This window comes from Podarcis pityusensis, assembly GCF_964106645.2.
Source record: "Podarcis pityusensis genome assembly, chromosome: 2".
Classification (NCBI taxonomy): domain Eukaryota; kingdom Metazoa; phylum Chordata; class Lepidosauria; order Squamata; family Lacertidae; genus Podarcis; species Podarcis pityusensis.
The window spans coordinates 120,823,907-120,966,049 of record NC_138029.1 but is presented as its reverse complement, the minus strand read 5'-3'; the positions used below and the strand labels follow the sequence as shown (position 1 = coordinate 120,966,049).

Sequence of the window (142,143 nt, the reverse complement as noted above, 5' to 3'; positions counted from 1 at the left end):
GTCAGTGTGTATACTACATTTTTTTAGATTTGCCTTGAGAGAGTCTTTGAACCTCTTTTGTTGACCACCAGCATTACGCTTTCCATTTTTAAGTTTGGAATAGAGTACAGTGGTACCTCGGGTTACATATGCTTCAGGTTACATACGCTTCAGGTTACAGACTCTGCTAACCCAGAAATAGTACCTCGGGTTAAGAACTTTGCTTCAGGATGAGAACAGAAATCGTGCTGTGGCGGTGCAGTGGCAACAAGAGGCCCCATTAGCTAAAGTAGTGCTTCAGGTTAAGAACAGTTTCAGGTTAAGAACGGACCTCTGGAACGAATTAAGTACGTAACCAGAGGTTCCACTGTAGTTGCTTTGGAAGACAATCATCAGGCATCCGCACAACATGACCAGTCCAGCGAAGTTGATGTTGAAGAATCATTGCTTCAACACTGGTGATCTTTGCTTCTTCCAGTACACTGGGATTAGTTCGTCTGTCTTCCCAAGTGATGTGTAAAATTTTTCGGAGACACTGTTGCTGGAATCTTTCAAGGAGTTGGAGATGGTGTTTATAAGTGGTCCATGATCCTGATATATATGTGTACAGTGGTGCCTCGCAAGACGAAATTAATTCGTTCCGCGAGTTTTGTCGTCTTGCGATTTTTTTCGTCTTGCGAAGCACGGTGTCGGGAAAGTTTTGGAAAAGCTTCAAAAATCACCAAAGTCTTTAAAAACCTCAAAAAAGGCTACCACACCGCGTTCTATGAGTTGCTCCTCGAAGTCAAGTCGCAACTGTATTAACGGTGTTAAGAAAAAGGAAACAAACTTGCAAGACGTTTCCGTCTTGCGAAGCAAGCCCATAGCGAAAATCGTCTTGTGAAGCAGCTCAAAAAACAAAAAAACCTTTCGTCTAGCGAGTTTTTTGTCTTGCGAGGCATTCGTCTTGCGAGGTACCACTGTACAGGGGCAGGGGTCTGGCAAACATCCTCACTTTTGACTTCCTGACTTTTCCTGAAGACATTTTTTTTTAATGCTAACAGGCCTTTGTAGCTGTTTGACTTCTACAGTGGTACCTCTGGATACGAACTTAGTTACCCTGAAACATTCGTATCCAGAGGCGCGCTGATCTGCGCAGACGCGGGCGGTGGAAACCTTTCCTTTACTTCCGGGTTTGCCACGTGCGTAGCCCGAAGCATTCGCAAAGTGGGTGGTTCGTATCCAGAGGTACCACTGTATTCTGAATTAGCTGGTCACTTTACTTTTTTTAAAAAAACAGTGTTTTATGTTTTAACAGTGCCTTGGCACTTCATGATGCAGCAACGAAAAAAGATAGGATTTTGTACAATGCATAAAATAAATGTCAGTCGATCTATCAGGAATTATGGCCATGAGCAGTGTTTTTTTTCCTGGGGGGGTACACAAGGGTACACATACCCCTAAACATTTTGTGAATCTTTGCACTTTTGTCCATTTACTGTATTTATTTCCCCCAATTTGAGCTATAAAATGGAGTCAAAATGACAGTACCCCTAAACATTTTTTTAGAAAAAAAGCACTGGCTATGAGTAACTTGGGCCCATTTATTTTGATGGGTTTGCTCTAAATTCTGCCAGACTTTTGGCTTTTAGGTTCTAATTTTGTTGTAATAGAGACCCTGTTCATTTAATCGTACGTGGTACACACCACTTAAGGGACTTCTGAAATGTTAAATGGTTTCTAAATCCATTTAATTGAATAGACCTGGAGCAGACCAGGAAGCTCTTAATCTCAGGGTTGTGGGTTTGAGCCCCACATCAGGCAAAAGATTCTTGCCTTTTTTACGATTCTGTGATCTTTCTTTGCTATACCCAGGGAGCGACCCCTAGAATGTGGCAGCATCAACCGCCACGACTCTCTGGGTTACTCTGAGTCCCTCGGGCTGCCAGCCGAGGTGGAACCGGCATGAAAATGGACCCAGGAAGCTGTCTGCAAGGGGAGGCGCTGGACGGCAGCGGCAAGGACCCCCGTGAGACCGTCGGTGAAGTCGTCCAAAAAACACCAGACGCAACCTTAGTTAAACAAGAGCCCTGCGAGGGTTTGCTTCAACACTGGGAAGCCCAGTGGCAGGAGTTCCTGAAGATGGTGGAGGCCCCTCAGCCCCTCAGCCCCACTGGCCCGTTGCCGGAGGAGCCCAAGCCATGGGGCGACCCCAAGGCCTTCCTGACCACCTTTGAGCAAGTGGCCGAAGCCTGCCGGTGGCCCCGGGAGGAGTGGGCAGCCCGGCTCCTGCCGGCCCTCGGCGGTGGAGCCAAGCAGGCTTTTCTTGGACTCGAAGCCCGAGACAGAGAGGATTATGGGAAAGTGAAGGCGGCCATCTTGCGCTGGGATGCCCTGAGGCGGGAGAAGCAGCGGCAGCGCTTCAGGGGCTTCTGCTACCAGCAGGCCAAGGGGCCGAGGGGGGCCCATAGGCAGCTCCGGGACCTTTGCCAGGCGTGGCTGAAGATCGAGAGGCACTCCAAGGAGCAGATCCTGGAGCTGCTGGTCCTGGAGCAGCTCCTGGCCATCCTTCCGGCCGACGTCCAGAGCTGGGTCAGGCAGTGGGGGCCAGAGACATGCGCCCAGGCAGTGGCCCTGGCTGAGGACTTCCTCCAGAGGGATGCCGAAAGGATGGAGAAGCAGGTGAGGAGGAAAATATAATAATAATAATAATATACAGTGGTGCCTCGCAAGACGAAAAGAATCCGTTCTGTGATTCTCTTCGTCTAGCGGTTTTTTCGTCTTGCGAAGCAAGCCCATTGGCGGATTAGCAGATTAGCGCTATTAGCGGCTTTTAGCGGCTTATCGGATTATCGGATCAGCTGATAAGCGGCTTAGCGGCTTAGAAAAAGGGGGGGGAGGGAAAAAAACCCGCAGGAACTCGCAAGACATTTTCGTCTTGCGAAGCAAGCCCATAGGAGATTCGTTTTGCGAAGCACCTCCAAAACGGAAAACTCTTTCGTCTAGCGAGTTTTCCGTCTTGCGAGGCATTCGTCTTGCGGGGCACCACTGTAATAATAATTTATTATTTATACCCCGCCCATCTGGCTGGGTCTCCCCAGCCACCCTGGGCGGCTTCCAACAAAGTATTAAAATACAGTGGTCTGTTAAACATTAAAAGCTTCCCTAAACAGGTCTGCCTTCAGATGTCTTCTAAAAGTCTGGTAGTTGTTGTTCTCTTTGAGATCTGGTGGGAGGGTTTTCCACAGGACGAGTGCCACCACCGAGAAGGCCCTCTACCTGGTTCCCTGTAACTTGGCTTCTCGCAGTGAGGGAACCGCCAGAAGGCCCTCAGAGCTAGACCTCAGTGTCCGGGCAGAACGGTGGGGGTGGAGACGCTCCTTTTGTAAATCTGTAAAAATGATTTACAGATGGTATTTAACTCTGAGTAGGCTTGCTAAGATCTTTAAGGCTGAATCAGATAAGTGTTGGAGATGCAAAGAGGTGGAGGGAACTTTCTTCCACATGTGGTGGACATGTAAAAGGGTAAAAGAGTATTGGGAAATGATCCATAATGAATTGAAAAAAATGTTCAAAAGCACTTTCCCCCCCAAAAACCAGAGTCCTTTTTGTTGGGGATAATTCAGGTGGAAATTCCCAGGTGTCAGAAAATGTTATTTATGTATGCCACTACTCCGGCCCATGTTTTGTTAGCCCCAAAATGGAAAACCAGCGAGGTCCCAACCAGAGAAGAATGGCAACTTAAGCTGATGGAATATGTGCAGCTTGCAGACTTAACATAAAGAATAAGAGAACAAGAAGAACATATGTTTAAAGAAGATTGGAAAATGTTTATTGAATATATGGTGGGGGGGAATTCTGTACACTTGAAAATGTGGGCAGAATTCAGATAAATTTTGTAAATAAATTTTGATGGATGTAATAATGGAATACTGAATGGTTTAGTTTTTGTAAAATATGCAGGGACTTATGTTATGCAAAATGAACCATGGAAAGAGAAGAAGGGAAGTCGCTGAAATTTTAAGGATGTTTAAATGCGGATTTTAAATTGTAAAACAGAAAATTCAATGAAAATTATATATAAGAAAGAAAGAGAAGCAGGTGAGAAGGTTTCAGGCGGATGTGTGGGCCAGGTTTGGCAGAGGGACATGGCGCAAGTCATGTACACCTCACCTCAGAAGGGGGAAGATGCAGAGTTTGTGTAGGGGAAAGGCCCCAGCTCAGGGGTAAAACGTCTGCCTTGCCTTCAGAAGGTCCCAGATTCAGACCCCCAGGCTGGGGGAGACCTCTATCTGAAATGGTGAAGAGCACCTGCCGGTCAGTGTGGATAATAATAATAATAATAATAATAATAATTTATTATTTATACCCCTCCCATCTGGCTGAGTTTCCCCAGCCACTCTGGGCAGCTCCCAATGAAATGTTAAAAACAGTACAGCATTAAGTATTAAAAACTTCCCTAAACAGGGCTGCTTTCAGATGTCTTTTGAAAATAGGATAGCTGCTTATTTCCTTCACATCTGAAGGGAGGGTGTTCCACAGCGTGGGCGCCACTACCGAGAAGGCCCTCTGCTTGGTTCCCTGTAACCTCACTTCTCGCAATGAGGGAACCGCCAGAAGGCCCTCGGCGCTGGACCTCAGTGTCCGGGCTGAACGATGAGGGTGGAGACGCTCCTTCAGGTATACAGTACTGAGCTAGATGGATCAATGATCTAAATCAGGTTGCAGGCGGGCAGGGAGTATGTTGCATCAGTTTTCCTTCTTATAATTATGCTATCCTCTTAACGTTCCATTCACCTGTTGTGTTAGGGAAATGTGGCTTTTTGATCAGTGTACTGGCAGGGTGGTTCAACGTCTCAGACCAAGTGTGCAGCAAGAATCGGATGTCAAGGAAATAAACAACTATCTGACTTTTGGAAGACATCGGAAGGCAGCTTTCCAGGGCCAATCAGCCAGTCAGAAGCTGTGCCTTGGTTTGCAAACGTTTTGGAAGTCGAACGGACTTCCAGAGCGGATGTGAGTTTGAGAACCAAGGTACCACTGTACTTGTGGGCCACACCCTGAATTAAATTTCTGTAATGTAAATTAAAATATATTTCATAACATACAATATATGCCATTTATAGAGAGAGAAAACGTGTGTGTTTTAAATGCACAACAGGTTTAATATACCGTATTTAAATGTTAAACCAATTTAATATACAAAATATGTGTGTATGTGTGTGTGTTAACAACCTATGACACAAAAATATCTATTTTTTATTTTTTTTAAATAATCTTTATTAATTTAAATTACACACATATGTAAAGAATTTACAATCGCATACTACAAAAAGAAAATTAAAGAAAAAAATTAAGAAAAAAGAAAAGAAGAAAGTACAGAAAAAAGAAAGAAGAAAAAGCAGATTTACGTGCATAAAAAAACTCAATCTTCCTAATTAATACTTAAATAAACACTTAAATAAAAAAGACTTCTGACAAAACAAGTCTTCCAATCATTGTACTGTTTATACTGTCGTCGTTTTCCCCGCCCAGTTTTATATTCTTTAATATTGTTCCCGTCTACTCCACCAACGGTATTTGTTGTGTTTACAAGTATCACTCAAGTTCTGCTAATATGTTGTGGTTGGTACAATATGATCTTATACAATCCTTAAATATTCTCCATTCTCCAAATATTTTCTGGTTCAATGCTCCTCTAACTCTTCCCGTCAGTTTTGCTAGTTGTAAATATTCTAACATGAGTATCTGCCAATCTGTGATTGTTTCGTTTTTCCACTTCCTCGCCACAAGAAATCTTGCTGCTGTGGTGGCATGCATGAACTTTTTCAGGCTTTAAGATGTTTTTTCCCCCAGCGTTGCCAAGGACTGCCGAAAGAGGCCTCGCGGGATACGGGTTGGTCCTTGTTGTTTAGTCATTTAGTCGTGTCCGACTCTACGTGACCCCATGGACCAGGCACTCCTGTCTTCCACTGCCTCCCACAGTTTGGTCAGACTCATGTTTGTAGCTTCGAGAACACTGTTCAACCATCTCGTCCTCTGTCGTCCCCTTCTTGTGCCCTCCATCTTTCCCAACATCAGGGTCTTTTCCAGGGAGTCTTCTCTTCTCATGAGGTGGCCAAAGTCTTGGAGCCTCAGCTTCAGGATCTATCCTTCCAGTGAGCACTCAGGGCTGATTTCCTTCAGAATGGATACGTTTGATCTTTTTGCAGTCCATGGGACTCTCAAGAGTCTCCTCCAGCACCACAATTCAAAAGCATCAATTCTTTGGTGATCAGCCTTCTTTATGGTCCAGCTCTCACTTCCATACATCACTACTTCCATACAGTGGTGCCTCGCAAGACGAAATTAATCCGTTCCGTGAGTCTCTTCGTCTTGCGGTTTTTTTGTCTTGCGAAGCACGGCTATTAGAGGCTTAGCGGCTATTAGCGGCTTAGCGGCTTAGCGGCTATTAACGGCTTAGCGGCTTTAAGAAAAAGGAAACAAACTCGCAAGAACTCGCAAGACGTTTCGTCTTGCGAAGCAAGCCCATAGGGAAATTCGTCTTGCGGAACGACTAAAAAAACGGAAAACTCTTTCGTCTTGCGTGTTTTTCGTCTTGTGAGGCATTCGTCTTGCGGGGCACCACTGTACATCACTTCCATACATCACTACGGGTTGGTCCACCCTGCTTTAAATTGTTGCTGTCACCCGTTTCCAGGTGCTCACTCTCCTCGCGGAGGCGGCCGTCAGTTTCACGGGGCCAAGCCAGGATCCTGTAGATGCCGACCAGAAACAGCTCAGCATGGCAGCCAAGCAGGAGGACTGTGGCAGCAGAGAGGCCAGTCTGATAGGTGAGCATTGTTACCTGCCTGACTTCCTGGCGGGAGTGGAGAAAATCCTGCAGAGCTCAGTCCAGGATCAGGCAGCGCAGCTCAGTGGCACTTGGGAGGTTGCGGGTTCGAGGCTCTGTAGGCTCAGCTCCAACAGTGAAAGCCGCTGTCGGGCTCCCAGCTCTCCTTAGCCCCATCTGGGAGCTCCAGTCAGTAGAGCCTGAGACTGTTAATCTCAGGGTTGTGGGTTCAAGCCCCACGTTGGGAGAAAGATTCCCTCATTGCAGGGGGTTGGACTAGATGATCCCCGGGACCCCTTCCAACTCTATGGTTCTGTATTGCTGGGAATCACAAATAGGGCTCGGCCCAGTACAGTGGTACCTCGGGTTACAGACGCTTCAGGTTACAGACTCCACTAACCCAGAAATAGTGCCTCGGGTTAAGAACTTTGCTTCAGGGTGAGAACAGAAATCATTTTACCATTGTACTGTGGAGAGTGTATTAACTTATGGTCTCTGTGTGTGGTTTGGGAGCTGCACGGTCGGGGAAAAACAATGCTCTCCAGGGTTGTAAAGACTGCAGAAAGAATAATTGGGTGCACTCTTCCAACCTTGGATCAAATCTATGCTTCCAGGTGCCATAAGAAAGCTGCAGAGATAGCGCAGGATAGTGCGCACCCCAGAAATGATCTCTTTCAGCTCCTGCCTTCTGGAAGAAGGTACAGGGTTATAAAGACTAGGACTAGCCGCCTGAGAAACAGTTTCTATCCAAATGCGATTTTGGTTTTAAACGCAGTGTAAGGTAGTCTCTGTGGGAATATATTGTATTTAATAATGGGGTATCAGAGTTTTTAGGGGGCTAACCAGGCTGGGATATCTGGGATAGCAGGCTTGTTGGTTTTTTAATGTCTGATGTAGATTTTTTCAATTTTGATATACGATATGTGATATCTTTATTGTCATTGTCCCATACAGAACAATGAAATTAAAAATCTACGTACATTGGGACAATGAGAATAAAGATTATCGTATGAAGGTCCTTTTCTGATATTCTCACTTCAAATTCTGGTTTCATTGCCCTGGCCCCTGCTCTTCACTGGGCTGACCGTACGTTTGTGATTGGGATGACTCTCTTTTTCCCTAGCCGCTGAAGGCTGTGTTGACCCTTGCGAAGAAGCAAAATATACCCCAGGTGGTCTGGAGCAGTTGGGGCTCCACGGTCTGTCTCCAGAGAGGGCAGAGCAGAGCATTTCCCCATGGAATAAGCAGGAGAATCGGCACATGAGAGAGAGCCGTCAGGAGATCAACCTGGAGAAGACCACATGTGGATCCATTCCTTTTAGAGGAGATCTCAGTGATGTTGGTGATGTCACGGTCCAGCAAAGAATCTCCAACGGTAAGAGACGGGACACACATTCAGTGGGTGTTACTTGACTTAGGTAAAGGTAATGGGACCCCTGACTGTTAGGTCCAGTCGTGGCCGACTCCGGGGTTGCAGCGCTCATCTCGCTTTATTGGCCGAGGGAGCTGGCGTACAGCTTCTGGGTCATGTGGCCAGCATGACTAAGCCGCTTCTGGCGAACCAGAGCAGCGCACGGAAACGCCGTTTACCTTCCCGCCGGAGCGGTACCTATTTTTCTACCTGCACTTTGACGTGCTTTCGAACTTCTAGGTTGGCAGGAGCAGGGACCGAGCAATGGGAGCTCACCCCGTCGTGGAGATTCGAACCGCTGACCTTCTGATCGGCAAGTCTTAGACTCTGTGGTTTAACCCACAGCACCACCCGCGTCACTACTTGACTTAAGTTTCACTCAAAGTAGAAATTAACGGACCTAACTTAGCTTCATTCATCAGCGGGTCTACTCGGAGTAAAATGTGATTGAATATTACCCACTGCTTGTGAGAAAATACAGTCATACCTCATGTTACGTTTGCTTCATGCAAATTAATAAGCAAAAATACTCGTAATACCAGCTGCTGGGAACTCTAGGTGGTTGGTTCTCACTGTCCTCATACATGCCTCTTTCCTTTCCTTCTTTTTTCCATGTTCTGTTAGATGGCAGGCAGGCGAGAGCGTTTGAAGGGAAGCACGGTTGCCTGGGGAGTCTGGAGCAAGCGGAATGGTACCCGATCCCTCCCGGGTGCCAAGGAAACGACCCCCCGCTCTCAGGGCACAAAAGAGCCCCGGCTCAGAAAGCGCCCTACCGGTGCGGCGAGTGCGGGAAGAGCCTCAGCCGCAAGGACAACCTGACCCGGCACCAGCAGATGCACGAAGGGAAGAAGAAGCCCCACCAGTGCTCCTCCTGCCCCAAGACCTTCCGGGATAAGTCTCACCTGATCCGCCACGAGAGGATCCACACGGGGGAGAAGCCCTTCCGCTGCGCCGCCTGCGGCAAGAGCTTCAGCTGCAACTCCTACCTGGTGGTGCACGAGAGGATCCACACGGGCGAGAAGCCGTATGCCTGCGCCGCCTGCGGCAAGAGCTTCAGCTGCAACTCGTACCTCCTGCGCCACCGGCGCATGCACACGGGCGACCGGCCCTACAAGTGCGCCGCGTGCGGGAAGCGCTTCGCCTGCAGCTCCAACCTCATCCTTCACAGGCGGACCCACACGGGCGAGAGGCCCTACGAGTGCGCCTCCTGCCCCAAGACTTTCCGCCAGAGGTCTCACCTGATCTTCCACGAGAGGATCCACACCAAGGAGAAGCCCTTCCAGTGCCTTGCCTGCGGGAAGAGCTTCGGGCGCAACGCCCAGCTGGCGCAGCACAAGAGGAGCCACACGGGGGAGAAGCTCCACAAGTGCTCCGTCTGCGCCAAGCGCTTCAGCTGCGTCTCCTACCTCATCCAGCACACGAGGATCCACCAGCGGGACAAGCCCCACAAGTGCCCTGACTGCGGGAAGAGCTTCCGACGGAGCGCTGAGCTCGCCTCGCACCGCAGGATCCACACGGGGGAGAAGCCGTACCGCTGCTTCGAGTGCGGGAAGACCTTTGGCTGGAGCGCGGGCCTCACCTCGCACCGGCGGACCCACACGGGCGAGAAGCCCCACAAATGCGCGGCCTGCGGGAAATGCTTCAGCCGCAAGCGGCTCCTCCTCGCGCACGGCAGGGTCCACGTCGGGGAGAAGCCCCATGAGCGCTCTTGACTGCGGGGAGAGCTTTGTTTTGAACTCGCATCTCGTGAGAAAAACCCATGCAGAGGAAGCTATGTAAACTGGTTTGGCCTGCTTGTCGTTGCGGGGGTCTCCCACTGGTTGCCGTTGCTCGGAGGAGAAACCTTGCCTCGGTTGCTCTTAGGGGTTTGCTGGTTAATCGGAACTCTCCCTGGAATGAACGGAGGAAAAGCACCACAGGAACCTTACTTCCGGGTTTTGCCACATGCGCAGATGCACAAAATGACGTCACGCGCATGCGCGGAAGCAGCAAAATGTGACCTGTGCACGCACAGACGCATCTTACGTTTTACTCAGGATGTGAACGGGGCTCCGGAACGGATCATGTTCGCATCCAGAGGTACCACTGTACAGTTGTACCTTGGAAGTTGAACGGAATCCGTTCCGGAAGTCCGTTCGACTTCCAAAACGTTTGGAAACCAAAGTGCGGCTTCCGATTCGGAAGCCCCGTCGGATGTTCGACTTCCAAAAATAGTCTGCAAACCAGAACAGTCACTTCCGGGTTTGCGGTGTCCAGGAGCCAAAACATTCGAGAACTAAGCTGTTTGAAAACGAAGGCACGGTGGATTATTATCATGATCATCATTAAATTAAATTGAAATTTAATAAATCATTAAATTTATTACCTACCCTTTGCCAGCAGGTCCAAGTGTGGGTTACAACAATTAAAAATTCAAACGTTCCTCTTTTCCCAGGCCTTTGGTTAATTAACCTGTCTTTGAAACTGTGTGTGTGTGTGTGTGTGTTTCGGGGTGGGGGTTATTGTTTTGTTTGTTATTACGTTATGTATTTTTGTGTTTTTATACTGTAAACTTGTGATCCTCCGATGAAGGACGTTATATAAATTTAATAAATAATTTTTAGAAAAAACAAAACTGGATTGCAATCGCAGGAACAGGGTATGCCCTGCAAACACGCCTGTCAGGTACCAGAGGGGACAGAGTAAAGAGGTGCACCTTCAGAATTGCCTCTTGGGGCCACCCTGGATATGGCGACAGCAGGGAGGAGTTGTTCTGTATGCCCCAAAGCTAAGCTTTATCAGCTGGGATATCTCAGTTGGTAGAGCATGAGACTCTTAATCTCAGGGTTTGAGCTACATATTGGGCAAAAGTTTCCTGCCTTGCAGGGGGTTGGGACTAGGTGAACACTGTGGTCCCTGCCAACTCTACGATTCTGTGATTTAGGAAAACTGAAAACTTCCGTTTCAAAAAATGGTGTGCAAGCTCTTTTACGTGCAGTGTAGATGCACAGAAAACAATTTAAGTCCCTCTGAAAGAAGATATCAGAGCACTCCAGATCATTTGCTTGGGTATACAGTCGTACCTTGGAAGTCGAACAGAATCTGTTCTGGAAGTCCGTCCGACTTCCAAAACGTTCAGAAACCAAGGCATGGCTTCCGATTCAATCGGAAGCCACGGAAGCCACATTGGACGTTTGGGTTCCAAAAGAACATTTGCAAACCGGAAAACTCATTCCCGGGTTTGCAGTGTTTGGGAGCCAAAACGTTCGACTTGCAAGGCATTCGACTTCCAAGGTACAACTGTATGTGCAAAACAAGAGATACAAAAAATTAACAGCAACACACTCCCCACAATACAAACCCCACTAAACAGTACCCCGGTTCAATAGTCTGTTTGGCAGCCTCCGCTTTTGCAGCTGGAGTCAGTCTGGGGCCTGCCCTCTCAGACCAGGTGGGAAAAGACCTTCAAGGCAGGGAGCAGCTTTTCCAGGACTCGCAGACAATGAGGGGAACTCAGGCGGCAGTATGTCTTGAGCAATACTGAGATAGATGGATCTGACTCTGTTTAAGGCAACTTCCCATTTTCCTACTGTTCCCTGTTCAGAAAGCTTGTTTTTAAGAACATAAGAAGTTCCCACCCTGTTCTCACAGTGGCTGTGCTGATGTAAAAATTTGGGTTTTGGCATTTGCTGCCCAACTCCCCAAGGGACTTTTGAGTCTCCTAAATCCATGATCAGTCAGAGAAGTGTAATAAATGAAAATCTGCCCTTATTCCCTTATGGGGAACACAAGAGCCCTTATAGAGTCCTTTGTAGGTTCTCCATCGGTCGGAGAAAAGAACAGAGGCCAACCAGAGGACATTGAGAAGCAAAGCAGCTCGTAAGCCTGATCTTTATTGAACTGTTGCAACAGGGTGCTTCCCTCACCCGCAGGAAAGGAGAAGGACCCAGAACCCAGGTGTGCCTGCCCTTATATAGACATTTTAAATTGCCCGCCTTGGAGTCCAAGACCAGAAACATAAATGCCAGAAACACCATGCATACATCACAGAAAGGGCGGTCTACAGCAGAAATCTAAATGCGTTGTTTATCTCCTGTCGTTGTTTATCTCCTGTCTGGCAGGTTACCTGTTAATGCTTACCCTAGGGAACCTGGCCAGTCTTTTGTAGTGACAAATACCCAGTTCCTGAGCCAGGCCACAGGCTCACCCCATTCATACACAGATATACCCTCAAGACAGGATTTGTGAAGGAAAAGACAATGGGGAGGCTTTTCCATTTTCCTTTGACCTTGCAGAGAAAACATTTGGTCAGTCTGGGAGCCAAAATGGATCCAGGGCTGTTTTCCTGTGCTGCTTCAGACATGTGGTTCACATATTTATGTACGTGTTTGCTTGGTACAATTACGAACATTTATTATATATATAAGACCTTAATATAGGGCAAGATGGTAAATACTTTAGTTTCTAAATTCTTTACTTACAAACCTATTGACAGCTTAACAAAAACTTAGTGGGATTTGCAAGTGAAAAGACAATGGGGAAGCTCTCCCCATCTCCTTCCCCCAACTGCATATGAATATTTGAGGTCATTTTGGAAGAGTCAAAGTGGCTTTTTGGGATTGTTCTGTGTGCTAAAATAAAGTATCATTTCTCTCAAGGCATTTTCCTCTGTGTGCAACTTAAATTTTACAACAGTGCCCATGGGGAACATGCAAGTAGGACCCGAGAAAAGTACCATTTTCTCCCCTCTTGCAGCTCCCAGAATTGAAAAGCATTACGGCCTCTTGACCATGGCTAGAAGCCATTGATAGCCTCAACCTCCAAGACCAATCTTTTAAAGCCATGTTTGGGAACTTGTCTCATGTAATTATTCACTGTGTGAAGAAGCATTTTCTTTCGCCTCCTGTGGCAGAGAGTTCCATAATCAGTTTTGCTCTGCTGTCCTGGAAAGAAGACTTCCTTTTGCCTGTCCCGAATCTTCCAGCGTTCAGTTTCCTTTGATGTCCACAGGTTCTCACGTTAAGGGGGGGGGGGGACCTTTCTCCATCCATCCGCTTTCTTCGATCAAGGGAGGATTTGTGGAATATGAAAACTTGCTCACTACTCAGAAAAAACCTTTTTATTGGTCCTAACAAAAAGTATCATTATCTTTTAAAATTGTTATTGTTACATTCTAACCCTTACCCGTGCTTCACCACAAAGGAAGGAAACAGAGCAATGCGAAAACACAATTATAAGTGAAAAAGGGTTTGCAATTAAAAGAAAAGGGTGGGTAAAATAAAATAAAATTAAAAAAATGAAATGAACACCCTTTTATCTCAGGTGCCAGAGTACAGGATAAAAAGATGCTTCTTCAGCCTATGATGAAAGCTATACTGTACAATTAAGGTGCTAGAGGAAACACTCTCCCTTTGTGTAAAAGGGGATTTTCCCACTGCCTATGGAGGAGTTAAAACGAGAGAGTTCCTTGGAGGACCCTCCAGCTTCCTAGAAAGGAGGAAACGGAAGTGGTGAAAACATAACCCAGGATGTAAACACTGGAAAGCCCCGTTTCCTGTTCCATCCTCTTTCCCCCTCCCCCCGGAAACCGATTCTCTTTTTTTGGTGTGGGGCTATGCCTTTAGGTGAGGTTATCATTACACAATCTCTTCGTTTTGTTGTTGGGGCTGGAGCTCCTGAAGGAGAAGCCCGATTCTGGGATGAGCAGGAGACCAGATCAAAGGGGGGTGGGGAGGGAGGAGGAATTGCACCTGCAAAGGGAGGTGTCGCAGGTGACAGGTGGGGAAGCCCAGGCAGGGCTGCGGCGTTCCTGAGACTCTCCTGCTGACTGACGTGGGTCTTGCACGATGGAATGCTTCCTAGTGGTCGACAATGCCTTGCACCTAGAAAGCTAGTAGCTCAGGGTTCTAGCCTCCACCTCCTCCCTCATCTATTATTTGCTTTGCATAAGACCCCGGGCTCATTCTCCATCCCGGTTGCCCACTGAAGGGTAAGATGTGAAGGGGATAAGCTCAGAGCGATTTGCAGCAAAAAGGGGCTTTGCATGCAAAAGTTCTTGGATTCAGTCTCCTGCTACGTTTGTAATCTTGCTGTACACAGCAGTGATTATTTTATGAGAGGGCAGTATATCAATGCAGATATCTATCTATCTGTCTATCTATCTATCTATTTATCTATCATCTATCATCTACCTACATACCTACCTGTGTCTGTCTGTCTGTCTGTCTGTCTGTCTGTCTATGTCTTTGGCACCCCCAGGTAGGGTTGGGAATGTCCCCTGCCTGAAATGACTTTGCCCATTATTGCACGCAGTACTTGGCTGGGCGGGTCTGACAGTAGGGAGCCGCTTCCGATATTCCTGCATGCATTGGACTGCCATATGTCTTGAATTTCCCGGACATAGCTGGTATTCTGCCCTCGTAAACAATGTCCGGGCGTAAAATCACTGAACTGTCCAGCAAAACGGAAAAAGCTCAACTTTTGTGTCCAGATTTTCACTTTTTGAAATACGGCAGTCATGCCAGCATGGTGTAGTGGTTAAGAGCGGTAGTCTCATAATCTGGGGAACCGGGTTCGCTTCCCCGCTACTCCACATACATCTGCTGGGTGACCATGGACTAGTCACACTTCTCTGAAGTCTCTCAGCCCCACTCACCTCACAGAGTGTTTGTTGTGGGGGAGGAAGGGAAAGGAGATTGTTCGCCACTTTGAGACTCCTTAAAGGGAGTGAAAGGCGGGATATCAAATCCAAACTCTTATGCGCATGCAGATATTCCCGTTGCCACCATATGGTGTTGGGGGCACGTTCAGTGACCCGAGTTTCCATCTTCAGGTTATAAACCAGAATAGCAGTAGCAATGGCATTCCTTCTTCTTTTTCTAAAGGTTGCAGACTTCAGGTGTGTGTTTGCTTTGTTTGTTATTGAGGTGTATGGATTTCTAAGCTATGAGCCTCTGTGTGTGATGCAGGGACTCCCCATCCTCTCATGGCGGATGGGCATTTGGTTATGTTACCCTCACCCTGCAGGTCTCATTCTCAATGAGAGGATAAATCCGTGGCCACAGTGTGGCGTTTGTGGTTAGAGTGCCAGGCCAGGAGTGGGGACATAGGTTCAAATCCCCGATCGGCCGTGAAGCTCACTATGTGACTTTGAGGGCCAGTCGCCTGCCTCTTGGCCTAACCAACCTTATATATAAAAGATAAAGGTAAAGGGACCCCTGACCGTTAGGTCCAGTCGCGGACGACTCTGGGGTTGCGGTGCTCATCTCGCTTTATTGGCTGAGGGAGCCGGTGTACAGTTTCCGGGTCATGTGGCCAGCATGACTAAGCTGCTTCTGGTGAACCAGAGCAGCGCACGGAAAGGCCGTTTACCTTCCCGCCTGAGCGGTACCTATTTATCTACTTGCACTTTGACGTGCTTTCGAACTGCTAGGTGGGCAGGAGCAGGGACCGAGCAACAGGAGCGCACCCCGTCACAGGGATTCGAACTGCCGACCTTCTGATCGGCAAGTCCTAGGCTCAGTGGTTTAACCCACAGTGCCACCTGCTTCCCTAACCTTATATGAGGAAGGAGAAAACATCTATGCCACCTTGATCTCTTTGGAGGAAAAAGATGGGCTATAAATGAAATAAATAAATAAAGAATAAAGAAAATAAGCTGGCATAAAATGTTTGATGATGATCTTGAAACAAATGTTTATTTGTGTTCCTTTCTTCCTCTCCCCCACCCTCTGAAGAAGAAATCCCCTTTCCTGGGCACTTGCGGAAATATTCAGAGACTGTCAGTGTCCTGTGGAGGTATTGCCACCAGCCTGCAGATGGAAGACCCACTAGGCCTCAGACTGGTGGAAGGGTCAGAGGGATCTGGGGAAAATGCTAATGTTACCCAGAAATACCCAAGAAGGATGCCACATTCGCAGCAAAAGGTGAAACAGGAGCCAAAGGAAGGGATCCTTCAGTGCTGGGAAGCCCAGTGGCAGCAGTTCCTGAAGGAAGTGGAGTCTCCTCACTCGGCGTGGGGGGTACCACAGTGGCCAGAGGAGCCCACCCCCTGGGATGACACCAAGGCCTTCTTTGCCTCCTTTGAGCAAGTGGCCAAAGCCTGCCAGTGGCCCAAAGAGGAGTGGGTTGCTCGACTCCTGCCGGCCCTCAGCGGACAGGCCAAATGGGCTTTTGGCAACTTGGAGGCCAGAGACAGAGAGGATTATGGGAAAGTGAAGGCGGCCATCTTGCGCGGGGATGCCATCAGCAGGGAGAAGCAGCGCCAGCACTTCCGGCGCTTCTGCTACCAGGAGGCTGATGGTCCGAGAGGGGCCTACAGCCATCTCCAGGAGCTCTGCCACCGCTGGCTGAAAGTGGAGAAGCACACCAAGGAGCAGATCCTGGAGCTGCTAATCCTGGAGCAGTTCCTGACCATCCTACCATCGGAGATCCAGAGCTGGGTCAGGGAATGCGGCCCGGGCAGCTGTTCCCAGGCGGTGGCCCTGGCCGAAGATTTTCTACAGAGGCAGAAGGAGACAGAGAGATGGGAACAGCAGAAGGTGAGGAGGTCTAATCTAGGTGGAGGAACCTCAGGCACGGTGGGCCAAATGCATCCCCCAGCTCCCCTCAGGACACTTCCCAGGCTACACCCCTAACCAGTTCTGCTTCAGACCCTTGTTGAGTGTTTATTGTCTGGCTGAGGTGACAATTAATAATAATATAATAATTTATTACTTATACCCCACCCATCTGGCCAGGTCTCCCCAGCCTCTCTGGGCGGCTCCCAACAGAATATTAAAAGCACAATAAAACGCTAAATATTAAAAAGTTCCCTAAACAGGGCTGCCTTCAGATGTCTTCTAAAAGTCAGGTAGTTTTTTATTTCCTTGATATCTGATGGGAGGGCGTTCCACAAGGCAGGTGCTACTACTGAGAAGGCCCTCTGTCTGGTTCCTTGTAACTTCACTTCTCGCAGAACCGCCAGAAGGCCCTCAGAGCTTGACCTCAGTGTCCAGGCTGAACGATGGGGGAGGAGATGCTCCTTCAGGTATAGTCATACCTTGGGTTGCGAACACTGCGTGTTGTGCATTTTCGGGTTACGGACCGTGCCGAACCTGGAACGGGTTACTTCCGGGTTTTGGCGCTCACGCATGCACAGAAGCGCTAAATCGCTAAATACTGGGCCTAGGCTGTTTAGTGCTTTAACGGTCAGCACCAACACTTTGGATTGTGCCCGGAAACGCACTGGGAACCAATGTAGGTCTTTCAGGACCGGTCTTATATGGTCCCGGCGGCTGCTCCCAGTCACCAGTCTTGCTGTCGCATTCTGGATTAGTTGTAGTTTCTGGGACCTTCAAAGGTAGCCCCATGTAGAGCGCATTGCAATAGTCCAAGCAGGAGATAAGCAGAACATGCACCACTCTGGCGAGACAGTCTGCGGGCAGGGAGGGTCTCAGCCTGCGTACCAGATAGAGCTGGTAGACAGCTGCCCTGGACACAGAATTGACCTGCGCCTCCATGGACAGCTGTGAGTCCAAAATGACTCCTAGGCTGTGCTCCTGGTCCTTCAGGGGTACAGTTACCCCATTCAGGTCCAGGGGGTCCTCCACACCTGCCTGGCCCCTGTCCTACCAAAACAGTACCCCTGTCTTGTCAGGATTCAACCTCAATCTGTTAGCCGCCGTCCATCCTCCAACCACCTCCAGACACTCACAGAGGACTTTCATCGCCTTCACTGGTTCTGATTTAAAGGAGAGGTAGAGCTGGCTATCATCTGCATACTGATGAACATCCAGCCCAAATAGGATGCTGGACTTGATGGGCATTGGCCTGATCCAGCGGGCTGTTCCTGTGTCCTTATTTTCACTAAAGCATTGCGAGTTAGGTCCAGCCAGGAATTTGCAGGCCTCGGCCCAGTGCTGAGGCCCTTCTGGTGGCTCCCTCACTGCAAGAAGTGAGGTTACAGGGAACCAGGCAGAGGGCCTTCTCAGTAGTGGCACCCGCCCTGTGGAACGCCCTCCCAAAAGATTTCAAGGAGATAAACAACTACCTGACATTTAGAAAACATCTGAAGGCAGCCCTGTTCAGGGAAGTTTTTAATGTGTGACATTTTGATGTATTTTTAATCTTTGTTGGAAGCCGCCCAGAGTGGCTGGGGGAAACCCAGCCAAATGGGTAGGGTACAAATAATAAATTATTATTATTATTATTATTATTATTATTATTATTATTAGGCTAAAATTGATTCATGTTTCTTGTTTCAGGAGCCTCTGCCAGGTGAGGAGGGTGCTGTTGGTTTCTTAGGAACAGAGCGAACCTCTGTGCTTCCAGCCCAGACACAGCCACGCAGAGAAGCAAAGGAGGAGAATGACTGTAGTGACAGCCTGCTGGGTAAGCACAAAATCACAGAATTGTAGCATCAGAAGGGATTTCAAGGGGTCATCTAGTCCAACCTGCTGCAGTACAGGAATCACATCTAAAGAACCTACCAGGGATGAGCTGTTGAGCTCATTAGACATGACACTAATAAAGTTAACAGAAATAATAGAGGTAACAGAAATCACTGGGTTAAAGCTGACCCAAAGTCCAGAGGTGGCATTATTATCAATTTACGAGGGGGTGGAAGGTTCGCAGGCCATGAAGGACTTGCTCACAATTTTTTTGACAGCTGCACGAATTATTGTAGCTAGGAAGTGGAAGGGGCAAGCAGAATACAAAATGGAAGAATGGTATAAAGAGGTGTGGGATATAGTTATTAACGATAAATTAACATGTGCCATTAAGGTAAGAAGGGGAATATGCAGGAGAAATGATTTCGAGGAGATACGGAAGGTGTTTGTAGAATTTGTACTGTTAAAACGGAAAGGGGTCAAACCTTGCAAGAGGAGTTGAAATTTTGGGAGGTTGGATAGTTACAGTGGAACGGTCTTGGGGTGGGGTGCACATTGTTATTCTTACATATTTATGATTATTACTTTGTCAAAAACCACAAACAAACAGTTAACTCCAACTTTGAGTGGTGTGATTTACTGCCGACTCACTCTTTGACAGGTTTGCTGGCTTGATCCCTCAGGCTAATCTTCTTTCTCTTGATTCCAACAGATTACAGGCAAACGAACGAGCACAACGATCTGCAGGCAAGGCCCAAGCCAGTGGAGTTGCATCAGGCACCCCAAAGGAGGTCCGTTGATTGCAGTCCCCGGGGTCCTGAGCAGGGGCAAACTTCCCCGAAGGAGCTCAGACCCAAAACCCCGCAGGGAAACCACGTCCGGAACAGATTGGTGGTGTCCGTTTCCCCTGCGGCAAATGGAAAAATCCTCGTCGAAGGCCCGCCGCCCCAGACGCAGAAGATGAGCGGGGAGGATTTTGGACAGGACTCGGGTGAAAACGCTCCGGAGAGGCCTTACCACAGGTGCTCCACCTGCGGGAAAACCTTTGGCCAGAGCTCGCACCTTCTCTTCCACCAGAGGACCCACGACGTGGAGAAGCCGTACAAGTGCACCCAGTGCGGGAGCAGTTTCCACTCGCGCCAGGGCCTCATCTACCACCAGCGGAGCCACGCGGGCGAGAAGCCCTACAAGTGCTCCTTTTGCGGGAAGACCTTCAGCCAGAGCTCCCACCTGCTGGTCCATTGCAGGAGCCACACGGGGGAGAAGCCCTTCAAGTGCCCCGCCTGCGGGAAGTGCTTCAGCCGGAACTCGCTGCTGACCGTCCACGAGAGGACCCACACGGGGGAGAAACCCTACAAGTGCTCGCAGTGCGGGAGCAGGTTCCACTCGGGATCGGGGCTCATCAACCACAAGAGGATCCACGCCGGCGTGAAGCCCTACAAGTGCGCCGAGTGCGGGAGGGACTTCATTCGCAAAGCGCACCTCGCCAGGCACCAGAGCGTACACGCTGAAGACAAGGCCAGCACCTGACCCTCCTGTCTTTCGCCACGGGACGGGTGGCAAGCCAGTGAGAGCCAGTGTGGTGTAGTGGTTAAGAGCGGTGGACTTGTAATCTGGTGAACCGGGTTCGCTTCCCCGCTCCTCCACATGCAGCTGCTGGGTGACCTTGGGCTAGTCACACTTCTCTCAGCCCCACTCACCTCACAGAGTGTTTGTTGTGGGGGAGGAAGGGAAAGGAGAATGTTAGCCGCTTTGAGAGCCTAGGACTTGCCGATCAGAAGGTCGGCGGTTCGAATCCCCGCGACGGGGTGAGCTCCCGTTGCTCACTCCCTGCTCCTGCCAACCTAGCAGTTCGAAAGCACGCTAAAGTGCAAGTAGATAAATAGGTACCGCTCTGGCGGGAAGGTAAACGGCGTTTCAATGCACTGCTCTGGTTCGCCAGAAGTGGCTTAGTCATGCTGGCCACATGACCCGGAAGCTGTACGCCGGCTCCCTCGGCCAATAAAGCGAGATAAGCGCCGCAACCCCAGAGTCGGCCATGACTGGACCTAATGGTCTTGCGTCCCTTTACCTTTACCTTTAGGGTAGTGATAAAGTGGGATATCAAATCCAAACTCTTCTTCTTCTTCTTCTTTTGGGGGCTTTCTGTTTGGAAGATGAGGAAACATGGCAGAGGGATGCTTTGCAGTTTTTGTCTTAGGAACAGGCATCCTTTAAATGGGTCTGGGGCCGAAAATAAACTCCCTTTTTTGAACCGCTCTGTAGTGGGTAAGGGGGCAGAATTTGTCGCCTCTTCTGGGAAGGAAAAAGCTTAAAACACGATACAGTGTTTCCAAAAAACAGACCAGAGGCAATTGTGCTTCATCCAGCAGAGCTTTACTTGCTGCTGAAGGCAAATGAGTATAATGGTCCCATTCAGGATTGGCACAGTCCATAGGAATCCAGTTGCAGCGCTTACAGTAAAACTTGCAAACTTATAATAAGACTAAACCTTAACACCAGAGCATACAGAAACACAACACTAGAACAGAGAGATAGAAGGTAAAACCCAGGATCCTTCTGGCCTGTATTTATAATCAGCATGACCTGAACAGAAAGAGTTAAGAGAACCAGTTTTCCAAAAATCCTTTGAAAACCGGGACACTTACTTCTGGGTTTCGATTGTTTCGGAGCTGATTTGTTCAGGAGCCAAGGCGTTTGAGATCCAAGGTATGACTGTATTCAGATTCAAAGCAGCTTACAGCTGTTTCTTGGTTCCCCTCCTATTCTCCTTGCTCTGAAGGGTGTCCCATTCCAAAAGCCAGAGGGAGAGGCCCAGCAATCAAGAGACGGGTCTGGAGCCTTTAAGCTTCCACTGAGGAAACCTAAACTCATTATCCTGGACTATTAGCTCGCATCAGCTTTACAAATAGGTGGTGTGTCCAGAGTCAAGAACACACCCACACCCACACCCACCATAGCTGTCAACTTTTCCCTTTTCTTGCGAGGAATCCTATTCGGAATAAGGGAATTTTCCTTAAAAAAAGGGAAACGTTGACAGCTATCTCTCTCTCCCCCCCCCCCTCTCTCTCTCTCACACACACACACACGAGAGATTTTCACATAAAAAGACTCAGGTGGATATTGGTTGTGGGACAGGGAGGAGGGAAAGGGAAAGAAAGGATAAAACAGCAGAGAATAACGTATATGGGTAGAGAACTAAGAATTACATAGTGAACTGCATGCATTTCCCCATAAACATTTCAATAAATACATTTCTTTTGCAAAAAAGTGATTAAATGGTTTTTAAACTGTTGCTGTTAACTGGTCGGTTCTATGTTTTGTTGGGGTATCATACAGTGTGGAAAGTTCTCAGGCAATTCAGCCATACCCAAACACTTACCATGTTTTTAAGGGGCAGTGTGTGTACCTTTTGTATATAAAAACTTCATAAGAGCCATGCTAGATCCAGCCCATCTAGTCCAGCTTCCTTATCTTGCAGTGTCTGACCAGGTGCCTGTGGGAAATCCACAAGCAGGATCTGACCACAAGAGGACACTTTCCCCCTCTTGTGGTTCCCAGCTAGTGGTATTCAGAAGTATACTGCCTCCGACAGAGGAAGTACAACATAGCTATTGCCAGCCTTCTCCTCTGTGGATTTCATAGAATCATAGAATCATAGAATCATAGAATTGGAAGAGACCACAAGGGCCATCGAGTCCAACCCCCTGCCAAGCAGGAAACACCATCAGAGCACTCCTGACATATGGTTGTCAAGCCTCTGCTTAAAGACCTCCAAAGAAGGACACTCCACCACACTCCTTGGCAGCAAATTCCACTGTCGAACAGCTCTTACTGTCAGGAAGTTCTTCCTAATGTTTAGGTGGAATCTTCTTTCTTGTAGTTTGGATCCATTGCTCCGTGTCCGCTTCTCTGGAGCAGCAGAAAACAACCTTTCTCCCTCCTCTATGTGACATCCTTTTATATATTTGAACATGGCTATCATATCACCCCTTAACCTCCTCTTCTCCAGGCTAAACATGCCCAGCTCCCTTAGCCGTTCCTCATAAGGCATCGTTTCCAGGCCTTTGACCATTTTGGTTGCCCTCCTCTGGACACGTTCCAGTTTGTCAGTGTCCTTCTTGAACTGTGGTGCCCAGATCTGGACACAGTACTCCAGGTGAGGTCTGACCAGAGCAGAATACAGTGGCACTATTACTTCCCTTGATCTAGATGCTATACTCCTATTGATGCAGCCCAGAATTGCATTGGCTTTTTTAGCTGCCGCGTCACACTGTTGGCTCATGTCAAGTTTGTGGTCAACCAAGACTCCTAGATCCTTTTCACATGTACTGCTCTCAAGCCAGGTGTCCCCCATCTTGTATTTGTGCCTCTCATTTTTTTTGCCCAAGTGCAATACTTTACATTTCTCCCTGTTAAAATTCATCTTGTTTGTTTTGGCCCAGTTCTCTAATCTGTCAAGGTCGTTTTGAAGTGTGATCCTGTCCTCTGGGGTGTTAGCCACCCCTCCCAGTTTGGTGTCATCTGCAAATTTGATCAGGATGCCCTTGAGTCCATCGTCCAAGTCGTTGATAAAGATGTTGAATAAGACCGGGCCCAAGACAGAACCCTGTAGCCCCCCACTAATCACTCTTCTCCAGGATGAAGAGGAACCATTGATGAGCACCCAGTCAGCCAGTTACAAATCCACTGAGAGGTAGCATAGTCAAGACCGCATTTTACCAGCTTCTTTACAAGAATATCATGGGGCCCCTTGTCAAATGCCTTGCTGAAATCAAGGTAGGCTACATCCACTGCGTTCCCTTCATCTACCAGGCTTGTAATTCTGTCAAAAAACGAGATCAGGTTAGTCTGACATGACTTATTTTTCAGAAATCCATGCTGACTATTGGTGATCACAGCATTCCTTTCTAGGTGCCCACAGACTGTTTGCTTAATGATCTGCTCCAGAATCTTCCCTGGTATTGATGTCAGACTGACTGGGCGGTAATTATTTGGGTCCTCTCTTTTCCCCTTTTTGAAAATAGGGACAACATTTGCCCTCCTCCAGTCTGCCGGGACTTCGCCTGTTCTCCAGGAATTCTCAAAGATGACTGCCTGTGGTTCTGAGATCACATCTGCCAGTTCTTTTAATACTCTTGGATGCAGTTCATCTGGCCCTGGAGACTTGAATACATCTAAACTAGCCAAGTATTCTTGTACTATCTCCTTAGTTATTCTGGGCTGTGTTTCCTCTGCTGAATCATTTGCTCCAAATTCTTCAGGTCGGGCATTGTTTTCTTTATCGGAGAAGACTGAGGCAAAGAAGGCATTGAGGAGTTCAGCCCTTTCTGTGTCCCCTGTTTGCATTTGTTCAATCCTCTTTTAAAGCTATCCAAGTTAGTGACCATCACTGCCTCCAGTGGCAGGGAGTTGCATTGTTTAACCATGTGCTGTGTGAAGAATTACTGAGAACAGGATGCTAGAGAACAAGCCAGTGGCCTGATTCACTTTTCAGCTGCTCTAACCTAGTATAGCAAGCCAAGCTTTTGCTGATTAATTCAAAACACTAAGATACCAGTGGCAGAAAATATGCATCCATACCGAAAATTGTCAGCAGCTAAGCCAGACAGGGACGTAGGGCTTGCCAATCAGAAGGTCGGCAGTTCGAATCCCTGTGATGGGCTGAGCTCCTGTTGCTCGGTCCCTGCTCCTGCCAGCCTAGCAGTTCGAAAGCATGTCAAAGTGCAAGTAGATAAATAGGTACTGCTCCAGCAGGAAGGTAAACGGCGTTTTCGTGCACTGCTCTGGTTTGCCAGAAGCGGCTTAGTCATGCTGGCCACATGACCCGGAAGTTGTACGCCTGCTCCCTCGGCCAATAAAGCGAGATGAGCGCCGCAACCCCAGAGTCATCTGCGACTGGACTTAATGGTCAGGGGTCCCTTTACCCTTTAGCTTTACCTAAGCCATACAGATAAGCAGAGACCAAGTCTTCCAGGACTCACAAATGTGGGATGGTCTTTAAGCGCCTTCAGTCCGTGAGGGTCTTAGCATTTGTCCTAGAATCAGAGAGTTGTAGAGGTAGAAGGGACCCCACAGGATCATCTAGTCCACACCCTCTGCAGTGCAGAAATCTAAACATGATCAAACATGACAGATGGCCTTCCAACCTCTGCTTCAAATTGTCCAAGGAAGGAGAGTCCACCACGTCTCGCAGGAGTCTGTATCATACTGCTTTGAACATACATGGCTTTGCCTAAAGTATTCTGGGAGATGTAGTTTGTTAAGGGTGCTGAGACCTTCTAGGACGTGGTACGTGGGGCACTCCCCCCACAGGGGGGCAATTTGATTTTTAAGGGGTACAATTCAAGAACAAGTTAGACCAAGTTAATGGCCTTTTAGGCTTCCTCCACGTGAACCGGAGTTCACTTTTTGAATAATAAGTATCTGAAGAAGTGTGCATGCACACGAAAGCTCATACCAATAACAAATTTAGTTGGTCTCTAAGGTGCTACTGGAAGGAATTTTATTTATTTTGAATAATAAGAGTTATATGTCACGGGGGGGGGGGGGGGCATCAGGATTTTAGAGATTTGGCGAAAAAAAGGTTGGGAGATGCTGCTACTCTCCCTCCCAGAGCTACAATTCCCAGTTCTCTGTGAAGAAGGGTTGATTGTTCAGCCACTTTGGAAGGGGAGATGGTTCTTGTGCCCCCATGAGGGACCCCCCAAGGGTCATCTAGTCCAACCCCCTGCAATGCAGGAACTAAAGCATCCCCGACAGGTGGCCGTCCAACCTCTGCCTAAAAACCTTCAAGGAAGGAGAGTCCATCACTGTCGAATAGACGAATGCGCATTGCGTTTATTCTGAGCACCGGATTCAACCCTGAGTGGCTGCAGTGTTGCCGCATAAGGATCGAGCTAGGATTTCTCATCACCGCGACCATCTAACAACGCTGTTTCTATACTGTCCATCATTCATTAAAAAAGAAAAAAAGAAAAACCACTAAGGTGGTTTACAACCGGCTAAAATCCAAATGAGCTTAACCAATACCGCTGGTGCTATTCAAGCTATCTTGGGATTCGTTTGAATGGGAAGCGGCGCAGGGATGCAAACAGCCGGGGGATCAAATGAGAAAATCAACGCAGCAGCGCCCTTAAGTGACGCCCCCCCCCTTTTTTGGGAGAGATCGGAAAGGCTCTCCGGGAATTGCAGCTCCGACAGGAAAGACTACAACTCCCAGAATCCCCCTTTGCCCAGAAAAGTCCAGCCGGGCGTGAGCCTGGAGGAGGAAGAGCTTTCTCCCCCCGCCCCCCCAGTCAATGCTAAGAAGGCAGGAGGGAGCTCTTTGCACACAAAAAATAATAATTAAAATAATATACCCACCTAGAATCGGGGATCAGAGAGAGACAGAGAAAAGTGTGTGTGTGTTTGTTTATGTGTGGATCCAAAACTCCCCTTGTGGAATTGGACCTTGGCCAGCAAGATCCCTGCTAGAGAAGCTGGGAGAGCGAATGAGAGAGCCAGCAGATCTAAATTTTCGCGTGGAGAGCTGAGCTCCTTCCGCGATTCCTTTGAATGCATGCAGTTTTCTTGGGGCCGGCGGGTGTTCTTGGGGCGCACGTGGCGTCACGGGGGAGATGCACGTCTGAACGGACGCAGGAGCGGGGAAGATTGGGGACGCGCATCCCTTCAAACACCAAGCCGGATCAGAAGGTGAGAGCGCCTCCTTCCTCTTTTTTTGGCCAATTGTTTTTATTGATTTTCTAAATAATAATAATAATAATAATAATAATAATTTATTTATACCCCGCCCATCTGGCTGGGTTTCCCCAGCCACTCTGGGCGGCTTCCAACCGAATATTAAAAACAGAATATTAAAATACAATAATCTAATAAACATTAAAAGCTTCCCTAAATTATTGCACGTCATTGCCAAATGAATGCAATTTAATGCAATTTCCCAAAACCGGCTTCCAGAGAGCACTTCCTCTTAAATGTGTGTGTGTGAACAGGTGCCAGCTCTGTGGGACCCTCCCACAAAATTCCCTTTGAAGGGGGGGCACCCACAAATTTGGGTGCCAGGGCCATGCCCCATGGCACCCATGGCCCTGGGCACCCAAGGTTGCAGGACAAAGTTGGTACTCCTCTGTGTGTGTGTGTGTGTGTGTGTGTGTGTAAGAGAGAACACTTCCATGTCTAGGATGCTTAGCAGGTATACAGATCACAGAATCAGAGAATTGGGAGGGACTCCCGTGGTCATCTAGTCCAACCCCCTGCAATACAGGAATCTCAACTCAAGCATCCGTGACAGATAGCAGCCATCCAACCTCTGCTTAAAATCTCTGAGGAAGAAGAGGCCACAACCTCCTGAGGGAGACCGTTCCACTGTTGAACAGCTCTTCCTGTCAGAAAGTTCTTCCTGAAGTTTAGCCATGTTGCAGGAATTTATGTATAGGTTGGGGGGGGGGTTTGCCCCTCCAGCAGATATCATGCGCATGCAGCCTACTACCAAAATCAGCACCATCACTTTTGTGACTTTTGTGATTTGTCCCCACAAAACACTTCATCACAGTTTCTTCCCATCTATTCAAAGGGCCTTTGCTGCACGATACCAAATGTAAGAATTCACTGATAGATGTATCTATGTACTGGCTCACTGGGAAAACTTCAGAAATTCATATAGACATGTGAGCTCAGCTACTCAGCAGCCCCTCTGCCTGAGTGATAATCCCTGGCCTCCTGATACCTGAGTGCCAGACAGGTACCCATTCCAGAAATAACAAATCCAGATGAAGACAAAAGGGTATGATTAACTTGGCTGGGAAAGAGGGAAATGTAAATATCTCTTTTGTTACACTTGATGGGTGTTTGGTGGAGGGCAAGGAGAACCATGGGGCAGGGTCCAGGATGCTCAGATTACTGCCACCAGACCTCCCCTTTCATGATGTATTAGTGATGTAGTTTGGGGGGTGTGTAACATGGGAATTAGCAGCCAATAAAAGTTTGGGTTCTCTTTTGTTCGGGGTTTCCATCTTGTTCCACCTTGTGGCAGGTGGGAGTCCTGCGACACTCTTCAATAAAGACCAAGCCTACTGGCTGCTGCTTTGCTCTGGTAATCCTGGCTGGTGTCCTTGTTTTTTGTCGAAGGGAGCCCTCAGATTTCTCCATTAACAGCCGGAATCTCCTTTCTTGTAACTCAAAGCCATTGGTTTGGGTTCATATGGAAGGTTTTTTTTAATGTTTTATTATGTTTTTATATATGTTGGAAGCTGCCCAGAGTGACAGCAGATGGGTGGGGTATAAATAATGACATTATTATTATTATTATGGAAGAGGATGTCCCTATTTTCATCAGAGAAATGTTGAAGGGTATGTAAGTTTAGCGCTCATTTCTGTATCATTTGCAAACAGATTCCCCCACCTCCCGCCCACGTTGAACGTTTCAGCTCCTCAACGCTGAAAACCTGGAAGTAAGTGTTTTGGTTTTCAAATGTTTTTCGGAACTCGAATGGCTTCCAAGGCACATTTCTCCCCCCCCCCCCCACATTGAAATTGGAGACAGCCCTTAGATTTTCGGTTTCCAAACGTTTCGGAAGTCGAACGGTCTTCTGGAACGGATTACGTTTGAAAACCGAGGTTCCACTGTAACTGAGAAATTAGTGTAAAGCTTGCACTGTATTCCCAGATGTGGCTTTCATGTTGTGTGAATGCCCAACTGTAATGTAGAAATTAACAGGGAAATGTCAGGAAAGCAAAATACAGTGGTACCTCGGGTTATGTACTTCATTCGTTCCAGAGGTCCGTTCTTAACCTGAAACTGTTCTTAACCTGAAGCACTTTAGCTAATGGGGCCTCCTGCTGCTGCCGCACCGCCGGACCACAATTTCTGTTCTCATCCTGAAGCAAAGTTCTTAACCCAAGGTAATATTTCTGGGTTCGCGGAGTCTGTAACCTGAAGCGTATGTAACCTGAGGTACCACTGTATATGTCGTGCAACTGCAGCCTAAGAGAGAGAAGCTTGAGGTAGCTGTCAACAGGAGAAGGTGAGGCTCTCTTAAACTTTTAAGGTTTGAAGTGTGTGCAAATGTCTGTGTACCTTATACTCAAAGCGCTTTTAATACAACTTTCCACGGTTGTGGCTTCTCCAGAGAATCTTGGGAACCTTTGTTGAAGAAGCTGAAATTAAGAGGTCCCATGTTCCCCTTGACTGACAATTCCCAAAGCGGTTTAGCAATCGGCTCCTCTTTCTGGGAAACTCTGGGAATTTGTGTGAGGCTCAAATTTTAACGTGGATGAATGGAAAAGCATCTTTTTTGTATGCAGAATGTCACAGGTTCGATCCCTGGCAATGTGGAAGGAAGGGGGTGGGGAAGAGAGCAAATTTAGGTCCTAAAACATTCTGGTTCCATAATAACCAGGTAGAAGGTTCCGGAGAGGGAAGGAGGTACATGGCAGTTGGTTCCGCCCAGGCCAATGCCACTCTGGGCGGCTCCCAACAGAATTAAAAGCACAATAAAACATCAAACATTAAAAGCATCTCTAAACAGGGCTGTCTGCAGATGTCTTCTAAAAGTCAGGTAGTTGTTTATTTCCTTGACATCTGGTGGGAGGGTGTTCCACAGGGCGGGTGCCACTACCGAGAAGGCCCTTTGCCTGGGGAAAGGGATGCCACCAGGGAAGGAGTTTGGAAAGGTTTATCTCACCTGCGTATTTTTTTCTCTCCCCCAGACAGAAGCTCAACGCACCCACCTCGATCACGGTAGCTTATTCTGGAGTTTTCCGGGAGTTTGTCCCGGGATGAAAATGGAAAGGGATGTTCCCGACGGCAGTACGCAAAGGGAAAGCCCCGGGAAATCCATTCGCTTCCTCTGGGACAATGTAAGCCGCAAACCCAGGATGGGCTTTGAGGGAGAAAGCGAATCCCCTGAAGCAGTGCATTGTGGGGGATTGCACCGCAGAGCGACTCTGCACCAGGTGAAGGAGGAGCCGGAAGATGGTTTGGCCCAGTCCTGGGAAGCCCAGTGGCAGGAGTTTTTGAAGACAGTAGAGTCCCCTCACTCGGAATGGGGGGTCCCGCAGTTGCCGGAGGAGCCCACCCCCTGGGACGACGCCCAGGCCTTCCTAGCCTCCTTCGAGCGAGTGGCCGAAGCCTGCCGGTGGCCCAAGGCCGAGTGGCTGGTCCGTCTGCTGCCGGCCCTCAGCGGGGAAGCCGAGCTGGCCTTCAGCAGCCTGGAGGCTGGAGACAAGGAGAATTATGGGAAAGTGAAGGCCATCATCCTGCGATGGGATGCCCTCACGAGGGAGAGGTGGCGCCAGCACTTCCGCTGCTTCCGCTACCAGGAGGCCGAGGGGCCGCGAGGGGTTTGCGGGCAGCTCCAAGAGCTCTGCCGCCAGTGGCTGAAGGTGGAGAGGCACTCCAAGGAGCAGATCCTGGAGCTGCTGATCCTGGAGCAGTTCCTGACCGTCCTCCCGCCAGAGATCCAGAGCTGGGTGAGGGAGCACAGCCCAGAAACCTGCTCCCAGGCGGTGGCCCTGGCCGAGGAGTTCTTGTTGAGGCAGCGAGAGGCCGAGAGACTGGATAACCAGGTGAGAGCTGCCATAAAACTGTGGTTGGCAGGTTACACCAAACCAGGTGTCCATGGAGGTGCAGGTCAATTCTGTATCCAGGGCAGCTGTCTACCAGGTACGCAGGCTGAGACCCTACCTGTCTCACCAGAGTGGTACATGCTCTAGTTATCTTGGACTACTGCAATGCGCTCTCCGTGGGGCTACCTTTGAAGGTGACCCGGAAACTACAACTAATCCAGAATGCGGCAGCTAGACTGGTGACTGGGGGCGGCCGCCAAGACCACATAATACCGGTCTTGAAAGACCTGCATTGGCTCCCAGTACGTTTCCGAGCACAATTCAAAGTGTTGGTGTTGACCTTTAAAGCCCTAAATGGTATCAGCCTAGTATATCTGAAGGAGCGTCTCCACCCGCATCGTTCAGCCTGGACACTGAGGTCCAGCTCCAAGGGCCTTCTGGCGGTTCCCTCACAGCGAGAAGCAAAGCTACAGGGAACCGGCAGAGGGCCTTCTCAGTAGTGGCGCTCGCCCTGTGGAACGCCCTCCCATCAGATGTCAAAGAGATAAACAACTACCTGACTTTTAGAAGCCATCTGAAGGCAGCCCTGTTCAGGGAAGTTTTCAATGTATGACATTTAAATGTATTTTTAATCTTTGTTGGAAGCCGCCCAGAGTGGCTGGGGAAGCATAGCCAGATGGGCGGGGTACAAATAATAAATTATGATTATTATATTATTATATAACCTCTGGCTTTCCAGATGTTGTTAATCTATGACTCTCATCACCGTTGACCACGCTTCCTGGTGTTGATGGGAGTTGTTGTTCAGCAATGTCTGGAAGGTTCCTCACTCCCGGAATAAACTGTGGTTTGAGCTAGCATTTAACTTGCGCGATTTCAACCACCTGTGCTACTTGGTTTAAAAAAGAGAAAATTCATATTGTGAAAGGCCTACCTGGAAACAGAGCAAGTTTTCAGAGCAGGCCTGAAAGCCGCCAGAGCAGCTTACGGAAATGCCATTTACCTTCCCGCCAGAGTGGTACCTATTTATCTACTTGCACTTTGACGTGCTTTCAAACTGCTAGGTGGGCAGGAGCTGGGACCGAGCAACGGGAGCTCACCCCGTCGCGGGGATTCGAACCGCTGACCTTCTGATCGGCAAGTCCTAGGCTCAGTGGTTTAACCCACAGCTCCTCGCTCCTGACACTTTTGCCTCTGTCCTTGCCTGCTAACAACATGTGACCCTTGTCAGGCTGCTGTGGTCCTTAGGCTGAAAAAGGTGAACAGGTCCCTGTCTGCTGTTGCAGGTATTGTTTGAGGAGGACGAGGAGGAAGAGGGTTTGTCTGAGGTTGACCAAACTCCTCCTGATGCTGTGCAGAGGGCGGCCAACGTGGAAACCAAGCAGGAAGATGGCAGCCACTACGATGGGGATCCGTGCCCATTGGGTAAGCATGGTGGATGGCCTGCCATTGTGCTGGGCTCAAGATCAGACAGTGTCGTGGACATAGCTTCCCGCAGTCCAGAGGAGCAGTCCGAGTCAGAAGGGGAAGAGAAGCCAGCCAAAAGCTCCCTCTTGCTTATGAACATATTGGGTTAAACATGACGTCAATGTTAATGTTCCGATCAGTTTCCCTTAATGTGGTAGTGTTATGTAGTGTAGTTTCACCCTGGGCCAACAGGGGGATACTGTATATAGTTTTCACTCAGGTCTGTAGATAGTTTTCACTCAGGTCCGCGGCAGTTATTTTAGGCGGGAACTCTGGGCTGTTGTGGTTACAATGTTGACAGCCGGCTGCCTATAAATACAGGCCGGCTGAGCTGTTCGCAGTCAGTTCTATTCCAGCTTACCATAATAAAGAGCTACTTGAAGAAATCGCTGTGCCGGCTGCTATGTCAACCCACGACTCAACTCTGGCGACGAAGGTGGGATTGATGGACATCAGAGCACAGCCAGATGTGGCCAGCCTCTGAACTGAGCTGAATCACTGAGCTGAATCACTGAGCTGAATCACAGAGCGAAATCACTGGGCAGAACCAATTCAGAGCTGACTGTTCTGGCTAGAGCACTGTGTTCCATCCATCGCCCTTCACGCCGGCATCGGAATCATGGCTTCACTTGTGCCTCTACCGCCGTTTGCGCCAGCCTCTGAATCATGGGACTCCTACCTCGCTCGGTTCGACTGCTACCTCCAAGCCAACGAGCTGACAGAAGTATCACAGGAGCGGAAGCGGGGCCTATTCCTCAGCCTCTGTGGGCCTGAGGTGTTTGAGACGGCCCGAGCGTTGGTTGCGCCTGAAGCAGTCCAGGCAACACCATGGGACACGATCCAAGAGAAGCTCCGCAACCACTACGCACCAAAGCCGTCCAAGATTGCTGCCCGCCATGCGTTCTACCACCGGAACCAGGCAGAGGGGGAGTCAATCAACAACTACACCACCGCCCTGCGACAGGCTGCAATGCACTGTGAGTTCCGAGACTTAGACGATGCCCTGATGGATCGAATCGTCTGCGGGGTCCGGGACATCCATCTGCAACGGCGCCTCCTAGCCAAGCCAGACCTCACGCTACAGAAAGCCATTGAGGAGGCTGTGGCCTCAGAAGCTGCTGAACGCTCCGCCCAGGAGATCCGCAAGTCCAGCAGCCCGCGTCTTGCTAGGGAGCCAGTTCCGGTGCATCATGAAAAGGCCAGCAGTGAGGAGGCATCCTCCAGTGAAGACGATGACGTGCACCAGACAAAGCGGGAGCGCAGGAAGTTCCAACAGAAGTCCAAGGGCCAACCGGAATGTGCTGGCTGCGGAGGCAACCATTCCCGTGCCAAGTGTCGATTCAGAGACGCCATCTGTAGGAAGTGTTCCAGAAGGGGCCACATCGCTAAGGTCTGCCGATCGGCTCCGTCTGACACCCCCCCTTCATCGATTCGCAAGTCCAAGTCTTCACTCCAGTCTGCCAAGGAAAGTTGTTTCGCTCTCACCAACTGCCGCTGCCCGTCTGGAACCACGATTGGCCAAACCGACTCGCCTACGCGACGCAAGCTGAACGTCACGGTGCTCATTGAAGGAGCTCCATGTGACATGGAGATCGACACCGGGTCTGCCCTGTCCATCGTGTCATGGAGCACCATCAAAAGACTGGTACCCAGAGTGTCCAAAAGGCAACTCGACTCTCACCGCGTACACCTGAGAGACTACCAGGGAAACGACATTCCCGTGGTAGGCGTTGGCCGGTTCCGGATCGCCTTCAAGGATTTTTCGGGCCTGCTCCGGTTGGTGGTGGTCGAAGGTCAGCGGCCAAGCCTCCTAGGGCTAGACTGGTTTGATGCCCTCGGCCTGGAAGTCACCGGCATCAACTGCATCTCTAACGCAGAGACTGAGGGTCTGGTCAAAGACTTTGCCGAGGTTTTTGACGGCACCTTGGGCCAATATACAGGTACGCCCATCTCCTTTAGCCTTGATCCACAAGTCGCCCCCATCAAGCTAAAGCCACGCCGGGTTCCCTTTGCTCTCAAGGCTAAGGTGGATGAACAACTGGACAAACTGATCGCCCAAGGAGTTTTGGAGCCGGTTGACCACGCAAAGTGGGAAACCCCCATCGTCACGCCTGTCAAGCCAGATGGGTCGGTGAGAATCTGCGCTGACTACAAGTGCACGATCAACAAGGCACTTCAGCAGCACGCTTATCCGGTTCCTGTTGTCCAACACCTGCTGCATTCCCTGGGTGAGGGTAAGGTCTTCGCTAAGCTGGACCTTGCCCAAGCCTATCAACAACTGCCAGTCGATGATGCCACTGCTGAAGCCCAGACGATCGTCACCCACCGGGGGGCTTTCCGTTGCCGCCGGTTGCAGTTCGGGGTGAGTGTGGCTCCTGGCATCTTCCAAAGCCTTATGGAGCGTCTCCTGCAAGGGCTTCCGGGCGTGGTACCATATTTTGATGACGTCTTGGTGTCTGCAGACTCACACCAGCAGCTGTTCGAGCGCCTCCGTGCCGTGCTGACCAGGTTCCAGGAGGCCGGGCTCAAGGTAAAGAGGGAGAAGTGCCAGATCGCCGTTCCACAGGTAGAGTTCCTGGGCTATCTTATCGATGCCTCCGGTCTTCATCCAACCACATCCAAGATCCGCGCTATCCAGCAGGCCCCCACCCCAAAGAACAAAACGGAGTTGCAGGCATTCCTGGGGCTGCTGAACTTTTATAACATGTTCCTGCCCCACAAAGCCACAGTGGCTGAGCCTCTTCACCGACTCCTTAGCACTAAGACGCCTTGGGCCTGGGGTCATCGGGAGACGGCGGCCTTCAACGCGGTCAAGGCTCTCCTTTCTTCAGACAGTGTGCTGGTACAGTACAGTGAATCCAGGCCGCTGGTCCTTGCCTGCGACGCCTCACCTTTTGGCATCGGTGCTGTCCTTAGTCACCGTTTTCCAGATGGAAGAGAAGCACCGCTCGCCTACTTTTCCAGGACACTATCTCCGACGGAACGGAATTACAGCCAGCTCGACAAGGAGGCATTGGCACTTGTGGCTGGAGTGAAGAGGTTCCATGAATACCTCTATGGCAGGACTTTTGACCTCATCACTGACCACAAGCCACTCCTGGGCCTCCTCGCCGGTGATCATCCAACTCCACCGGTCCTCTCACCACGCATGCTGCGATGGACTGTTTTCCTGGCTGCCTACCACTACCGGCTCATCCATCGCCCGGGGAAATCGATGGGCCATGCCGACGCCCTCAGCCGTTGCCCTCTTCCAGCATTTGTGGAAGACCCGGCTCCAGCTTCATCGCTCCTTCTGATTGAGGATCTTCCGGCAGCGCCTGTATCGGCTGCCACTGTGGCCTCCGCATCTGCCCAGGATCGCACCATCAGCCGGGTGCTCAACTGGGTGTGGAGGGGGTGGCCACAAGGGCCTTTTGCATCGGAGTTCCAGCCCTTCGCAACCAGACAACATGAACTCTCAGCTCATCGTGGCTGCCTGCTGTGGGGAGACCGCGTCGTGATTCCCCAGGGACTCCGTCAGCGCGTCCTGGAGGCTCTGCACGTTGGCCACCCGGGAATTGTCAAAATGAAGGCGTTGGCTCGGTGTTACGTCTGGTGGCCTAATATGGACGATGCCATCACTGCCTGGGTGTCCGCCTGTCAAGCGTGCCAGGAGTCGAGGCCTGCACCACCGGCAGCTAAGGGACACACCTGGGAGACGCCAAAGACACCCTGGTCGAGGGTGCACATCGATCTGGCTGGCCCCTTTCACGGCCGGACCTTTATGGTAGTGGTGGACGCCTATTCCAAATGGCTGGAGGTCGCCCTGATGCCCTCCACCACTACCGAAGCTGTCATCCGGGTGCTGCGAGGCCTGTTTGCAACGCATGGGTGTCCTGATGTCCTTGTCTCTGACAACGGACCGCAGTTCACGTCAGGCACGTTTGAGCGGTATCTTTTGGGACTGGGCATCCGCCATGCCCTAACGGCACCTTTTCATCCATCCAGCAACGGGCAAGCGGAAAGAATGGTGCGCTCGACAAAAGAGGCACTGGCGCGCCTGGACCGGGGAGACTGGCATGAGCGGGTCGCCGAATACTTGTTCGTGCAACACATCACCCCTCATGCGGCCACAGGGAGGAGTCCTGCTGAACTGCTTATGGGCCGCCGCCTCAGGTCACCGCTCGACCGGCTACACCCAGACTTTGCCGTGGCTGAACCCCCAGGCTGTGCCAACGCACCACGGTCATTTGTCCCAGGAAACCAGGTCTTTGCCCGGAACTATGTGGGGGACATCCCTTGGGTGCCAGCCACAGTAGTGGGAGTCACTGGACCTCGCTCGTACCAGGTGGCACTCGAAGACGGACGCTTGTGGCGACGGCACATAGACCAGCTTAGGCGCAGGGTTGGGGACTTGGACACTACCGAGGTGCCCCCAACTGCGCTTGCGGCTCCAGAAGAGACACGTACAGATGGCGAGGCCCCACCTACACCTCCCTCACAAACTGCCAGCGTGGAGCCGAACCAAGCCGTTTCAGAACAGACTCAGACCACTCCACTTGCGGAGGCTCCACCCACAGCAGCGGATCCAGGGGAGTTGGTTCCAACGCCACCTAGGGTCGCACCACAGCCTCAGCGAGAACTGTGTGGCCCTCCGGACTTGGCTACCAGTCCCCGGCGGTCTGGCAGAGTTTCCAAGCGCCCAACTTATTTAAAGGACTATGTTGTTGGACAGGTATCACTGTTGGTCTAAGTATGGGAAATGTAACCGATATGCTTTTGTGCTTAATTGAACCATTACGCGTAGTGCTGTATATAAGGAAACCATTACGATTGTAACTAACGCCTTATCTCGGTGGGGAGGGGTGTTATGTAGTGTAGTTTCACCCTGGGCCAACAGGGGGATACTGTATATAGTTTTCACTCAGGTCTGTAGATAGTTTTCACTCAGGTCCGCGGCAGTTATTTTAGGCGGGAACTCTGGGCTGTTGTGGTTACAATGTTGACAGCCGGCTGCCTATAAATACAGGCCGGCTGAGCTGTTCGCAGTCAGTTCTATTCCAGCTTACCATAATAAAGAGCTACTTGAAGAAATCGCTGTGCCGGCTGCTATGTCAACCCACGACTTTAGAATTCTGTTTTTGAGTTCAGTTATGATGACTGAATCTGGATTAAGCACCCACTTTGCAGCCCTATGTATAGCCTCTCAAGCTTTTACATACCTGTGGCTTCTTTTGTGTTGTTTGTTTAAAGAAGTAATTGTTGTGTGCTTTACGGAGTGTATAAGAATAAGAAGGACTCTTCATTTGACAATATACTGTAGTAATAATAATAATAATAATAATAATAATTTTTTTTTATTTATATCCCGCCCTCCCCAGCCGAAGCCGGGCTCAGAGCGGCTAACAACGATAAAAGTAACACAGCATTCTAAAATCAATTCATTTTAAAATCAGTTCAAAATCAAATTAATGGCAACCATTGGGCTAGAGTTCTGTGAGGATTACCAAAGGAGGTAGCTGAGAACTACTTGTAAATCTGAAAAAACTAATAATTTTAAAAAGAGAAGCAAAGAGAATATCATTTATACTCGCTCCTTCTTTGTTAGGTGTGTGAGCACCCTGAGATTTTTGAGTGAGCGCCATGGTCACTTTTCTCCTCCAAGAGAAAACGCATGCACAGAAAATCAGTTGCCCAGGAGAGAAAGCGGCCAATTTATTTATTTATAAAATATTATGTTTCGAAGTCCGTTCTGACAGAACAACTCTGAAGCTTTAAAAGCACATAGAGCTGAAAGAGGAAGTGGGAAAGAGCGTCACTCTTCCAACTTCCTCCTTCAGGTCTTATGTGCTTTGCAAGGGAGAAGAGTTTAACCATCTTCACCACTCTTCTGAATCTTCCAAAATCCAGTTTCATTCGACATTCCTGAGTTCTTGAGTTATGAGAGGGGGAAAAAAGCTTTCCGCTGTCCACCTTCTCCACATCATGCTTAATTATGCACTTGATAATGTTGCCTTTTTCTTTTCTCTAATCCAAGAAGCTTGGTTGTCTTTTGTACCCCCATTTCCTCTAATACAGGTATGGAATTGTTTGGGATTCCCACTTTTTGTCTTCAGCAGGCAAAGGATGGATGACCGCAGATGAGGAGGAGAAATATTTGCCCGAAAATTCTGACACGGTGGCGCCACGTGGGACTTCAGCATGGAAAGAGAGTTTTTCCTCGTCTCACGAGCTCAATAGTTCTTCAGCAAGTCAGGAAAGAACGAGGTGCTGTCAGGAAATCTGCCCAGCACAGGAAGCAGAACTATCCATTTCCTGTGGGGAAGGTCCCCAGGTCCCTAGTGAACCCACGATCCAAATAGAGATTGATGCCGGTAAGATACAGAACCCTTGAAGTGCTTGTGGCAAAAGCAGATGAAACATCACTGATTCCCTCTTCCTAGAGTGGCCCACTGGAGGCCGCAGTGGGAAGCCCCCAAGCCAGGACCTGAGTGCAGCATTGACAGTCTCCCCACTTGCAATTGCAAGCAACTAGCATTCGGGGGGGACGCGGGTGGCGCTGTGGGTTAAACCACTGAGCCTAGGACTTGCCAATCAGAAGGTTTGAATCCCCCTGATGGGGTGAGCTCCCGTTGCTCGGTCCCTGCTCCTGCCAACCTAGCAGTTCGAAAGCATGTCAAAGTGCAAGTAGATAAATAGGTATCGCTCTGGCGGGAAGGTAAACGGCGTTTCCGTGCGCTGCTCTGGTTCGCCAGAAGCGGCTTAGTCATGCTGGCCACATGACCCGGAAGCTGTACGCCGGCTCCCTCGGCCAATAAAGCGAGATGAGCGCCGCAACCCCAGAGTCGGTCACAACTGGACCAAATGGTCAGGGGTCCCGTTACCTAGCATTCGGGGGGACACTGATTCTGACAGTGGACGTAGATTGCAGCCTTCAGGGCCAGTAGCAATCTTTTTTTTTTTTTTTTAAATAATTTTTATTAACAGGCCAATCACATCACATTATCCATATCACATTAATTCCAAATTATACAGCCAAATTTTAAATTTTGTTGAGGGTACCCATACATCAAGCTCCGCTCCGCACGAGTCCAAAACAGGCATCACTTATCTTCCTGCTTTAATTAGTCAGTTCTATCCAGTTTGATCCGGATAGTCCTTTGTTACTTCCTGTCTCTTCTTGTTGTTATCGTGTATTCCTTTCTTTGCGATCTCTGATGATTTTCACAAGCAGATTGAAAACTGGTATCTCTGTGTGGGTTTTATACTCTTCCAAAAATCATATCGGTCAGGGACAGCCTCTGTTCAACGCTTTCATAAACAAAACTAATCTCCGGTCTGTCCTTTATTTTTCTCAGGCTTACCAAATAGATCAAATGAATCAGGGGGCTCCGTCAGGACAAACTTGCATTCCAACATTCCTTCTCATTCTAACGATCCTGATTCTCCTCCCCCTGTCCTTCTTTCTCCGGCAAGCCTGTCTTGGCGAGAAGCCATTTTTTAACTGCGTCATAAAAATTTTCGTCTTTCTCACTGTTCACCAGTCTTCTCTCCTGTTATAATCCATCCCACACAGTCTTAGAATCCTGCTTATGATTAATAAAAACGCGACAATCTTGTTTCTATCTGGGGTGAAGGGTTATTAATATCACATCGTGCAAAGAAAAAAAGAGTTTTTTCCTCCACCCCCCCTTCGTTCCAAACATACAGTCTCCTTGTGGTGATTCATCAGAAGCTTTACTTATCCATCCGTCACTCCTGGTCGCAGAGATCCATTAATCAGTGGTCTTATGTGTCGAGCCTTACTTGATGTATGTGCTTCAGCTTCGTTTCCAATCATATGTTTCCAATTATAATTCCGAGCTGAAGCAACCAGCATGCGCTAATTGGAATCGGCGTCAGGAAGATCTGACTTCATCGAGGGCTTGTGCCAAGTGTTCGGCACCCCCATCTCTCGGATCAGGGGGTGCATTGTGAACACCGCTGGCAGGGCAGTGTTCCCCCATATCCAGGGGGAGTAGGAAGGCTGCATACTTCCCATAGCAGCCCCTTAATTACCTCGTATGGGTCAGAGAGATGTTATTGTCGGCCATCTTCCAACACGCCACCTGGTGGCCCCCTTCAGGGCCAGTAGCAATCGATAGATTTATTCTCCATGATTTGCTCATATTAATGATGATGATGATGATAATAATTTATACCCCGCCCATCTGGCTGGGCTTCCCCAGCCACTCTGGGCGGCTTCCAACAAAATATCAAAATACAGTAGTGCATCAAACATTAAAAGCTTCCCTAAACAGGGCTGCCTTCAGATGTCTTCTAAACGTTGTTCTCTTTGAAATCTGGTAGGAGGGCGTTCCACAGGGTGGGTGCCACTACCGAGAAGGCCCTCTGCCTGGTTCCCTGCAACCTCACTTCTCACAAGGGAGGGAACCACCAAAAGGCCCTTGGCGCTGGACCTCAGTGTCCGGGCTGAACGATGGGAGTGGAGACGCTCCTTCAGGTATACAGGATCAAGGCTGTTTAGGGCTTTAAAGGTCAGCACCAACACTGAATTGTGCTCGGAAACGTACAAATAAATAATGTCACTATCAAATGAGCAAATAGATTAAAAAAAATAACACCACACAGGGTGATAAACAGGTAACTGGAGATGATAAAAATCAAACAAAACATTGAAAACAATGGGGGGGGGAGGGGAAGCAACCACCCCAACTTTATGATTCATTGAGAAAGGGGTGTGGGTGTGATGGAAATAAGATAAAGTCCCAACCAGAGAAGAATGGCAGATTTGAGTTGATGGATTTACACCGAAATGGCAAAAATGACCAGAAGAATCAGAAATCAGGAAGACCAAAATTTAAATAAAGAATGGGGAAAATTTATAATTTATCTTAAAAACCACTGTACAGTAGTAACTCAGGTTAAGAACTTAATTCGTTCTTGAGGTCCATTCTTAACCTGAAACTGTTCTTAACCTGAGGTACCTCCTCCCCCTGCTGCTGCGCTGCCGCCGCACAATTTCTGTTCTCATCCTGAAGCAAAGTTCTTAACCTGAGGTACTATTTCTGGTTAGCAGAGTCTGTAACCTGAAGCGTCCGTAACCTGAAGCATCTGTAACCTGAGGTACTACTGTACAGTCGTACCTTGGAAGTTGATCAGAATCCATTCTGGAAGTCCATTTGACTTCCGAAAAGTTCGATTTCAAAAGCATGGCTTCTGATTGACTGCAGGAAACTCCTGTAGCCAATCGGAAGCCACAGAAGCCCTGTTGGATGTTCGGCTTCCAAAAGAACGTTCGAAAACCGGAACACTCACTTCCGGTTTTCGATCGTTCGGGAGCCGGAATATTCGACTCCCAAGGCGTTTGGGAGCTGAGGTACGACTGTAAACAGTTGAAATTGTTAGTAGGATTGGAATAATACTTGTAGTTTAATGGTAAATTTTGGATATACTGCAGATGTAAAAGATTTGGATTAGTATAAAAGATGCAGGAGGAAATGACTAACAATAGGACCCGCAAAGGGGCGGAGGGAAGTCCAGGAGATTCCTATGGAATCTTGTTTTTATGTTGTATGTTGGATATGTGATAGTAAAACTTTAATTCGAAAAACCAAAATAGAATAGAATTTATTATTTATACCCCATCCATCTGGCTGGGCCTCCCCAGCCACTCTGGGCGGCTTCCAACAGAGTATTAAAATACAGTGGTCTGTTAAACATTAAAAGCTTCCCTAAAGAGGGCTGCCTTCAGATGTCTTCTAAAAGTCTGGTAGTTGTTCTTCTCTTTGACATCTGGTGGGAGGGTGTTCCACAGGGCTTCCTGACAGTAAGAGCTGTTCGACAGTGGAATTTGCTGCCAAGGAGTGTGGTGGAGTCTCCTTCTTTGGAGGTCTTTAAGCAGAGGCTTGACAACCATATGTCAGGAGTGCTCTGATGGTGTTTCCTGCTTGGCAGGGGGTTGGACTCGATGGCCCTTGTGGTCTCTTCCAACTCTATGATTCTATGATTCTATGTTTCTATGATTCTACAGGGCGGGTGCCGCTACCGAGAAGGCCCTCCCATGTAGGGCACCACTACCCAAAATGCCCTGTTCACCACCAATTTATTACTATGGGGGGAAATGGGGATCCTTCCTTCCCACTGTCCAAGCCACCCCCAAGGTTGCATACAGTAATATTTGTTCACAGACAAAAAGACTCCCACAGACTTTTGCACAGATGATGGGAGTCGTGGTAGTTCCTCGTGGAAGGTCCCAAGCCTTTCCCAAGCTAATAGTGAGCTTTGTTCCCTCTTCGCCCCCTTGATATCTTACTGGGTTTCTCTCTTTATTCTTGCAGATGATGTGGGGGAGAACAAGGAAAAATGGGAATTACCTGGGATATTGTCCGGAAGAGATGGGCATGAACAGTTGAAGGAGATCCTTTGGAATCAAGATGGACCACAGATGGAGGAAGGCAACCACACAGGGAAAAAGAAACACCAATCCATTCCTTATCAGGATGGGAACTTTTATGACATCCCAGATCAACAAGAACAGGCAGAAAACAGGAGGGTCAAGGGCCTTGATATTTGTTGGAGAATACACACAGAAGAGAAACCAGAACAGACTTTAGTGTTTGGGAAGAGCTTCACTGAGGGCGGAAATCTTCCGGAATTTCAAATGCTCTGTGAAGAGCAGAAACCGTACAAATGCTTTGTGTGTGGAAAGTGCTTCACACGGAGTACCAACCTTACTTCACATCAAAGAATCCACACAGGGGAGAAGCCCTATGGCTGCCCAGACTGTAGCAAGAGGTTTTCTAGCCAGTCAGATCTTATTAAGCATAAGAGAATTCACAGAGGAGAGAAACCGTACAAATGCTTTGTGTGCGGGAAGAGCTTTAGCCAGGGTGGGCACCTAACCTCGCACCAAAGAATTCACACAGGGGAGAAGCCCTATAAATGCTTGGAGTGTGGGAAAAACTTTAGCAAGAACACCAACCTTACTCTGCACCAGAGAATCCACACAGGGGAGAAACCATACAAATGTCTAGAGTGTGGGAAGAGCTTCACTTGGAATTCAAACCTTACCTCCCATCAGAGAATTCACACAGGGGAGAAACCGTTCAAATGCTCAGATTGTAGCAAGAGCTTCTGCAATCACTCGACGCTTATTAAGCACGTGCGAATCCACACAGGGGAGAAGCCCTATAAATGCTTTGTGTGCGCAAAAAGCTTCAGTCAGAGCTCTAGCCTCACGGCACACAAGAGAATCCACACGGGGGAGAAACCATATAAGTGTTCTGAATGTGGAAAGAGCTATAGCAAAAACACAAATCTTATTTCACATCAGAGAATTCACACAGTGGGAAAACTGCATAAGTAAATTGTTGCATTAATGCTTGGAGTGTAGGAAGAGCGCTTGATGTATACCTATAGGGAAAACCATAGAAATTAAACTTTCTACACATGAAGAAATCCAGCTACCATCTTATTAGATATTCACACACAGAAGTTGCATAAATGTCTAGATGTCTGGAGGTCAAGTTATAAGTCCTGGAAAACCATACGAGTGACAGTGGACAAAATTGAGGGGGGATTGAGCAACTTCCATTGTTTCTCCACCAGTCAGTTAAAATGTAAATGGGATAGTAATTTTGGGGGGCAGTTTTTCCTAGATAGATATTTCTTTTTGTCAACATTATGCAGACTAAATTGAAATAAAGGTTTCTTCCAGGTTTTTCAAGCAGAGCTGTGGATTGTTTCTTATTGTTTACATTTGTTGCAAATGGGGGGAAAAAAGATTTTATAAAGCTTTTGAAGTTGTTTTGGAAAAGCTTCTCGAGTGATGTATATTGATGTATCTTATATATATATATACATATATACAGTTTAAACCAGGGGGTCTCAAACAGGCCCCCAGACCTGTCAACTCTGCTACAGTTGGTGAAGTAGAAATTCTGTAAAACACATTACCGGAGGCAAGAGTCGCTACACAAGAGTGAGGCCTGACCAAAGAACTGGTACGAACCAGTTTAGGAGGAAGCTAAAAATGACTGTTAGAGTGAAAAACCAGTCCAGGTAAGGTGCATGTACAGTAAAAAAGGCTGGGTTGGTTAAGTGTCTTTAGGATTTATAGTTGGATGAGAAGGTGATTCTTTGGCGATCACTTGTAGCTGAGTAAGATTGCCTTCCATGAATATGGTTTTAACCGTGAGTCCATAAGTGACTGTAGAGGCCAATTCGGGATCAACACATCCTTCCACAGTGGGGACGTAGGTTTCTGGGCGGGAATTGATCACGGTGAGGGTTTGCCAAGTGTGCCTTCCTCTTAGCACATTTCTCCCTTTTGTCCTGAGTTTGAGCGTTTTCAAAACCCACAGCACCTTTGGTAAAGGCTGTTCCCCAATTTGAGTGCTCGCAGGCCAGTATTTCCCAGTTGTCAGTCTTTATACTACATTTTTAAAGATTTGCCTAAAGAGAGTCTTTGAACCATTTTTATTGACCACCAGCATTACACTTTTCATTTTTAATGGAAGTAGAGTACAATGGTACCTCGGGTTAAGTACTTAATTCGTTCTGGAGGTCCGTACTTAACCTGAAACTGTTCTTAACCTGAAGCACCACTTTAGCTAATGGGGCCTCCTGCTGCCACCGCGCCGCCGGAGCACGATTTCTGTTCTCATCCTGAAGCAAAGTTCTTAACCTGAAGCACTATTTCTGGGTTAGTGGAGTCTGTAAAAAAATAATGTAATTGAATATTTGGATTGATAAATTGTTATGTTGAAATTGTTTAAAAAAAATATTTTTCTTTTTAAAAAAATCATGTACCCCACTGTATAGCTATACATATATATAGTTCGAGTTTTTGCTCTGGGGAATATGGCAACCCTAGACTAGATGGTCATCTGGGTCCAGCTCTATGATTTTATGAGTCTTTGTCCCCTTGCTCAAGACACTGGTGCCACCCACCTTCCTGAGTGGAGATGATCCCTTCTGCGCAGGACATGCAGTCATAGCAGCAGAGTGGCTTCCCTTCCGGAACCAGCTTGAGAAATCCGGGGCGACAACTTTCCACGCACCTGGAGGGAGGCAGGGTCTAAGCACAAAGACAGGGGAATCAAGGAAAATGTGTTTTCTATGGAAATGGGGCACGGGGTTGGGGAAGGGCGTTTTACATTCGAAGCTTGTGACTAAGTGTAAGGCCGAAAAACTGTAGCAACTACCTAGGTACCAGAGGCCCACGTAGATTCAGTAGCATGGAGTATCTACACTAGTATTTTGCCATCACTGTATCACAGCAGTGGACACCTGGGAGCATTCAGTAAAAACATTTTTTTTTAAAAAACAACATTTTTCATTTTTTAAAAATAGGAGTCTTGGGTGGCACATAAAATTTAAATAAATACTGTATTTTTTGCTCTATAATACGCACCAGACCACAAGACGCATCTAGTTTTTGGAGGAGGAAAACAAGGAAAAAAATATTCTGAATCTCAGAAGCCAGAACAGCAAGAGGGATCGCTGCGCAGTGAAAGCAGCAATCCCTCTTGCTATTCTGGCTTCTGGGATAGCTGTGCAGCCTGCATTCGCTCCATAAGATGCACACACATTTCCCCTTACTTTTTAGGAGGGAAAAAGTGAGTCATAGAGCAAAAAATATGGTAATTTGGTGGGGAAGTTCCTTCCCCCCAACCAGCCTTTCTCTGAAGCAGAGCTGGGAGAGAGGCTTTCCTGAAATTATAGACTGCCTTCAAAGTTTCAGGGATGGTTAAATTTCCTCGAAGGGTTTGGATGAGGAAGTCATCTCTACTCACACAAATCTACTGCAGCCTTTCTGGAAGTTGCTGGGAAATGGCCAGTTCAATGTGGCTTCTCATGAGCATTTCAGAAAACGGCTAAAAGCACAATTCAGTCAAGATAATGAGGGTTTTTAGTTGTTTAAATATGGCAGAGGGTGGGGGAAGTTCTGTCCAACTCATTTGGCAGCTAGACTGGTTACTGGGAGTGGCCACCAAGACTATATAACACCGGTCCTGAAAGACCTACATTGGCTCCCGGTACATTTCTGAGCACAATTCAAAGTGTTGGTGCAACACACAATTTTACAGGGATCCACCATGAGAGTTTCAATAAATGCTGAGCTTTGTTGTTGGCAGGTGTTTGGGAAATGCAATAGAATGGAAGATTATTTTCCCCACCTGGTTGAGCCATTTGGGCCACACAATGGCATCCTGATCAATGGTGAACTGTACGTCTGGGGACCCTCGTCTCTTGATACTCCCAAACTTGACCCTGAGGATGGACTTATTGGGAAACACCACCCAGTTTACAATGTCCAGGTCAGCTGCCAGTTCCCCGTTCTCATCCAAATACACTCCGTCCATGGAAGAATTGTAAAACTCAGCGTTTCCCAGGAAAGGGTGGAGCTAGAAAGGAAAGAAAACAGCAGCATTTAGGATATGGGAAAGGACACTGACTATCCAGCTCTGCCCGTTTCATGCCTGGCTCTCCTCTGACTTGGGGCTTGGTTAATGTTATGTACTGAAGTTCTCACCCTGAGCCAGCAGGGGGATACTGTAGATAGTTTTCACTCAGGTCCACATATGCAAATAGGGGATTGAAAGTGACGTTCAGTGATTGGGTAGTTACAGAAAGTTGCTACTGTAGCGTTGTAGTGGAGCTCTATATAAGCAGGCTGGCTGAACCCTTCAGCTCAGTTCTGTTCTGGCCTGTGAATAAACAAGAGCTGTAAGAGCTGTTTTGAAGAATCGCTGTGTCGTCTGATATGTTCACCCACAACTTAACAGTTAAGGCTCAAGTAGTTGTGTGTGTTAAACAGTTTGTCTCCTGAATGAAGCACAAGAACTCAGATGCTGATTCTTGCCAAAAGCTTTTTTTCCCCCAGTCGCCCTCTGCCGCTGTTTATTTTATTTTTTATTTTTTATAATTTCATTTTGACAAAGTAATAAACATAAATAAATAAGAATAAAAATGTGCACCCCACCACCGAGACCATTCCATTGTAACTATCCAACCTCCCAAAATTTCAACATCTCTTGCTACCCCTTTCCATTTTGACAGTACAAATTCTACAAACACCTTTTGTATCTCCTCAAAATAATTTCTCCTGCATGTCCCCCATCTTACCTTAATGACACATGTTAATTTATCATTAATAGCTATATCCCACACCTCTCTATACCATTCTTCCATTTTATATTCCGCTTGCCCCTTCCACTTCCTAGCTACAATAATTCGTGCAGCTGTCAATAAATTTGTGAGCAAGTCCTTCATGGCCTGTGAACCTTCCACCCCCTCGTAGATTGATAATAATGCTACGTCTGGACTTTCGTGTTGGGATACTGCCAGGGAGATAAAGTCCATCATGGCCCCCAAGCCGGCTGCCGGACGATCCATCGACCTCCCGTAGTCACGCAGTATCAACAATTAGCGACATGAGTTTCTAGAAGATTTCTTGCCATATTCCAGAGCTCATGCACACTCTATCAGCAGATAATGCACAGCCAAAAGTTGCACTCAGGAGAGCATTATTTACAAGTTTATTCAGCGTTGATCAGAACACAGAAAAACATTACTTTTAAGGTGGAACGGAAATATCCTAACATCTCGGTCAGCTTTAACCCAGTGATTTCTGTTATCTCTTTAAACACCCTTTGCCAGAAAAATTGTACATATTTACACCCCCACCACATGTGAGCATAATTCCCTGTTTCCTGGCATCCCCCCCAATTCCAAAAGCTTCAGTGCTCAAATAACTTTAGTACATATACAACTCAGCAAAGGCACGGCAGACAATACATATCTCTACTCAAGGCATGGCTATACAAAGACACATCCTGTGACATGGTTAGCCAGTGGAAGATGCTGATCCAACAAGGATATACCCCTTTAATTCCTGTTATACAGGAATGGGGCTGGCACAACTTAGTGCAGGACACTGAATACAGGTCCAGCAACACAAACACAGTCCCCTGGACAAAGGCTGGGACTTAGTGGAGCTCAGTAGGTGCCAAAGTAGCACCCTGGTGTCACAGAGCAAGCTGGTCAGTGAATCACACAATTCAAAGCTGGAGTTAACTCTTTAGCAAAACATGGTCTTCACAGGCTTTTCTGAGTTTCATGTCTAATGAGCACAGCAGCTCATGCACTGTAAGTTCTTACTCCATGTAACCAGTTGCCGAGACTAAAAGTCCCAACCTCCCCACAGCCTCTTCTCTAGGGTTTCTTCCGAGCAATCAGAGACTGTGCCAGCAAGCAGCCTACCTTTGCTCCTCCCGTTTCATACCTCTTCTGGTTCTGGGAGTCAGGGGAGCCTGTCGCAGCAGGAGGGGGAGACTCCCTGGCTTCCTCACCAGACAGACTCATCTCCAGCCTCCGCTTCTGCCTCTGATTCTGGGCTTCTCTCTGCCACAGACTCCCCGTGCTCACTAAGCCTTGTTGCCCCTTCAGCTTCTGACATCTCCTCTTCCCGGTCTTCTCCCTGTGACATCTTCTCCCTGTAACCACCCATCATTGTCCCACCACCAATCCCTGGGCTCTGAGTTTTCTGCCCTTGGTGGTTCCTCCTACCACCTTATCCTACTCTGGCCATTCCTGAGGTCAGTGTATGGGGGCATGGAGAGGGGCCAGTTCAGGATACTTCCACAATGGGTTTGCAAAATTCCCCCTTCTGACATCATTTCACATGTTCTTTGTCAATTCTGGAATGGTACACTCGATTGTTAGGTTTGGCAGAGATTTCAGTGATGGGAAAAGGAAATACCTGCCATGACTGTAGCTTTTGAACTTCCAGACTGGCCATGACCCTCCTGTTTGACCTAGAGGAATATGCCGCATTTAAGGCAGATGCCACAGCTTGGACGGCGTTGTGAATCCTGTAGCTGTCTAGAGAGAGGATTCTTTCCAGATCATCTTGAGGCAACATCTCCAGTTTCTCTCTCTCTCTGCATCTTGTCCAGCCTTTCACTGACAAGGCATGCTTTAAATATGAACAATTAAAGGCATGTTTCCAAAACTTAGTGATAGCGGAGAAAAAGGGAAGAGAGTAATCATATTGTGCCCATTTATTCGTCCCAAGGAAGAAAGAAAAAATACCATGGATGTGTTGGAAAGAGAAACCTCTGTATGTTAACTCGAAGGAAATGTCCCACGTAATAGTTGTGATCAAGACTTTCCCTGCAGTGGGTTTTAACAACCGGTGGAATATTTGTTCTGCATGTACCACTCCTGCTACAAAATAAGATGTTTCTACATAGTAAAAAAATACGTTGACTTGTCTCCACTTTTCAAATGGAAGAACATCCATCACATAATGTGTTTTGACTTGTGGAATGCTTTGTGAGATGGCAACACAAATGCCATTCTGGGTGAGCAAAGGCATCAGATTCTTCATGAACCTCTCTCCATTGTCGGTGTCTTGAGTAAGAAGGCCAATGAATGTCCATCTGAAGTGATGGAGCAGCTTGACAATCCCTGGGTACAGGGCTTCTTCTTTGGGGACCATCGGGTAGAGAAAAGGGAACTGCCTCCTGTCATTCATCACATGAGAGACAAAAGCGTAATTGATCTGACAAGAAAAGGAAGATTTATTTTGAAATTCTGAAAAGCCGTTATGAGTAGCAATGATCGTGTGAGAAAAGAAAGGCATGTGTTGGTCCTTATAAAATCAAAGGTCTGTCTCCATTCTCACATAACTTCCACCCCACCCAATTTTTGAGTAATAATAATAATTTATTATTTATACCCCGCCCATCTGGCTGGGTTTCCCTGGCCACTCTGGGCAGCTTCCAGCAGAATATTAAAATACAATAGTCTATTAAACATTAAAAGCTTCCCTAAACAGGATTGCCTTCAGAAGTCTTTTAAAAGTCTGGTAGTTGTTTTTCTCTTTGACATCTGGTGGGAGGGCGTTCCACAAGGCGGGTGTGACTACCGAGAAGGCCCTCTGCCTGCTTCCCTGTAACTTGGCTTCTCGCAGGGAGGGAACCGCCAGAAGGCCCTTGGCACTGGACCTCAGTGTCCAGGCAGAACGATGGGGGTGGAGACACTCCTTCAGGTATACTGGGCCAACTTTGAATTGTGCTCGAAAATGTACTGGGAGCCAACGTAGGTCTTTCAAGACCAGTGTTATGTGGTCTTGGTGGCCGCTCCCAGTCACCAGTCTAGCTGCCACACCCCTCTCCATCCCTACCTGTGGGATGTTATAGATGCTCAACATTCTTGAAATCTGGATGGAGTTTGGAGAATCGGCTCCTTTGAGAACAGCGAGCAGATTATTCTGCCCTCCACAGCTGTAGTTTGGAACATTTACCTGCCCAGTAGAGAGCAAGTCTACCAAAGCTTTGATTGTCACCCTTCCATCAAAAAAGTTCTGGTGGATGTTGTAGCCCAGAGTGATGTTGGGTAAGAGCCTGGGGTTCTGGTTGACCTCTTGAATGGCAAGCAAGAAGGACAGGTATTGCCAGTACCTTGTCCCCCCTGTCCTGCAAAAAAAATACACATAACAGCATCATCCAAGCTCATTTGGTAGAACATGAGACACTTAATCTCAGGGTCATGAGATGGAGCCCCAAAAGATTATTGCATTGCTGGGGGGTGATCCCTTGCAACTCTACAATTCTATGATCCTGCAATCAGTGAGTATATCAGATTCATCTTTGCCTCCTCCCCCCCCCCAAGTTTTTATGGATAAATTCTGGATTCAGTTTGCAGAGCTTTTGCTAACACTGATCCTTACTTAACGCTGAGCGGGAGGTGGGAGAGCCTTGTTCAATCCACAGGCATTCCACTTTGGAAAACAAAACTTATTAGTATAACAGCAGATAAAACATTTTAAGCTTTCATTAAATGATAGGTAACATTCAGCGTTAAGCGTCAAGCAGAGACATCACCTTGCCAACAAAGGTCCGTATAGTTAAAGCCATGGTTTTCCCAGTAGTGATGTATGGAAGTGAGAGCTGGACCATAAAGAAGGCTGATCGCCGAAGAATGGATGCTTTTGAATTATGGTGCTGGAGGAGACTCTTGAGAGTCCCATGGACTGCAAGAAGATCAAACCTATCCATTCTGAAGGAAATCAGCCCTGAGTCCCTGGAAGGACAGATCGTGAAGCTGAGGCTCCAAGACTTTGGCCACGTCATGAAGAGAAGACTCCCTGGAAAAGACTCTGGTGTTGGGAAAGATGGAGGGCACAAGGAGAAGGGGACGACAGAGGACGAGATGGTTGGACAGTGTTCTCAAAGCTACGAACATGAGTTTGACCCAACTGCGGGAGGCAGTGGAAGACAGGAGTGCCTGGCATGCTCTGGTCCATGGGGTCATGAAGAGTTGGACACGACTTAACAACAACAACAACAACAACAACAACAACAACAACAACAACAACAACATTCAGCGTCACCTCTCTCCCTCTCCCTCTGTCTTGTGGATTACAGGGAAGAATTGGGATTACTTCATTTGAGTCACAGTGACTTGTGAATGAATGAATTTTATTATTTCGGTCACAGACCAGTTCCAGCCCACATGCAATATCAAGGAAGTCATAAAACACGATAGGGATACATTTGAATTTGCAATTAGGTATAAGAGGGACAATACAGATATAGCAAGAGTTAAAAAATATATAAATTAAAACTTAGTCACTAACATATAACCTAAGATTATCATTTAAGGCCTTAATCATTATGATAGCACAGCTTGTTCCCTAAGTTTTATGGCAATCACACAGAATTTGGCTACCCTTAATGTGATCTCAGGATCCTTGTCCTCTACCAGGGATTTTAGACACTGAAGTTCGGATTCCTTTGGAGATTTTTGCATAGCAGGGGTAATAAATACCGAGTGTATATCCCCGTAGAAATGGTAGCATAAGAAGGCATGAGAGTTTCTACCTCCATCAAGCCGCAGGGGCAGACTCGTTCCGCGTATGGTTTACCCTCAAATCTGCCCTGCAATAAGGCAGATGGCAGCACATTTTATCTAGCGAGGGTAAATGACCGTCTGTATCTAGGTATTTGTAATTTTGACAAACAATTTGCTGGGGTAAATTCTCTCCCATTATCTTTTATTGCTGGGTGTTTATTCATCTCGCTCACGTGGCATTGCAGTTCCACATCCCAAATTCGTTGGCGGATTATTGCTGTAGCTTACAGTGACTTGTGCTCTGGATGTTTTCTGAGATTTGGCCCTCTTCGCTTGATTTGAAAACTGGGCGGCTTCCAACAAATTCAAACACAATACATCAAACACGAAAAACTTTCCTGATGTCTTCAGATGTCTTCTAAGAGTCAAATAGTTGTTTATTTCCTTGACATCTGACGGGAGGGCGTTCCACAGGGCGGGCACCACCACTGAGAAGGCCCTCTAATAGGATTCATCACAGCTGTAGAAACCACATTCACCTAAACCCCTACCGCATCCTGGAATTTCTGGGTTAAATAAACAAAAGCCAAAAGTAGCTGGAGTCATGTCTGTGTCTGAGACATGTGACTTCATTACAGCTTTTAAATGTTGCAGAGTTACTTATCTTTACAAGGTAATCTCATAGTGACCTACTGTACAACTCTTTGCTTCTTTGGAAATTTACGAACAGCTCATAAGTTGCTGGAGTTTATATTGTGGATCTGGTGCTAATTTACTTCAGAAAAGCTGCAACTGGGGGAACATTTACTTATTTAATAGACAGGGATCATCTGGGTTGGGGGGAGGGGACAGAAAAGGAGAGGGTGCCCTGGCCTTCTCCACTTGCAAAGTCAAGCAAGAACCTCTTTAGGCAGCAGCCTTTTTCTCAAAGTCTCAAAAAGAAAATTGGGTGCTTGTTCTGTAGGTCAAAGCTATGTTTCTCCAGGCTGCTCTGCTCTGCAACTGAAAAGGGACCTTTCTGTGACAGTGTCCAAATGGCAGGTTAGGCAGTTCATAGAATCATAGAGTTGTAGAGTTGGAAGGGACCTCAAAGGGACCCTGAGGGTCATCTAGTCCAACCCCCTGCAATGCAGGAATCTCAGCGAAAGCATCCCTGACAGATGGCCCTCCACCCTCTGCCCAGAAACCTCCAAGGAAGGAGATCGTCCTCAACCTCCGAAGGGAGACTGTTCCACTGTCAAACAGCTCTTACTGTCTGAACGTTTTCCCATATGTCTAGTCGGAATCTCCCTTCCTGCAACTTGAAGCCATGGGTTTGAGTCCCTTGCTGGTTTCCCAGAGTCTCTCCCCAATTACATAACAGAACAGGGATTTAGGGGGAGCAGGAGAAAGCCTGATCATTGGGGGGCTCGTGAAATTGGTAGCTTGTGGGGCGTCAGCAAACTCATCCCCATAACATGGCTTACAGGGAAAGGCTGGCTGAGGGAGACTCCTTGAAGGTGTGTGGATGGAAGAATCCTCTTGTGGGAGAGATGACCCCACTGATGATGTGATCTCCTGGCCTGTAATAACCGAATGGACCTATCTTATCACTCTCCAAAGTCAAGTGGCATTTTGCCTTCATCTGGCACTCTGTGTAATGGTGTTGTAGCAGCAACAGCAGCAACAGCCGCAGCATTCCTTGTCTGCTTGGAACAGCACCCTCCCTTGTTACTGCTCCTTGCAATTAGGAAACAATGAGATGAAGCCAAACGCTTTTTGCAATGGCTTTCCGAGCATTGACCGAGTCACACCAAGACTCGACATCTGAAGTGGATGGACATCAACCTCATCACCTGCACAGCCCAATTCCCCGGCCCCAAATCTCAGCCCAAGCTTTTAATGGCATCAAAGGCACTGATGCGCCAGTCCTTTCCAGCTCAGACGCAAGACATTGCCTCATGCTGTTCTCAATTCTGATGCTTATTTTAGTGGACTCGTAAGTGCTCACTGGACAAATCTCTGGAGCTCTGTTGAGAAGATGATGGGGAAAATCACTATGATTTCGATCATTCAGAAGGGAAAAGGAGACAACAGGGCAGATTGATAGTCAAAGCTGGGGGGAAATATGGGAAAACCGTACATTGAAAATGTTGTCTATAAGAATAAAAGAAAAGTATTATAAATTAATATGGATATGGTATTTAACACCAGTCAGATTGAATCAAATAAACAAGGAATATCTGGTGTTATGTTGGAGGGGATGCCAGGAAACAGGGAATTATGTTCACATCTGGTAGGGGTGTAAATATGTGAATTTTTTTAAAGCAAAGGGTGTTTAAAGAGATAACAGAAATCACTGGGTTAAAGCTGACCAAAAGGCCAGAGGTAGCATTATTATCAATTTATGATGGGCGTGGAAGGTTCACAGGCTATGAAGGATTTGCTCACAAATTTATTGACAGCTGCACAAATTATGATAGTTAGGAGGTGGAAGGGGCAAGCAGAATATAAAATGGAAGAATGGTATGCAGAGGTGTGGGATATAGCTATTAATGATAAATTAGCATGTGCCATTAAGGTAAGATGGGGAATATGCAGGAAAAATTATTTTGAGGAGATATGGAGGGTGTCAAAATTACTTTGTGTATATATATATATATATATATATATATATATATATATATTGCATAAAATGTAATAAATGTATAAAATATAAATAAAAGAATGAATAAGGGAAGGGAAGAAGCATCAGCTTTGCAATATCTTTAACTCTTCACACAGCTCCATTCATAGGTGCAAAAGGCTGGAGGAAAACATGTTTGTGAAAACTCCCAGATCTGTCTCCAAACTGTAAGAAGGAAAATGTTTAGCCTTGGTGAGAAAACACCTTCACAAGAGTCAGGAGCAAGATTTCTTTTTAGGCCCGTGCTGGGAATCCTATGGAGCACAGGACAATTTAGGCCTGGCAGACTGTTCACAACAACAACAACAACAACAACAACAACATTTTTTTATTTATACCCCGCCCATCTGGCTGGGTTTCCCCAGCCACTCTGGGCGGCTTCCAACAGAACACTAAAATACAATAACCTATTAAACATTAAAAGCTTCCCTAAACAGGGCTGCCTTCAGATGTCTTCTAAAAGTTTGGTAGCTATTTTTCTCTTTGACATCTGGTGGGAGGGCGTTCCACAGGGCGGGTGCCACTACCGAGAAGGCCCTGTGCTTGGTTCCCTGTAACTTGGCTTCTCGTAGCGAGGGAACTGCCAGAAGGCCCTTGGCACTGGACCTCAGTGTCCGGGCAGAACGATGGAGGTGGAGACGCTCCTTCAGGTATACTGGGCTGAGGCTGTTTAGGGCTTTAAAGGTCAGCACCAACACTTTCAATTGTGCTCGGAAACGTACTGGGAGCTAGTGTAGGTCTTTCAAGACCGGTGTTATGTGGTCTTGGCAGCTGCTCCCAGTCCCCAGTCTAGCTGCCGCATTCTGGATTAGTTGTAGTTTCTGGGTCACCTTCAAAGGTAGCCCCAGGTTGAGCACATTGCAGTAGTCCAAGCGAGAGATAACTAGAGCATGCACCACTCTGGTGAGATAGTCCGCGAGCATTAGACAAGTGAGGCTGCTTTGGCCAAGCCATGCCTCAATAAGAGCTGGAAACGAAGGCCATTTCTACTCCATATGCTTTCTGCGTGGACAAGCCTAGGCTCACATGACTTCCCCCACTTACTCTCAGTCACACTGAGATGCTCTCCTGCATGTAGACCACCCCCAAGATGCAGCTCCTCAAGGCTTGGGGCCAGGGGCACTCAGAGTTTCCTCCTCACAAACCCACAGCAAAGCAAGCAAGAGTATCGGCTGCCAATGCGAGCAGCAAAGATTCCATATTGATGATTGCAGCTCAAGGAGTCTTGCTCTGCATTCAGGGTGGGGAGGTTCAGGGTGTTCTGGACATCTGCCCTGTTAGAAGTGGGTCTGAGACCCTCAAAATAAAATGTATATATATTTTTTTAAAATAATGTTTATTAAGAGTTTAGGAATTACAGAAAGAAGAAGAAGAAAAAAGTTAAACAAAGCAATACAATACAATACAATACAATACAATACAATACAATACAATACAATACAATACAATACATATAAAACAGAAAACACTACTTATCTTAACAAAACAAAAACAAAAACAGAAACAATTAAAAACGCATCCAATATTTCCATATCTTATCTTTCATTTACTTGTTTCGACGACCTCCTCACACCTCCCTTTTTTGTATTCTAGTTCAATTAGCTATTTCAGCAAATCCTTTCCATCTTTCTCAGTTTTTGTCCCATAATTTATCTTAACACAATCTAACCTTATTTTTTTCCCCTTTAGCCCATTAACAGTCTATTTTTACTTAATTCTTTATAACATTTCTGCTAAAGCCATATAACTTCATTCCAGCATACTTCTAACATTCATTAATTTTACAGTTACAGATGGGTAGCCGTGTTGGTCTGCCATAGTTGAAATAAAAAAATTCCTTCCTGTAGCACCTTAAAGACCAACTAAGTTAGTTCTTGGTATAAGCTTTCGTGTGCATGCACAGAAGTGTGCATGCACACGAAAGCTTATACCAAGAACTAACTTAGTTGGTCTTTAAGGTGCTACAGGAAGGAATTTTTTTATATTAATTTTACAGTGTTTCTGTAAATAGTCTTTAAATTTTTTCCAATCTTCTTCCACCGACTCTTCTCCCTGGTCTCGGATTCTGCCAGTCATTTCTGCCAGTTCCATGTAGTCCATCAGCTTCATCTGCCATTCTTCCCGGGTGGGTAAATCTTGTGTCTTCCAATACTTTGCAATAAGTATTCTTGCTGCTGTTGTAGCATACATAAAGAAAGTTCTATCCTTCTTTGTCACCAATGGGCCGACCATGCCCAGGAGAAAGGCCTCTGGTTTCTTAAGAAAGGTATATTTAAATACCTTTTTCATTTCATTATAGATCATCTCCCAGAATGTCTTAATCCTTGGGCACGTCCACCAAAGGTGAAAGAATGTACCTTCAGTCTCATTACATTTCCAACATTTATTTTCGGGCAAATGGTAAATTTTTGCAAGCTTGACTGGTGTCACGTACCACCTATAGATCATTTTCATTAAATTCTCTCTTAAGGCATCACATGCCGTAAACTTCATACCTGTGGTCCATAACTGTTCCCAGTCAGCCATCATGATATTGTGTCCAACATCTTGTGCCCATTTAATCATAGCTGATTTCACCATTTCATCCTGAGTGTTCCATTTCAACAGCAAGTTATACATTTTTGATAAATTCTTAATTTTGGGGTCTAACAAGTCTGTTTCCAATTTTGATTTTTCCACCTGGAAGCCAAGTTTTTTATCCAAATTATATGCCTCCATTATTTGGTAATAATGGAGCCAGTCTCGCACTTTGTTTTTTAATTTTTCAAAGCTCTGCAGTTTTATTCTGTCTCCCTCTTGTTCCAAAATTTCACAATATATTGGCCATTTGGCCTCCATATTGAGTTTTTTCTGAGCCTTCACTTCCATTGGTGACAACCATCTTGGGGTTTTATTTTCTAACAAGTCCTTATATCTTATCCAGACATTAAACAATGCTTTTCTAACAACCAAATACATGCCAACCAAATACATTGTTGAAACCTTCTAAGTCCAGCACATCAGTGTTTTCAAGAAGCATCCATTCTCTCAGCCAACAAAATGTGGCTGATTCATAATAAAGTTTAAGGTCTGGCAGGGCAAATCCACCTCTTTCTTTAACATCAGTTAATATCTTAAATTTTATTCGAGGCTTCTTGCCCTGCCAGACGAATCTAGAAATATCTCTCTGCCATTTCTTGAAACAATCCATTTTATCCAAGATTTGCAATGTTTGGAACAAAAACAGCATCCTTGGCAATACGTTCATTTTTATCACAGCAATTCGGCCTAACAGTGATAACTTCAAATTTGACCATATTTCGAAGTCCTTTTTCACTTCAATCCAGCATTTTTCATAATTATCCTTAAATAAATTCACGTTATTAGCAGTCATGTTAACCCCTAAATATTTCACTTTCTTAACCAATGTTAATCCTGTCTCCTTCTGAAACTTATCTCTCTCTATCCCAGTTAGGTTTTTCTCTAAAACCTTAGTTTTTGTCTTGTTCAACTTAAAACCTGACCAAATTCTTGAATCAGTTCCAGTACTCTTTTAGTACTAGATTCTGGCTCCTGTAAAGTCAATACCAAATCATCAGCAAATGCTTTCAGTTTGTACTGTTTAGTTCCCACTTGTATACCTTTAACCAATTGGTCCCTTCTAATCATATTTAACAGAACCTCTAGGACCGATATAAAAAGCAATGGAGAGATTGGGCAACCTTGTCGTGTTCCTTTCTCAATCTTAAATTTTTCTGTCACTACATTATTCATAGTTAATTTAGCCTTTTGTTCTGAATAAATTGCACCTATACCATTTCCAAAACCTTGACCTACCCCCATCCCCTGTAGATTCTTCTTCATAAAACTCCAAGAAATATTGTCAAAGGCCTTCTCCGCGTCCACAAATATCAAAACTGCTTTAGTATTAATGTTCACTTGTAGTTTTTCTAAAATATTAATTATATTCCTCGTATTATCAGACAAATGTCTGCCCGGGAGAAAGCCCGCTTGGTCTTTATGAATTTCTTCTACTAACACCTTTTTTAATCTTTTAGCCAAAATATCTGCAAAAATTTTGTAATCCACATTAAGCAACGATATGGGGCGGTAGTTCTTAAGCTGTGTCTATAAGTGTATAGACACAGTGTATAAGTGTAATATATGCTTCCTTCCACGACTCTGGTGCCTTTTTCCCTTCCAATATTTCATTACAGGCTTCCTTCAATGGTTGTATTAGCCATTCTTTCAAAGATCTGTAATATCTTGAAGTCAAACCATCTGGTCCTGGAGATTTACCCAATTGCATATTCTGAATGGCCCCTTCCACCTCCTGATCCGTTATTTTATGGTTCAACATTAGCTGTTTTTCCTGAGAGATTTTGTGTAATCCATTTATTTTCAAAAATCGATCAATGTCCAATTCTTTCTGCTTCTCCTGTGTATAAAGTTGTTTAAAATACCTCTGAAAACACTTCCTGATCTCCACTTCCTGATCTCCACTGGGTTCTGTATATTCTTTCCTTCCACTTCCAAATTCGTAATAGTATTAAGTTTTTGTCTTTTTTTCATTTGCCAAGCCAGCAGTTTTCCGCACTTATTTGCTGATTCAAAGGTCTTTTGTCTCATCTGTTTTATCTTCCATTCTATTTCCTGATTCATCATTTTCATATATTGTACTTGATATAACTTTATCTCTTTCAGAATCTCCTGCGACTTTGGTTTCGCTCTCAATTTCTTCTCTCCTTCCTTTATTTTCTCCAAGATTTTATCTTTTTTTTCATTTTGAGTTCTCTTCTTAATTGCATTCTGTTGTATCAAAAATCCTCTCATAACCGCTTTACTTGCATCCCAGATTACTCTTTTTTCCACAGTGGTGTTCATATTTATCTGAAAATAGTCTCTCAAAGTTTTTTGGGCCTTCTTAGTCACTTCTTCGTTCCTAAACAAAGTGTCATTCATCCTCCATCTAAAGGAACCAATTGGGGTCAATTTCATTTCCATCTTCACAGCATTGTGGTCGGAACAAGTTTTAGGACAAATTTCCACTTTACTTGTCTTCGGAGCCAGTCCTCTAGTTACCCAAATTTGGTCAATTCTTGTCCATGTCAAAATAAAATGTATATCCCCTATACCCGAGCGCAGGTTCCCTCCCAGGGCATTCCACAGGCGGGTGCCACTATGGAGAAGGCCCTCTGCCTGGTTCCCTGAAACCTCACTTCTCACAGTGAGGGAACCACCAGAAGGCCCTCAGAGCTGGACCATGGCTCAGCTGAATGCTATGATGGCAGAATCATCCCTGAATTGCACATGTGCTCTCTGGAAGAGCATTACAGTGGTACCTCGGGTTACAGACGCTTCAGGTTACAGACTCTGCTAACCCCAAAATAGTACCTCAGGTTAAGAACTTTGCTTCAGGATGAGAACAGAAATCATGTGGCGGCGGCGGGAGGCCCCATTAGCTAAAGTGGTACGTCAGGTTAAGAACAGGTTCAGGTTAAGAACGGACCACCAGAACAAATTAAGTTCTTAACCCGAGGTACCACTGTACTTGCATAAAGACTAGTAAGAATAGTGTGGTTGCGTAGGTATTTTATCGCAACCTGTCTGTGATGAAAGAACTCATTATGCACAACCACAGCAGAGTGTCAGGAGCAAGCCAGCAGTACATCACATGAAGTAAGTGGAGTTAATTCTTTATTAAATGAAACAGGATCTTCACAGGAGTATCACATCTAATGAGCACAGTGACTCTTTTTCTGTACATCTTGTACAGCTGCAGAGACTGAAGGTCCCCGCCTTCCAAGTCCACTCCTCCACAGGGTTTTCCCCAAGCAATCAGAGACTGTGTCTGCGGGTTGTCTTTGCTCCCACTTCATTCCTCTTGTGGTTCTGGGAGACGAGAGGGGAGGGGAGCTTGTCACAGGAGGACGGCGAGACACCCGTGACTCTTCACCAGCCTGACTCATCTCTGCCTCTTGGCCTCACTTCTCTCCTGTTTCAGCTTATGCTTCTAGATTTCTCTCTGCTTCCAACTCTCTCAGTTCACTAAGCCTTGTTACTTCTTCAGGTTCTAACACCTCCTCCTCCCAGTCTTCTCCCCTTGATCATTCATTGTCGTCCCACCATCAATCCCCAGGTTCTGAGCCTTCTTCCCTTGGGGGTTCTCCAGCTTGTTCCTCCACCATTCCTCTGCATCCAGTCCCTGACACAAATTCACTATGAATACATTTTCACCATTCATGATTTATAGGGATGGAAGAGAGATTCACATTTAAGCACCCATCTCCACATAACTATTTTGCTGGAGATCCATTTTCAAAATTTAAAAGGATATTCAAGAATCAGACACCATCTTCAGTTTTTGTCTTTAGATGTTCCTTTGTGTTCAGATCAGGCCTCAGTACAATAACGTAGCACTTGGGAATGAAGATGCAGCCCAGAAGCCCAGCACTGGAGGCCAAGATAGAGAAGATCTGCACGGCTACCATGTATTTCCCCTTGGTGCTCAGGTAGGTGGGCACAAAGGACAACCAAACACTGCAGAAGACCAGCATGCTGAAGGTGATCAGCTTGGCTTCATTGAAGGCTCCAGGCAGGTTCTTGGCTAGGAAAGCCACCGTGAAGCAGATGGAGGCCAAGAAGCCCATGTAGCCGAGGACACCATAAAACATGGCAACAGACCCTTCATTGCACTGTAGGATAATCTCTCTAGGCTGGGAGCTCATGTCAGACTCTGGGAATGGGGGAGAGATTCCCAGCCAGATGATGCAGATGGAAACTTGGACACTGGAGCAAGAAATGACAATGGAGTTGGCCAGATTCTTTCCCAGCAGTTTCCCCACTCTGTTCCCTGGCTTTGTGGCCAGGAAGGCCAGCACCACAGTGATAGTTTTTGCCAACACAGAAGAGATGGCAGCCGAGAAGATGATGCTGAAGACCATTTGTCGGAGAAGGCAGGTCACCTTCCTTGGCTGGCCAATGAAGAGGAAGGAGGACAAAAAGGAAAGCAGGAGGGAGATCAGGAGGATGTTGGAGAGGGCCTGGTTGTTGGCTTTGACTATGGGAGTTTCTTGGTATTTAATGAAGATTCCTAACACAACGCCTGTGGCTAAAGACAAGAGAAGGGCGATGGAAGCCAACATGATCCCCAAATGTTCTTCATAAGCCAGAAAGGTGATGATCTTTGGGACACATTGATCTTGGCCTTTGTTTGGATATTGATCCTCTGGACACAGGGTACAATGGTTTGCATCTGAGGAAGAGAGAAAGATAGGCATCCGTAACCATCTGTATTCCAATAGACTTGGAAAAATAACATTGATGCAGGAGTGGTCAGGAAACAAGAAGGTGTGGTAGGGAGGGGCAACAGTTGATCTGTTATTTTCTCTTTTAATGTTTACCCTTGAATCTTGCCTTTCCTTTGTGGAGACAAAGGTGGTGCACAAGGTTTTTCTCACTTCAGAACTGCAAAGAACACTATAGGTAAAGCTGAGAGGCAGGGACCTCCCCTAAGAGCTATAGAATCATAGAATCATAGAGTTGGAAGAGACCACAAGGGCCATCGAGTCCAACCCCCTGCCAAGCAGAAAACACCGTCAGAGCACTCCTGACATATGGTTGTCAAGCCTCTGCTTAAAGACCTCCAAAGAAGGAGACTCCACCACACTCCTTGGCAGCAAATTCCACTGTCAAACAGCTCTTACTGTCAGGAAGTTCTTCCTAATGTTTAGGTGGAATCTTCTTTCTTGTAGTTTGGATCCATTGCTCCGTGTCCGCTTCTCTGGAGCAGCAGAAAACAACCTTTCTCCCTCCTCTATGTGACATCCTTTTATATATTTGAACATGGCTATCATATCACCCCTTAACCTCCTCTTCTCCAGGCTAAACATGCCCAGCTCCCTTAGCTGTTCCTCATAAGGCATCGTTTCCAGGCCTTTGACCATTTTGGTTGCCCTCCTCTGGACACGTTCCAGTTTGTCAGTGTCCTTCTTGAACTGTGGTGCCCAGAACTGGACACAGTTCTCCAGGTGAGGTCTGACCAGAGCAGAATACAGTGGCACTATTACTTCCCTTGATCTAGATGATATACTCCTATTGATGCAGCCCAGAATTGCATGTCTGGCCTCTTTGTTGTACAGGTTATGCCAGATGCTGAAGGTGTGCCTCTTTACATTTATGTATTTATTCTATAACTTCAGCAATGTTTCTGTTAGCTGGATTGGAGGGAATTGGTTAGAAGAAGAATTGCTATCTAATTTTGAACTTCTTTTTTTTTGGTAGGATAACCAGCTTGGACTTAACCAAAACGCTTAAGTCCAATTGATGCATGAAGGGGTTAATGCCATAGATTAAGCTGTCCTTCTAGGCTTTGCTAGGTCGCTCTCCCTCACATTGGGAGGAAGGCAAGTCTATTGTTTCCTTCAGTCTACTATGTGAACTCCAGCATGCAAAGAGGCCTGAGCTTGTTGCTCCAAGCTCACTGAATGTTTTTTTTTTTTAAAGCCATCCTTGTGTTCCTATACAAATAATTTAGGAACATCCACCACTTTGGAGCAAGCCTAAGTTTTGCTGCCTGTGCTGTCTGAATGCTGTATGTAAAAGCACATGAATCTGACCTTTGAAGCATCTGTAAGTAAATAATTTTTAACTTACCAAACGCATGGTCTTAGCTGTGCTAGCGGAAGTGGGAAATTTTGGAAGGAACCCAGAAGGGCATATTTCAAAGGTCCAAAAGCCTCTATTACCATGCTTTACTTTGCTGCATATTTTAAATCTCCACTGGGATTCTCTCACCAAAGAATACTTGCCCCTAACCTGGATGTTGGCATCGAGTAAATTCTTTTTATTTATCTATATTTTTCCTTTCTCTGCCAGTACTTCTAATGTATGATTTCTTCAGACAAAGTCATTTTATATTTCTTTCATGTAGTGCTCACAGAATCATAGAATCATAGAGTTGGAAGAGACCACAAGGGCCATCGAGTCCAACCCCCTGCCAAGCAGGAAACACCATCAGAGCACTCCTGACATATGGTTGTCAAGCCTCTGCTTAAAGACCTCCAAAGAAGGAGACTCCACCACACTCCTTGGCAGCAAATTCCACTGTCGAACAGCTCTTACTGTCAGGATAGTTGTTGTTGTTGTTTAGTCGTTTAGTCGTGTCCGACTCTTCGTGACCCCATGGACCAGAGCACGCCAGGCACTTCACAGTAGCCCCGCTGTAATTTTTCATCTATTACATTATAATCACTTTCACAGAATTTATTTTCTCCCTTATAATGCTTTAGCTGTTTTAAATATTTACTACTTCCCGTTTGTCAGCTATTTTTTGTTAATATATATGAATTCATTTGCTTGCTTGCTTTTTGGTGGGGTTCTTGAATCAGTTTAAAATAGCTAAAGTAAGGCATTGTGGGCAGTGCAGGATCAGCCCTCTCCCTCTTCCCCTTTCTGTAGCACAGTGATCGCATCTTCATTGCCCTTTCTTTCTTTCTTTTTTATTCTTTTATTTTGCTTTAAACAAATACAGGTAAATATAAACAACCAAAATTACAAAAGAAAAATCCTTAATAATAATAATGATGGAAAAAGCTAAAAAAATACAAAAAATATCAAAGTACATGGCATAGAACACAAGCCATTATGGGGAAGAAAAATGAAAAAAGAAAAAGGAAAGAAGAAGGAGGAGGAGGGGGGAAAAAAGAAAAGGGAAAAAAGAAAAAAAGAGAGAGGAAAATGAGCCAAAACACAAGAAGGCTCGTCTGTTGTACGCTTCCGTCAAGGTCACAACAGATCATTATTCTTATAAATTCTCTCTATCTGCATTCCATAGAATCCCTCATCTTGGTATCAGGGAACATTTCCCTATGCAGCATCATTCTAAACATAACCAGGTCTTTATTGATGAACCCTTATCCCCTAGATAATGCCATTTCTTTCAACTCCCTGGAAAATATGTCTTTGGGATCTTCACAGAAAGTGTGTCTGAGTGAATCGTCGGACTACTTTTCCTTTCCCAAGGAATGTCCTCTCTGTTGGAACCACCCACCTTCCTGAGTCGAGATGGTCCCTTCCACACACAGAGCGCAGGCATAGCAGCAAAATGGTTCTCCTTCTTGAACCACCTTGGCATAGCCAGGACGGCAGCTTTCTGTACACCTGGAGCGTGGTATGGTCTAGCCATAAGGAGAAGAAGGAGCACCAAAGGTAAATTGTTAGGAGGATTTGTGTCAATGGAATTCATTTATAGGACCCAACAGAACACTCCCACCCCCCAAGAAACAAATTTGATGCAGAAAATCATGATGAGAAAACCTCTTGGGTGTGTTTTCTTGTTTGTTTGACATTTATATCCCTCTTTTATACACATTAGAAAACTCAGAATGCACTGCAAAAAATACAATAGCAAAATAACAGTCCCAGAAGGAAAGTAATTACAAACAACAACAAAATGCACTGATGAAGAGCAACAACAACAACAACAATTTATTATTTATACCCCGCCCATCTGGCTGGGTTTCCCCAGCCACTCTGGGCGGCTTCCAACCGAATATTAAAAATGATACAGCATCAGACATTAAAAACTTCCCTAAACAGGGCCGCCTTCAGTTGTCTTTTAAAAGTAAAATAGTTGTTTATTGCAACAACCAACCATAAGGAAAAAAAAAGGCAAAGGACCCCTGGATGGTTAAGTCCAGTCAAATTTGACTATGGGATGTGGTGCTCATCTTGCTTTCAGGCAGAGGGAGCCGGCGTTTGTCCACAGACAGCTTTCTGGGTCATGTGGCCAGCATGATTAAGCTGCTTCTGGCGAAACTAGAGCAGCGCACGGAAACACCGTTCACCTTCCCATCACTGCGGTACCTATTTATCTACTTGCATTGGTGTGCTTTCAAGCTGATAGGTTGGCAGGATCTGGGACAGTGCAATGGGAGATCACTCCGTCGCAGGGATTCGAACGGCCAACTTTCCCATTGGCAAGCTCAAGAGGCTCAGTGGTTTACCACCCGCGTCCAACCATAACAACAACTGGAGACGCTAACCTAAAAAATGTCTCCTGAATTATTATTATTATTATTGTTGTTGTTGTTAAAGTTCCAACTCCTGCATTGTATTGAATGGGATTTACTCCCTGGTAAACGTGCAAAGGGTTGCAGCTGAAATACTATGTGAGTTATTAAGCATGTTATTAGCCCATAACTGATGGCATGTAGAATAAAGTGTTCTGTACCTTGTTAAAGCTTTGGGGCCACACAATGTCTTCCGGGTTAATGGTGAATGCCTTTCTCTCTATACTCCCAATTTTCACTCTAACACGAGATTTATTGGGAAGTATTACCCAGTTCTCAATATCATAGTTGGCTGGCAGCTGCCCGTTCTCATCCAAACGCAGACTGCCCATGGAAATATTTGGAAACTGGATTGCCCTTAAGAAAGGGTGGAGCTGGAATGACAGAGAAAGCATGAAACTACATGAGGTGGTCTTGTAAAGCAATCAGGGAATTCTGGGAAGTAATTGACAATGAATTAAAAAAGATATTTGAAAAAACCTTCCCCACAAAACCCAAGGCATTCCTTTTGCGAATGGTAACAATGAAAGTCCCTAAAACACAAACAAACAAAAAATTATTATATGCTACTACTGCGGCTAGAATCTTATTGGCACAAAAGTAGAGAACGAATATGGTGCCCATCAAGGAAGAGTGGCAGTTTAAAAGAGCTTTTTTTTTGCTATCTTGTTGTTTCCTTACATTATAAACATCCCTATGGTCTTTTCACAAGGAGCTGTATGTTGTTGTCGTTTAGTCGTGTCTGACTCTTCGTGACCCCATGGACCAGAGCACGCCAGGCACTCCTGTCTTCCACTGCCTCCCACAGTTTGGTCAAACTCATGCTGGTAGCTTCGAGAACACTGTCCAACCATCTCGTCCTCTGTCGTCCCCTTCTCCTTGTGCCCTCCATCTTTCCCAGCATCAGGGTCTTTTCCAGGGAGTCTTCTCTTCTCATGAGGTGGCCAAAGAATTGGAGCCTCAGCTTCAGGATCTGTCCTTCCAGTGAGCACTCAGGGCTGATTTCCTTAAGAATGGAGAGGTTTGATCTTCTTGCAGTCCATGGGACTCTCAAGAGTCTCCTCCAGCACCATAATTCAAAAGCATAAATTCTTCAGCGATCAGCCTTCTTTATGGTCCAGCTCTCACTTCCATACTTCCAAGGAGCTGTATATGAATGCTTAAATATAAATCCATGTAGGTAAATGAATAAAAACACACTGCAGCTCACCATGGTGGGGAAGACTGTGATCAGGAGACCTTTGTGGCTGCTCAACCTGTGTCCCAGGTGTTTAATTGTTGGTGGGCAACTTCAATGTCCAGCAGAGATGCGAGGGGATGAGGAGTGTCCAGCTTTGGTTAGGAAAGCTGGATCTCTCTAAGGGAACCAGGGAGGAACCACTAGATACGGGGGAGCCTTCTGATATAAACGCCTTCACCAACTCCTTGAAAGATTCCATCAACGGTGTCTCAGAAAAAATTTACACATCACCTGGGAAGACAGGTGAACTAATGCCAGTGTATTGGAAGAAGCATAGATCACCCATGTTGAAGCAATGATTCTTCAACATCAACTTCGTTGGACTGGTCATGTTGTGCAGATGCCTGATTACAGTGGTACCTCGGGTTACAGACGCTTCAGGTTACAGACTCTGCTAACCCAGAAATAGTACCTCGGGTTAGGAACTTTGCTTCAGGATGAGAACAGAAAACGCGCGGTGGTGGCATGGAGGCAACGGGATGCCCCATAAGCTAAAGTGGTGCTTCAGGTTAAGAACAGTTTCAGGTTAAGAACGGACCTCCAGAACGAATTAAGTTCTTAACCCGAGGTACCACTGTATTGTCTTCCAAAGCAACTACTCTATTCCGAACTTAAAAATGGAAAGCATAATGTTGGTGGTCAACAAAAGAGGTTCAAAGACTCTCCCAAAGTGAATCTAAAAAAATGTAGTATAAAGACCGACAACTGGGAAACACTGGCCTACGAGCGTTCCAATTGGAGAACAGGCTTTACTAAAGGTGTCATGGGCTTTGAAGACGCTCGAACTCAGGAGGAAAGGGAGAAACATGCTAAGAGGAAGGCACACTTGGCAAACCCTCACCATGATCAACTCCTGCCCAGAAACCTATGTCTTCACTGTGGAAGGATGTGTGCATTCACAATTGGCCTCCACAGTCACTTACACTTTTAATACTGGGTTTATAGAAGACAATCTTTCTCGGCTACGAGGGATCACAGAAGAAGAAGAAGAAGAAGAAGAAGAAGAAGAAGAAGAAGAAGAAGAAGAAGAAGAAGAATGGGCTGACCTCCACCACGAGACTCACTAATTGGATTTCCTCCACAATGGGCACACTTTTTATCTGACAATTAAATTTTATTCCAAAGCTGGGAGAATGGATTACAGTTTGCAAATGCACAAGTGAATACCTGCCATGGCTTCAGCCTTCGATGTTCCAACCTTTCTCCTCCACCCACCATCAACATCCACTTTGATCTAGATAAGTACATAGAATTTAAGGCGTGTGCCGCAACTTGGACATTGAGGTAAGTGCTGTAGCTGTCTTGAGACAGGGCTCTCTCCCGCTCCTCTTTGGGCAAGGTCTCCAGTTTATCCTTCTCTGTGCATCTTGTCTGACCTTTTTTGGCCAGCGCGTGCTTTGAATATGAGCAATGGTATGCATTCTGCCAAAACTGCCCAAGGAGATAGGAACATGGCTTATAGCAGTCATGTTTGGTCCTTTGTGGGGGTTTCATTAAAAAGGACAAAGAACCATGGATGTACTGGAAGAAATCAAGATCGAAAGACAAATTGAAGTTGATGTCCTGAGAACCTGCAGTGATCCAGATTTTGGCCCCAATTTCTTTCTCCAGTTTTCCTTGTAGTGCCTTAACTGGCATCCATCCCATTTGGGTGGTTTCGTAGTAAACCATTACAGTGAATTGTCTCCATATGGCAAATGGTTCACTCGGGCCAAGGATTTGAAGTGGATTATTTTCATGTACTCTTTTTGATAAGGCAATGCAAATTCCATTACTGGTCGTAAGAGCTGTGAAGTCTCTCAAGAACCTTTCGCCATTCTCATTGTCTGGAGCAATGAGACCAATCCACGTCCATCCAAAATGCAGGAGCAACTTCACAACCCCCAGATACTGATTTTCTTCTTTGGGGACGATCCGGTATACAAAAGGGAACTGGGTTTTATCATCAAGAAGATGAGCAACAGAGCCATAACTGATCTGGTGAGGAAAGTAAGAATTAATGTTTTGCTTTGTTTTCAGGATAAGGAATAGACCACAATACCTCAAGGACCGCCTCTTTCCATCTGAACCTACTCAGACCATGAGATCATCTTCTGAGGCCCATCTTCTGAGGCCCTTCAAGAGGTTCAGAGGGTGGCAACACGAGAACAGGACCTTCTCTGCAGTGGCTCCCCATCTGTGGAATGCCCTCCCCAGGGAAGTCTGCCTGGTGCCTTCATTGTACACCTTTAGGTGCTAGGCAAAAACGTTCCTTTTTAACCAGGCCTTTGGTTGATCCTAGTTACATCCTATGCCCTTTTAAAATGTGTGTTTTTTTTGTCAGGGGGGGCAGACTATTGGACTGTTGTTTTTATTTTTATTAGGTATTTTGTGGTTATACATCTTGATTTTATTCTGTGAACTGCCCTGAGTCTTATATAGGGTGGTATATAAATTCAATCAATCAATCAATCAATCAATCAAATTGTTACAAAAGTTGGGTGCCTCCCCCTGTCTCTGCTGACCAGTAGCAAGAGCCCATGGGGTTCCAGGCACTCACCCCGGGTCTGAGCTCCTTCGGACAATTAAGACATGGCAGAGACTGTTGTAGCTTTTAGAAATATGGTTTATTCACGTATTTACACCTTCAGTCTGCATGGAGTGAGTCCAGATCTTACAGCATTACATTTCAAGAGGGCCCAAGGCATCTCTTCCAGGCAGCTCTGCGGTCCACAGCTCTGCGGTCTGCCTGCCCAAAGATGGATCCCAGACCAAAATTCCAGAATTACTAGAATGGCAAGCTAAAATTTGTGAATTTGTGGAGATGGCAAAGTTAACAGCATCAATCAGAGGCTGTTCTAATAATTTTTTTTTATAAAGAGTGGGAATGCGTAAAGGATTACATGAAAAGAGTTGGCTTCGGAGCCTAAAATTAGTATGCAACAGCTTAAGCGGCGCAAGGTTATAGGATGATATTAAAACAAATATGGAACAACAAATATAAACGGCTATTAACACAACAAAAAACAACAACAGTATGTAAAGAAGATCGCACATGGGTGAAGGGAAGCAACGGGTTTAGGGGGAGGGAGGTGAGGGCATTAATTGAAAAATTGTTAAAGATATATATGGGAGATTAAGAGATTAAGGATAAGGAACCAAAAGAAGAAGACAAATATTAAGGAATAATAAGATAAGGGAATCTGAGAAGAATCAGTACAAATGAAAATATGAGACTCAAGGTTTTGTTATATACTGTTTTATCTTGGATGTGAAGTCTTCTGTTGTAAAGATTGTACATAAAATGAATAAAGAAGAGAAATCTAAGATGGATCCCAGAAGGATCTACTTGCATTTTGACATGCTTTTGAACTGCTAAGTGGGCAGGAGCTGGGACTGAACAACAGGAGCTCACTCACCCTGTCGTGGGGATTCGAACCGCCAACCTTCTGATCAGCAAGCCCTAGGCTCAGTGGTTTAGACCACAGCGCCACCCGCGTCCCTAGCTTAGTCAGCTTGTTTTGCATAGGCTAGTCCAGAAAATCCTCTGCAGCTTGTATTTCTCCCTTCACATCCCAAATAATCAAAATCCTAGCATTTATTAATTTATAGGGTTTACACCCCTCAGTCAATAACAATATTTATTAACCAAAATGATTACTAATTAACTGTGTTGGCTGGTGATGCTAGGAGTTTTAATTCGAACCATCTGGAGGGTGCTAGGTTGATGGAGGCTGGGAACTGAAGAAAGCCTCCGGATTTTCATACTTTCTGATGCCTTTCACTCCTTGGGAGAAAAACTGGAATTTTATGCAGCTGAAGTTCTCCTCTGCCCACCCATACCCCACCTTCATACCTGTGGGATTTTGTAGATGCCTGACATGGTTGAAATCTCTATCGAGATTATAGAATTGCTTCCTTCAAGGATTGCCAGGAGTTTATTCTGTTTCCCACATTTGTAGTTTGGAATATTGCTTTCTCCGCCTGCAAGCAGTTCGAGCATGGCATGGGAAGTCCTCCGTGCGTCGAAATAGTTTTCGTAGAGGTTATAGCCCAAGGTGATGTTGGGTAAGAGCCTGGGGTCCTGGTTGATTTCCTGGACTGTGAACAAGAAGGACAAAATGTGCCAGTAGTACATAGATGACAAGCTGTAAAATAGCAAACAATTAAGAAGCGTCAAAATGTTTTGCACCATTTATTAAAAACAAACACTGTTTGAACCCCAAATAATAATCTGGGTGTCCGTTATAGAATAACAATGGGGAGATGTCTGTTCCACTGCAGTTCAAAGTACAAAATTTGAATATGAAATACTGCAGTTACTTCAGTTGTCAGGGCTGCAGAAATGTCACTTTGTGGAAAAGCAGAGCTCAGTCTTCACGCTGGAAGGGTGAAAAGGCTGCAACCCCATTTAGCTAACAGGAAACACTATTGAATCAATGGGACTTACTTTTCAGTAGACAAATTTAGTATTTTGCTGTAAATCAAAATCTAGTTATGGGCAGTACAGACCTTCAGTGAAAGAAACCAAAGGAGATCAGAAGGACCTCTCGTGCCCTTTCTTTGAGTCTTCCCTTTGCAAGTGAAACCAATAATTACTTACCCATCAAACTTGGATAAGGGGGACTGGGAAAAGATGTATGGCTGTTGCTTAATAAAGTTTTGAGGTGATATGATCCCACTAATGAGGAAGTATCCAGGCCGGTAGTAATTGAGGGCTTCATTTTCTTCCCTGATCATATTCAAGGGGCATTTTGTCTTCAGGGCACTTTGTCCACAGACTCGATGGGGTATTAGCAGCAGAAGCAGCAACAGAAGTAGCAGGGAGGTCATTCTGGTTTGGCCTCCTGATCTCCTCTTCTTCAGTGCCAGTTTATCAGAAGAAACGAAAAACTCTTGTATGATCAAAGCTGCAGTGACTTTATCAACGTGGGTGGTGTTCAGCTATGATTTCAGAGGCATTAAATGTCAAGCAGGTATCCCCCCCCCCAATCTTTTACCTGCCCGAACTCTTGGTATAAATCTGTTTCTGATATGGGATATATTCTGTGCACAAGTGTAACCAATAATCTCATGCTGACCTTGATTCTAATGTTTAGGTAATTGCCAAAAAATACCTTTTGAGCTTTGGTGAGGGATTTTGATAATTCACCCTGGTTTTGATAATTATAAAGGGATTAAAAGTCACCTCTGCAGCTTCCTGTAGTCTTTGCATGACTCGAGGGGCAAGTGAAAAGCTGGAGAAAAACATGTTTGTGAGAAATCACAGAGGCAGCTCCAAAGTTCTTCAGTCGGGAGGGGCAGTTAGTATTGCCTGAACTTTGCTTGACATGAACTTAAGAAATATCCTATGACTGGCTTAGTCCAAAGGCCAATGCAGTCCAGTAGCTGGCTACCCACAGTGGGCATTCCGATACCTATGGAAAGCCAATAAATTCCACTGGAAAAAACGGTTATGTCCATGTGGAGATGGCAGTATTGAGTCAGTGGCTCATGTGCTTCTGGGTTGCACTCTTTACGAAGATTTGAGGAGTGAGGAGTTATTACGCTTCTATTATTGTCCATGCCGGGTCGCTCAACCATTGCTTTTTTTTTTGAGTTTTATTTATTTATTAACGTTCTTATGTTACATCGGTAAACATTATCATATTACATCACAAGGCTTATTATAATATAATTTTCAGCATGCATACAAAGTTTATATACAAAGTTTATATACCTAAAGAAAAAAAAAACAAGGACAAAAAACTATTCCAAGATCATATATGTACCAACACTTTGGACTTCCTGTCTATCCCGTTGTATATTCTGTATCTAGTACATCTGTATTGCTTAGAAGGTACCAGTCCCTCATCCATGAGAAGCAGGCAGCCTCATAGTATAATTTTAAATCGGGGAGACCAAAGCCTCCCCTTTCCTTAATATCTATTAAGACCTTATGTTTTATTCTTGGTCTTCTCCCTGACCAAATGAATTTAGATATTTCTTTCTGCCAGCTGTCAATGCAGCCTGTTTTTCCAATAACCGGTATAGTCTGAAACAAGAAAAGCATCTTTGGCAAAATGTTTAATTTAACCACAGATATACGGCCCCAAAATGAAATTTTTAATTTGCTCCACATCGCCATGTCTCTTAATTCCTGCCCAGCACTTAACATAACATAAGTTATGCCCTACCTGGCTAGAAGAGCCAACCTGCTGATGCAATGCATCACTATACCATTTAAGAGCAGCATGGGGAGCAGGCCCAAGCTAATGTTATTAAAGGTCATGCCAGCCTTATATGTGGGATGAAAGCTTCCAAAATGTCCAACCAAAGAAGAATGGCAACTTAAGCTGACAGAATATGTGCAGCTTGCAGGCTTAACATATAGAATAAGAGAACAAGAAGAACGTACGTTTAGAGAAGATGGGGAAACGTTTATTGAATATATGGGAAATAACTGTGTACAGCTGAAATCACTGGCAGCATTAAGATAAATTCAACAGTGTAAACAAGTTATGATGGATGCAATAATGAAAAACCGATTGGTATGTTGTTGTTTAGTCGTTTAGTCGTGTCCGACTCTTCGTGACCCCATGGACCAGAGCACGCCAGGCACTTCTGTCTTCCACTGCCTCCCGCAGTTTGGTCAAACTCATGCTGGTAGCTTCGAGAACACTATCCAACCATCTCGTCCTCTGTCGTCCCCTTCTCCTTGTGCCCTCCATCTTTCCCATCATCAGGGTCTTTTCCAGGGAGTCTTCTCTTCTCATGAGGTGGCCAAAGTATTTGAGCTTCCAGCGTTATAACTTTTATATGCCTGTTGTCTTTGTCCATGGAGTTTTCTTGGCAGAGATTGGTATAGTTTCTGTAAAATATGCAGGGATTTATGATATGTAAAATAAACCATGGAAAGAGAAGAAGGGAAGTCATTAATATCTTAAGGATGTAAAAATGAGTACTTTAAAATGTGAAACAGAAAATTTAATTCTATCATCTATCTATCTGTCATCTATCTATCTATCTATCTATCTATCTATCTATCTATCTATCTATTATCTATCTATCTATCTATCTATCTATCTATCTATCTCATCCAAAATGCTAAATGCTAAGTAAAGGGTTAATACTCTCAAGGGCTATAGCAGGGATGCAAACTTGAATAAAATATTGGAGAGGCCCAGGGAAGCCCCACCCCACATAAGTGATCATATTATATCACACACACACCCACACACCCACACACATGTTACCATAAAGCACCACTGCTGCAGCAAGCAAAGGCATTAGCAGCTCAGCCAGCTGCTTGTGGCTGGAAAGCCAGACAGGATGTTTGTGACTGTTGCCATGGGAACAAAGGGGCAGTCCATTCTGTACTGAGCACCGGATGTTAGCTCAGTGTGTGTGTGTCATATGACCCGTACTGGATGTACTTGGGAGGAGTTTTCTTCTTGCTGTTGTTGAGTGCAGACATGTTTCTCTGTACTGATGTAAGAGGCAGAAATAAATGATGTAAATAGTTTTCTGTCTGCTTCTTTCCCCTCCCTGGGGACACCAAAGGGGAGAGAGGAAGAACGGTGTGTTCCTCTCATACATCTGAGAAGAATCGCCGGACCTCGCCTGCTTATCAGCAGAGGTTGGGAGACGCGGGGAGGTCGACAGGAATATCTGCCGGTGCCTACGCTTGTGGCACATTCCTCTGACCCAGGCAGACTTCCAACAGTGGCAGCCTTCGGATGGTTGCGATTCATCGGACATCTGCATGAGAGGCTGGTGGATTGTCCTCCTCTGCTCCAAGGAGGAAGAAAAGCGTCTGACAGAAGCCAGAGGCTCCACAGACAGCTGATGGAAAGAAGAGGTGTTTTCCAGAGCAACAAAGTTCAAGGTATGCTGCATTTTGGGCTAAAAGTGTGAACGCAGGAAGATTAATTCCCTGGTTCACGGAGCTGCGTTTCAAAGAAAACAAAAGCTCCGGGAGAAGAGGCCTGCATTCCACAAATTTTTGTGGTAGATAAGATGTCCTCTTGAAATGCATTGTTGCTAGGTAACGGAAAGTTACTGGCAAAGGGGCTGGACTCTGAGTGTAAGCCTGGGAAAGCGAAACAAAACAAGAGAATGTTTTGGCTACAAGGTTTACGAGCTCTTGGAAGGGACTTTTCAATAGCAGCCTGAGTTTAGCTGCCAGGTGCAAAGAGCGTAAACAATTTGCAGTTTGCCTGCGTGAGAAAGAAAAAAACAGCTGTTGGATTTTGCAGCTTGTTTGGAGGTGAGAGAGGCTTGGCTTCAAGATGGATGCCAAGAAAGGAGGAGGTTTGCCTTGCCCACCTTCCTTAACCAATGACAATTATTCATCTTGGTCTGTAAAGATGAAGGCCCTGCTGCAGAATCAGAGGCTTTTTGATGTAATTGAAAACCCCATCCCTGCAGCACCAACCGGAGGTTGGGAATCACGGAATGTAAGGGCCAGGACTGCTATAATTCTGTGTGTCTCAGATGATCAGTTGGTGCATGTTCAGCATTTAGAAAATGCGAAAGAGGTATGGGACATGCTGCGTACAACGCATCAGAGAGATGCTGGTTCTTCAGCGTTGCTGTATTTTGAGAGATTGACCAATCTGAGACTTGCGCCTGATGGAGATGTTCAAGCGCACCTGACAGAAATGAAGTTTCTGCGTCAACAGATGGTGGAACGCAATTTCCGTCTTCAGGAGGAAGTGTTTTGCTTCATGATGATAAACAGCCTTAGTCGCACCTACAAGGTTGTTGCCAGTCAGCTTGGTTCCCTACCGGCCGCGCAGCTGACCGCGGAGAGAGTGTGTGCTGTGGTCCTGAATGAACACGACAGACTTGCTGCACTGGAAGAAAAAGACAGGGGGAGGGAAGAACAGAGTTCTAATTCCCCCACTGCTGATGCTACTGGAGAGCATGGTGTAGCATTGAGTGCTGTCCGATGCTACAATTGTGGACAGACTGGGCATCTACAGCGAAACTGTAAGAAGCCGCGCCAGTCAAGAGGAGCAAAGAGCAGCTCTACGAAGCCTGAGGCGTCAGGCAAAAGCCGTACCAAGTGCCAGGTGAAACCTGCAAAGGCTATGATGGCGAAAGGAACCACGCCAGATGTTGGGAACTCGTTCATAATTGACACGGGCGCAACGGTTCACATGTGCCCGCACAGAGGACTGTTTTCGACGTTGAAGAAGCAAAGCTTCACTGTGAAACAGGCCAACGGTCAGGAGTTGGAAGCGACTGGAATTGGGACTGTGTATCTTGAGAGTCTAAACTTGACTATAAATGATGTTTACCTGGTTCCAGAACTGAGATTTAATCTGCTGAGCGTGTCGCAGATTGCAAAGAAAGGACTGAAACTGTCCTATGATGCTAAAAGCTGCAAGATCTACAAAGATGGAGAACTGTTTCTTACTGCCAAAGAGAAAGATGGACTGTATTTGTTGACTTTTGATCAAAGTGATTACATGAAATGTAATTCTTCTGTTTCTAACGAAATCTCTCTTGCAGGTGTGACCAGTCTGAGCACCAGGAAGGTGACGAAGAAGGTCGACAGAGCATTTCAGCGGGTGTATGCTGATGTGATTGGTCCTCTAGAACCATCTAGAGGCGGTGCACGATTTTACCTTGTGTGTGTGGATTGTTTCACTAATTATTCTTGGGTTTATATGATGGAGAAACCGCAAGAAACTTTAGAAAAGTTTCAGGAGTTTTGTGACAAGGTTAAAAGTATGCATGATGCTAACATTGATTGTCTTTTCACAGATGAGAAGCAAATTTTTCTGTTACAGAAGTTTCAGAAGTTCCTGGATGGAAAAGGGATAGACCACAAAGTTGCAGTTTCGCAAGAAGCGTGGAACAGGGGGGTCTGTGTAAGAGTGAACAAAGAATTGCAAAAGGGGATGAATGCGCAATTGCTGAGTTCACATTTGCCACATGAATATTGGGCCGAATCGCTAGCGTCCTATCTTCATGTGTGGCTGAGAAAGGTCTCAACAGAGTTGGGATGTTCTCCTTTTGAGAAGCTGTTCAATAGAAAACCTTCTGTTGCCTATTTTAAGGTTTTCGGGTCTCATGTGAGAACAGAAGCTCCAGGTGGAGTAAAGAATGCCAGAGGCATTTTTGTGGGTTATGAAAAGGGTCTCTACAGAGTAATTTTGTCTGAATCTGGTCAGGTGATTCTCACAAAGTTCCTAGAGAGAGCTCCAGAGCAAGAGCGGGTTGTAGAACAGACTTTTCCCACAGGAAACGATTCTGATGATGATGATGATGAGTTTGATCTTATTGAGTTCAGTAGTACTGATGATGACAGCGATAGCTCAGACAGCTCAGTTGTCACAGTCATTGAGAGGAAACCTCACATAATGACTAGACCCTCAGAAGAGGAGGATGAACCATTGATTAAGCTTAGTACTGGTTCTCCAGAGAGTTCAAAGGTTGAACCAGTGAGCACAGAGGATCAGAACCTCATGCGTAGGTCTGAGAGAGCAACGAAGGGTGTACCACCCAAGAGGTATTCAAAGGAGTTTGCTAACCTTGCATATGTTGCTATTGTAAACGACCAAGGACAGATTGAAGCTGTGTCTGACTCAGAGACAAAGGCACAATAGAGAGTTGTTAACCAAGGTAATGCAAAGTCACACAACCAGAGAGGTACATTGGTTAAACCAGTGGCGGGTAGTTCCAAGGGTGGAACTGAAACAACAGGGGAATGTTATAAATATAACAACTGTTTGTTTTCTTCTCTGGATGACGCTTTGCTCGCGGCACACATTGATACTTTAGGGGGAGTATGTTACCATAAAGCACCACTGCTGCAGCAAGCAAAGGCATTAGCAGCTCAGCCAGCTGCTTGTGGCTGGAAAGCCAGACAGGATGTTTGTGACTGTTGCCATGGGAACAAAGGGGCAGTCCATTCTGTACTGAGCACCGGATGTTAGCTCAGTGTGTGTGTGTCATATGACCCGTACTGGATGTACTTGGGAGGGGTTTTCTTCTTGCTGTTGTTGAGTGCAGACATGTTTCTCTGTACTGATGTAAGAGGCAGAAATAAATGATGTAAATAGTTTTCTGTCTGCTTCTTTCCCCTCCCTGGGGACACCAAAGGGGAGAGAGGAAGAACGGTGTGTTCCTCTCATACATCTGAGAAGAATCGCCGGACCTCGCCTGCTTATCAGCAGAGGTTGGGAGACGCGGGGAGGTCGACAGGAATATCTGCCGGTGCCTACGCTTGTGGCACATTCCTCTGACCCAGGCAGACTTCCAACAACACACACACACCATTTGAATGGCAATGCCCATTAATTTTGGGGAGCCCAGGCCCCCCCAAATATTTTATTGGGGGCTGAAGAGACCTCAGTCCCTAGGTGTTGGTTTCTATGGGCTATAGAATTCCAATATATAATTCTGTGATGCCACACACCTTCTGCCAGAGGCAGTTATGTCAGTTGGTACAGTTATGGAAGTTATGAACTGCACAGCCAGTGTAGTGTAGTGGTTAAGAGCGGTGGACTCGTAATCTGGGGAACCGGGTTCGCGTCTCCGCTCCTCCACATGCAGCTGCTGGGTGACCTTGGGCCAGTCACACTTCTCTGAAGTCTCTCAGCCCCACTCACCTCACAGAGTGTTTGTTGTGGGGGAGGAAGGGAAAGGAGAATGTTAGCCGCTTTGAGACTCCTTCGGGTAGCGATAAAGCGGGATATCAAGTCCAAACTCCTCCTCCTCCTCCTCCTCCTCCTCCTCCTCCTCCTCCTCTTCTTCTTCTTCTTCTTCTTCTTCTTCTTCTTCTTCTTCTGTGTTAGAGCAGTGGTTTTCAACCAGTGTGCTGTGGTGCCTTGAATGATGGTCATGGGTGCCACAGGCAACCCTGGCCTCTGTCCCTCTTTCCTTCTCTCCCTCCTCTGATGCCCTCTTGCGTCTCTGCCTCCCCACAGGCTTGCACAACTGTTCGTTGCAGCAGCCATGGCTACAAGCTCCGCTGGCGAATGGTGCCTCTGGGGCTGGCCAGGGGGTGCTGGGTGCCAGGAGCTGAGGTGGCCTCGGAGTAAGCAAGCAAGGGGGTGAGGGAGTCCAGCCAGCCAGTCCGCCAGCCCCTGCTCTTGGGAATGGACAGACAAGTTCCAGGCCCCTGTGGAGCAGTGCGAGGAGGTACCTGTCTTTGGGGCAGCTCAGAGACCAGGGGCAGCGCCCGGACGACTCTCAAGGAGAGGAGGCTGAGGGAACACCTTACAAGGGACAGTGTTCAAAAAAGGGTGAGACGCTCCCAACTCTGCATGTAAAGGGTGACACAACTGGGCTCCTGAGCCCCAACAGGGGTGCCACAGAAAGAATGTAGTTGGTCAAGGGAACCGTGGACCCAAAAAGGTTGAAAGCCTCCATGTTAGAGCATCTGAGCACTAGGCCTGTTCTGTTGTGCTGCGTTCGGCCTCAGAGTTAGTCAGTCTGTAGCAGCTTTTGTCCTAGATTCAAATCTACGTAATATGTATTAGCAGCATAAGTCTGCCTTGTACACTTAATCTAACAAGCTGAGTAAAAGTTATTTGTTATTTAAACTTCAAAAAGAGAGTGAAGTTATTTAAACTTCAAAAAGAGAGTGCCTTGCACTTGACAGAGGAGAGTGTTGGCACTTCACTTCTCCGTTGCTGGATGTGTAATTGTTACATCACATGTCTGTGTTTACTTTCTAGTCTCGAAAAGCCTGAGAACGGAAGCTAGCCTTATCTCTTCTGCTCTGTTGTGGTTTTGTACTTTTTACTTTCTGTTCTTTCTCGGAGCTGAAGTGAGAGAACTCCATGACCGCTTTGTCCTGTATATAAAGGTAAAGGGACTCCTGACCATTAGAATCATAGAATCATAGAGTTGGAAGAGACCACAAGGGCCATCGAGTCCAACCCCCTGCCAAGCAGGAAACTCCATCAGAGCACTCCTGACATATGGTTGTCAAGCCTCTGCTTAAAGACCTCCAAAGAAGGAGACTCCACCACACTCCTTGGCAGCAAATTCCACTGTCGAACAGCTCTTACTGTCAGGAAGTTCTTCCTAACGTTTAGGTGGAATCTTCTTTCTTGTAGTTTGGATCCATTGCTCCGTGTCCGCTTCTCTGGAGCAGCAGAAAACAACCTTTCTCCCTCCTCTATGTGACATCCTTTTATATATTTGAACATGGCTATCATATCACCCCTTAACCTCCTCTTCTCCAGGCTAAACATACCCAGCTCCCTTAGCCGTTCCTCATAAGGCATCGTTTCCAGGCCTTTGACCATTTTGGTTGCCCTCCATTAGGTCCAGTCACGGACGACTCTGGAGTTGTGGCGCTCATCTTGCTTTATTGGCCGAGGGAGCTGGAGTACAGCTTCTGGGTCATGTGGCCAGCATGACTAAGCCACTTCTGGCGAACCAGAGCAGCGCACAGAAACGCCGTTCACCTTCCCGCCGGAGCGGTACCTATTTATCTACTTGCATTTGATGTGCTTTTGAACTGCTAGGTTGGCAGGAGCAGGGACTGAGTAACGGGAGCTCACTTCGTCATGGGGATTCGAACCGCCGACCTTCTGATCGGCAGGCCCTAGGCTCTGTGGTTTAACCCACAGCGCTGCCCACGTCCCTGTATATACTGCTTAATAAAACAAATCTCCACTTTGTTTCTGCTGATCTCTGCTGAGTGTGCGTGCACATAGGTATCTGCCATGTGTTGCTGGAGCGTGCCGGGACTGATGATTTATGGACGTCCTGGAGCTGCACAACTTCAGGAAGACACTCGGAGAGGTTTGTCTCATCTCACGGGCTGCGTGGACCCCCCCCGGCGTATTCCAACAGAGAGTTGCTCTACACGAGGGAGAGTATGGGAGTGAGGTTATCTGAGCCTAGGTATGTCTACGCAGGAGATATACTGAATAGAAATGACCCTCATCTCCACCTCTGCTCTGCAGGGGAACCCCAGGAAAAAGATACACTCTGTGTTGGGAAGGTAGCCAAAGTAGCCTTTTGGGTCAAATGGGGATGGTCTGGCAGTCCTAAGAAGAAGAAGAGTTTGGATTTGATATCCCGCTTTATCACTACCCGAAGGAGTCTCAAAGCGACTAACATTCTCCTTTCCCTTCCTCCCCCACAACAAACACTCTGTGAGGTGAGTGGGGCTGAGAGACTTCAGAGAAGTGTGACTAGCCCAAGGTCACCCAGCAGCTGCATGTGGAGGAGCGGGGAAGCGAACCCAGTTCACCAGATTACAAGTCTACCGCTCTTAACCACTACACCACACTGGCTCAAATTGGCCTAAATTGGCTTGTGGGCCAAAGGTCCCTACTGCTTGTCTTAAAAGCAAATCTTGATCCAGATGCCTGTGAATCCACCTCCCCCCCAGCGAGGTTAGACATGGTCAGCTGCCTCCATCTCAAAGTCTACAGCCAGATATGGGAATTTTTGTGAATATGTTTTTCTCCAGTCCTGCACCTGCACATGGAAAGAGTTCACATTGTTGCAGAGGCAATGCGTCTTATAATTATCAAGATAATAGTGATTCCCTTCCCTTCGGCACCTGCTTCTCAATAAAGCTCCAGAGCTTTGTCCAAAGCTCACCTCTGAATCCACTAAAATAAACATCATTATTGAGAACGACATGACGCAATCTCTTTCATCTGAGTTGGAAAGGACCAGCCCATAAATGCTTTCTGTACCCCTGAGAGCTTGGCTTCAGTTTTAGGGCAGGTGAGTTTTATTATGAGACAGTGAGGTTGACTTCCATCCCCTTCAGATGTGGAGTCTTGGTTGGGCTCCACCCAACGTAAGGAAAGCCACTGGACTTTGCAAAAAGGGTTTGGCTTCATCTAATGATTTTCTCATTGAGAGGAGCAGTTGCGAGGGAGGGGGCTGTTTCAGGCAGACAGAATGCTTCTTCTTTTCATTCTCCTCCTCCTCCTGCCTTATGCAGACTGTGGGACGAAGGCAAAATGCTCCTTGACTCTGGAGGGAGATCAGATAGGCCCATTCAATTATCACAGGCCAGGAGACCACCTCATTAGTGGGGTCATCTCTGCCACAAGAGCTTTATTTAATCCACAGCACTTCAACGTCTCTCCCTCTACCAGCTTTTTCCGGTATGTCATTTTATGGGGGTGGGCTTACTGCTGCTCCACTCACAACTAATTTCAAGAGCTCCCAATTGCTCCCAATCGACAGGCTCTCTCCTGCTTCTACTAAACCCCGTTTTGTTTTTGGAGAGAGATTTTTTGGGTGAACCAGTGCTAAGGCACCACTGACTGCATAATAGCCCTGCCTTTCAGAAAGTTGGCAAGGATTCCCTTTCAGCTGTGAAGCAGAGTAGCTTCTACATACTCAGCTTTTTAGAGACTTTGAGAAAGACTCCTGTGGCTAAAGAGGTTCTTTTAAGTTCTGCAAGTGGGAAAGGCCAGGGCAAACCCCACTTGCTGCTCCCCACATCTTATTCACCCCACATCTGCCTTTTAAATCAGTAAATCAGTTGCAGTTTTTCTTTTTTCATTTCCAAAACCAAAAAAAGAGAAAAATTACAAACATCAAATTCAGCATCCATATTCGTTTCCTAACATAAACCTGTTACATGATTAACTAAATCAAAATATACCTAATTACTCTAAACTTCTCTTTGCTGTATACAAATACATCACAGAAATTTTGTATTAAAAATTTTATATTATAAATAATATTTCAAATAAATAATATTTCACATTCAAATTATAACAACACAACAAGACGGAAGAAGTAAAAAATTAGGATCACACATGGGTGAAGGGGAGTGGTGGGTATGGGGGAATCAGTTGCAGTTTTTCTTTAGGAAAGTAAGACCTGATCCACTGTGAACTTCAGCAAACTTCATAATTTTTCGAAGAAGGAAACAGTTCTATGTCATGTTAGATTAACTTTTTATTGAGTATTCCTTCTGATTGTTCCACAATGGTTGTAGGGGAGGCATATGACACCCGCTGTTTATTGAGTTGTTTACATTATATAACATTGCAGAAAACGTTGCACTTTCAAGTTCACATTCCTGTCAGTATTTCTTTCTCATGGAAGCAGGATTATTGCCAGTGTGGTGTAGTGGTTAAGAGCAGTGGACTCGTAATCTGGTGAACCGAGTTTGATTCCCTGCTCCTCCACATGCAGCTGCTGGGTGACCTTGGGCTAGTCAAACTTCTTTGAAGTCTCTCAGCCCCACTCACCTCACAGAGTGTTTGTTGTGGGGAAGGGAAAGGAGAATGTTAGCCGCTTTGAGACTCCTTAAAAAAGGGAGTGAAAGGCGGGATATCAAATCCAAACTCTTCTTCTTCTTCTTCTTCTTCTTCTTCTTCTTCTTCTTCTTCTTCTTCTTCTTCTTCTTCCCCTGCCCATTGTTCTCCTAACCCTAGGTTGACATGCTCTCCAGCCAAGCGATGGGGCTACCCCCTCCTTCTGCAGGCATCACTATCTGGTTGTTTCTTTGGCAACCCACCTGCATGTGACCAACTCTTTAGACATGTAAAAAGGATGCTTAACAACGTGGGTTAGGGCCACTAATTTCTCAGAGACTGGTTCGGCCACTTCAGTCCTGTCTTGTAACACAGCCTCTCATCTTGCAGATACAAAACTGCAGGCTTGGAGAAGCCCCCAAAAATCTTTTAAATCTTATGGCACTGCAAAGTAATAATATAAAACCATTTAAATGGGGAAACTACAGAAACAGAAGCTTTTTGGCTCTGGCCCAGCGGCCCAGCTATGTTGCTTTTGCTAAGGAGTGATTTCTCCATGGAGGGCTCTTGTGAAAGGGGAATGAGGCCTTATTCTCTCTCTCTCTTTCTCTCTCTCTTTCTCTCTCTCTCTCTCACACACACACACACTCATAATTGTTTTTGAGATTAAGTGGAAAGTTTTGGTTTTGGAGATAGTTTGAGGGAAGCATAAAAGAGTTTCTGGGTTTCTGGGAAGTGCTGAAGATCTCAAAAGCTTTCCCTTCAAAACTGAATGAGGAAGCAGAATCAGTTGGAGTTTTTATGCTGTCAAGCTTCTATTTAGTTTCAGCCTGTATAGATGTGTAAATAAACCACACATCACAACAACAACAACAACAACAACAATTTATTATTTATACCCCGCCCATCTGGCTGGGTTTCCCCAGCCACTCTGGGCGACTTACAACAGAATATTAAAATACAATAGTCTATTAAACATCAAAAGCTTCCCTAAATGTCACAGGCTTCCAGGATCCTCCTTCCAAGGAAACAAAACTTGGGTGCACCCCTGGATTTCTCCTCCCCTTAGAGTGGTACAATGTGAACCCTAAGAAAAAGCTGAGGTTAGAAGTTAAATAATTAATTAATTTGTGTTGTTTAGGTGTTTGGGTTGTTTAGGTATTTAGGTACCTTGTTTTTATTTTCTTTTTTGTTTATATTTGTGATCTTGTCTTTTTTCTTTTGTTTTTTTCTCTGTTTTTCTTTTCTTGTAATATGTGTTATATCTGTAAGAAACTTAAAAAATATTTTTTAAAAAAGGAAAAAAAAAACTGCAGTGAAGTTACATCACTCACACACAGACCTGCAGTTTTTGTGTTGATTTAACCCAGTTTTTTTTTTAGTTTTTTTTGGAATCCTAGCCTATGTGGCATAAGATGCTGTTATTACAGATTACAAATCAAGTGGACTAAAATCTCAGAGGACATCTAGAGCACATCAAGAGCGCAGAGCACTGTGCCTCAAATGAAGCCATCCCCATTCTCCACTCTTAATTCAGGAGACTGGGGAAATAATAGTAAATGTTCCCAGTCATTCAGTTAAGCTTTAAAATGTTTGTTTTCAAAAGGAAAATGTTGACTGAAAATATCTCGCCTTGTTCATGAATCAGTAAAGGTAAAGGGACCCCGACCATTAGGTCCAGTCGTGGCCGACTCTGGGGTTGCGGCGCTCATCTCGCTTTATTGGCCAAGGGAGCCAGTGTACAGCTTCTGGGTCATGTGGCCAGCATGACTAAGCCGCTTCTGGCGAACCAGAGCAGCGCACGGAAATGCCGTTTACCTTCCCACCGGAGCAGTACCTATTTATCTACTTGCACTTTGACGTGCTTTCGAACTGCTAGGTTGGCAGGAGCAGGGACTGAGCAACGGGAGCTCACCCCGTCGCGGGGATTCAAACTGCTGACCTTCTGATCGGCAAGTCCTAGGCTCTGTGGTTTAACCCACAGCGCCACCCGCATCCCTAGAAGCTTGTTAAAACATCTTGAGTTGAATCTGAGATATTCAAATGAATACTTGTTGATGATGATGATGGTAATGATGATGCAATATATACATTTTTGCAGAAAAACATTCACACAGTACTGGCAACCCCTTTCCTCCTTATTTGCCATTCAGGATATCAACCAGAATCCCTGGCTCTTGCCCAACATCACTCTGGGCTACAACATCCACGAGAACTTCTTTCATGGAAGGGTGACATGCGGAGCTCTGGTAGACCTGCTGTCTGCTAGGCAGGCAAATGTTCCAAACTACAACTGCGGGGGACAGAATAACCTGCTTGCTGTTCTCGAAGGGGCTGACACTCAGAACTCCATCCAGATTTCAAGAATGTTGGGCATCTATAAAATCCCACAGGTAGGAATGGAGAGGAGTGTGGCATTTTGCAGCTGAGCCAAATTTTGGAGAAAGCCAAAGGAGGGTGGAGTAGATGTTAAGTGTGAATGGAGACAACTTGTTATTAATCTTAATTTATTTTTAAAAGAAGACAGATGTTGGCAGGTTTTTTTTTATATACCCTTTAATATACCCTTTCCTAAGAATCCATAGCATCAAATTTGCCATTTTGCCGCATACTAGGGTAACAGGAGGTATCCACTATAACCCCAAGGACTCGTTCCTGGCCAATCAATGCCAGTTCAGCCCTATGAGCATAAATGGGTACTGGCAGGGTCTGGCAGGGTTAAGAGCCCATGAGGTGATAGTGGAATGTGAGTTTGGGATCGTAGACTTAAGTCTCTCTTTCTTTTTAATGTAATGACTAAAAAAGGGACACATGAGCAATAACTGTCAATAGCCAGTAGGACTGTCCTTTCAGGCAAAGCAACAGACATTCAGGAGTGGTCAGTGTTGGAAAGTTTATATAATTTAGCAGAGTTTAAACGATTCCCTGTTTGAGTTTATGCAGCGACAAGCAGATTGCTAACTTGTTTAAGTCCTATCAATATTTATACCTTCCTGGTTGATAATCCCTTCTGTTCCTCTAAACAAAACACACATGAATCTGAATCATATTAACATAAACTACTTTACTTCCAGTTTCATTCAGTTTACAGAGTTGTTACTGAAGGCAGGCTGTAGTTACTTAACAGATAAACTATATACTAGATAGTAGTGAGTCATGAGAAGACTGCATCCGAGCAGTTACCAGTTAACACTCCTTGCAGCAACCGACCAACAGACAAACTGCCACATAGAGGCAGTTAGTCCTCTCAGAATGTTGGACTTGACTGACAGCTTTATATCCCACAGTCAGATGGTTTGCTGTGCTCTCTTTGAAAACACCTGTCCTTCCTTCCCTTTGTGTCAAATGGTGTGTGTGTGTGTGTGTGTGTGTGTGTGTGCGAGTAAAGGGGAACAGAAGTAATGTCTGTAGTATGGGTTGCTATGACACTAAATTCTGGGGCAAATAGAAGTTTCCCTCAAGTGAACCCTGAAGTATTATTATTATTATTATTATTATTATTATTATTATTATTAAAAATAACCCTCTTAATATTTTCAAACACTCTTAGTGTACCACAAAAACACAGTCTTTAAAACAAATAACAGTATCTTTTATTTTCCAAATCATTGCATATCTATTCCAGAAACAAAGGTAATCCACACCCAACAAACTCAAATGTGTTTTTCCCAGGGACATTATGCCTGTATTCTCATACATAAACCATGGCTTATAACAATATACACCTGTAAAACTCATTTTTATTATGTGATCCACAAATTTGTATAAAAGTTTGGAATTGCTCTTTGGTTTTCTGGAGCATTTGTGAACAAAATAAACCTCCGCTATTCTTCAGCAAAAGTGTGGTTGTGCTTTGTTTGTCTTGTGTGTCACAAGAATTTGTGTGTCAATTTTTTCCATAAGGGCAGTATGCCAGAGTGCAGTTATAACCGTACTTGCTGCCACTAAAACCACTATTAGTGGTTTATCCACCAAGTCTCATTTAAATTTAGATTTAGTAACACAAGCTCTGGAGACTGATGAGTGTTTTGACTTATCTCATTAAAAATTGTTCCCCTCAAAACCGTCAAATGGTAGCATAAAGCAATATAAAAAGCAAACCAGAATTAAGGGAATTCCTAGAGATAAAAATAGAACCTTATCTTATGTGTCAAGGAAAGCCTGGCAAAAGCATTTGTCTTTTCGACTTCCAAAACGTTTGGAAACCAAAGTGTGGCTTCTGATTGGCTGCAGGAAGCTCCTGCAGCCAATCGGAAGCTGTGGAAGCCCCATCGGACATTCGGTTTCCAAAAATGGTTCACAAACTGGAATAGTCATGTGACATTCGAGAGCCAAAACGTTTGGGAACTAAACTGTTCGACTTTCAAGGTACGACTATATTCAGGGTTAGCTATATTTTGGCTTTGATCCAAAACTAAGTTAGCCAATAATGTTTATTTTCTTGCCAGGTCAGCTATGCTTTTGTCTCTCATGTTCTGGATGATAAGAGGCAGTTCCCTTTTTTCTACCCAATGGTCCCCAAAGAAGAAGCCCAGTACCCAGGGATTGTCAAGATGCTCCATCACTTCAAATGGACGTTCATTGGTCTAATTGCCCCCAACACTGAAAATGGAGAGAGATTCATGAAGACCCTGACTCCTGTGCTCATCAGGAGTGGTATTTGTGTTGCCATCTCACAAACCATCTCGGTACTGAACACACATGGATTCGAGATCAATTTCCGCAAATTCTTAAAGTGGAGACAAGCCCGTGTGTTTGTTTATTATGCAGAGACACTTCATGCCTTGCATGGAATTTTCATTCTACAACATTTATTTGAGAACTTGATAAAGCCCACTGCAGGGGAAGTCCTGGTCACAACAGCTATGTGGGACATCTCCTTCGAGTTAATGTACAGCGGCTTATCTTACGAACACATCCATGGCATTTTTTCTTTCTACACTGAAACAAATAAAAGGAAAGAATCTAACGATATTCCATCCCTTTTCTTTGCAATCAAGCAGTTTTGGGAGGATGCTTTCAGTTGTTCCTATTTAAAGTACGCATGGTCGGCGAAAGGCTGGATACGATGCAGGGAGAAAGGAAAACATGAGATGCTGCCCCAAGATGATATGGAAAGAAGCCTCTCTCTAGACAGCTACAGGATTTACAGCACTGTCAAAGCTTTGGCACGTGCCTTAAATGCTGCATATTCCTCCAGGTCTCTGTGGCGGGTGACAGACAGCCTGGAACGTCAAAGGCTACAGCCATGGCAGGTATTTCCTTTCCTATTGCATACATCTCTGGCAAACATGACAACCAGAATTGTACCAGTGGTACAATTCTATTTTTTTATATATATAATTTTTTTATTGGTTTTACAGCATTTTTTTTAAACAATACAAACAAATAAAAAGACAAACAAACATGTATAATTTCATAACCTTTTTTCCATAACCCTCGTTTCTCGGACTCCCCCATACCTCCCCTTTCTGCATCCCAATTTACAAAATTATTTCAGCAGCTTCTAAGCAATTTTATCAAGTATGTGTCCTTTTAGCCCTTTCTTTAACTTAATCTTATGTCGCTGTATCCCTTTTTCTCTCAACTCCTCGGCATTTTAGCATTCATCAATTTTATAATAGTTCTTAAGATAAATTTTGAATTTCTTCCAATCCTCTTCCGCCGTCTCTTTCCCCTGATCACGGATTCTGCCAGTCATCTCAGCCGGTGTCATATAGTCCATCACTTTCATCTGCCATTCTTCCACGGTGGGTAGATCTTGTGTCTTCCAATACTTTGCGATAAGAATTCTTGCTGCTGTCGTAGCATACATAAAGAAAGTTCTATCTTTCTTTAGCACCAATTGGCCGACTATGCCCAGGAGAAAGGCCTCTGGTTTCTTGGGAAAGGTACATTTAAGTACTTTTTTCATTTCATTATATATCTTCTCCCAGAAGGCCTTAATCTTTGGGCACGTCCACCAAAGGTGATAAAAAGTACCTTCAGATTCTTTACATTTCCAACACTTATTATCAGGTAAATGGTAAATCTTAGCTAGCTTAACTGGGGTTGTGTACCACCTATAGATCATTTTCATAATATTTTCCTTTAAGGCATTACATGCCGTAAATTTTATCCCGGTGTTCCACAACCATTCCCAGTCAGCAAACATAATGTTATGACCAATGTCCTGTGCCCACTTAATCATAGCCGACTTAACTGTTTCATCTTGTGTATTCCATTTCAGCAGCAAATTATACATTCTTGACAAATTCTTAGTATTGGGTTCTAACAGTTCAGTTTCTAATTTTGATTTCTCCACCTGGAAGCCAATTTTCTTATCTTGTTTATACACCTCCATTATTTGATAATAATGGAGCCAATCTCGTACTTTAGGTTTCAATTTCTCATGACTCTGTAGCTTCAATTTATCTCCATCTTGTTCCAAGATTTCCCAATACTTTGGCCATTCGGCCTCCATATTGAGCTTTTTCAATGCTTTAGTCTCCAAGGGTGACAACCATCTAGGGGTTTTGTTTTCCAACAAATCTTTATATCTTGTCCAAACATTATATAATGCTTTTCTGACAATATGATTCTTAAAGGCCCTATGCACTTTGATTTTATCATACCATAGATATGCATGCCAACCAAATGTATTATTAAAACCTTCTAAATCCAAGATATCTGTATTCTCGAGGAGCATCCACTCTTTCAGCCAGCAAAATGCTGCTGCTTCGTAGTACAATTTTAAGTCCGGCAGGGCAAATCCCCCTCTTTCTTTTGCATCTGTCAATATTTTAAATTTTATTCTGGGCTTTTTGCCCTGCCAGACAAATTTCGAAATGTCTTTCTGCCACCTCTTGAAACAGTCCATCTTGTCAAGAATCTGCAAAGTTTGAAACAAAAATAACATTCTAGGCAATACATTCATCTTAATAACTGCAATTCGGCCTAACATTGACAATTTGAAATTTGACCATATTTCTAGATCTTTTTTGATTTCTGACCAACATTTTTCATAATTGTCTTTATACAAGTCCAAATTTTTAGATGTCAAATGAACCCCTAGGTATTTCACCTAGGTGAAATACCAGTGGTACAATTCTAGACTTGACAGAGAATATGTGAAATCTAGCGGGGAGGTGAAATTTGGCAAATTGAATTGGTCCCTCTTTCCATTCCCTTACTGAAATATACTCGGAGTCCTGCAGTGATTTCATGCTCTTTATTGCAGCTTGTAAAACAGCGACTGGATCAAACCTCAGGCTTTTGTTTACATTATTTATACAATGAGTCCCGTCTGATTGGCTGATTCTGCTTCCCTCCTGAAGCCTGATTGGTCTTCTCCTACAAGCCAATCAGTTGTTCCATTCTAGGATCCTACCTAGACAACTGAGATCCTGAAGGAGGGTGGCTTGATGCCGCAATCTCTGTGTTGTTGTAAATAAAGAGGACTATAGACCTGTCAGAGGCTCATTAATTCTTAGCGAGAATTCCCAGAGAGAAGGGGAAACTCCCATGCCTGCCTGCGTATCTCACAGTGGCTCCTGTACTCATTATGACGGTGTTTATATTTTTTGTCTTATTAATATGCAGCAAACCAATCATTTTCACATCATAAACAGCAGAGTTTCATACCGTTTCCACACAGAGCAGGTAAGAGCTGTGTGCTGGAAATATGTTTCAACCAACTGATGGTGAGGCAAGAAAGCCTGTCCCAACCACATAATAAAGACACAGTATTTTTACAGCCTAGGGCTTGGCAATCGGAAGGTTGGCGGTTCGAATCCCCGCGATGGGGTGAGCTCCCGTCGTTCGGTCCCAGCTCCTGCCCACCTAGTAGTTTGAAAGCACGTCAAAGTGCAAGTAGATAAATAGGTACCGCTCCAGCGGGAAGGTAAACGGCGTTTCCGTGCGCTGCTATGGTTCGCCAGAAGCGGCTTAGTCATGCTGGCCACATGACCCAGAAGCTGTCTGCGGACAAACGCCGGCTCCCTCGGCTTATAGAACAAGATGAGCACGCAACTCCAGAGTCGCCCGCGACTGGATCTAATGGTCAGGGGTACCTTTACCTTTACCTTTTACCCTATATGTTGCTAGCCAGAAGTCCCATTAAGTTCAATGGGGGATACTCCTAGGTAAGTGTGCACAGGATGGCAGCCTAGACCTACTTACCTGGGATTAAGCCCCGTTGGGTGCAAGTTTCAATGCAGCAAGCACTTGAAAACGATACACAGCTTCTTGATTCTCTACGCTGTCCAAGTCAGAGGAGATCAAGGCATAAAAAGGTCAGAGTTGGATAGTCAGTGTCCTTTCCCATACATTGGTACAGTGGTGCCCCGCAAGACGAATGCCTCGCAAGACGAAAAACTCGCTAGACGAAAGGGTTTTGCGGTTTTTGAACTGCTTCGCAAGACGAATTTCCCTATGGTCTTGCTTCGCAAGACAAAAACGTCTTGCAAGTTTGTTTCCTTTTTCTTAACACCGTTAATAAGTTGCGACTTGACTTCGAGGAGCAACTCATAGAACGCGGTGTGGTAGCCTTTTTTGAGGTTTTTGGTGATTTTTGAAGCTTTTCCAAAACTTTTCCGACACCGTGCTTCGCAAGACGAAAAATTCGCTAGACAAAAAAACTCGTGGAACGAATTAATTTCGTCTTGCGAGGCACCACTGTACTTCAGGTTACATATGCTTCAGGTTACATACGCTTCAGGTTAAAGACTCCGCTAACCCAGAAATAGTGCTTCAGGTTAGGAACTTTGCTTCAGGATGAGAACAGAAATCGGGCTCCGGCGGTGCGGCAGCAGCAGGAGGCCCCATTAGCTAAAGTGGTGCTTCAGGTTAAGAACAGTTTCAGGTTAAGTACGGACTCCCGAAGGAATTAAATACTTAACCTGAGGTACCACTGTATTCTAAATGCTGCTCTTTCTATTCCCTTCCAGCTCCACCCTTTCCTGGGAAACTCCCAGTTCTACAATTCTTCCATGGATGGAGTGTATTTGGATGAGAATGGGCAATTAGCAGCTGACTTTAATGTTGTGAATTGGCTGAAGTTTCCCAATAAGTCCATCCTTAAAGTGAAATTTGGGAGTATCAACAGACGGGGTTTGCCAGACCTACAATTCACCATTGACCAGGATGGCGTTGTGTGGCCGAAATGGCTCAGCCCGGTGGGAGAAATCATCTTCCATGGCCCTTCCTAAACCTGTCCCTCATTTCCATGGGGGGCAGGGGACAGGCTAACACATTTTTTGAATGCTCCTTTAATATGTATATATTATTAAATGGTTTACATAGTCCATTAAAAAACATCACGAGTTACCATTTTTGTTTTTCTTTGACTTCCCATATCACTTGATAATTGTTATATCTCTGCTCTCTGAACTGTCCATTTGTTTCTAACAGCACACACAGTATAAAATATAAACCTGAAAATACCATATTCTTGTTCTTCTGTTGCTCAAGATCTAAATCCATCTCGTATTGAAAAAGAATTATTTACTTAAGTAATCCGAAAAGGGTTTCCATTCTTCTACAAACACCTCATCCTTAGACTCACTTAGTCTAGCAGTGAGTTTTGCTGTTTCGGCATAATCCATTAGTTTGTTAATCCATTATTCTTTTGTGGATATTGCTGTTTCCTTCCACTTCTGTGCAAATACAATACTTGCTGCAGTTGTTGCAAACATAAACAATTTTATCTTTATTTTCGGTATCTCTGGCCCTATCAAACCTAGCAAAAAGGCTTCTGTTTCCCCCTCCCCCTATTGTCATCTTAATTAATTCATTGTTTACCATTTCCCGGTAAGCTTTTGCTTTCTTACAAAACCACCAGATATGAATGAAAGTTGATTACATTGATTATTAGCATTTTTAGACATTTCAGGCATTTGAACCGGTGTTAGATACCATTTTCATATGGTTTTCTTTCAACCCACTAGAGGCAGTAAAATTAAGATCACTTTCCCACAGCTTTTTCCATTTCACCATTTCTATAACTTTTTAAAAAATGCTCCTTATCTTTCTACTTAGACCCTACCTACTTCCCAGTGTGTGGAAAGTTGCAGCCCTGGATTCGTCAAAGTCATTCAGGAAGGAAAGCCACTCTGCTGCTATGACTGTATTCCTTGTGCAGAAGGGACCATCTCCACTCAGGAAGGTGGGTGATCCCAGTGGAAAGGGCTGACCTTGGGAAAGAGGGCATTTCATTCTGATATCAGTGGCTTTTTGAAGAGAAATTTTAGAACTGATTATTGAAATTCATATGCAAAATGTGCACAAGCAAGCCACACTACACTCCCCCCAGTTTCTCAGCCTGTTTCTTTTCATGTTTCCTGGAGCAAGCGAAGAAGGAGCTATGTGCAAGTGAACTGAATCTCTCTTAAATGAGATTTTTATAGCACGCATATTGCAAGATCCTTCTTGTAAGGAAAACCAAATACCAAGTAGTTTTAATCTTTATTTTTCTGACAATGGGTGGAGATTTGTTTGCTGTTATTTATGGAAACTCTAAGCAAAGCTAAGTATCTGTGATTTATTCTAGCCTATGCATTCTATTAGGGACGCGGGTGGTGCTGTGGGTTAAACCACAGAGCCTAGGACTTGCCGATCAGAAGGTTGGCGGTTCGAATCCCCGCAACGGGGTGAGATCCCGTTGCTCGGTCCCTGCTCCTGCCAACCTAGCAGTTCGAAAGCACGTCAAAGTGCAAGTAGATAAATAGGTACCGCTCTGGCGGGAAGGTAAACAGCATTTTCGTGTGCTGCTCTGGTTCGCCATAAGCGGCTTAGTCATGCTGGCCACATGACCCGGAAGCTGTACGCCGGCTCCCTCGGCCAATAAAGCGAGATGAGCGCCGCAACCCCAGAGTCGGTCACGACTGGACCTAATGGTCAGGGGTCCCTTTACCTTTTACCTGTAATGCATTCTAGTGGGGAACATTTATCTACAAGTAGATGTGGGCCGATGCAAATTGAACCAAATTTTAATGTGCTTGGAACTAACACCACTGTGCTTAACTCTCCGACAAGAGGATAAGAACCTATCTTCCAAACTTCTCTCTCCAAAAAGAAAGACATAAATCTGTTGAGCCAGAAGCAAGAACAACTGGAGGACCTTTTGTCAGTCCATTTTTCTCACCCTGAACCATTTGACAGGGTTATTGTGACATTGAAGGAGGGCTTTTACATTGCGGTGTCTAGCCTGTGGAAGGCTCTCCCCATTGTTTTCACTAATAAATTAAGACATACTTGCTGCCCCAGGTTTTCCCTGACCTACAATATTAATACTGATTCCTGATGTCCTTGGTCATATGCAATTATTTTTATTGGATATAGCAATGTTTTCTTATTGTGGGAGCCACTTTGGTATTACTTTCTGCAAGGGAAAACCATTTCAGAAGGGTATAAATTTGATATTACTCTTGTTCTTTGCAGATGCAGAGCATTGCACCAGGTGTCCTCAAGATCAACATCCAAACAAGCCCAGGGATCAATGTGTCTTTAAGATTATAACCTTCCTGGCTTATGAAGAACCTTTGGGGATCCTCCTAGCTTCCTTTTCCCTCTTGTTATCCTTAACCACAGGCATTGTGTTAGGAACATTCATTAAGTACAAGGAAACCCCCATAGTCAAAGCCAACAACAGGGACCTCTCCTACATCCTCCTCATCTCCCTCTTGCTTTCCTTTTTGTCCTCCTTCATGTTCCTTGGCCAGCCACGGAAAGCAGCCTGCCTTCTTCAACAAATGGCCTTCAACACCATCTTTTCAGTTGCTGTCTCTTCTTTGTTGGCAAAAACCGTCACTGTGGTGCTGGCCTTCCTGGCCACAAAACCAGGGAACACGATGAGGAGATGGCTGGGGAAGAGACTGGCCAACTCCATTGGCATTTTCTGTTCCAGTGTCCAAGTTCTCATCTGCACCATCTGGCTGGGAATCTCTCCGCCCTTCCCAGAATCTGACATGAGCTCCCAGGCTGGAGAGATCACCTTGCAATGCAATGTAGGGTCTATTGCCATGTTTTATGCTGCTCTTGGCTACATGGGCTTCCTGGCCTCCATCTGCTTCACAGTTGCTTTCCTAGCCAGGAAACTGCCTGGAGCTTTCAATGAAGCCAAGCTGATCACCTTCAGCATGCTGGTCTTCTGCAGTGTTTGGTTGTCCTTTGTGCCCACCTACCTGAGCACCAAGGGGAAATACATGGTAGCTGTGCAGGTCTTCTCTATGTTGGCCTCCAGTGCTGGGCTTCTGGGCTGCATCTTCTTTCCCAAGTGCTACATAATTGTACTCAGGCCTGATTTGAATACAAAGGAGGATCTAATGACAAAATCAAAAGATGGTATTTGATCTTGTTCTATGGAAATGGTTTGATGATTTAGAGCTAGTATTCTATCAGATTCTGAATCTGGCAAATGGCGAATCCACCATGTTTCAGCGAAAGAATACTACTTTCTATGCAGCTAGTGCACACCTGGGTTCAACTTGCAGAAAACAATGTTTATGCCTCCTTGTCTGATGGATTTAAAATATGTCTAAATGATTAAGTTTTACTTTTAATTGTGCTGTTTTAACTTGGAAAACATGACATCATTTGAGTGTTCTTCTTAAAAAATCATACTCTTTGGCAGTTCCTGTATTTTAAAATACTAATTTAAAAGAAAACAGATTAGGACTAATACTAATTAAAAAAAAAAAAACAGATTAGGACTACTACTACTACTACTACTACTACTAATTTATTATTTATACCCCACCCATCTGGCTGGGCTTCCTCTGCCACTCTGGGCCGCTTCCAACCAAATATTAAAATACAGTAATACATCAAACATTAAAAGCTTCCCTAAACAGGGCTGCCTTCAGATGTCTTCTAAAAGTTTGGTAGTTGTTGTTCTCTTTGACATCTGGTGGGAGGGCATTCCACAGGGCGGGTGCCACTACTGAGAACATGGGGTTACAGCAACTCATAAACCAAATAATTGTCCTTTTATTAGGGCTTCAAGTTTGCATCATCATTCTTTGGTTTTTTAAAAAAATTGGAAAGAAAAGTTCACTGGGCTCCCTATTTGCCCATTAAACAGCACCTAGGGACAAAAGTTGCTAAGGGCTACAAAATAATATAAAAAATCATAACAGGCTGAAAATGTCCCCAAGAAGCTTTAAATATCTTTAAATAAAAAAATAAAAAAGATATACCAGACTGTGACCTTATCAACTGTTTACGATGTATTATTAATGTTCTTGCCCAAAGAGGAAGGCTTTAATGACTCCCAACTAATAATGTCAGAAGAAAGCGCTATCACTATCTCTCTCTCTCTCTCTCTCTCTCTCTCTCTCTCTCTCTCTCTCTCTCTCACACACACACACACACACACTATTACATGTTACAAAGTGAGTTATATCTTTTGGTATCACCATACTTATATTTAATAGATTTCGAACAAATGTGGAAATGATACTCCTTAAATGAATGGGTAAGTAAATTTTGCAGTTTTCACCAGTTATCAGAGTATTGTGATATTTAACCAAAGACATCTATCAGCATAAACACGGGGACTGTAGAATGAGGTTAAGAAACAATCAAAAGAATATCATCTGCGTATGAATTCAATTTATATTCAGCTGAATTGTGGACTACTCCATAGATCTCCCTATGTTGTCTAATAGCAGAAGCAAATATGAAAAAGCAAGGGTGAAATCAGACATGCTTGTCTAGTTCCTCTAAGTTGGGGTGCTCCAATGCACAGTCCCAAGAGCTGCATGCAGCCCTCAAGACCTTTGTCTCCTTCCAGAAGCCAAGGGTGGGGGCCTGCGGACCATAGAGCTTCCTGCAGTGGCTGGGGGTGGACACCTCAGTTGACCTGTGTCTCAACATGGTCCATATTCAAGTATCACGGCCTGGCTGGATGAGGAGGAGCCGGGGAGCCTCCCATCCAAGAGCCCCTCAAGGAAGACAGGGAAGATGAGGACTGAACCCCTGGGTCCTGGTGGTGGGACAAGGGGGAAGGGCTGAGCTGGGAGGAACTGGAATCAAGGGGGGTGTCAGAAGGTGGAGGCCCTTCCAGGACAAGGCCGGAGGCTGAGTGTCTCAATGTGAGCAGAGACACAGTGAGGAATCGGGGGTACACCTGCCATCCCACAGCAGAACAGTCTCAGTCCTGCTGGCTCTCCTCCTCTCACACCTTGATCTAGAAGAGGCCTACATGCTGACAGACAGACCCAGGGGAGGAGCTCACCCCCATGTCGCAGTCTCCGTCTGTTGGGAAGGGCTCCAGAGTGAGAAGCTAAAGGCGGGGCTGGAGCTAAGTTTCCTGCAACTTCTTGAGCTGAAGTAGTCAAGCCAGGATGACCTCGCTGTCTCCCCAGCCTCTTCTTGACCTGCAATGGCCCGGCACTTCCCTGTCAGCCCTTGTGATACAGAAGCACGACCCTTCTAAACCTTCAGCCTTCCATATCCCAGGCATGACCCTGCTCAAGCTTGCAGTGGTGCCACAATCTCGCGCAAGTCAGCAGGCTCCCACGAGAGCACGGCACCAAAAGATGTGCCTCCCTATTTACATCAGAGGAATGTTGGAGGGTGTAGAATGAGCTTCTTTCACCAAAGGTAGACTTTTTAGTTGCCCATTCTGTTATGCCTCTCAGAGTTTGAAGACACATGTGGGAGTTTTTGCAAACATGTTTTTCTCCAGCCTGCACCTGCGCATGAAGCCATGTAAAGAACTGAGGGCATTTCAGAGTCCATGCTTCTTCCCTTTGTAATTATCAAAATCACAGAGGGGTTTTTCTTTCATCACCTTTTCAACAAAGCTCCGGAGATTTGTCCAAAGATCACCTTTGAGTCCAATCAAGGAGATATCAGAACTGACAACAACATGAAGTTATTAACATATTTCACCAGAGCAGGGAAGGATTGGTACATAAAGGCCTTCTGTACCACTCAGAATTGGGGCTCAGATTTAGGACAGGCAAATTGCTATACAAGGGTGCAAGGCTGACGTCTATCCCTTCTAGGTGTGAAGTCTTGGTTGCATCCCATCCACATTATCTAATTATCTTCTAGTTCAGAGGAGCAGTCACAGGAAAGGAAGGTGTTGCAAGCAGGCACAGAATGGTACTGCTTCTCCTGCTCTTCCTGCCTCATGCAGACTGTGGAGCGAAGGCAAAATGCCCCTTGACTTTGGAGAGAGATTGGATAGAGCCATTCATTTATTACAGGCCAGGAGACCACCTCATTAGTGGAGTCATCTCTGCTAGATTTGCTATATTTAATCTACAGCACTTCACTGAGTCTCCCTCTACCAGCTTTAACCAGTAAGTCATTTTATGGGGATGGGGTTACTGCTGCTCCATTCAATATTGATTTTTACTTATCACCATTTTGGAGCTTGGTGTATCTGTGTACTTTGGGCCTTCCAAGCTGTGATGCTTTTGGATTTAAATTTTTAATTCTTCATTTTCTTTCTTTTTTAATGTTTGCACTTCTTTTTTTAAAAACAAATCAATAAAATTAATTATAAATATAACCGGCTTGGGGGAGGGCAGAGGAGAGAGAGCAATAGATGCTCTGTGTCATTTAATGAGTCTTTAAAAACCTTTTAACTCCTATTATTATTTGAAAGTCTATGCATGTCTAATTCCATCATGAGACATTCATTCTGCTTTAGTTTTGTTTTCCAAGGGATAATGAGTATTGACTGAACAAGGCTTTCCCAACACTCATGCATCATTAATTGGGAATTTGCTATCAAACATCCGAATTTGGATCAGTGTTAGGGTGATTAAATTCTAGAAATTGAATCCAGGATTTTATATTATCCTTAGAAGCTTGTCATCGAATGCTGGAGGGTATGATGTGATATTTACATTTTTTTCAGCAAAGGAGGAACAAGGTACTGGCTGCCCCTGTCTTTCTTCTTTGCCATTCAAGAGATCAACCAGGATCCCAGGCTCTTTCCCAACATCACTCTGGGCTACAATATCTATGAGACCTTTTTTCATGGAAGGATAACGTATGAAGCTTTGGTAGACCTGGTCTCTTCTAGACAGGCGAATGTTCCAAACTACAACTGCGGAGGACAGAATAACTTGATTGCTGTTCTTGAAGGAACTGACTCTGACTCTGAGAACTCCATCCAGATTTCAGGCATGTTGAGCATCTATAAAATGCCACAGGTAAGAATGGAGATGGAGGGATTATCTGGCTGAGCTTCTCAGGCATGAAAATTTGGCACATTGTCAGCTCAGAATGAGGAAGACATTGGATGTCAAGGCACTGAAGAAAGGAGATAAGGAATGGCCAGATGAATAGCTGTGCTCTTTTGGATATTAACAGTCCTTCCTCCCTTTCGTTTGTGTCAAATGCTGATTCCTGTGTTTGTGTGTTTGTATGCCTGTGCATATAAAATGAGAAGGAAGGGAACTTCCGTCGTACTAGTGGCCATGCCACTAAAAATTGGATAAAGCGGGGAAGTTTCCTCTGAGTGAAACTGTGAAATTTGTTTATTAATTGAAAACATTCATAACCCACTCAATTATTTAAAATAACTTTTAGTAGTGCACAACCTAAAACAGTAACAAAATTGTTGAAACAAATCAACAGTATAAAGCATTAAAATAAAAGGATAAAGGCGTATTTTAAAAAATGAAAACAGGAACTGTGGGGATTCATAAAAATAAAAAGGGAATCCAGTCTTATATGACAAGAAAGGTCTGGGTAAAAAACCAACAACACACGTGTTTTTACAAAGCAAATATATGTTATTTGGTGTATGAATTATTTTGTCTTTGATCTCAAACAATGCAAGCCAACAGTCCTTCTTTTCTTGCCAGGTCAGCTATGCTTTTGGCTCCCATGTTCTGAATGACAAGAGGCAGTTCCCCTTTTTCTATTGGACGGTCCCCAAAGAAGAGGCCATTTACCCACCGATTGTCAAGCTGCTCCATCACTTCAGATGGACGTTCATTGGTCTCATTGCTCCAGACACTGAAAATGGAGAGACGTTCATGAAGACATTGACACCTATGTTGGTAGAGAGTGGCATTTGTGTTGCTATCTCATTAAGCTTTCCACAACATAATACATACCGTATGAGGTCCAAAGTTCCTCCATCAGAAAAGTGGCGACAAGTCCAAGTATTCTTATATTACGTAGAATCTACTTACTTCTGGAAGGGAATGCAAGTTGCTGAAATGATATTTGACAAGCTGGTCAAACCCACTGTGGGGAAAGTCTTGATCACAACATCGATGTGGAATTTGAGTGTAGACTTAATTGAGTTAATCAACAGTGGTTTAGATTTCCAGCATTTCCACAGTATTCTTTCTTTTTCTATTGGGCTGAATAAATGGGCCAAATATGATGATATTGATGCCTTTTTCTTTGCAATTAAGCAGTTTTGGGAGGAAGCTTTTACTTGTTCCTATACAGAGCATACATTGTCAGTGAAAAGCTGGACAAGATGCAGAGAAAGAGAGGAACTGGAGATGCTGCCCCAAGAATATCTGGAAAGACTCTTATCTCTAAACAGCTACAGGATTTACAACAGTGTCCAAGTTGTGGCCCATTCCTTAAATGCTGCATATTCCTCTAGATCTAAGTGGAGGTTGAAGGACAGTCTGCAAGTTCAAAGGCTACAGCCATGGCAGGTATTTCTTTTCCCATCAATGACATCTCAGCCAAACATCACAATCAATTGTACAATTCCAGAATGGTTGCCTTGGAGATTGTCTGAGAACTTGGGGGATGTAGGGGGGAGGTGAGATTTTGCAAACCCCTTTGTGAAGTGCTATGAATTGAATCCTTTTTATCTCCTCTCCGGTGATAGTCTCTCTGGGAACAGTTCCCACCACTAGCCTAACCTCTTCTTTGCCTTGAAGTGGCCCATTCGACCCCCACCTCCTCCATAAGAATTCTCTTGGGCAGGGAAGATGGCATTGCACTGACTCCCTCCTGTTTAGGGTGTAACTTTGGCATCTTCTGAGCTCCACTAAGCTCTACCCTTTCTCCAAAGGATTGTGTATGTTGCTGGAGGCTGTATTAAGTGTCTGAGTGACTCATCTTCTCATTATGCTAAGAGTTTAATATATGTGTACATCTGTCATATTTTTGGTGTATTTACAGTGGTACCTTGGTTTGCAACCACTTTGGATTACAACCTTTTTGGATTACAACCACGTCAAACCCGGAAGTGCATGTCCCTTTTTTTGGATTACAACACATTTGGGGGGGGGGGCCCATTGGTGAAAGCGCGCCTTGGGCTACAACCTGTTTTGGTTTACAACCAGACCTCCAGAACAGAGTATGGTTGTAAACCAAGGTACCACAGTATATTCTGATCCCATTAATATGCATTCAACTAAATTTTCCATTTTATATACAATATCTTGAATTTTTTTTATTGAGAGCAGATAACAGCTGCAATCATCATTTGAGGCCTTCTTCATGTCCCTTCCTCAGGAGGAGCCTGGAGGGTGGCAACATGAGAATGTGCCTTTTCTGCAGTGGCTCCCCATTTGGAGAATGCTGTCTCCAGGGAGATCTTTTGGTGCCAGACTGGAGTCACATGCAGCTCAGAACACAGAGACAGTCAGTTGTTAACTATTTATTCAAGAAAACCAGCATATAACTCAGCAACACTTCCCATTCAGTCTTTTATCTTTTTAAAAGTTTTTATTTATACATTTCATTAGTTTTACAATCATTTTAACATTTCAACGTTTGACTTCCATCCCCCTCTTTCTGTGGTTCTTTAAACTTGCTTTCTTATATCTTCGGCATATCCAAATTCATTTAATTTGCTCATTTAATTATCTACTTTAAATATATATTCTTATAAAACCGCAGGTTATTACAATAATCCTGCCAATGGTTTTAGATGTTTGTGATTTATCTGCAAATATTCAATAAACCATTTTTAAAAAGTTTGTTATCATGATTTCTTATTCTTCTGGGAACTTTTGCCATTTCTGCATATTCCATTAGATTTTGTATCCATTCTTCCTTCTGCTTCTTTCCTTTTTAAGGAGAGTAGCTGCTGTTGTTGCATGCATAAATAAATTTCTGTACAATTTAGATACCTCTGTCCCTGTCATTCCCAAATGGTCTTTGGGTTCTCCAGCAGCCTCTTCACCCTTCTCCCCTGCTTCAGCCTCAGAGTCTGAACTGCTCCCCATCACCGATTCTCCCTGTTCACTAAACCCTGTTGCCCCCTTCAGCATCCAGCCCCCTAGTGCAGTCTTCTTCCTTTGAGCTCTCCTCAATGTCCCACCACCAATCCTCTGGCTCTGAGGCTCCTCTCCTGGGGGTTCCCTTGGAAGTTCTCTGGCTGGTGCTTCCCACAATTCTTCAGACTGCCCAACCAGTCCCAACCAGTCCCAACCAGTCCCTGGCACTCTGTAGGCAATCCCAAATGAGAGCAGATCCAAGCATGAAATGTGCAGAGTTGAATAGTCAGTGTTTTCCCCCCTATTCTATATATTTCCCCTATTCACTTTTCTCTGCCTTTCTAGCTCCACTCTTTCCTGGGAGATGCCCAATTTTACAATTCTTCAATGGACAGAGTGTATTTGGATGAGAACGGGGAACTGGCAGCTGACTTGGACATTGTGAACTGGGTGGTGTTTCCCAATAAGTCCCTCCTTAGAGAGAGGATTGGGAGCATCAAGAGACAGAGATCCCTGGCCCTGAAGTGCAACATCGACCAGAATGCCACTGTGTGCCCCAAATGGCACAACCAGGTGGGAGAAATAATTTGTTTCATTTTATTGGATTTCCCATCCCATAAGCTCTAGTCATGTCACTGTCCGGAATGAGCCAGCTCCTTGTGGAACTTTACAGCCAGCTGCAGAACAGAGATGGTCAGATCTGACACAGACTGAACAGCAGTCAGAGGAGACTTCCCCACCCCTTGGAATGAAGGTTGCCAGGGGAACGGCTGAGAGCGGGCTGGAACTCAGCCAAAGCTCTCAGAAAGCTCAAATAGGCGTGAACAGACACAGAGATATTCTCTCAGAAAAGGAAGAGGCTGGAGCTGACCCAATAAGTCCAAGGAGTTGGTGAATGGGAAGACTGCTAGACAGGAAGCAAAACAAGAGATGTAAGAGGCATCGGTTCAATATATTCTGTAGACACCCGAAGGAGTCTTCAGAAGGCTCATCTTGAGTGATAATGGTGGTGGCTGTGCTAGAGCCATCCAGAGCTATCTGTTTGTTTTTGTAATAAATCTTCAATTTGAATTACCTACGCTTACTGTGTTATCAAGCTGGGAACTCCTGACTGTCACCATGCTCTGTGTGCGGCTACCTTCAGGTGCCTTCTGCATTTCTTGAAGATTTAAGAGTAGGTCCCTGTGAAACTGTGTATATGCAGGATTCAGCTGTTTTTTTTGGGGGGGGGGTTGATTTCTAGGCAGTTGCTTATTTTAGTAAGTAGAAGAGGTGGCCAATGGTTTTCCCCTTCCCTTGTCACATTTAAACCATATAAAATCTGTAGGAGAGTGTGGCTTTTAGTAGCATCTTGGTCTCTCCCACAAACGCGAGACGACTCTGGCTGTTAATTATTTCAGATTCATTGCTAAAACAACAAACTAGGATGGAGCTCCTCTACTCATCGTCCTCACCAGAAGATGCCCAGACTGAGCTCCTCCCCCTTCCCCAGCACGGAAGTCCCCAACTTCTCTTCTGGTATCTTTCACACGTCTCTGCCACTTTTGAGATCCTACGAGATTTGGGAGAGAATGTTTCCTGCATTCCAACATCTGGCTCACTATTGGAGCTCTCACACAGCTGCCTGTCTCTCTGGCCCTGTTTATTCCCTCCCCTTTGTTCAGAGCTCAGATTACAGCTGCTCCCCACCCCTCCTCCCTGCCTTCTGCTGCTAACTGTTCTCTCTCTCCTGTCAGCATCTGAGCTTTGCTGACAATCAGTGCTAGCAAGATTTCCTGAAATGCTCCTGTAAATCCATGTTCTATGCAGCAATTTCCAGAAAAGTGTGCAATAGGTTTGTTTGCTAGAAGAGATGGCCTCCTAACTTGAACCCTTCAAGGAAATTTAACCATCCCTCAACTTTTGCAGTTAGTTCCTCTCCCAACCAATTTGGCGAATGAAACAAATATTGTTAGAAAATACTCTCCCAGCTCCAGTTCAAAAACAGGTTGTGGTGAGAGGAACTGCTTCACCAGTTTATCATTTATTTATATGAAGGGTGGCTAATATCTGGACCCCCTCCCCCAAATTCTACATGGCACCTAGGACCACTTTTTTTAAAAAAACAAACAAAACAAGCATTATTTTCTGGAAATAGTTTTACTGTACTGTATGTCTGCTGCAGTTATACTGTGATGCTAAAAGGTTTTGAGACACCTCCCTTTTGATAAATATGTTTGTGCAAATATGTTTTATAAAACTGAATCATACAATGAAATATAAAAATAATTTAGAGTACTGGAAAATGGCTGATGGTAAAACATATTGGGCTGAGGACTTGAGAGTTGTGGTTCTCAATCAAGCCCACTCTTTGGCCAAACCAACAGAAGGTTCCGCTTGGGTAACTATGGCCCTCAAATGAAAACAGTTTAGCTACCTCTGATTTATATAGCAATCATGACACTGTATCAAGTCCAAGAGGGGAGGTCTATGCTTTGAGGATTTAACAAACCAAACTGAAACACAACTGAGCAGCAGGAGAAGGGAAGAGGAAGAATCTTGGGTTTTGATTTAACAGGGAAACATTATTGTTAGAGGTTTTGCTGCAATCAAGCAGTTAATAAGTTTTGTTAAAGATAATTAATCAAGTAATACATTGTTATCATTCTTAAATCATCAGCCTTAACACGTTGTCCTTGATGCCCCTTTATGCTTAGCCCCTGCCTACTTCCAGGTGTGTGGAAAGTTGCCAGCCTGGATTCTTCAAGGTAGTTCAGGAAGGAATGCTGCTCTGCTGCTATGACTGCGTTCCCTGTGCGGAAGGAACAATGGTCACTCAGGAAGGTGGGTGACACCAGCAGAAAGACCTGCTCTTGGGGAAGAGGACAAAGGACCTTTCTGGTGTCCAGAGTCTATTAAAGGGGAGTTCTAGGACTGATGCACTGCTACAACGCAACTGGGCATTTTCCCCACTGGGTGTTCATATATGCTGTATTGACACATTGAATGACAATTAGAACCCTACACAGAGTGGAAGAAAATCCTGAGATGTGGGAAATTGACAGTAATTTGACGATTGGTCAAACTTGGCACAAGAGGCACCATGAACTCTGGGATGGTTATCAGGCACAGATGTTTCATACAGTTGTGTCCAACAAGGTGCCTTTTGTCTGTCATATTAGAAGCTTTTGACCTCAAGACCCTTATCCTAACATTGACACTTTTTCAGGAAAGGGGTCACCATGGCTTAGAATTCTTTTATTCCTATCAGAAATATTAGTGAGGGCCTCCTGCGTTGTGATTTCCTTAGTATATGGAATCCTCTCCCCATTGTTTTTTACCACCAATTGAAGACATACCAGTTGCCTCAGGTTTTCCTTTTTTAAAAATAAAATAAATTATTAACAGACCAATCAAATCAAATCACATTAATTCCAAATTACAGAGCCAAATTTTAAATTTTTGTTGGAGGTACCCATATTTCAAGTTCCGAAAAGGATCCGATCATCTTATTGCTGCTGCTGCTTTAATATCCACAATTCTGTCCAAATGATGTTCATGTTGGAATTCTGCCTGGGTCAGAGGAATGTGCCACAAGCAGGCACCGGCAGATATTCCTGTCGACCTCCCCGCGTCTCCCAACCTCTGCTGATAAGCAGGCGAGGTCCGGCGATTCTTCTCAGATGTATGAGAGGAACACACCGTTCTTCCTCTCTCCCCTTTGGTGTCCCCAGGGAGGGGAAAGAAGCAGACAGAAAACTATTTACATCATTTATTTCTGCCTCTTACATCAGTACAGAGAATCATGTCTGCACTCAACAACAGCAAGAAGAAAACTCCTCCCAAGTACATCCAGTACGGGTCATATGACACACACACACTGAGCTAACATCCGGTGCTCAGTACAGAATGGACTGCCCCTTTGTTCCCATGGCAACAGTCACAAACATCCTGTCTGGCTTTCCAGCCACAAGCAGCTGGCTGAGCTGCTAGAGCCTTTGCTTGCTGCAGCATTGGTGCTTTATGGTAACATACTCCCCCTAAAGTATCAATGTGTGCTGCGAGCAAAGCGTCATCCAGAGAAGAAAACAAACAGTTGTTATATTTATAACATTCCCCTGTTGTTTCAGTTCCACCCTTGGAACTACCCGCCACTGGTTTAACCAATGTACCTCTCTGGTTGTGTGACTTCGCATTACCTTGGTTAACACCTCTCTGTTGTGCCTTTGTCTCTGACTCAGACACAGCTTCAATCTGTCCTTGGTCGTTTACAATAGCAACATATGCAAGGTTAGCAAACTCCTTTGAATACCTCTTGGGTGGTACACCCTTCGTTGCTCTCTCAGACCTACGTAAAAGTTGCTGCTCTTCTGTGCTTTCTGGTTCAGCCTCTGAACTCTCTGGAGAACCAGTACTAAGCTTAATCAATGGTTCATCCTCCTCTTCTGAGGGTCTAGTCATTATGTGAGATTTCCTCTCAATGACTGTGACAACTGAGCTGTCTGAGCTATCGCTGTCATCATCAGTACTACTGAACTCAATAAGATCAAACTCATCATCATCATCATCATCTGAATCGTTTCCTGTGGGAAATGTCTGTACTATCCGCTCTTGCTTTGGAGCACTCTCTAGGAACTTTGTGAGAATCACCTGACCAGATTCAGACAAAATTACTCTGTAGAGACCTTTTTCATAACCCACAAAAATGCCTCTGGCATTCTTTACTCCACCTGGAGCTTCTGTTCTCACATGAGACCCGAAAACCTTAAAATAGGCAACAGAAGGTTTTCTTTTGAACAGCTTCTCAAAAGGAGAACATCCCAACTCTGTTGAGACCTTTCTCAACCACACATGAAGATAGGACGCTAGCGATTCGGCCCAATATTCATGTGGCAAATGTGAACTCAGCAATTGCGCATTCATCCCCTTTTGCAATTCTTTGTTCACTTTTACACAGACCCCCCTGTTCCACGCTTCTTGCGAAACTGCCACTTTGTGGTCTATCCCTTTTCCATCCAGGAACTTCTGAAACTTCTGTAACAGAAAAATTTGCTTCTCATCTGTGAAAAGACAATCAATGTTAGCATCATGCATATTTTTAACCTTGTCACAAAACTCCTGAAACTTTTCTAAAGTTTCTTGCGGTTTCTCCATCATATAAACCCAAGAATAATTAGTGAAACAATCCACACACAAAAGGTAAAATCGTGCACCGCCTCTAGATGGTTCTAGAGGACCAATCACATCAGCATACACCCGCTGAAATGCTCTGTCGACCTTCTTGGTCTTAGTCACCTTCCTGGTGCTCAGACTGGTCACACCTGTAAGAGAGATTTCGTTAGAAACAGAAGAATTACATTTCATGTAATCACTTTGATCAAAAGTCAACAAATACAGTCCATCTTTCTCTTTGGCAGTAAGAAACAGTTCTCCATCTTTGTAGATCTTGCAGCTTTTAGCATCATAGGACAGTTTCAGTCCTTTCTTTGCAATCTGCGACACGCTCAGCAGATTAAATCTCAGTTCTGGAACCAGGTAAACATCACTTATAGTCAAGTTCAGACTCTCAAGATACACAGTCCCAATTCCAGTCGCTTCCAACTCCTGACCGTTGGCCTGTTTCACAGTGAAGCTTTGCTTCTTCAACGTTGAAAACAGTCCTCTGTGCGGGCACAAATGTTTTGTACAGCCCGTGTCGATTATGAATGCGTTCCCAACATCTGGCGTGGTTCCTTTCGCCATCATAGCCTTTGCAGGTTTCACCTGGCACTTGGTACGGCTTTTGCCTGACGCCTGAGGCTTCGTAGAGCTGCTCTTTGCTCCTCTTGACTGGCGCGGCTTCTTACAGTTTCGCTGTAGATGCCCAGTCTGTCCACAATTGTAGCATCGGACAGCACTCAATGCTACACCATGCTCTCCAGTAGCATCAGCAGTGGGGGAATTAGAACTCTGTTCTTCCCTCCCCCTGTCTTTTTCTTCCAGTGCAGCAAGTCTGTCGTGTTCATTCAGGACCACAGCACAAACTCTCTCCGCGGTCAGCTGCGCGGCCGGTAGGGAACCAAGCTGACTGGCAACAACCTTGTAGGTGCGGCTAAGGCTGTTTATCATCATGAAGCAAAACACTTCCTCCTGAAGACGAAAATTGCGTTCCACCATCTGTTGACGCAGAAACTTCATTTCTGTCAGGTGCGCTTGAACATCTCCATCAGGCGCAAGTCTCAGATTGGTCAATTTCTCAAAATACAGCAACGCTGAAGAACCAGCATCTCTCTGATGCGTTGTACGCAGCGTGTCCCATACCTCTTTCGCATTTTCTAAATGCTGAACATGCACCAACTGATCATCTGAGACACACAGAATTATAGCAGTCCTGGCCCTTACATTCTGTGACTCCCAACCTCTGGTTGGTGCTGCAGGGATGGGGTTTTCAATTACATCAAAAAGCCTCTGATTCTGCAGCAGGGCCTTCATCTTTACAGACCAAGATGAATAATTGTCATTGGTCAGGGGAGGTGGGCAAGGCAAACCTCCCCCTTTCTTGGCATCCATCTTGAAGCCAAGCCTCCCTCACCTCCAAACAAGCTGTAAAATCCAACAGTCGTTTTTTTCTTTCTCACGCAGGCAAAACTGCAAGTTGTTTATGCTTTTTGCACCTGGCAGCTAAACTCAGGCTGCTATTGAAAAGTCCCTTCCAAGAGCTCGTAAACCTTGCAGCCAAAACATTCTCTGGTTTTGTTTCGCTTTCCCAGGCTCACACTCAGAGTCCAGCCCCTTTGCCAGTAACTTTCCAGGACCGTTACCTAGCAACAATGCATTTCAATGGGACGTCTTATCTACCACAAAAATTTGTGGAATGCAGGCTTCAGCCTTCAAGCTGCAGGCCTCTTCCTCCGGAGCTTTTGTTTTCTTTGAAACGCAGCTCCGTGAACCAGGGAATTAATCTTCCTGCGTTCACACTTTTAGCCCGAAATGCAGCATACCTTGAGCTCCGTTGCTTGGAAAACACCTCTTCTTTCCACCAGCTGTCTGTGGAGCCTCTGGCTGCTTTCAGACGCTTCTCTTCCTCCTTGGAGCAGAGGAGGACAATCCACCAGCCTCTCATTCAGAGGTCGATGGATCGCAACCATCCGAAGGCTGCCACTGTTGGAATTCTGCCTGGGTCAGAGGAATGTGCCACAAGCAGGCACCGGCAGATATTCCTGTCGACCTCCCCGCGTCTCCCAACCTCTGCTGATAAGCAGGCGAGGTCCGGCGATTCTTCTCAGATGTATGAGAGGAACACACCGTTCTTCCTCTCTCCCCTTTGGTGTCCCCAGGGAGGGGAAAGAAGCAGACAGAAAACTATTTACATCATTTATTTCTGCCTCTTACATCAGTACAGAGAATCATGTCTGCACTCAACAACAGCAAGAAGAAAACTCCTCCCAAGTACATCCAGTACGGGTCATATGACACACACACACTGAGCTAACATCCGGTGCTCAGTACAGAATGGACTGCCCCTTTGTTCCCATGGCAACAGTCACAAACATCCTGTCTGGCTTTCCAGCCACAAGCAGCTGGCTGAGCTGCTAGAGCCTTTGCTTGCTGCAGCATTGGTGCTTTATGGTAACAGTTCACAGTTCTATCCAATCCTTTTTTGTTGTTTTCCAAATCTCTTCTTGTTGTTTTCGTATATTATTCCTTTCTCTTTGTGACCTCTGAAAATCTCCACAAGTGAGTTGAAAACAGATATTTTTATAATCCTGTGTGGGTTTTTCCATTTGTCCAAGAGTCACATTCAGACGGCTGGCGCACTTCATCACTTCCAAAAACAAACAGTCTTACCATCTACTCGTTAATCTTTGCAGGTCTGTCACTCCCTTTCTCACTCTTCTGAGGAGGTTCTGCCAGGAATCCAGTATGATAACGAGCCATAGCTTCCTCCTCCTCGAACATCAATCTTTTGATAGCTTTATCAAATCTTTTGATAGCTTTCACATAGAGAAAAAAAGAAAAGTTTTCCCTCCCTTCCAGTCCCGTTCCGACATACCGACACTTTGATGTATCTTCTTCATGAATATTTTCCTGTTGAATCCAACCCGTCGCTCTACTTCACAGAGGTCACCTCAATTAGCAGTCTTAACTCCCATTCTTCACTTGAAATATGTGCATTTGCTTCTCTCTGATTGTTTATTTTGAGCTCCTGCAACCAGTTTGTGAGATCAGAGACAGCGTCCGGGAGAGCCATGCCACACGGGTGCTGTGCGCCTAGTGCCTTCACCCCCTTTCAAACTCGGGGGTGATTTATGGCAACAGCAGGCGAGGCAGTATTACCCCACTCCCAGGGGTAACAAGGGAGGCGGCATACTCCCATATAAGCCTCTTAATTACCCCGTGTGAGACAGAGAGATGGAATTGTCGGCCATCTTCCAATGCGCCCCTAGCGGCCCCCATTGCCTCAGGTTTTCCTGTCTCGTAATATCATTAATACCAATAAATACTCTCCCTATTTATATGCAGTGATTTTTATTGAATATAGTTAAGTTTCCTTTTAGTGGAGACCACTTTGGTATTACTTTTTGTTAATGAAAAGCATTACAGTAAAGTTGATATTCTTTGTGTTTATTCCAGATGCAGAGCATTGCAACAGGTGTCCAGAAGATCAGCATCCAAACAAGGACAGAGATCAATGTTTCTACAAGATCATCACCTTCCTGGATTATGAAGAAGCTTTGGGGATTTTCCTAGCTTCCTTTGCCCTATTCTTATCCTTAACCACGTGTGTTGTGTTAGGAATATTCATTATATTCCGAGAAACTCCCATAGTCAAAGCCAACAACCGGAACCTCTCCTATATCCTCCTCATCTCCCTCCTGCTTTCCATTTTGTCCTCCTTCCTCTTTATTGGAAGGCCAAGGAAAGTGACCTGTCTTCTCCGACAAATGGCCTTCAGCACCATCTTCTCACTTGCCATCTCTTCTGTGTTGGCCAAAACCATCACTGTGGTGCTGGCCTTTCTGGCCACAAAACCAGGAAACACGATGAGGAGATGGCTGGGGAAGAGTCTGGCCAACTCCATTGTCATTTCCTGTTCCAGTGTCCAAGTTGCCATCTGCATCTTCTGGCTGGGAATCTCTCCACCCTTCCCAGAGTCTGACATGAGCTCCCAGCCCAGAGAGATCATCCTGCAATGCAATGAAGGGTCTATTGCCATGTTTTATGCTGCCCTCGTCTACATGGGCTTCCTGGCCTCCATCTGTTTCACAGTGGCTTTCCTGGCCAGGAAGCTGCCTGGGGCCTTCAATGAAGCCAAGCTGATCACCTTCAGCATGCTAGTCTTCTGCAGCGTTTGGGTCTCATTTGTGCCCTCCTACCTGAGCACAAAGGGGAAATACATGGTGTCCGTGCAGATCTTCTCTATCTTGGCCTCCAGTGCTGGGCTTCTGGGCTGCATCTTCATTCCCAAGTGCTACATAATTGTACTCAGACCTGATCTGAACACAAAAGAGCATCTGACAACAAAAGTTGGTTCTTAAATAACTCATTTTCGACAACTGTTGTCCAGCACAGTAATGTTGAAAAAAACATATTGGCCTTGCAAATGTAGCTTTTTAGATTTAAAAGCATGTTTATGGCTCCTTTTCTGATGGTTACTTTTCAAACCTTTAAGAAGTGTCTAAATGTTTACATTTTATTTTTAATTGTGCTATTTTAACTTGGAAAGCTGAATGTCTTTCTCTTAAAATTCAGGTTCTTTGGCACTTCCTGCATTTCAATATATTGATTTAATAGGAACATTGATTGGGACTGCTAAAACAAATAGAAGAGAAAAGTGTAATTAAGTAGTGAATCCCCCCCTCCCCCAGGAACAGTTAACAGAGGGCACAGAAACATTATTTACACACACACACACACACACACACACCCACACACACCCCCACACACCACAATGGGAGGGTTCTTAGGAGGGGGGGGGATAAACATTCCTTATTCCTTATTGTAAAATGCCATTTAAAGCATGTTGAACTTTGAGATATGAATTGTTCTTCATTGTACAATTAATATCTGTATTTTCCTTCACAAACATTAAGTTAAAAATACTGAGATAATTGTGCCCTGATAAATCTGTTGCTCTTCACGGTATCTCAGGACTTAGTTGCTTTTGAGCTGGCGAGAAAGAGTGCTGATTTTCTTCTTCTTCTTCATTTCTGTTGGGAAATATCACGGCAATGATAGTTAGACGAAGGAAGTAATGGAGAACAGGAAGATCATTTCTTCCAGAGAGCCCAATGCCCTTTGATAGGGACTTGAGATAACTGCTCATGGTACACCCACTCATCCCATTTGCTTTGCATCTATTTTGCAGGCTTTGCTATATATTCTAAAACTTCTTTGAGCAGAGGTAACAATATGGGAAGTGCAGCCTCTCTAGTCTCAAAGCCACTGTCAGCTCCTTTGGGGGGCGAATGCAAACCATATCCAGCATGCGTTCCTATTTGACTCTGGCTGGAGTTTCTGCTGCTGCTCTTTTTCCACTACCATGATGAGTGGAAGGATTCTCCCCGCTTCATCTGTGATGTCTTAGATTCTCTGTAGCTGAAGCTCTGTCTCCTGACTTCTTTAGACATGGCAGAACTTGTCATAGTGGAAGGAAATCCACCCTAGATCAGCTCCAGTTGTCCCTCTGGCACATAAGAGGTAGGGGAGAACTGCTAAAATAAACACACAGAGACACATTTAATCTATAGATAACAAGTGGTGGGGAGACCTAGATTGTGGAGGGTGGGGACAAGGTCACACTATCCTGGACACCCTCCTGCAAGGGGATCAAAAGAGATGCTCATTTGGACTCCCAGTGGAGCATGGCAAACTGGAAAGAGTCCATTGCTAGCTCATCTGCCAGCATGGATAATTATTTGGTGATAAATGGTGGTCAGAACATCTCCTAGGGTCAATGAGAGATTGATAGGCAAGCCTAAGAAGTTCTGAAGAGACACTCTCCCATCATTATGAGGATCACAAACTGAGTGCATGATTTTAACTCAGGTTCCATGATGTATTCAGCAAGGCCAATTAGTTCACATAGCAGAGTTGGGGTGTTAATGCCCTCTGAAACCCTGAAAAATGGCTGGGTTTGAGTCTTCTGACTGACTAGCTCCATTTGAGTCAGGACTGTACCACAGGCACAGAAAGCAATACCAACTGAGAGTGCCCATGAGCATGTGCAGAGTACCTTCATCTCACCCCTTATTTGCTCTTGTAAAGCTTTTATAAATGTAGTGCTGATCCAGGAATGATCCAGAAAGATTAATGGGTTATATGTAAAATTGAGTTATAATGGCTGGATTTTAATTAGGACAAGACAAGAAAATACCAGTAAATCAAGCAACACAGTAAGGTGTCTTGGGATAAGGATCACCTCAGATGTAGGAAAATAATCTAAATTTTATCGTAGAAATTCATGTATGAAATATTCATCACAGAACAATCAGTTACATTCCAAGCTGCAACATGACAAGGAAGGAGACGGGGATCCTTTTGAAGAGGGGCAACACAGAAATATTATCAACAATGAAAGTAATCCTAATAATTTCCTAACAATTCTGATGTGCTCCAAGGTGTTTCAGGGCAGAGAAAAGAATATCTGATAGTGGGCAAATACACAGCAAAAGGCACAAACAGAAAAGGATAACAATGTGGTGTGTCAGGAAAAAAATTGAAGCTACAAATGCAGAGAAAATGGTTCTATTTTCAAATAACAACTATTGCTAGCGAGAAGAGCAAAGCACATCTGTTTTAACAGGCTTGCTGTAGATCAAATAATTTATGCAGCACAAAAGAAAGGCATTTCAGAAGAAGAGGAAAATGTCTGACTACCAATAATTTGAATAGACAAATAAGTTTGACTGGTTATTTGTGACCCCCAGGTAAATATGAGCAGCATAAAGACTAGCACGGTTGGTCAATAATATAGCGGGATAAGCCTGTGATGAAGCGATGTACAAGCTTATGCCCAAAGGACCTATGGCCACTGCAAATCTATTATGACTTCCATTTCAACATTCATGATTTATTTGACAGGAAGAAAGTTTTAAATTTAAGAAGCTACATTTGCAAGTATGTATGTGCTGGATGACAGTTGTCAAAAATGAGTAATTAAGAATCAGCTTTTGTTGTCAGACACTAGATATTAATCAACAAATCAGTTGCATAGCACAAGATCATACACTATCCTTTGATTTGGTCATTAGATCCTCCCATGTATTCAGATCAGGCCTGACTACAATTATGTAGCACTTGGGAAAGAAGATGCAGCCCAGAAGCCCAGCACTGGAGGCCAAGATAGAGAAGATCTGCACGGCTACCATGTACTTCCCCTTGGTGCTCAGGTAGGTGGGTACAAAGGAAACCCAAACACTGCAGAAGACCAGCATGCTGAAGGAGAGCAGCTTGGCCTCACTGAAGGCCCCAGGCAGCTTCCTAGCTAAGAAAGCCACTGTGAAGCAGATGGAGGCCAGGAAGCCCATGTAGCCGAGGGAGCCATAAAACATGGCAATAGACCCTACATTGTATTGCAAGGTGATCTCTCCAGCCTGGGAGGTCATGTCAGACTCTGGGAATGGGGAAGAGATTCCCAGCCAGATGATGCAGATGACAACTTGGACAAGAGAACAGGAAATGACAATGAAGTTGGCTAGACTCTTCCCCAGTCATCTCTTGATTGTGTTTCCTGGCTTTATGGCCACGAAGGCCAGCATCACAGTGATAGTTTTTGCCAATACAGAAGAGACAGCAACTGAAAAGATCTTACATCTATTCTATGGTTAGCAGAACCAGATCCATTGAGTAACTGAGCTTGTAGGGAAGGGAGGGTGAACATTCAGGACATGGGTGTTGGTGTTGCAACTGGGGTGTTAGTTGCAAGTGTTTTTGCTGTTATTTTGGAGGGCATGTATTTTTCGGGGGTTAAAGTTCTTTAGTTTGAAGTAAACTACTAACTACTTCAGCTGCTCTAAATCTTGACTCAATATCTCTCTGACGCAGGATCTTCTGTGCACCAGATTTCTCTCCCCAGGGCCCCAGCACAGTGCAATGAATGACACTGTGCTGCTATTTATTCAGATGTATGGACAATTACGAAAAATATCGCTTGAGTTCTGGGGAGAATAAATCACTATGATTCTGATAATTATGTGGAAAACAAAGTTCACACTACTTTGCTGGTATTAATGGAACATTAAAAGAGTATGTTGTCATTTAAAGGTCAAGCTGACCTTTGACCCCCCCAAGCCAACCCATGTAAAGACCAGGGAGCCATTTCTGTTCATTCTTGTTCTCGTATTTTCCTCCAGGTCTGCACCTGTACCTTGAGCCACACAGAGACTCAGGTGATGCATCTCCCCCTTATAATTATTCTTGTTCTTGCCAAATCACCAGGGATTGAGACAAATCAGCCAAACATCAGAATCAAGGCTAAAGTGAGGTAATTTATTACACTGTGCCTGAAATATTTCTTGCAGAAAATATACCCTGTGCCATGGACCACTTTTCTTGTCCAATCCTCAGGGCTCGGATTAATCATGAGATTGTAACAGCACCAAAAAGTCCATCCATTGAGTTTTTAATATACCTTTTCAGCTGTTTCTGGGTGAGCCAACTTTTGTTAGTGCATCAGCAAATCTTTCTTCGCTGTTGAGGCAATAACAAAGTCTATTGTTTCAAGGACTTTTCTCTATTCTCCTTCTGATTCCCCTTGAGCCCTTATCTAAGTTTTCTCTCCTACAAGCCCAACTTCCAGGTTCTGTGACACAGTAGTCATGGCTTTTCCCATAAGATCTTTCTTCCAAATTGCCCCAAACAGTTTCAGCTGCTAAGAAGTATAGAATACACACCCTACACCACAAATGAGAAGTAACTGGTTCCTGTCTTCATTTTCACTGGAAGCCCTGCCCAAACTCTGGATCATGTTCAGCTATTGTTGTTGTTGTTTAGTCGTTTAGTCATGTCCGACTCTTCGTGACCCCATGGACCAGAGCACGCCAGGCACTCCTGTCTTCAGGCAATTGAATATGTCAGAGTCACACAACAAACATTTGGGGGGAGGGATCAGATTGTGGCCACTCTAAGCAACTGGAACGGTCTCCCTCAGGAGGTTGTGGACTCTCCTTCCTTGGGTGTTTATAAGCAGAGGTTGGGTGGCCGTCTGTGATGGATGCTTTAGCTAAGATTCCTTCATTGAAGGGGGTTGGACTAGATGCCCCTTGGGGTACCTTCCAGTTCTATAATTCTATGATTCTACAATTCTCCTGCAGTCCTAAGTAATGGATTATTGTTCCCCCCAACATTATTGTTCCTCCCAACATTAAATGAGACCCCATAACTCCTATTTTTGTTCAACAGCCCAATGAATGTGAAGATTGTATTTAGGGTAGGTTGTGTGATACCTCTCATTGTTCTTGATCATAAAGTTCAGAGTTTCCCTGGCCTTCTGTGTGGCCCCTTCTACTTCCCTTTCCATGTAGGGGCCCAATCACCCTGTTTTTAGTGCTGGTTGTGACCATTCTGTGTGACCATTGCATTAATCCTGAACACAAAGAATGGGTTTTGATTTTCACTGATCATTTATGCACTCCCTGCACCCTCATTTTGGTTCAAGAGCCCATTTAACAAAAAGGTTAGTCTTGGTGGGTTGTGCTGCATTTAAGTGACTCATCATAACTTGTCTGAAGTAATGGGTTTGGGCTTCCTCTTAACCATACATGTGGGCCCTGAATTGCCTTTTGATTTAAAGGCCCAGTGAAGCTAAATATTTTTGGAGTGTCATGCAACTATGAGCCCAGCCTATTGACTTAGTCCTAAACAAGAGGTTTCATGTCTGCCAAGTCATCTATGGGGCCCTGGAAACCTGAGGGGTGCCATTGATGAATATATTGCTTTAGGGTGTGTTGTAACCTCCCCATCATCCATGATTCTGAGGAAAATGATTTTTTCTCTGTACCCTTTTCAGGACCCATATGGAAGTTTAAGACTCAAAACCATTTTGGGGAGTGTTGGGAGGTATCTGATGGTGGGGTAGACAGGTCACAATACACAATTCAGTGCAATCCACTCAACCATAAATCTCAGAAGGTGACTAGATATTTCTGCAGCCATTCAATGCAGGCCTCATTCTGCTTTAAAGGTCAGACGTGTGCCTAGAAATTGGGGGCAAATATAAGTACAGTGTTACCTCAGGTTAAGGACTTAATTTGTTCTGGAAGTCCGTTCTTAACCTCCCACTGCTGCCCCCACGCTGCCACTGCGTGATTTCTGTTCTCATCCTGAAGCAAAGTTTTTAACCTGAGGTACTATTTCTGGGCTAGCGGAGGCAGTAACCTGAAGCATATGTAACCCGAGGTACCACTGTATAGATTATAGCCATTGGAAATGCCCTATTATTTCTTCTGTCAATAATTTATTTTAGTATTTTAATAATGTTTGCCTTGACAGAGTAGTAATATAGAAATGCAGTAAACAGGCAAATATTGTGCTGGAGAAGAGATATTGCTTCCTTGTTGTTTGTGTAGGAGCAGGATTTTAATCACACTTGTAATGTAACAAACACTATGGATAATATGGAAGGATACAAAATGTTATGCAATAATATGCAGTTGTAAATGTTGGCAATAGGACCCATGGGGGGGATGAGGGGAAATCTCAAGATTCAGAGAAATCTCTTCATATGGTTATGTAATGTGATAATTTTTTACTTGTAAAATCAAATAATTATTTTTTTAAAAAGTTGTTTGTGTTGGTTTCCACATTCCCTTCCAGAGCACAGACTTGGAGTGTGACATTCCCCATGTCATGCTTCACTTTCAGACATGCTTTGAATTCAAAATTAATTCAGCACTCCGGAAGGGGGTTCCTTTAACCAGCCACACCCCTCTCTCTCCTCCTCCTCCAAGCCTGTGAGGAGCTGCTTCTCGGGAGGCATTTACACGGAGGAGAGCTGCTCAGCTGAGTGAGAATAAGGAAGTGAAGTTATGGGAGCATTGTCTTGTCTGCTCAGAAGACCTACTGAATTGCAATGAATTTTGGTTCCTGCTTCCCTGTGAGAGGGCAGCCCTCCTTCCAAGAAAATGTCAAGTGTGAGGCAGTTAGGCCTGTCCTGCCCCAAAGTGACTAGCAGTTGAAGTGAGGAGGGTCTGGCATCTCAGAGTTGGGAGCTAGATCTGGGAGTTTTCACAAACATGTTTTTCTCCCAACTACGACCCCTGCACATGAATATCCATAAATTCTTGAGGATGTTGTAGAGTTGCTGTTTGTTTCCTTTGTAATTATTAAAATCACAGTGGTTTCCATACATCTTCTTCTACTTTGATACTTGGGCTATACCCACTGAAGGTTCAACATGGGTTTCTGTGGTTGTTAGTTTAAAAAATGGTTAGCCACCTCCTATTCAGCTGTGGTCTTTATTGGTGCAACATTTTACAGGGCAGAAGAGTAGAAGTATGTGCTTTCGAGAGTTTACAACCATGGAAGCAGAATCATAAGAGGATTTATTACAATCAGGTAGTACAGAAATTTTGTCATAGCTATCAGTTTGTTAAAGCAATCAAGTAAATTAACCATTCACCTTCTCTATTTTCCATGGTGTGTTATATGGAAGATTGATAAATGAATTTCCATATCTGTGGTGCTGCAACATGCTATGCTAATCGACTGAACTATCCTGCAGATCTCACCATTCACCATGGCAGAAATTGGAGGGAGGGAGTCCTCCTCTAAGAACTTGGGCTCTGATCCAAGTATGCTGAATTGGGCTCAATAGCTACAAAATTATATAAAATACCACAACAACTGGAAAAATCCTTAAGAACCTTTAACTATTTGATAACCTATAAAGATATATGGGAATGTGACTTTATCAGCTGTTTATGATACATAATGTATGTTCTTGCCCAAAGTGTAAGACTTAATGACTCCCAGCTAATAACGTCTGAACATATCTCTCTCTCTCTCTCTCTCTCTCTGTGTGTGTATATATATATATATATATATATATATGTGTGTGTGTGTGTGTGTGTGTGTGTGTTTGTGTGTTACATTTTACAAAGTGAGAGTTAAATCTCATGGTATTACCATACTTAAATATTTTATAGATTTGGAACAAATGTGGAACTGATAGTCCTTAAATGAACGGGTAAGTAAATTTTCACCTGTAGGCACCAAACACAATTTGTACCAGTTAATAGAGTATTGTGAAGACATCTATCATCTGCACAAACATGGAAATTGTAAAATGAGGTTTAGAAATCATCAGAAGAATATCATCTGCATATGAAATCAATTTATATTTAACTGAATTATGGCCTACTCCATAGATCTCCTGATGTTGTCTCATAACACAGGCAATTATGAAAAAGCAAGGGTGAAATTGGACATGCTTGTCTAGTTCCTCTAAGTTGGGGTGCTCCAACTTCTTTGTTTCCTCCCAGAATCCAAGTGTAGGATAAACAGAGTTTATGCAAACATGTTTTTCTTCAGCCTGCACCTGCGCATGAAGCCACGTAAAGAGTTCAGGACATTTCAGAGGCCATGCTTGTTCCCTTTATAATTATCAAAATCATCAAAATCATAGAGGGGTTTTCCTTTCATCTTCTTCTCAACAAAGCTTTAGAGATTTTGTCCAAAGATCACCTTTGAGTCCACTCAGGGAGATATCTGAACTGTCAACAACGTAAGGTAATTAAGATCTATCATCAGAGCAGGGACGAATTGGTGCATAAAGGCCTTCTGTACCACTGACGATTTGGGTTCAGATTTAGGACAGGCGATTGCAATACATGGGTGCAAGGCTGACTTCTATCCCTTCTAGGTGTGAAGTCTTGGTTGCATTCCATCACCATTATCTAAATATTTTCTAGTTCAGGGGAGCAGTCACAAGAAAGGAAGGTGTTGCAAGCAGGCACAGAATGGTACTGCTTCTCCTGCTCTTCCTGCCTCATGCAGACTGTGGAGCGAAGGCAAAATGCCCCTTGACCTTGGAGAGAGACTGGATTGAGCCATTCAATTATTACAGGCCAGGAAACCACCTCATTAGTGGAGTCTTCTCTGCCACAGCTGCTGTATTAAATCCGTGGCACTTCAATGAGCCTCCCTCTACCAGCTTTAGTAGGTAAGTCAATTTAGGGGAATGGGGTTACTGCTGCTCCGTGTAATATTGATTTTTACTTATCATCCTTTTGGAGCTGTAGTGTATCTGTGTACTTTGGTCCTGCCAGGTTGTGGTGCTTTGGGGTCTATATTTTTAATTCTTTATTTTCCTTCTTTTTTAATGTTTGCATTCTTTTTTAAAAACAAAGCAATAAAATTACTTATAAAAATAACAGGCTTGAAAGGGACCCGAGGGGAAGGGAGGAGAGTGTGAGAGAGGGGGGAAATAGATGTTCTGTGTTATTTAATGAGCCTCTAAAAACCTTTTATCTCCTATTATTCTTTGAAAGTCTGTGCCCGTCTAATTCCATCATGAAAAATCCACTCTATTTTAGTTTTGTTTTCCATAGAATAATGAGTATTGACTGAACCAGGCTTTCCCAACAATCAGGCATCATTAAGTGAGGATTGGCTGTCAGACATCTGAACTTGGATGAGTGTTAGTATGATTAAATTCTAGAAATAGAATCCAGGACTTTAGATTATCCTTAGAAGCTTGTCAAAAAAAGCAAGAGTTGGAAGTGATATATTCACTGAATGCTGGAGGATAGGCTGTGATATGTACATTATTTCAGGAAAACAGGAACAAAGTACTGGCTGCCCCTGTCCTTCTTCTTTGCCATTCAGCATATCAACCAGAATCCCAGGCTCTTGCCCAACATCACTCTGGGCTACAATATCTATGAGAACTTTTTTCATGGAAGGGTGACGTATGAAGCTTTGGTAGACCTGGTCTCTTCTAGACAGGCAAATGTTCCAAACTACAACTGCGGAGGACAAAATAACTTGATTGCTGTTCTTGAAGGGGCTGACTCTGACTCTCAAAACTCCATCCAGATTTCAAGCATGTTGGGCATCTATAAAATGCCACAGGTAGGACTGGAGATGGTGGGATCATCTGACTGTGGTTCTCAGCCATGAAAGTGTTGGGTAGTATCAACTCAGATTGAGGAAGACATAGGATGTCAAGGAATTGAAGAAAGGAGATAAGGAATGGTCAGATGAATTGCTGTTCTCTTTTTGATACTACCTGTACTTCCTCCCTTTCGTTTCGTGTCAAATGCTGATTCCTGTGTGTATTTGTATACCTGTGCATATAAAACGGGAAGGAAGGGAACTTCCCTCTTACTAGTGGCCATGCCACTAAAAATGGGATAAAGTCGAAAAGATTTTCCTGAGTGAAACTGTGAAATTTTGTTTATTAATTGAAAACTTTCATAACCCACTCAATAATTTAAAAACGTTTTAGTAGTGCACCACATAAAGCAGTAAGAAAATTGTTGAAATGTACAGTAGAATACCAGTAAAATAGAAGGATAAAAGCTTATTTTAAAAGATGAAAACAGGAACTGAAGGACTTCATAAAGATAAAGATGGGATGCAATCTTATGTGCCAAGGAAAGTCTGGGCAAAAAAAGCAACGTGTCTTTATAAAGAAAATATATGTTATTGGGGGTAAGAACTATTTCGTCTTTGATCCCAAACATTGCAAACCAACAGTCCTTCTTTTTTTGCCAGGTCAGCTATGCTTTTGGCTCCCATGTTCTGAATGACAAGAGGCAGTTCCCCTTTTTCTATCGGACGGTCCCCAAAGAAGACGCCGTTTACCCAGTGATTGTCAAGCTGCTCCATCACTTCAGATGGACGTTCATTGGTCTCATTGCTCCAGACACCGACAATGGAGAGAAGTTCATGAAGAAATTGACACCTGTGCTATTAGAGAGTGGCATTTGCGTTGCCATCTCACTAAGCATCCCACAAATTTATACAAACCATGTGACAGTCAATGTTCCTCCATTAGAAAAGTGGGGACAAGTCCATGTATTTTTTTATTATGTAGAAACTACTTATTTCTTGCTGGGAATACGACTTGGAAAAATAATATTTGACCAGCTGGTCAAACCCACTGCAGGGAAAGTCTTGATCACAACATCTATGTGGGATTTGAGTGTAGATTTCATCGACAGTCTTTTAGACTTCCAGCACTTTCACAGTATTCTTTCTTTCTCTATTGGTGCAAATAAATGGACAAAATATGATGATTTTTATGCCTTTTTCTTCGCAATCAAGCAGTTTTGGGAGGAAGCTTTTAATTGTTCCTATTCACAGAATACATTGTCAGTGAAAAGCTGGACAAGATGCAGAGAAAGGGAGGAACTGGAGATGCTGCCCCAAGACCACCTGGAAAGACTCTTATCTCTAAACAGCTACAGGATTTACAACACTGTCCAAGCTGTGGCCCGTTCCTTAAATGCTATGTATTTGTCTAGATCAAAGTGGAGGTTGAAGGACAGTCTGGAAGTTCAAAGGCTACAACCATGGCAGGTATTTCATTTCCCGTCTCGGACATCTCAGCCAAACATGGCAATCAATTGTACAATTCCTGAACGGTTGCCTTGCAGATTGCTTGAGAACTTGGGGAATGCGGTGGGAAGGTGAGAAGCTCTATCCTTTGTCCAAAGATTGTGCGTATTGATGGAGCCTGTATTAAGTGTCTGAGTGACTCATCTTCTCATTACAATAGAGTCTGATACACAGTCATACTCCGGGTTACAGACGCTTCAGGTTGCGTTTTTTCAGGTTAGACCCGAGTTACTTCTGGGTTTTGGGTGTTGCGAATGCGCAGAAGCGCTGAATCACAACCCGCGTGTGCGCTGACGCCCCGCTGCAGGTTGCAAACATGCATCCCGCACTGGTCACGTTCGCAATCCGAGAGTCCACTGTATATGGACACTTGTCATATTTCTGACGTATTTCTATTCCGATCCCATTAATATGCTTTGAACTAAATTTTCCATTTCATATAGAGTATCTTGAATATTTTTTATCTTGAATATTTTTATTCAGAGCAGATAATAGCTGCAATCATCATCTGAGGCCTTTCTTTGTTTGTTGCCATCATGAGAAGTCTGGAGGGTGGCAACACGAGACTGCGCCTTTTCTGCAGTGGCTCCCCGTTTGGAGAATGCTGTCTCCAGGAAGGTTTGTCTGGCACCTTCATTGTACATCTTTTGTTGCCGGACTGGAGTCACATGCAGCTCAGAACAAAGAGGCAGTCAATTGTCAACTATTTATTCAAGAAAACCGGCATACAACTCAGCAACACTTTCCATTCGGTCTTTTATCTTTTTAAAAGTTTTTATTTGTACTTTTAAAATGTATACATTTGATTAGTTATTCCAGAAAACAACATTTCCCAAATGGTCTTCTCTTCTTTTTTATAGTTTTATTTATACTTTTCTAATTTATACATTTCATAAGTTTTACAGTCATTTTTACTTTTCAAAAACGGACTTCCTTCCCCCTCCTTCTATGGTTCCTTAAATTTATTTTTTAATATCTTCTACATATCCAAATCCATTCAATTTCCTCTTTTAATTATCTACTTTAAATATATATTCTTATGAAACTGCAGGATGTTACAATAATCCTGCCAATGTTTTTAGATGTTTGAAATTTATCTGTAAATATTCAATAAACCATTTCAAAATACTTTTATAAAAAGTTTGTTATGATGGTTTCTTATTCTTCCGGTAAGTTATACCATTTCTGCATATTGCATTAGATTTTGTATCCATTTTTCATTTGCAGGGACTTCTGCTTCTTTCCTTTTTTAGGAGATTAGCTGCTGTAGTTGCATACATAAATAATTTTTTGTACAATTTAGATATTTCTGTCCTTATCATTCTCAAAAGGTCCTTGGATTCTCCAGCAGCCTCTTGACCCCTCTCCTGTGCTCCCCGTCACTGACTCTCCCTGCTCACTAAACCCTGTTGCCCCTTCAGCATCCAGCCCCTCATTGCAATCTTCTTCCTCTGAGCTCTCCTCAGTCTCCCACCACCAATGCCCTGGCTCTGAACCTTCCTCCCCTGGGGGTTCCCTGGCTGGTGCTTCCCACCAAACTGCCCAACCAGTCCCTGACACTCTAGCCAATCCCAAATGAGAGCAGATCCAAGCATGAAATGTGCAGAGTTGAATAGTCAGTGTTGTTTCCCCTGTTCTATATGCGGCCCTTTTCTCTGCCATTCTAGCTCCACTCTTTCCTGGGAGAAGCCCAGTTTTACAATTCTTCAATGGACGGAGTGTATTTGGATGAGAACGGGGAACTGGCAGCTGACTTGGACATTGTGAACTGGATGGTGTTTCCAAATCGGTCCCTTCTTAGAGAGATCATTGGGAGCATCAATAGGCAGAAATCCCTAGACCTAAAGTGCACCATCAACCAGAATGCCACTGTGTGCCCCAAATGGCTCATCAAGGTGGGGGAAATAATTTGTTTCATTTTATTAGATTTCCCATCCAATAAGTTCAAATCATGCCACCATGTTTTGTGTCACACTGCCTTCACATGCCTCCTGCATTCCTTGAAAATCTAACTGTGGGTCCCTGTGAAACTCTGTATATGCATGAATCAGGTGCTATGGGAGTGTAATTTCAAGGTGGGTCTTTTAGTAACTAGATGATGTGGCCACTGGTTTTCCCCTTCCCCTCTCATATTTAAACCACTAAAAACTTAAAATCTGTAAGAGAGTGTGGCTTTTAGCAGCCTCAGTGCTGGCAATATTTCCTGAAATGCTCCTGTAAATCCATGTTCTATGGAACAACTTCCAGAAAAGTGTGCAATAAATTTGTTTGCAAAAAGAGATGGACTCCTAACTTGAACCCTTCTCGGAAATTTAACTATGGATCTCAAATGAATAAAGTAATAATCATACCTCTGATTAATACAGTGATCATGACACTTTATCATGTACAAGAGGGGAAACTGAAACAGAGCTGAGCAAGAGGGGAAAGGAAGCAGAAGGAACTAGGGTTTGGATCAAACAGGGAAACATTCTCATGAGAGGTTTTGCTGCAATAAAGTAGTGTATAAATATGGCTCAAGATAATTAATCAAAACATTGTTATCATCCTTAACACATCAGCCTTAACACGTTGTCCTTGATGCCCCTTTATGCTTAGCCCCTGCCTACTTCCAGGTGTGTGGAAAGTTGCCAGCCCGGATTCTTCAAGGTAGTTCAGGAAGGAATGCTGCTCTGCTGCTATGACTGCGTTCCCTGTGCGGAAGGAACAATGGCCACTCAGGAAGGTGGGTGACACCAGCAGAAAGACCTGCTCTTGGGGAAGAGGACAAAGGACCTTTCTGGTGTCCAGAGTCTATTAAAGGGGAGTTCTAGGACTGATGCACTGCTTCAACTCAACTGGGCATTTTCCCCACTGGGTGTTCATATATGCTGTATTGACACATTGAATGACAATTAGAAGCCTACACAGAGAGGGAGAAAATCCTGAGATACAGGAATTTGACATTACTTTGACTGTTAGTCAAACTTGACATAAGAGGCACCATGAACTCCCAGATGATTGTCAGGCACAAATGTTTCATATAGTTGAATCCAACAAGGTCCATTTTGAGTGTCATTTTCCTGCTCTCCCTGGTTGTTCACAATAGTTTTTATATTTTCTTTTAGTGGGGAACACTTTGGTATTACTTTTTGTTAAGGAAAAGCAGTAAAGTTGTTATTCCTTGTGCTCTTTTCAGATGCAGAGCATTGCACCAGGTGTCCAGAAGATCAGCATCCAAACAAGAACAGAGATCAATGTTTGTACAAGATCATCACTTTTCTGGCTTATGAAGAACCTTTGGGGATCTTCCAAGCTTCCTTTGCCCTATTCTTATCCCTAACCACGTGTGTTGTGCTAGGAATATTCATTATATTCATGGAAACTCCCCTAGTCAAAGCCAACAACCGGAACCTCTCCTTTATCCTCCTCAGCTCCCTCTTGCTTTCCTTTTTGTCCTCCTTGCTCTTCATTGGAAGGCCAAGGAAAGTGACCTGCCTTATTCGACAAATGGCCTTCAGCATCATCTTCTCAGTTGCCATCTCTTCTGTGTTGGCCAAAACCATCACTGTGGTGCTGGCCTTTCTGGCCACAAAACCAGGAAACACGATGAGGAGATGGCTGGGGAAGAGTCTGGCCAACTCCATTGTCATTTCCTGTTCCAGTGTCCAAGTTGCCATCTGCATCTTCTGGCTGGGAATCTCTCCTCCCTTCCCAGAGTCTGACATGCATTCCCAGCCCGGAGAGATCATCCTGCAATGCAATGAAGGGTCTATTGCCATGTTTTATGCTGCCCTCGTCTACATGGGCTTCCTGGCCTCCATCTGTTTCACAGTGGCTTTCCTGGCCAGGAAGCTGCCTGGGGCCTTCAATGAAGCCAAGCTGATCACCTTCAGCATGCTAGTCTTCTGCAGCGTTTGGGTCTCATTTGTGCCCTCCTACCTGAGCACAAAGGGGAAATACATGGTGTCCGTGCAGATCTTCTCTATCTTGGCCTCCAGTGCTGGGCTTCTGGGCTGCATCTTCTTTCCCAAGTGCTACATAATTGTACTCAGGCCTGATCTGAACACAAAAGAGCATCTGACAACAAAAGTTGGTTCTTAAATAACTCATTTTCGACAACTGTTGTCCAGCACAGTAATGTTGAAAAAAACATATTGGCCTTGCAAATGTAGCTTCTTAGATTTAAAAGCATGTTTATGGCTCCTTTTCTGATGGTTACTTTTCAAACCTTTAAGAAGTGTCTAAATGTTTACATTTTATTTTTAATTGTGCTATTTTAACTTGGAAAGCTGAATGTCTTTCTCTTAAAATTCAGGTTCTTTGGCACTTCCTGCATTTCAATATATTGATTTAATAGGAACATTGATTGGGACTGCTAAAACAAATAGAGGAGAAAAGTGTAATTGAATAGTGAAATATTTTGTTTCAGGAACAGTTAACAGAGGTCACAGAAACATTATTTACAGACACACAGACACACAGACACAGACACAGACACACACACACACCCACACACACACACACACCACAATGGGAGGGTCCTTAGGAGGGGGGAATAAACATGGTAGGAGTAATTTATTCCTTATTGTAAAATGCCATTTAAAGCATGTTGAACTTTGAAATATGAATTGTTCTTCATTGTACATACAATTAATATCTGTATTTTCCTTCACAAACATTATGTTAAAAATACTGAGATAATTGTGCCCTGATAAATTTGTTGCTCTTCACGGTGTCTCAGGACTTAGTTGCTTTTGAGCTGGCGAGAAAGAGTGCTGATTTTCTTATTCTTCTTCATTTCTGTTGGGAAATATCACAGGAATGATAGTTAGATGAAGGAAGTAATGGAGAAAGGAAGATCATTTCTTCCAGAGAGCCCAATGCCCTTTGACTTGTGATAACTGCTCATGGTACACCCACTCATCCCATTTGCTTTGCATCTATTTTGCAGGCTTTGCTATATATTCTAAAACTTCTTTGAGCAGAGGTAACAAGATGGGAAGTGCAGCTTCTCTAGTCTCAAAGCCACTGTCAGCTCCTTTGGGGGGCGAATGCAAACCATATCCAGCATGCGTTCCTATTTGACTCTGGCTGGAGTTTCTCCTGCTGGTGCTCTTTTTCCACTACCATGATGAGTGGAAGGATTCTCCCCCCTTAATCTGTGATGTGTTAGATTCTCTGTAGCTGAATCCCTGTCTCCTGACTTCTTTAGACATGGCAGAACTTGTCATAGTGGAAGGAAATCCACCCTAGATCAGCTCCAGTTGTCCCTCTGGCACATAAGAGGCAGGGGAGAACTGCTAAAATAAACACACAGAGACACATTTAATCTATAGATAACAAGTGGTGGGGAGACCTAGATTGTGGAGGGTGGGGACAAGGTCACACTATCCTGGACACCCTCCTGCAAGGGGATCAAAAGAGATGCTCATTTGGACTCCCAGTGGAGCATGGCAAACTGGAAAGAGTCCATTGCTTGCTCATCTGCCAGCATGGATAATTATTTGGTGATAAAAGGTGGTCAGAATATCTGACTGCCAAGGATTTTTCTTCTAGGGTCAATGAGGGATTGAGAGGCAGGTCTCTGAAGTTCTGAAGAGACACTCTCACATCATTATGAGGATCACAAACTTGTGAGTAGCTGAGAAAGTGGAAAAGCTAGAACTAGGTAGCAGAGTGCATGATTTTAACTCAGGTTCCATGATGTATTCAGCAATGCCAATTAGTTCACATAGCAGAGTTGGGGTGTTAATGCACTCTGAAACCCTGAAAAATGGCTGGGTTTGAGACTTCTGACTGACTAGCTCCATTTGAGTCAGGACTGTGCCATAGGCACAGAAAGCAATACCAACTGAGAGTGCCCAAGAGCATGTGCAGAGTACCTTCAGCTCATCCCTTATTTGCTCTTGTAAAGCTTATATAAATGTACTGCTGATCCAGGAATGATCCAGAAAGATTAATGGGTTATATGTAAAATTGAGTTATAATGGCTGGATTTTAATTAGGACAAGACAAGAAAATACCAGTAAATCAAGCAACACAGTAAGCTGTCTTGGGATAACCTCAAGTGTAGGAAAATAAACTAAATTTTATCCTAGAAATTCATGTATGAAATATTCATCACAGAACAATCAGTTACATTCCAAGCTGCAACATGACAAGGAAGGAGACGGGGATCCTTTTGAAGAGGGGCAACACAGAAATATTATCAACAATGAAAGTAATCCTAATAATTTCCTAACAATTCTGATGTGCTCCAAGGTGTTTCAGGGCAGAGAAAAGAATATCTGATAGTGGGCAAATACACAGCAAAAGGCACAAACAGAAAAGGATAACAATGTGGTGTGTCAGGAAAAAAATTGAAGCTACAAATGCAGAGAAAATGGTTCTATTTTCAAATAACAACTATTGCTAGCGAGAAGAGCAAAGCACATCTGTTTTAACAGGCTTGCTGTAGATCAAATAATTTATGCAGCACAAAAGAAAGGCATTTCAGAAGAAGAGGAAAATGTCTGACTACCAATAATTTGAATAGACAAATAAGTTTGACTGGTTATTTGTGACCCCCAGGTAAATATGAGCAGCATAAAGACTAGCACGGTTGGTCAATAATATAGCGGGATAAGCCTGTGATGAAGCGATGTACAAGCTTATGCCCAAAGGACCTATGGCCACTGCAAATCTATTATGACTTCCATTTCAACATTCATGATTTATTTGACAGGAAGAAAGATTTAAATTTAAGAAGCTACATTTGCAAGTATGTATGTGCTAGATGACAGTTGTCAAAAATGAGTAATTAAGAATCAGCTTTTGTTGTCAGACACTAGATATTAATCAACAAATCAGTTGCATAGCACAAGATCATACACCATCCTTTGATTTGGTCATTAGATCCTCCCATGTATTCAGATCAGGCCTGACTACAATTATGTAGCACTTGGGAAAGAAGATGCAGCCCAGAAGCCCAGCACTGGAGGCCAAGATAGAGAAGATCTGCATGGCTACCATGTACTTCCCCTTGGTGCTCAGGTAGGTGGGTACAAAGGAAACCAAACACTGCAGAAGACCAGCATGCTGAAGGAGAGCAGCTTGGCCTCACTGAAGGCCCCAGGCAGCTTCCTAGCTAAGAAAGCCACTGTGAAGCAGATGGAGGCCAGGAAGCCCATGTAGCCGAGGGAGCCATAAAACATGGCAATAGACCCTACATTGTATTGCAAGGTGATCTCTCCAGCCTGGGAGGTCATGTCAGACTCTGGGAATGGGGAAGAGATTCCCAGCCAGATGATGCAGATGACAACTTGGACAAGAGAACAGGAAATGACAATGAAGTTGGCTAGACTCTTCCCCAGTCATCTCTTGATTGTGTTTCCTGGCTTTATGGCCACGAAGGCCAGCATCACAGTGATAGTTTTTGCCAATACAGAAGAGACAGCAACTGAAAAGATCTTACATCTATTCTATGGTTAGCAGAACCAGATCCATTGAGTAACTGAGCTTGTAGGGAAGGGAGGGTGAACATTCAGGACATGGGTGTTGGTGTTGCAACTGGGGTGTTAGTTGCAAGTGCTTTTGCTGTTATTTTGGAGGGCATGTATTTTTCGGGGGTTAAAGTTCTTTAGTTTGAAGTAAACTACTAACTACTTCAGCTGCTCTAAATCGTGACTCAATATTTCTCTGACACAGGATCTTCTGTGCACCAGATTTCTCTCCCCAGGGCCCCAGCACAGTGCAATGAATGACACTGTGCTGCTATTTATTCAGATGTATGGACAATTATGAAAAATATCGCTTGAGTTCTGGGGAGAATAAATCACTATGATTCTGATAATTATGTGGAAAACAAAGTTCACACTACTTTGGTGGTATTAATGGAACATTAAAGAGTATGTTGTCATTTAAATGTCAAACTGACCTTTGACCCCCCCAAGCCAACCCAGGTAAAGACCAGGGAGCCATTTCTGTGCATTCTTGTTCTCATGTTTTCCTCCAGGTCTGCACCTGTCCCTTGAGCCACACAGAGACTCGGGTGATGCATCTCTCCCTTATAATTATTCTTATTCTTGCCAAATCACCAGGGATTTAGACAAATCAGCCAAACATCAGAATCAAGGCTAAAGTGAGGTAATTTATTACACTGTGCCTGAAAAGTTGCTTGCAGAAAATATACCCTATGCTATGGACCACTTTTCTTGTCCAATCCTCAGGGCTCGGATTAATCATGAGATTGTAAGAGCACCAAAAAGTCCATCCATTGAATTTTTAAGTATACCTTTTCAGCTGTTTCTGGGTGAGCCAACTTTTGTTAGTGCATCAACAGATCTCTCTTCTCTGTTGATGCAATAACAAAGTCTATTGTTTCAAGGACTTTTCTTTATTCTCCTTCTGATTCCCCTTGAGCCTTTATCTAAGTTTTCTCTCCTTCAAGCCCAACTTTCAGGCCCTGCGGCACAATAGTCATGTCTTTTCCCATAAGGTATTTCTTCCAAATTTCCCTAAACAGTTTCAGCTGGTAAGAAGTATGGAATACACACCCTACATCACAAATGAGAAGTGACTGGTTCCTGTCTTCATTTTCACTGGAAGCCCAGCACTGGAGGCCAAGATAGAGAAGATCTGCACGGCTATCATGTATTTCCCCTTTGTGCTCAGGGAGGGCACAAAGGAGACCCAAACACTGCAGAAGACCAGCATGCTGAAGGTGATCAGCTTGGCCTCATTGAAGGCCCCAGGCAGCTTCCTAGCTAAGAAAGCCACTGTGAAGCAGATGGAGGCCAGGAAGCCCATGTAGCCGAGGGAGCCATAAAACATGGCAATAGACCCTACATTGTATTGCAGGATGATCTCTCCAGTCTGGGAGCTCATGTCAGACTCTGGGAATGGTGGACAGATTCCCAGCCAGATGATGTCTAGGTTTTTAAGCTGCTGTCTAGGTTTGCCATCGCCTTTCTCCCAAGGAGCAGGCATCTTTTAATTTCGTGACTGCTGTCACCATCTGCAGTGATCATGGAGCCCAAGAAAGTAAAATCTCTCACTGCCTCCATTTCTTCCCCTTCTATTTGCCAGGAGGTGATGGGCCCAGTGGCCATGATCTTCGTTTTTTTGATGTTGAGCTTCAGACCATATTTTGCGCTCTCCTCTTTCACCCTCATTAAAAGGTTCTTTAATTCCTCCTCACTTTCTGCCATCAAGGTTGTGTCATCTGCATATCTGAGGTTGTTGATATTTCTTCCGGCAATCTTAATTCCAGCTTGGGATTCATCCAGCCCAGCCTTTTGAATGATGAATTCTGCATATAAGTTAAATAAGCAGGGGGACAATATACAGCCTTGCCGTACTCCTTTCCCAATTTTGAACCAATCAGTTGTTCCATATCCAGTTCTAACTGTAGCTTCTTGTCCCACATAGAGATTTCTCAGGAGACAGATGAGGTGATCAGGCACTCCCATTTCTTTAAGAACTTGCCATAGTTTGCTGTGGTCGACACAGTAAAAGGCTTTTGCATATTCAATGAAGCAAAAGTAGATGTCTTTCTGGAACTCTCTAGCTTTCTCCATAATCCAGCGCATGTTTGCAATTTGGTCTCTGGTTCCTCTGCCTCTTCTAAATCCAGCTTGCACTTCTGTTAAAAAAATATTTTTTATTAAATTTTCCATTTTAACAATCCAATCAGATCACATTAAGTACTCCAAATTATACAAATACATATCATATAGTCCAAATATTCTGCCAAATTATAAATTTTTGTTGGGGCTTCCCACAGTTTAACCCACAGAGCCACCCACGTCCCTGTTGTTTGTGTAGGAGCAGGATTTTAATCACAATTGTAATGTAACAAACATTGTGAATAATATGGAAGAATACAAAATGTTATTATGGAATAATATGCAATTGTAAATGTTGGCAATAGGAACCATGGAGGGGATGGGGGAAATCTCTTTATATGGTTATGTAATGTGATAACTTTTTACTTGTAAAATCAAATAATTTTTTTTTTAAAAAATGTTGTTTTTGTTGGTTTCCACAATCCCTTTCCAGAGCGCAGACTCAGAGTGTGACATTCCCCATGTCATGCTTCACTTTCAGACATGCTTTGAATTCAAAATTAATTCAGCACTCCTGAAGGGGGTTCCTTTAACCAGCCACACCCCTCTCTCCTCTTCCTCCTCCTCCTCCTTCCCTTTGATGAGCTACTTCTCGAGAGGCATTTACATGGAGGAGAGCTGCTCAGCTGAGTGAGAATAAGGATGTGAAGTTATGGGAGCATTGTCTTGTCTGCTCAGAAGACCTACTGAATTGCAATGAATTTTGGTTCCAGCTTCCCTGTGAGAGGGCAGCCCTCCCTCCAAGAAAATGCCAAGTGTGAGGCAGTTAGGCCTGCCCTGCCCCAAAGTGACTAGCAGTTCAAGTGAGGAGGGTTTGGCATCTCAGAGCAGGGAGCTAGATCTGTGAGTTTTCACAAACATCCCCCCCCACTACTACGCCTGCACATGAATTTCCATAAATTCTTGAGGATGTTGTAGAGTTGCTGTTTGTTTCCTTTGTAATTATTAAAATCACAGTGGTTTCCATACATCTTCTTCTACTTTGATACTTGGGCCATACCCACTGAAGTTTCAACATGGGTTTCTGTGGTCGTTCATTAAAAATAATGGTTAGCCACCTCCTATTCAGCTGTGGTCTTTATTGGTGCAACATTTTACAGGGCAGAAGAGTAGAAGTATGTGCTTTCGAGAGTTTACAACCATGGAAGCAGAATCATAAGAGGATTTATTACAATCAGGTAGTACAGAAATTTTGTCATAGCTATCAGTTTGTTAAAGCAATCAAGTAAATTAACCATTCACCTTCTCTATTTTCCATGGTGTGTTATATGGAAGATTGATAAATGAATTTCCATATCTGTGGTGCTGCAACATGCTATGCTAATCGACTGAACTATCCTGCAGATCTCACCATTCACCATGGCAGAAATTGGAGGGAGGGAGTCCTCCTCTAAGAACTTGGGCTCTGATCCAAGTATGCTGAATTGGGCTCAATAGCTACAAAATTATATAAAATACCACAACAACTGGAAAGGTCCTTAAGAACCTTTAATTATTTGATAACCTATAAAGATATATGGGAATGTGACTTTATCAACTGTTTATGATGTATAATGTATGTTCTTGCCCAAAGTGTAAGACTTAATGACTCCCAGCTAATAACGTCTGAAAATCTCTCTCTCTCTCTCTCTCTCTCTCTCTCTCTCTCTCTCTCTCCTTCTCTCTCTCTCTGTGTGTGTGTGTTTGTGTGTTACATTTTACAAAGTGAGAGTTAAATCTCATGGTATTACCATACTTAAATATTTTATAGATTTGGAACAAATGTGGAACTGATAGTCCTTAAATGAATGGGTAAGTAAATTTTCACCTATAGGCACGAATCCCAATTTGTACCAGTTTATAGAGTTTTGTGAAGACATCTATCATCTGCACAAACATGGAAATTGTAAAATGAGGTTTAGAAATCATCAGAAGAATATCATCTGCATATGAAATCAATTTATATTTAACTGAATTATGGCCTACTCCATAGATCTCCTGATGTTGTCTCATAACACAGGCAATTATGAAAAAGCAAGGGTGAAATTGGACATGCTTGTCTAGTTTATTTTTATTTATTTATTTATTTATTTATTTACGGCTATTAGCCCATAAAGTATGTACAAACATAAAAGCACAGAGGCATAAGGACCGATATATTCGGCACCAGAAGGTGAACACCATGATGCAGGGGTGGGTCATTGAGCAGAGCCAGATAACAGCTTGGGGCCCGGAGAGCTCCAAGGGACGGATCCCAGAAAAAGGAAAACTGAAGACGAGATCCGACATGCACTCTCTTCAAAACTGTCCGATTAGTTTTTGATGTTGTTGTTTTTGGTGGTTTTTGTGTGTGAGATAACCGCATTCAGGAATCTCGCCACCTGCAGAGTTACAGAAGGATCTGTATCCTGCAAAAGTAGTGCGGCATGTGACTCAGCAGGCCTGCCAACCAAGCGCAGTAAAGCAGGACCCAGGAATTTAGTCCTGGCTATGCTATGTAGGGGACAGTTGAACATTATATGTGGGAGAGAATCAACAGTTTTCCCGTCACACACGCATAGCGGAGACACCAAACCCTTGGAAAATCTGTGGCTCAGCAGGTTCGATGGAAGGACATTGAACCTTGCACGAATAAATGCAAGTCGGTGTGGTACAGATGAAAGAGATGACATATATGATGGAAGGCCAAGTGGTGGGGTTATTCCGTGATACCTGGGGGAGCAGACACCCCCACCCCCGGCGAGGTTGTGTTGATTTTCAATGTCTGCTAATCTTTGCTCAATAAGTCTTTTGGCTGAGCGTAAGTTCATCTTTACTTGTCTAGTTCCTCTAAGTTGGGGTGCTCCAACTTCTTTGTTTCCTCCCAGAATCCAAGTGTAGGATAAACAGAGTTTATGCAAACATGTTTTTCTCCAGCCTGCACCTGCGCATGAAGCCACGTAAAGAGTTCAGGACATTTCAGAGGCCATGCTTGTTCCCTTTATAATTATCAAAATCATCAAAATCATAGAGGGGTTTTCCTTTCATCTTCTTCTCAACAAAGCTTTAGAGATTTGTCCAAAGATCACCTTTGAGTCCACTCAGGGAGATATCTGAATTGTCAACAACATAAGGTAATTAAGATCTATCATCAGAGCAGGGATGGATTGGTGCATAAAGCCTTCTGTACTACTGACAATTTGGGATCAGATTTAGGACAGGCGATTGCAATACATGGGTGCAAGGCTGACTTCTATCTCTTCTAGGTTTGAAGCCTTGGTTGCAATCCATCAACATTATCTAAATATTTTCCAGTTCAGGGGAGCAGTCACAGACAAGGAAGGTGTTGCAAGCAGGCACAGAATGGTACTGCTTCTCCTGATCTTCCTGCCTCATGCAGACTGTGGAGTGAAGGCAAAATGCCCCTTGACTTTGGAGAGAGACTGGATTGAGCCATTCAATTATTACAGGCCAGGAGACCACATCATTAGTGGAGTCATCTCTGCCACAGTTGCGATATTTAATCCACAGCACTTCAATGAGTCTCCCTCTACCAGCTTTATCATGTAAGTCCATTTATGGCAATTTGGTTATTGCTGCTTCATTCAATATTTATCTTTATTCATCATCCTTTTGGAGCTGTGGTGTATCTGTGTACTTTAGACCTTCCAGGCTGTGATGCTTTAGGGTATAAATTTTTAATTCTTTCTTTTCTTTCTTTTTTACTGTCTGCACTTCTTTTTAAAAACAAACCAATAAAAATAATTATAAAAATAAAAGAGCGGGGAGGGAGAGAGAGAGAGAGAGAGCAATCGATGTTCCATGTCATTTTATGAGCCTTTAAAAACCTTTTGTCTCTTATTGTTATTTGAAAGTCTGTGTACGTCCAATTCCATCAGGATAGGCTGTGATATGTACATTTTTTCAGGAAAGCAGCAACAAGGTACTGGCTGCCCCTGTCTTTCTTCTTTGCCATTCAGCATATAAACCAGAATCCCAGGCTCTTGCCCAACATCACTCTGGGCTACAATATCTATGAGAACTTTTTTCATGGAAGGATAACGTATGAAGCTTTGGTAGACCTGGTCTCTTCTAGACAGGCGAATGTTCCAAACTACAACTGCGGAGGACAGAATAACTTGATTGCTGTTCTTGAAGGAACTGACTCTGACTCTCAAAACTCCATCCAGATTTCAGGCATGTTGAGCATCTATAAAATGCCACAGGTAGGAATGGAGATGGAGGAATTAACTGGCTGTGGTTCTCAGGCATGAAAATTTTGGGTAGTGTCAACACAGAATGAGGAAGAGAAGACATTGGATGTCAAGGCATTGAAGAAAGGAGATAAGGAATGGTCAGAAGAATTGCTGTTCTCATTTTGATACTACCTGTACTTCCTCCCTTCCCTTTGTGTCAAATGCTGATTTTTCTCTTTGTGTGTTTGTATGCCTGTTCATATAAAATGGGTAGGAAGGGAACTTCCCTCGTACTAGTCAACATGCCACTAAAAATGGGATAAAGTCGAAAAGATTTCCCTGAGTGAAACTGTGATATTTTGTTTTTCAATTGAAAACATTTATAACGCATTCAATAAATAAAAAACATTTTAGCATTGCACAACATAAAACTGTAACAAAATTGTTGAAACAAATGAACAGTATAATACCAGTAAATTAGAAATATAAAAGCGTATTTTAAAAGATGAAAACAGGAACTGAGGGAATTCATAAAGATAAAAATGGTGTCCAGCCTTATGTGCCAAAGAAAATCTGGGTGGGGGGGGGGGAAACACGTTTCTTTACAAAACAGATGTATGTTATCTGGGGTAAGAACTATTTCGGCTTTGATCCCAAACATTGCAAGACAACAGTCCTTCTTTTCTTGCCAGGTCAGCTATGCTTTTGGCTCCCATGTTCTGAATGACAAGAGGCAGTTCCCCTTTTTCTATCGGACGGTCCCCAAAGAAGACGCCATATACCCAGAGATTGTCAAGCTGCTCCATCATTTCAGATGGACGTTCATTGGTCTCATTGCTCCAGACACTGAAAATGGAGAGAAGTTCATGAAGACATTGACACCTCTGCTATTACAGAGTGGCATTTGTGTTGCCATCTCACTAAGCATCCCACAATTGAATAGATTAAATTTGACATTCAAAGTTCCTCAATTAGAAAAGTGGGGACAAGTCCATGTATTTCTTTATTATGTAGAAATGACTTATTTCTTGGTGGGAATGCAAATTGCTGAAAAAATATTTGACATGCTGGGCAAACCCACTGCAGGGAAAGTCTTCATCACAACATCTATGTGGGATTTGAGTGTAGATTTAACCCACAGTCGTTTCCACAGTATTCTTTCATTCTGTATTGGGCCAAAGAAATGGGCAAAATATGATGATATGGAAGCTTTTTTCTTTGCACTTCGGCAGTTTTGGGAGGAAGCTTTTAATTGTTCCTATTTAGAGCACACATTGTCAGTGAAAAGCTGGGCAAGATGCAGAGAAAGAGAGGAACTGGAGATGCTGCCCCAAGACCATCTGGAAAGACTCTTATCTCTAAACAGCTACAGGATTTACAACACTGTCCAAGCTGTGGCCCGTTCCTTAAATGCTGCATATTCCTCTAGATCTAAGTGGAGGTTGAAGGACAGTCTGGAAGTTCAAAGGTTACAGCCATGGCAGGTATTTCCTTTCCCATCACTCACATCTCAGTCAAACATGAAAACCAATTGTACAATTCCAGAATGGTTGTCTTGGAGATTGTCTGAGAACTTGGGGAATGTATTGGGGAGGTGAAGTTTTGAAAATCCCTTTGTGAAGTGCCCTGAATTGGATCCTTTTTATCTCCTCTCAGACGATAGTCTCTCTGGTAGCAGTTCCTACCACTGGCCTAATCTCTTCTTTGCCTTGCAGTGGCCCATTTGACCCCCACCCCCTCCATAAGAATTCCCTTGGGCATTGAAGATGGCATTGCATCGGCTCTCTCTCCCAAAGCCTTCTTCTCTCCTGTTTAGGGTGATACTTTGGCACCTACTGAGCTCCACTGAGCTCTATCCTTTGTCCAAAGATTGTGTGTGTTGATGGAGCCTGTATTAAATGCCTGAGCAACTCATGTTCTCATTACAATAGAGTTTAATATATATGTACATTGGTCATTTTTCTGGTGTATTTATATTCTGTTTCCATTAATATGCAATGAACTTCATATTTCTACTTCATGAGGAGTCTGGAGGGTGGCAACACGAGAATGCGCCTTTTCTGCAGTGGCTCCCCGGTTGGAGAATGCTGTCTCCAGGGAGGTTTGTCTGGCACCTTCATTGTACATCTTTTGGTGCCAGGCTGGAGTAACATGCAGCTCAGAACACAGAGGCAGTCAATTGTCAACTATTTATTCAAGAAAACCGGCATACAACTCAGCAACCCTTCCCATTCGGTCTGGCCCCTATAGAGCAGTTGCCAGAACTGAAGGGACCTGCCTTCTGCCCTTTCTAAGGCACCTCTGGTCTCTGTTCTGCCCTTTTCATTATCCTGCACGTTCTTGGAGACTAGGGAGGAGGGGAGCCTGTTTCAGCAGGAGAGAAAGAGTCCTTGGATTCTCCAGCAGCCTCTTACCCCTCTCTTCTGCTTCAGCCTCACAGTCTGTACTGCTCCCCATCACCGGCTCTCCCTGCTCACTAAACCCTGTTGCCCCTTCAGCATCTAGCCCCTTATCACAATCTTCTTCCTCTGACCTCTCCTCAGTCTCCCACCACCAATCCCCTGGCTCTGAGCCTTCCTCCCCTGGGGGTTCCCTGGCTGGTGCTTCTCACCAAACTGCCCAACCAGTCCCTGACACTCTGTAGCCAATCCCAAATGAGAGCAGATCCAAGCATGAAATGTGCAGAGTTGAATAGTCAGTGTTGTTCCCCTGTTCAATATGCAGCCCTTTTCTCTGCCATTCTAGCTCCACTCTTTCCTGGGAGATGCCCAATTTTACAATTCTTCAGTTGACGGTGTGTATTTGGATGAGAACGGTGAACTGGCAGCTGACTTGGACATTGTGAACTGGGTGGTGTTTCCAAATCGGTCCCTCCTTAGAGAGAGGATTGGGAGCATCAATAGGCAGAAATCCCTAGACCTTAAGTGCACCATGGACCAGAATGCCACTGTGTGCCCCAAATGGCTCAACAAGGTGGGGGAAATAATTTGTTTTATTAGATTTCCCATCTGATAAGTTCAAATCATGTTTTGTGTCACACTGCCTTCAAATGCCTCCGGCATTCCTTGAAAATCTAACTCTGTATATGCATGAATCAGCTGCTATGGGAGTGTAATTTCAAGGCGGGTGTTTTAGTAACTAGATGATGTGGCCACTGGTTTCCCCCTTCCCCGTCATATTTAAACCATTTAAAACTTAAAATATGTAGGAGAGTGTGGCTTTTAGCAGCCTCAGTGCTGGCAATATTTCCTGAAACGCTCCTGTAAATCCATGTTCTATGGAACAACATCCAGAAAGTGTGCAATAGATTTGTTTGCCAGAAGAGATGGCCTCCTAACTTGAACCCTTCAAGGAAATTTAACACCCCCTCAACTTTTGCAGTTAGTTTCTCCCCCAACATGTGGCACCTAGCAACCCACTTAAAAGAACCCAACAAGCATTATTTTCTGAATATGGTTTACCTGCGCTCCTGTATGTCTGCTGCTGTAATGCTGTGATGCTAAAAGGTTTTGTGGCGCTTCCCGCTTGATCAAATATGGTTGTGCAAATACGTTTTTTAAAAACTGAAACTTACAATGAAATATAAAGTACTGGAAAAGAGGTGATGGGAAAACCTACTGGATGGCAGACTTGAGAGCTGTGGTTCTCAATCAAGTCCACATTGATACTTTGGTCAAACCAACAGCAGATTCCACTTGGATCACTATGAACCTCAAATGAATAAAGTTTAGCTACCTCTGATTAATACAGTGATCATGACACGTTATCAAGTACAAGTCTCTGCTTTAACAAACCAAACTGAAACACAACTGAGCAACAGCGGAAGGAAAGTGGAAGAATCTTGGATTTTGATCAAATAGGGAAACATTCTCATGAGAGGTTTTGCTGCAATGAAGCAGTATATAAATGTGGGCAAAGATAATTAATTAAGTAATACATTGCTATCATCCTTAACACATCAGCCTTAACGCGTTTTCCTTGATGCCCCTTTATGCTTAGCCCCTGCCTACTTCCAGGTGTGTGGAAAGTTGCCAGCCTGGATTCTTCAAGGTAGTTAAGGAAGGAATGCTGCTCTGCTGCTATGACTGCGTTCCCTGTGCGGAAGGAACGATGGCCACTCAGGAAGGTGGGTGACACCAGGAGAAAGGCCTGCCCTTGGTGAAGAGGACAAAGGACCTTCCTGGTGTCCGGAGTTTATTAAAGGGGAGTTCTAGAACTCATGCACTGCTACAACCAAACTGGGCATTTTCCCCACTGAGTGTTCATACATGCTATATTGACACATCTAATGACAAGTGAAAGCCTACACAAAGTGGGAGAAAATCCTGGGATGTGGGAATTTGACAGTATTTTGACTGTTGGTCAAACTTGGCACAAGAGGCACCATGAATTCTGGGATGGTTCTCAGGCACAAATGTTTAATACAGTTGAGTCGAACAAGGTCCCTTTTGAGTGTCATATTAGAAGCTTTTGGCCTCAGGACTCTTATACTACCATTGACATTCTTTTATTCCTTTCAGAAATATTATTGAGGGCCTCCTGCATTGTGATTCCCTTAGTATGTGGAATCCTCTCCCCAGTGTTTTTACCACCAATTGAAGAGTCTCCCTGGTTATATGCAATGATTTTTATTGAATATAGTTATGTTTCCTTTTAGTGGAGACCACTTAGGTATTACTTTTTGTTAATGAAAAGCAATACAGAAAGCCATAAAGTTGATATTCCTTGTGTTCATTCCAGATGCAGAGCATTGCACCAGGTGTCCAGAAGATCAGCATCCAAACAAGGCCAAAGATCAATGTTTCTACAAAATCATCACCTTCCTGGCTTATAAAGAACCTATGGGGATCTTCCTAGCTTCCTTTGCCCTATTCTTATCCTTAATCACGTGTGTTGTGCTTGGAATATTCATTATATTCCGAGAAACTCCCATAGTCAAAGCCAATAACAGGGACCTCTCCTATATCCTCCTCACCTCCCTCCTGCTTTCTTTTTTGACCTCCTTGCTCTTCATTGGAAGGCCAAGGAAAGTGACCTGTCTTCTCCGACAAATGGCCTTCAGCATCCTCTTCTCAGTTGCCATCTCTTCTGTGTTGGCAAAAACCATCACTGTGGTGCTGGCCTTCCTGGCCACAAAACCAGGGAGCAGGGTGAAGAGATGGCTGGGGAAGAGTCTGATGAACTCCATTGTCATTTCCTGTTCCATTGTCCAAGTTGCCATCTGCATCATCTGGCTGGGAATCTCTCCACCCTTCCCAGAGTCTGACATTCATTCCCAGCCCAGAGAGATCATCCTGCAATGCAATGAAGGGTCTAATGCCATGTTTTATGCTGCCCTTGGCTACATGGGCTTCTTGTCTACCATCTGCTTCACAGTGGCTTTCTTAGCTAGGAAGCTGCCTGGGGCCTTCAATGAAGCCAAGCTGATCACCTTCAGCATGCTGGTCTTCTGCAATGTTTGGGTCTCCTTTGTGCCCTCCTATCTGAGCACAAAGGGGAAATACATGGTGGCTGTGCAGATCTTCTCTATCTTGGCTTCCAGTGCTGGGCTTCTGGGCTGCATCTTCTTTCCCAAGTGCTACATAATTGTACTCAGGCCTGATCTGAACACAAAGGAGCATCTGACAACAAAAGCTGATTCTTAAATTGCTCCTTTTTGACAACTGTTTTCCAGCACAGCTATGATGAAAAAGACATACTTGCCTTGCAAATGTAGCTTTAGATTTAAAGGCATGTTTATGGCTCCATTTCTTATGGTTACGTTTCAAACCTTTAAGAAGCGTCTAAATGTTTAAATTTTATTTTGAATTGTGCTATTTTAACTTGGAAAGCTGAATGTCTCTTAAAATTCAGGTTCTTTGGCACTTCCTGAATTTCAAAATATTGCTTTAATAGGAAAATTGATTAGGACTGCGAAAACAAATAGAGTAAAAAAGTGGAATTCAGTAGTGAAATCTTTTGTTTCAGGAACAGTTAACAGAGGGCATGGAAACATTATTTACAGATTTATAGATATATAGACCACAATGGGAGGATTCTTAGGAGTGGTGAATAAACCTGGTAGGAATAATTTATTCCTTATTGCAAAGAGCCATTTAAAACTTTGAGGTATGGATTGCTCTCCATTGTAGATAGAATTACCGTATTTTTTGCACCATAACACTCACTTTTTTCCTCCTAGAAAG

At 44.6% G+C, this 142,143-nt stretch overlaps 6 protein-coding genes and 1 long non-coding RNA gene across 17 annotated transcripts in view; 5 read left to right on the top strand and 2 right to left on the bottom strand.

Moving 5' to 3' along the window:
- The window catches only part of LOC308469412 (uncharacterized protein), a 12,118-nt gene extending 1,327 nt beyond the window's left edge, over positions 1 to 10,791 (top strand). Inside the window, exons 2-6 of one of the 3 annotated variants that reach the window (XM_080991834.1) lie at positions 1,834 to 2,640; positions 4,801 to 4,974; positions 6,659 to 6,791; positions 7,914 to 8,165; positions 8,826 to 10,791. In XM_080991834.1, the coding sequence (XP_080847960.1) occupies positions 1,924 to 2,640; positions 4,801 to 4,974; positions 6,659 to 6,791; positions 7,914 to 8,165; positions 8,826 to 9,913 (2,364 nt within the window). In that variant the 5' untranslated portion in view covers positions 1,834 to 1,923 and the 3' untranslated portion in view covers positions 9,914 to 10,791. Of the gene's footprint in view, positions 1 to 1,833; positions 2,641 to 4,800; positions 4,993 to 6,658; positions 6,792 to 7,913; positions 8,166 to 8,825 lie in introns of all 3 variants that reach the window. The other 2 variants (XM_080991833.1, XM_080991835.1) reach the window with 2 other exon arrangements.
- Positions 10,792 to 13,500: 2,709 nt separating this feature from the next.
- On the top strand, positions 13,501 to 21,820 carry LOC308469564 (uncharacterized protein). Of its 6 annotated transcripts, none has more exons than XM_080992204.1 (4): positions 13,501 to 13,804; positions 15,920 to 16,720; positions 18,425 to 18,551; positions 19,263 to 21,820. In XM_080992204.1, the coding sequence occupies exons 2-4, from the start codon at positions 15,998 to 16,000 to the stop codon at positions 20,078 to 20,080; spliced, it is 1,668 nt and encodes a 555-aa protein (XP_080848330.1). In that variant the 5' UTR covers positions 13,501 to 13,804; positions 15,920 to 15,997; the 3' UTR covers positions 20,081 to 21,820. The 6 variants fall into 6 exon arrangements, with proteins under 6 accessions (XP_080848330.1, XP_080848328.1, XP_080848327.1 ...); XM_080992202.1 differs by having other exon boundaries at positions 15,917 to 16,720; XM_080992201.1 differs by lacking the exon at positions 13,501 to 13,804 and adding an exon at positions 13,846 to 13,951 and having other exon boundaries at positions 15,917 to 16,720.
- Positions 21,821 to 25,839: 4,019 nt separating this feature from the next.
- Positions 25,840 to 43,295, top strand: LOC308469404 (uncharacterized protein). Of its 4 annotated transcripts, XM_080991805.1 has the most exons (6): positions 26,115 to 26,245; positions 27,944 to 28,002; positions 29,261 to 30,118; positions 31,405 to 31,543; positions 37,681 to 37,938; positions 41,905 to 43,295. In XM_080991805.1, the coding sequence occupies exons 3-6, from the start codon at positions 29,330 to 29,332 to the stop codon at positions 42,930 to 42,932; spliced, it is 2,214 nt and encodes a 737-aa protein (XP_080847931.1). In that variant the 5' UTR covers positions 26,115 to 26,245; positions 27,944 to 28,002; positions 29,261 to 29,329; the 3' UTR covers positions 42,933 to 43,295. The 4 variants fall into 4 exon arrangements, with proteins under 4 accessions (XP_080847929.1, XP_080847928.1, XP_080847931.1 ...); XM_080991803.1 differs by lacking the exon at positions 27,944 to 28,002 and having other exon boundaries at positions 25,840 to 26,245; positions 37,684 to 37,938; XM_080991802.1 differs by lacking the exon at positions 27,944 to 28,002 and having other exon boundaries at positions 25,840 to 26,245.
- A 17,019-nt stretch (positions 43,296 to 60,314) lies between these two features.
- Positions 60,315 to 70,580, bottom strand: LOC308469468 (vomeronasal type-2 receptor 26-like). The gene is made up of 4 exons (XM_080991967.1): positions 70,222 to 70,580; positions 67,554 to 68,363; positions 64,126 to 64,252; positions 60,315 to 61,329 (listed from the first exon to the last, which is right to left on the bottom strand). Exons 1-4 carry the CDS (start codon positions 70,558 to 70,560, stop codon positions 60,419 to 60,421), a joined length of 2,187 nt encoding a protein of 728 aa, XP_080848093.1. The 5' UTR covers positions 70,561 to 70,580; the 3' UTR covers positions 60,315 to 60,418.
- Positions 70,581 to 72,763: 2,183 nt separating this feature from the next.
- LOC308470297 lies at positions 72,764 to 78,002 on the bottom strand. The gene is made up of 2 exons (XR_013982350.1): positions 77,634 to 78,002; positions 72,764 to 73,215 (listed from the first exon to the last, which is right to left on the bottom strand). It is a non-coding gene; the product is annotated as an uncharacterized lncRNA (long non-coding RNA).
- A 2,036-nt stretch (positions 78,003 to 80,038) lies between these two features.
- On the top strand, positions 80,039 to 95,441 carry LOC308465356 (vomeronasal type-2 receptor 26-like; the record flags this gene model as incomplete). Its single annotated transcript, XM_080985258.1, has 7 exons — positions 80,039 to 80,117; positions 80,992 to 81,056; positions 84,706 to 84,945; positions 87,001 to 87,807; positions 91,480 to 91,707; positions 92,570 to 92,696; positions 93,971 to 95,441. The coding sequence occupies 7 exons, from the start codon at positions 80,039 to 80,041 to the stop codon at positions 94,879 to 94,881; spliced, it is 2,457 nt and encodes an 818-aa protein (XP_080841384.1). The 3' UTR covers positions 94,882 to 95,441.
- A 2,152-nt stretch (positions 95,442 to 97,593) lies between these two features.
- LOC308465352 (uncharacterized protein) lies at positions 97,594 to 124,633 on the top strand (the record flags this gene model as incomplete). The annotated part of the gene is made up of 8 exons (XM_080985247.1): positions 97,594 to 97,842; positions 98,406 to 98,703; positions 99,361 to 100,176; positions 102,040 to 102,267; positions 120,481 to 120,726; positions 121,372 to 122,178; positions 123,885 to 124,112; positions 124,496 to 124,633. The coding sequence occupies exons 1-8, from the start codon at positions 97,640 to 97,642 to the stop codon at positions 124,631 to 124,633; spliced, it is 2,964 nt and encodes a 987-aa protein (XP_080841373.1). The 5' UTR covers positions 97,594 to 97,639.
- Positions 124,634 to 142,143: the final 17,510 nt, after the last annotated feature.

Coding starts and splice junctions, on each gene's coding strand:
- LOC308469404 (XM_080991802.1), top strand. CDS start 26,108: ATGCATGCAGTTTTCTTGGGGCCGGCGGGTGTTCTTGGGGCGCACGTG. Junction 31,544..37,680: donor TGGGGATCCGTGCCCATTGG/GTAAGCATGGTG, acceptor TTTTGTCTTCAG/CAGGCAAAGGATGGATGACC. Junction 37,939..41,904: donor CCAAATAGAGATTGATGCCG/GTAAGATACAGA, acceptor TTATTCTTGCAG/ATGATGTGGGGGAGAACAAG.
- LOC308469564 (XM_080992199.1), top strand. CDS start 14,938: ATGCGCATGCAGATATTCCCGTTGCCACCATATGGTGTTGGGGGCACG. Junction 15,079..15,916: donor CTAAAGGTTGCAGACTTCAG/GTGTGTGTTTGC, acceptor CACCCTCTGAAG/AAGAAATCCCCTTTCCTGGG. Junction 18,552..19,262: donor CTGTAGTGACAGCCTGCTGG/GTAAGCACAAAA, acceptor TGATTCCAACAG/ATTACAGGCAAACGAACGAG.
- LOC308469468 (XM_080991967.1), bottom strand. CDS start 70,560: ATGGTGCAAAACATTTTGACGCTTCTTAATTGTTTGCTATTTTACAGC. Junction 68,364..70,221: donor GCATCTACAAAATCCCACAG/GTATGAAGGTGG, acceptor TTTCCTCACCAG/ATCAGTTATGGCTCTGTTGC. Junction 64,253..67,553: donor GAAGGCTGAAGCCATGGCAG/GTATTCACTTGT, acceptor CCTTATGGCTAG/ACCATACCACGCTCCAGGTG.